Genomic DNA, 144,179 nt, shown 5'->3' on the forward strand with positions numbered 1-144,179 from the left:
AGAACCTGCTGTTTCTCCAGAGAAGTGAGGGTCTGCGGTAGCAACAGCATTACATCTTTCCAGCTCAGTTCAAGGTTTTGGCTGACTTCTCTAAATGCCTGGATGTACTGATCTGGGTTTTCTGTGTAATTTCCTAAGTCCTTTCTTATTTCTTTAAGTTCACTCACTCTAAAAGGAACATGAGCTCTGTCCCCTCCAGGAATTAACTGGAGGGGGAAGAGTCCTGTGGGACAGTGGTGTGTGAGGTGGCTGGGCAAGGTGGGAGAGGGGGAGCTGATGGAGCATTAGATGGGTTTTTTGGTTCAAGGGAGCTTGGGGGCTTTTTGTAAAGGGTTGGCATAGTCTGGTATCTAGCCTGCATTTGTTTAGCCATTCTGAGTGGTCTCTTAGGAAAAAGAACAACTGAACAGATGGAACTTCAGTCCACTTTCCCTCTTTTTACAGAACATATCTAATTGACGAATGGTATCATAATTAATGCTCCCTCCTTCTGGCCGTCTTTCCTCATCTCCCAGAGGATACTGAGGCCAAGCCTGGGTGCAGTAAAACTTGAGTTACTTTTGCTGAAGACTTTCTGTATCAAGATCTTTCCAATGTTTTAATAAGCAGGCAAGGGAGTTCCTTCCTGGATCCTTGAGGCCAACCCCATCTAAAAAGGGAAACAAGGGAAAATTGGTCACCTTGACAGAGGTTTCTCCTTTTATCTAAGTGTCCCCAGATGAGGAGAAACTCTAGTAGGAAAGGGCGTCCCACTCTCCCTTGCTCCTTCCACTGCCGCTTGTGGGTAAAGCCGTGGAGGATTTACAGATAGATATCTCAGATACACCCACCCCCCTGAGATGATCTTTGACCAATCTGTCATCTATTTTGACTTGCCTGTTTTCCCTGCAACCCAGGTAGGCCTGGTTCTCCTCTACCAGCTGAACACTTGTAATTAAAAAAAAACTCTATTAAAGTAAACAAGAGGGCTTGTATGGCCAGAAGGAGGACCCCTGTAGAAGCATGGATGGGGACTCCTGATGAAGTAGACTTTTGTCACCCTGTGTATTCTGTGAGGCATACATGCTTTTTATGAAATGAAAGAGTGTGAGAGAGAGAGAGAGAGCATCTGTAGGCTTTTGCTCCAGTAAGGGGCAAAAACTGAGGCCTGAGGTTTTTGCCTTTTAAGCGGTTTTTTTTTTTTCCTTTCCCTGAGGGCAGGCTGTGAAACCTGTTTAACCAGTTAACCTGATGCTTGACAAAGACAGTTAAGCCTAAATTGGAGACTATCACTTTCTGGTGCCTGTAGGGATTTTTCCCAAACTCCCCAAAAAATGAATCTCACATGCTATTCAGAGCCAAAGAGGGGAGGGGACACTCATCCTGAACTATGTGGGAAATGGGAAGGAGATGCTGAGGGTTGGGGGAAAAGAGAGTTTCCAGGCTCAATGCATAAGGGATTATTAATCATCCCTGCTGTCCAGGTCGATCCTGCCCAAAGGCAGTACTGGAGCACTGGAAGCAAGAGGTGACCTCCACTCTCGGTCCATGGGCCACGGAAACCATGAAGGAAGCATAAGAGATCTGATTATCTGTTTGCTGTGGACATGGCTGGAGAGGTCCGAGACTTAGCCACCTTTGGGGCCTCAGGGCTGGTCATAAAGTTACATCTCTAGCCTTTGGGTGACACTGGGAAGTGCCCTGGCCAGAACACCTTTTGTGGCTTGGAGACAAACTTTCCTTGCCACCGGCTGTTTTCGGACTCCCCTTAAGCTGGTCAGATCTTGAAAGAGAGAGTTAGCATTTAAGGAGAAGAAAAAAGAAAAAGACTTGGAGCACTGAAGTCGGGTTCCACCCACATAGCATTGGCAGTGCAGTATAAATCCCCACCTGGCATCTGAGTTTCCTCAGATTGCCTGCCACGCAGCTGTAGCGGGCTCGGAATTTTCCTCAGTTTCCCAAGGGAGAAACCCTCCTTAACAAGACAGAGAGAGAGAGAAAAAGCTGGACCTGAGCGTTCCACCATAGCTAGGCCATGGTGGGGGGCCTCTCCTGGAAAATAGACTCCACCGGAGTGCTGGACGCTCACGGTCACATTCCTAGGCAGCCTTTCCCAGTTTGGCACAACCTATACCGACCTCAGGTGACTGCTGGTCCCTTCGTGCATCACCAGATACGATTCATGGATGGCCCGTGAAGGAATTTCAGGTGCTCAGGGTTCTTGAGCCTGCTCTGAGAATGAAAGCACAGACACTCTAACAGCAGAGGTTGGAAAGATTTTATTTGTAGAGAATTTAGTTGGAGAAAAGAGAAGAGAAAGACTGCATATTGGGGAATGCAGAAGGACCTGGAAACCAGTGATCCCTGGGCCAGGGTGGGGAGTGGGTTTTATAGCCTATTTTTGCATTGCCTGAGGGCGGAGATGCCTTTCAGATGCAGATGGACATTCCCTAGGGAGGAGAAGTGTCTCCTTGACCTCCCTTGGTCTGTCCTTCAGATCCACCCCACCAGCCCTTTTTTGCAATTTTTTTTTGATATAGGGTCCTGTGATTTATTTGCCAGGTCTGAATCCCTCCTGATCTCTGCCTCTTGAGTAGCTAGGATTACAGTCTTGAGTCACTGGTGCCCAGCTTCCCGTCACCTCTTTCTTTAATCGTTATGCCTTTCTTATTTTTATTTTCTCAGAATATAGTCTCTCTTTGGTTATTCTGATCCTTATTGGTCATGGAGTTGCATGGAGGAAAACTTCTGAATTGCATCTTATGCCAGAAGTCTGAGTTTGAATACTCTGTGAACATTTGTTGCTTTTTTATTCATCACAGAATTTTGATGGATTACTACTGTACTAATAATGTTAGATTTCTTCCTCTTTCACACTTGTGTGTCTATTCTTCCAGGGAGTCCTCTTCTATTTTTTTCTTCCAACTCTGGGGGATTGAACTCAGGCCCTTGGACTTGTTAGGCCAGCCCTCTACCACTTGAGTCATGCCCCAGTCCTTGGAGATTTGTTTTTTCTCATCTCTCATGTTTGTGTTTCTCTTTCTTCCTCTCTGGGTGTAGGATTGCCTTAAGTATCTTCTGTAATATGACACCATGTTCATGAATAATTTATTCTTATCTCATAATGTCAATTTCTCATTTGATCCTGAAGGATACACTGTGTGTACAGAAAAATTGGATGGCAGGTTTTTAAATATAATTTTTATGTATTTATTAAATCTGTGGGGTTTTTTTTGGCAGTACTGGGGTTTGAACTCAGGGCCTCACACGTGCTAGGCAGTGCTATATCACTTGAACCATTCCACCAGCCTGATTGGCAGTTCTTTTTTGTTTCTTTTTTCAGGACTTGAATTACAATGTTCCATACACTCATGGTTTTTTGAGTTTCTGCTGTGAAATCTGCTGTTAGTCTAACAGGTTTGCCTTTACATGTGGCTTGCCGCTCTTGCAGATTTTAATATTCTTTGTTCCATATTTTGACAGTTTAACTAAATGCCTCCACCTGGGCTGGTGGAGTGGCTCAAGTGGTAAAGTGTTGGCTTAGCAAGCATGAGACCCTGAATTCAAACCCCAATACTGCAAAAAACAAACAACCCCACCCCCAAAAAAATCCTAAATGCCTCCAGTACTTGGATAACCATGTGTTTTCCATATTTGGGGAAATAAATTTTCTGCTGTTATTTGATTGAATGTTTCTATGACATCAGCCTGTAACTCTTTCCCCTTGATCATTCTAATTTTATGTATGTTTGGTCTTTTAATGGTATCTTGAACATCCTGTGTGTTGTGTTCATTTCAATTTTTTTTCTTTATTACTATCTGAATATAAGAGTAAATCAGACTTCTCTTCAAGCTCTGGTGTTCTTTGTTCTTGACTTATTTTGTTGGGGTAGACTTCAACTGAATTTTTATCTGACATACTGAGATTTTCATTTCCAAGATTTGTTTGTTCTTCCTCAAATATCTATTTTCTTATTGAGATAGACCATTATCTTCCTTAATCCATTCAGTTGTTTATCTGTATTCTCTTGGAATTTCTTGATCATTAAGTCATCATTCTTGCCTGACTTACAAGCAAGAAGCACTGAGTTCAAACCCCAGTCTCGTCAAAAACAAAAAAGCAAAGCAAAAAATAATTCTTTTGAATTTTTTCTGCTTTAATTTTCACCAGGTTTTTGCTAGTTTACTTCTTTTGAATTCATTTTTTTGTGTGAGGGGGTGGCTGGGGTTGAACTCAGGACTTCATGCTTGCAAAACCAGGCAGGATACTGCTTGAGGCATTGCTCAAGTGTATTTTGGCGATGGGGCCTCAAGAACTATTGCCTGGAATGGCTTCAAACTGGGATCCAAAGGTCATATGTTCTTGCTTATATGTGGAATCTAGACTTAAAAATGATGATTATGGTGATAATAATGATAATAATAATGATGATGAGACGTGAATGTATATGGAGGACTCTGGGGGATCAGTAGGAAAGGGAGGAGAGAAAGGAGAGCTACTAAGGGATGAAGAGGATTAAAGTGTGTGGCATATATACATAGAAAGACAGAATATAGACACCCACCAAACTGGTGGAAAAGGCGGGGAAGAGGAGAGGAAGTGTGGGACTATAATGGAGGGTGTGAACTTATTTAAGGTACACTGTGCACGTACGGAATTACCATAACGAAATTCCCTCATATTACTCATGTATGATAAATTAAAATAATTTAAAAATATATAATAAAAACTACACAAGCGGTAGCGCGCCTGCCTCGCAAGCGCAAAGCCCTGAGTTCAAATCCCAGTACCGCCAAAAAAATGCAATTATCTCCTAGACTAGGCCAGGTCCGCACTAGAGGGAACAAACAAGGCTGGGAATTCCAATGCGTTATTTGGGCTCCATTTAGCAAGGTACGGGCTGTCACTCAGGGGGCGGGTAATGCACCACTAGCCAATTAGCGATGTTGTTGCCATAGGGCTCGTCCAATGAGAAGCGCCGGTGGTGGGCGGTGGAACCAGGTCCTGCACAGAAGCGTCCTTTCTGGCAGCGCCACATTTGCAGTCCGTGGCTGTTGCTGAGAGACTTGAGGTGGCTCACCCTGGAAGCTCTGTTCCCGCCAAAGAGTGCAGGGGTCTAGGGAGGACACCAGGACGCAGCGGAAGCCCGAAATGGTGAGTGTGCGCGATGTCTTGAGAGGAAGGGCTGTTGGAGCCGCCGGAAATGGCTGTGGCGGCCTGGGGTCTCCCTGATTGAGCGCGGGGGTCTGTGGTCTAAGCCCCGCCACACTGCTTGTGACCAGGGCAGTAACAGACCACCAGGTAGCAGTGACGTTTTTATTGCCACAAGACCCAGCCTGGCCAGTCCTGATCAGTTGCACCACAGTTTGAGCAAGACTGAGTAACTGTGCGTACTTGTTGATCCCCCTTCTGTTCTTCCTTACATAATTTGTGCACTCGTGTCAATCCCCACCCCAAAAAAAGATGGGGTAAAATCCTTGATCTCCTCTGTCTTCCAGTGTGCCGTGCTGATCGAGATACTGTCTGCCTTTTCACCATTACTTTTATTTGCTTCCTATGGGTTGAGTGGCTTGACCCCTAGAGTCGGGTTTGTGGCCTATGACTCCAGCAACGGGAGCCCTTTAATAATCACGAGGGTTACAGCACTTGGGCAAAATCAACAACTACACCTTTTTTGCTTTTATAAACACAAGTTGGTGTATTCAGAGTGTAACTTGTGCCAATTAAGGAAATCTGAGAGAGCCAAATGTAAATCCTATCAAGAAGATAATTAAAGGTAACCTAAAAAAAAAAAAAAGGAAATCTGAGAGTGGTCGTCTGAGAGAAATACACCTTTGTATTCTGCCTACTGGAGAAAAGGGTTTGTGTATTCGAGAGTTTGTAAGTTTGTAGCATATATAGTATGTATGTGTCTTATGTACATACTATATATATGTTTTAGAGATCTTTTTCCCATTTGTGGGTGAGAGATCTTAAAACCCTTGTAGTGTCCTGGGCAACAGGAGTGTCTTTGGTTGTTTATCATACATCCCTTTCAAGCAGTATTGAATTTGTTTATGCAAATAAGGTGACTATAGCTTGAGGAAGAGACTGGTAAGCAAACAGCAGACACATACTTTGGCCTAGTATCTAATGAGGTTGGAGTGAGTGCTGAACCTGTTGGGAATGAGCTAAATCTGTGTGGTGTTGGAATTAAATGGTGGGACACCCAGGTGGTGCAGGAGAATTGGTTGATGTTCAGCAAATGGTACACACATTTGATGTCAGTAATGATGTCAGAAAAAGAAAACAGCAGTCAAAACCTACAACTGACTTTGGGTGAGTGTTTGGTAACTGGTTAGAATTTAGCCTGTGGAGGAAGGAAAAGTAGGGCGTGTGAATCTCCCAAAATAAAATTTCCTGGCTGCTCAGGTTTCTCTCATTAACTTCCTGGGAGTGAGTTCCTCTGGACTGCATCTGCAAAGAGTGGTGTCCAAGCTTAGGGATGCGTTTCACTTTCTGAGTGTGGGCTCCCTTGTGAACTATGGGTGAAGTAGGCTGCCTTGCTGAACTGCTTCCCTTAGTTCCCCGTGTAGAATTTTATTTCTATAAAATACTTTAAGCATTTCAGAGTTTTCTGTCATCATTAGCTTGTAAAATGGTGATCTCTTGGTTGAATTCCTGAGTGGATACAATGATGAAGTTTGGAGAAGGAATGAGAATTCTTGCAATAAATTAATTGTTTCATACTAAGTCTAAAGAAGTATGCAAACATGTGTGGATCACCATGTAGGTGAATAAATACACCATCCTTACTTCTGGTGTGTGTCTCCCTAATCTCATCTTGCTCTGTGCTCAGAACTGACTATAGACTGAATTCTTTGGACATTCCTTACAAGCTTTTCAATCTATGTATCACTAAGCAGAGTTTTGCTTGGTTTTGGCTCTTTTTGGATTTTGAATGAGTTAATATTCTCATTCATATGGCATTGATATTATGTAGAAAATGTGTGTGTCTGTGTGTGTGTGTGTCTGTGTGTGTTTCTTTGCCTTAATCTCTTGCACTTATGGTGGAAAGTAAAGGCTGGAGTCCACTCATTCATTCCCCTTCTAGTGGGGCTTGGATTGTTTCAAGTTTGTTTTTTGATGTTGAGAATCTTATTCTTGATTTTTGTTCCCCATTGGCTTTAAAAATATAGAATGAAAAACAATGCTGGTTTGTAGATTTGGATAAATTCAAAGTTAGTAGGAAAATTTGATACTTTCTGAATTTATCATCTGGATAATTTTCATGGATGTATTTTTATTGTGTGCTTTGTCAACACTTGGAATGATCTAATTTATTTTTTACCCATGTAGCTCTGTATGATGGTATCCTACTGCTATACTGATTACCTCTGTCACTGAGCATTTTTCATATGTGGTTGTTCATGTTATGTGAAATTGTTTCTCTCCCTGTCTCCTTCCCCCCCATCTCTTTTTGCTGTATAAGTACTATAATTTGTTTTCACTTTCAAATCCAGTTCATAGTAAATATACAACAATCTGATAGATTTTTTTCATGGTATTGCACATGTTTGTTAGTCTTGCTAATTCCAATAGTGTTTTGTTGGTTTCTTGGGGTGCTTTATATGGAAATGATGTCATCTGTAAAGAAAGACAGTCTTATTAGTTTCTTCTTAAAATGTAAGTTCTTTTTTTTTTTTTTTTTTTTTTTGCAGTACTGGTGTTTGAACTCAGGGTCTATACCTTGAGCACTCTACCAGCCCTTTTTTTTGTGATGGGTTTTGTCAAAGTAGGATCTTGCAAACTATTTGCTGGCTTTGAACTATGATCCTCCTGATCTCTGCCTCCTGAGTAGCTAGGATTACAGGCATGAGCCACTGACACTCGGCCTGTGTGTATTTATCCTAGTGCCTTCCATATACTAGCCAAGCACTCATCACTGACCTAGATTTCCAGCCTCCATGTATTTTGCAATACTTAAATTTCTATGGAAATTAGCATCTTTAACACATATGTCACTTAACAGGTGGTGATTCACTCTAATTTTTCATCTCTTTGTCTCCTGTTTATTTCCAGTTTCATTCCAGTATGGTCTACAAGCATACCTTACATGTTTTCTATTCCTTTAGAGCTGTTAACATGTGCTTTGTAGCTCAAAACATTGTCCTCATGAACACTCCCTGTGATTTTTTGTTTTTGTTTTTTGTCTTGTTTTTTTCCCCTTTTGTTTTCTGGTTTTAATTGGTGCATATTAATTATTCAGTGTGAGGCATTTCAATCCATGCATATAAGTTGATCATATTTATACCTGCTATTACTCTTTTTATTCCTTCTCCTCCATACCTCATGTTATCTTTCTTGAAGTTTTTTTTTTTTTTTTTTTTGAAGTTTTTTTTTAAATGGGCTTCGTTATGACCTTTTCATACATGCATATGATGTACTATATTCTACCCCCCAAGCTGTCCTGTTTCCACCTTCCACCTGTGCTTCCCTCCCAAGTAGTCCACAGTTTATGTGTATGACCTTCTTTCACGTTAGACTGAGTTTCTGTACACGAGAAAACATCTGGTATTTGTCTTTCTGAGTCTGTTTTATTTCATTTAACATGATCTCCACTTCTATCCATTTTCCTACAAATGATATTTTATTCTGCTTTATGGTTGAATAATGCTTCATAGTGTATATACACCACATTTTCTTTTTTTAATTTTTAATTTTTTAAATTTTAATTAAAATTTGTTTCTGGCTGGAAGCGAGAGGTTAGGATGGGAGAGGGAGAGGGCGGGAGAGAAAGGGAGGGGAAGGGGGGAAGGAGGGAGAAATGATGCAAACATTGTATGCACATATGAATAAACAAACAAAAAAATTTTTTTAACTCAGGGCCTTGTGCTTGCTAGGCAGGCATATTACCACTTGAGCTACTTCACCAGTCCTTTTTGTGTTGATTGTTTTGATATGGGGACTCGCTTTTTGCCTAGGCTGGTGCAGACCACAGTCCACCTATTTGTGCTCCCCCACATAACTGGAATGACAGGTGCACACCAATGCACCCCCTCATTGATTGAGATGGCGCTCATGAACTTTTTGCCCTGGATGCCTGAATGGTGATTCTCCCATCTTTGCCTCTCAAAGGCTTGAGCCACTGCACCTGGACTATATACAACATTTTCTTTATCCATTCATCTGTTAATGAGAACCTTGGCTACTTCCTCAACTTGATTATAGTGAATAACACTGTGATAAACATGGGTGTGCAGGTATTGCTATTAAATGATAACTTGCATTCCTTTGGGTATATGCCCAGGAGTAGTGTGGCAGGGTCATATGGTAGTTCTATTTTTTTTAATTACTGGGGTTTGAACTCCAGGTCTCATGCTTGCGAGGGAGGCACCCTTACTGCTTGAACCACTCCGCCACCCCTACTTTTATTTTTTTGAGGAACCTCCATACCAGTTTCTATAGTGGCCGCCCTAATTTACATTCACACCAACATGTATAGGATTCCTTTTCCCCTGATCTTCTCTAGCATTTGTTTGTTTTCTTGATGATGGCCATGGTGACTGGGCTGACATGGAATTTCAGGTTTTTTTGATTTGCATTTCCTTTATGGTTAATGATATTGAGCATTTCTTCAGTTGTCCACTAGCCATTTTTACTTCTTTTGAAAACTTCCTGTTCAATCAATTTGTCCATTTATTAATCAGATTATTTGTAATTTTTTGAGCTCTTCATATATTCTGGATATTAAGATCATATCAAATGAATAGCTAGCAAAGGTTTTCTCCTATTCTGTAGGCTGTCTCTTTTCTCTGATAATTATTTTCCTGTCTTTCTGTGTTTCTTTCTTTTTATTGGTAGAACTGGGGTTTTAACTCAGAGCTTCATGCTTGCTAGGCAAGCACTGTACTACTTGAGCCACTCCACCATTATTTCCTTTTATTATTCTCACTGGGACTTTGTAGGCTCTGTGTAAGTCAATCTAGTAAATCACTCTTATAATTGTATAAACATACCACTGGTCCTGTTCCTCTAGAGAACACTGGTTAATACACTGCTTCTTTTTAAAGGGTGGATGTTGGTTTACATAGGACCTGGTCTGCTTACTCACCTACCACACTTGGCTGCTACTGAACCCTTTCCGTTAATGCTTCCCCACCTTCCAGTTCCTTATCTCCCAAATCAACTGCCCTAGTCTTTTCACTTTTCAAGAGCACTTAGCAAAACACTTTTGGAGTAGTTCTGTACTCATGAATCTGCTCCTGCTCCCAGCTCAAAAACATCCATGGAGAAGACATGGGACCCAATTCATCCCCGTGACTCAACTTTCATGCTTGTTCCAGCACTATTTCTCAGTAATTGTATTTAACACCTGAAATATTCCTCTAGCAAGAGTGCCGAAGTACCTAGTCTGTATTTAGTGCCCTGTAATCATACACTTGGGAACTCTTCAGTGAGTGCCTTTGACATGAAGGATATTGTTTACATACTAGATTACTTTTTCTTTCTTTCTTTGTCTTTTTTTGCGGTGCTGGGGTTTCAACTCGGGGCTTACACGTTGCGCCACTCCATCAGTCCTTTTTTTGTGATGGGTTTTTTTTTTTTTTGAGATAGGGTCTCAGGAACTATTTGCCTGGGCTGGCTTTGAACCACATCCTCCTGATCTCTGTCTCCTGAGTAGCTAGGATTACAGGCGTGAGCCACCAGTGCCCTGTTCACATTAGATTTCTTGAATCCTCACGGTGACCTAATAAGGTGAAGTTTTGTCTGACTTCCAGGTTCTACCTGGAGGAACTGAATGTAGACAAGCAAGATTAATGATGGTTCACACATTTGGAGCCAGGCTGAAATGCAGTTGTGTGTTTCCAACCAGGGCACTCCATCTCTTCAGTGTTCTGTGTGACTCCTGGGAGAGTTGAATTTCTTCAGTTCATCCCTCTCCCATAAGGGGTGTCTGTGATGTGAATTTCCTCTTGTTATTCAATTCCCATCCTGAGGCGGCTGCTTCCTTAGATATCAGTACAATGATGGCCTTCTTATTCCAACCAAGAAATGGTGTCTTAGCCCATTTTCTATTGCCATAATAGAATGTCATGCTCTGTATGAATTAGAATGAATGTCCCAAAGTGTGGCAACAAAATCTGGTGAGGTCCTTTGTGCTGCACAATACATAGTAGAAGGGCAAATGAGCATGGTGAGAGGAAAAGAACAAGAGAGGCCCACGGTTACAATATGCCCACTCTAGCAATAATTCCCTCACTTCATGTTAAGAACATTATTCCCATGACTGGTAAAGTGGGTCAAGTGGTAGAGTGCCTGCCTAGCAATCGTGAGGCCCCAGTACCATCAAAACAAAACAAAACAAAACAAAAAACCATTATTCCCTTCATGAGAGCACATTCTTCCTGACCTCATCACCTGTTAAAGGTCCCATGTGCTCAGTAGTGTTGTAGTAGGGATTCATTTTCCAAATGTGAACTTTGAGAGCCATACTCAGACTTGAGTGAGTACAGATTTGAAATCTCTGACACGATCCAGAAGAGCATGCCCACTAGAATGAGGTCTTCACCTACTGTGAGTTTCCCATCCAAACACCCAAAAGCTTTCAGTTGCATCCGGGCTCCCTTTATTGTTTTGGAATGGGTGACCAGAGTAGGAGCCTAACCCTGGTATCATTCATTTTATTTATTTAAAATGAATGTTTTTCACAGTATCATATGAACTATGATCTAAGTGTGAATCAGAACAGTAATTAAATAGCTGAGTGGAAAAGATCCCAGGTAGGCTGAGAATGAGTGCTTTCCACATTATCAAATGTGTTGTCTAATGAGGGACTCCTAGGAGCCTTTGCTAGACTGAGGTACATCTTCAGAGGCAGTATATACTATATAATATTTCCTAACTTTATTAAGGTATTCTTATGGTCTTTTGATAGACATAAAAATTTTTGAGGTGGAGCATTTGGCAGGTTTAGCTTCAAATCAGGCACTGGTAGGAGACTTGCAGGCTTGAGTCGAGTCTAAGCACCTCACTCTGTACCTCAGTAGTCCTTTTTTTATGATAATGAGATTTGAAGTCAGGACTTTGTGCTTGCAAAATGGAAACGCTACCTCTTGAGCCACATCTCCAGTCCATTTTTCTCTGGTTATTTTGGAGATGGGGGAGGGGTCTTTTGGACTCTTTCCCCAGTCTGGCCTCAAACCTTGGTCCTCCCAATCTCATCCTCTCAAGTTGTTAGGATTTTAGGCCTGAGCCAGCTTAAATACCCTTCCCCCCACCCCTCTCTCTCTTTGGTGGTACTTGGATTTGAACTCAGGGCTTACTCCTTGAGCCACTCCACCAGTCCTTCTTTTCAAGATAGGGTCTCACAAACTCTTTGCTCAGACTGGCTTCGAACCTCCATCCTCCTGATCTCTGCCAACTGAGTAGTTAGGATTAGAGGTGTGAGACACCGGTGTCTGGCTTCCCTCTTGGTCTTTGTCAGGCCCCCACATCCTATGGCTCTTGAACATTTCTGTGGACTAAGTTCTTATCTATCCATAGTCATTCCCACTGAGAATGATTTACTGTTTTCATCATACCCAAAATGAATTTCCGTCTTCTTTATTGCTCCTTTTATAAACTGCTCTTGTCTTTGCCTGTCTTCTCACTGGACTGAGAGTTCTTGAATGCAGGTAGGATCTGACTCATCTCTGTGTCCCACATAACTGCTTTAAGAGCCTGGTATGGGGACTGTGTTTGGAATGAATGATTGAGTGCTGTGTGTATGACAAGAAGAATGGAGAGTATTGCCAGGCACCAGTGGCTCACACCTGTAATCCTAGCTGTTCAAGAGGCAGAGATCAGGAGGATCGTGGTTCAGAGCCTACCTGGGCAAATAGTTTGAGAGACCTATCTTGAAAAAACCCACCACAAAAAAGGACTGGTGGAGCGGATCAAGGTGTAGGCCCTGAATTCAAACCCCAGTACTGAAAAAAAAAAGGGAAGTGGAAGGAACTCAATTGTTCAGCCAAGCACCTACATTCAGTGGGTGTCTACATGCTCTGGGCCTGATGTCCACATATACTTACCATTTGCCAGTGTGGAAACAGAGGGACAAAAACATCCCTGGGCCAACTTCACAGAGCTGTCTTCAGACTCAGACTGTATCCGTCAGTTTCAAGAGATAACCAGAGGTTAATCAGAAATGGTATCATGCTGATGACACTTAATTTCATTATTTCTTATTTCTGGGCCTCACTTTCTCCTGTAAAGTGAGTGAGTTTGACCAGGTTACTACTCTGATATGTAATCTGATGTTAGAGTTTCCTTTGGAAACTTAAATGTTCAAGAAATTTGACTCTTGCTTTGCTGGGGCAAGGTCAGGTTAGTTAACCTTGAGCAAATGATGGGACATTTATTCAAGTTAATGTTATCTGTGTCTTTTCACACAAGTGGGATTACAGGGGGACCAGCAACACCAGGATTCTGAAGTTATGTCAGGAAGCTCCACTGGGAACACGAGAATTGTCTCCCATAGGGCGAACATCAGGAGAAGTAGGACTGTGAGAAGTAGCAAACTGAACCCAGGCCATGTCCACTTCGCCCTTAGGCCTGACTCCTGGCTCCTCTTCTTCTCAGGCCTGTGGGTTTCCTAAGCATCAGTGAAGGACAAGATCACTGAGCTGCCCAGCATTCCTTTGTTGAACATTCCTTTGTTCTATCAGGTCCTTTACAGATTAACGATGAGCTGACAAAAGGTGCCGTGAATGAACATCCATGAGCTTAGTTCTGTTTCTCTAATAAACTAGACACATGGCGGAATACACCTAGGGAGAAAACTGACATTACTGTCTGATTCCACCTGGAATCTGTACTGACCCACACAGTGCCTGGGCCTTTTACCTGGTCTCTTCTTGGCCCAATTGTGACCATTACCTATGGATCTTCAACTCCTTCAGTATGCATCCATGGTCTGTATTTTCTGTTTTCACTCCATCCATGCCCAGCTCACCTTCATGCCTTTGCTCACCTGTTTTCTGTTCCAAGAATGATGCTCTAACATTGACTAAAAAACTCTGCTTTCAAGTCTTCCAGCTAAAATGCCATCTCTTCCACAAGCTAGTCATACTTCTTTGCTACTACAGTCTCACAGCATATTTGTCTATTTACTTTCTCAGACTCAAGAAATGGGTGTTTTTGCTCATTTGGTATGGAAGTGGTTTTGGTACTGAGTGTCAGCAGTGACTAATAACAAAGGTATTCTCTTTGAGGTTCTCATGGTACATTTTGAGGAGCTGTTGTGCATTCATGAATGTCTGAATGCTTGTAGGTGTGATACAGGAATCCCAGGGTTCTGTAGGATCCCAAAAATACCACCTTCTCTCCTGTGAAATCATTTCAAATGATAACTTAGATTGAAAGGAAGGGAGAGAAACTCAAGAGGATTCAAACTGGGGGCAATTACCTTTTTATAAAAAAAATGTACTGGAATTTGAACTCATGGCCTCATGTTTCCTAGGCAGGTGCTGTACCTCTTGAGGCACAACCCCAAACCAGTTGTACATAAGTTTTCAAGGGAGCAAATGTTATATGATGTTCATAAATTACTACAGAAATGACTGGGTGGGTCACACTAAAGATGGGGTGGATTTGGGGCATAGTTTCAAAAGGGTAAGGAGCATATATAAACCCCAAGGCACAGAGCACCTGGTGACAGACTCATCATTTTGGAGTTTGAAGGAACCCCTGAAACAGGAAAAACAGAGGGTTCACTTGTGATTAGACATTTTCTGAAACAGTTCACATGAAAATAGTTTGCTGGTATCTTTATATTCTCAAAGAAATAATTATTTGCCAATTTGTAAGACCATATAATGTATGTTCAAGCTTTCCTTATCTAGTTTGTAAGTAGAAGTAAAGTAGGGACTCCCCTGGTTTTGAATTCAAAGATGTGAATTCAGCATCTGTGTCTCATTTAACTGATCATTGTTGGTGTGAATCAGGTCAGTAGCTGGAGTGACTGGCAACTGACTCAGGCCAGTGACTCCAGGCTGAGGCGCAGGTTAAGCTTGCAGAGGGAGGCATTCATAGGTGTCTTTCCTTGCTACTCAGTTGGTAACTGGCCTCCCCTTTTGGTGGCTGCAAGGTATCCACAACAGCTATGGGTTTTGGTTTTGGTTTTTCTTTGCTGTTGCATCCTTTTTAGAATATTGCTGCCATGTAGCTCCAGTTTCTCCATGCACTGAGTAATTGTATTCTCTTCTTGGCATGTTTTTATGTTCTTGGCTGAAATTAGATACGTTGAAACATGAGGTGTGAGAAAAGCCTTGGCCATCTGTCTCATTCCAAATTCCTCTACCCAGTCCCAATGTCCTGGCCTACCCTAGGCTCCGTCCTTCCCTGGTACCATGGGTTTTCTCCATGGGGCACTAAGTACAGAAGTCTCTGAACACACTTGTGGCCCCATTTTCAGGAAGAATAAGCAGCATGGGCTCACTGAGTTCAGGAAGAAGCAGAGGCCTGTTCCTGCATGCCAGGAGCAAGTTCCTGTAAAATGGAATTAGTCCCCATGCAGGTCCAGGTCCACCATGGGGGAGGAAGGCTGGACAGAGAAGGCCTGTGGCCGCCATCTGTCATTTTGACTCTACTCGGCCAGGTAGGGGATTTCTGACTTGTGCATCAGGCCTCAGGAGAGGGTTCAGTATCATTAGCCAATTAGGGACATTGAATGAACTGTCCCCTGCCTAGTGCAGGAGGTAGGGGGTGACTTGCTTTCTTGCAGCTATCTTCCTTTCTGACACCGCAGCAGTGAGGTCTCAGGTGCCTCATCCTGATTACTTTGTCACCTACACTGACTGCAGTATTGAGGACACCTGCATGTCCCGTCACCTCAGGAAATGGGAAATGGTGAGAGCGGCACAGGCCATCTGCAGCCGTGGGGGGAGGGGCCGTTGGAACCTGAAGCGGAGGTGGTGCTGCCTGGGTCCCCTGGGCTCCGGACTCTGCGATCTGATTCCACCTTTGGCGCCCCGACCCTGGGTCCCCAGCGGCCTGTGGGATGGGACTGGTCAAGCGGCCGGAACCCCGTCCTGTCCTGAGTCCCCTGAGGCGACTTCGTCCCAGCCCGCAGCCCTCGCTGGACAGCTTCACCCGCAAACCCAAGTCTTCCCAGACCGTGCGGTGATGCGGGAGGCCATCAATGACTCCCTGCTATTTATGACGTCTGTGCGTGCGGGGTCGGGGCGCTGCTGTGCGGGGACCTATCTGTCCTTTCTCTAGGGTGGGGCCCGCGTTTCCTGTGAGACTTTCAGGCTCAAGGGAAATGGGGCTTAAATTCCACGACCTGTCTTGTTCCCTCAGACCAATGCTTCTTAGCACTGCTAAAAATTTCCTCCTATCCTCCACATTGCCAGGCCCACTTACCTGCACATGTGATTGACGTTTAAGTTGGAGCAGATGTGTTCCTCTCTCTGACATGACTTCTTAACTGTCCTTATGGAACAGGAGTTTTGGATGCCAGGCCCAAACTTCTGAGATTCCATATGCCAGGTCCGGGCACCCGTCTCTTAACGCCAAATAAAGAGGCATGGTGAAGGCAAAGAAAAATTTATTACACAGCTCAGGACATGCCCTGGAAGAGGCACAGTAAGCACTCAGTGGGGGTATGAACTCAGAACCTACACCTTAAGCCACCCCACCAGCCCTTTTTTTGTAATGTGTTTTTTCAAGATAGGGTCTCTTGAACTGTTTGTCTGGCTTCAAACTGTGATCCTCCTGATCTCTGCCTCCTGAGGAGCTAGGATTACAGGTGTAAGCCACTGGTACCTGGCACCATTGTTCTTTTTTATTCTCCCCTCCCCGTTTCCCTTCCCCTTTCATCTCCCTAGTAGTCCCAATTTTGCTATCATGACCTTGGGGTTTTTGCTGTTGTTCTAGTTTTCACAAATAAAAGAAAATATCCAGTATTTGAGTTTGTAGGAGACTGACATTGCATTCAACATGGTGATCTCCACTTTACAGTAAACAATACAAATTTCTTTTTAATAACTGAGTAAAAGTCCATTGTGTATACATACCACATTTTCTTTATCTATTCACAGGCTGATGGGCACCTAGACCGATTCCATAGTTTGGCTTTTGTGAATAATGCTGTGATAAACATGGATATACAGGTATCTCTGTAGTATGCTCGCTCACTTTGATTCTCTTGAGACTATGCCCAGAAGTGATATGGCTGGATCACATGGAAGTTCCATATGATCAGCCTCCATAGTGAGTTCCACAGTACCTGAGTGAATTTACATTTCCACTAGCAGTGAGTAAGAGTTCCTCCACACCTGCACTCCTCATCCTCACAGCATTTGTTGTTATTTATTGATAATTGCCATTCCAACTGGGATGAAATGGAATCTCATTATAATTTTAATTTGCACTTTCCTAATTGTTAAGAGTATAAAATTTTTCATGCACTTCTTGACTGTTTGTTCATCTTCATTTGAAAAGTGTCTGCTCAAGGGCTGATGGAGTTGCTCAAGTGATAGAGTGCCTGCCTAACAAACGTGAGGCCCTGAGTTCAAACCCCCAGTACCATAAACAAAAAAGTGTTCACTTCCTTTACCCAATTATGGATTGACATATGCTTTTTTTGCTGTTTAATTTTTTAAGTTATTTATTTGTCCCCTTTCTCTTTTTTTGGCAGTACTGGGGCTTGAGCTCAGGGCCTACACCTTGAGCCACTCCACCAGTCCTTTTTGGTGATGGGTTCTTTCAAGTTAGGGTCTCTTGAACTATTTGGCTGGGCTGACTTTGAACCGTGATCCTTCTGATCTCTGCCTCTAGAGTAGCAAGGATTACAGGTGTAAGCCACCGGTGCCTGGCAGTTACTTGTATGTTGTTAATATCAAACCCTTATTGGATGAATATCTAGCAAATTATTTAATTTTGGTTTTTTTGGTACTTGAGTATGAACTCAAGACCTCACGCTTGCTAGGCAGGCACTCTGCCACTTGAATCACTCCACTAGCCCTTTATCCAGATTGAGTATTTTTGAGATAAGGTCTCTCGAACTATTTGCCAGGGCTGGCTTCAAACCAAGATCCTCCTGATCTCTGCTTCCTGAGTAAGTAGGATTATAGGCATGAGCCCACTGGCACCCAGCTACCAAAGTTTTCTCCCATTATGTAGGCTGTCTCTTCATTCTTTTGTCTCTTTTGCTATGCGGGAGTTTTTTAATTTGATGCTGTTCTGTTTGTCACTTCTCACTTTACTTCCTGAACTATTGGAAATCCTTGGCTATGCTGATGTCACAGGTGTTTTAAAGATTCAAGTCTTAAATTAGGGTCTTGATGCATTTTGATTTGATTTTTGTACAGAGTGAGAGACAGGTCTGGCTTCAGTCTTCTACATGTGGATATCCACTTGCTGTATAGGTTGTCTTTTTTCCAGTGTATTTTTTGGAAACTTTTGTCCAGAATCAGAGGGCAGTACCTACTTGGGCTTATTTCTTCTATTCCAGTGGTCTACACATCTGTTTTTGTGCCAGTACCATGCTACTTTTGTTACTGTGGCTCTGTAATGTACTTTGAAGTCAGGTTCTGCTGTCATTGCTGTGCTTTTTGAGGATTGCTTTGGCTATTCAGGGTCTTCAGTGTTTCCATATAAATTTTAAGATTGTCTTTTTCTGTATCTATAAAGAATGTCTTTGGAATTTTGATCGGAATTACATTTAATTTGTATATCGCTTTTGGTAGTATAGTCATTTCAACTATTCTTACCTACAAACATGGTATTATGTCTGTCTGTCTTCTAGTGTCTCCTTCAATTTCTTTCATCAATGTTTTGTAGTTTTCATTATAGAGATCTTTCACCTCCTTGGCTAAGTTTATTCCTAGTGTTTGTTTTTTGCTGGTACTGTCATTGAACTCAAGGCAGGAGCCCCCTAGGCTTTTTTTCCCCTTCTTTTTAAGGCTATTTTGAATTGTATTATTTTCCTGATTTCCTTTTCTTAGTATGTTTGTTATTAGTATATGGAAAAGCTATATATTTTTGTGTGTTGATTTTATAACCTATTTTGCTGAAGAGATTTATCATGGAGTCTTTAGTATAGAATCATATCATCTGCAAATAGGGATAATTTGACATCTTCCTTTCCTATTTGTATATCTTTTCTTTCCCTTGCCTATTCCTCTGGCTAAGAATTTAAGTACTTTACTGAGTAAGAGTGGTGATGGTGGATACTCTGGTCTCATGCCTGGTCTTAGAAGAAATGTTTTCACTTTTTGCCAATTCGATATAAAGTTGGCTATTAGACTCATACACACCCTTTATCAGGTTGTAATATGAATCATCTATTCTTAGTTTCTTCAGAGCTTTCACTATGAAGCATGTTGAATTTTGTTAGTTTTTTTCTGCATGTCTTGAAATGATGATGCGATTCTTGTTCCTTGCTTCTGTTTATCTGCTGTGTTATGTTTATCAATTTGTGTATGTTGAACTATCCTTGGATCCTTGAAGTGAAACCAACTTGAGATCATGGTGTATGATTGTCTTAATGTGGTGTTGAAGCTGTAGTTTGCAAGACCCTATCTCGAAAAAAACCATCACCAAAAAGGGCTGATGGGTTGGCTAGAAGTGTAGGCCCTGAGTTCAAACCCCAGTACCAAAAAAAAAAAAACAACTAGAGTCCTAACTGGACCTTGGACAGTTGTTAGAGTAGCCAGTTGGTCCTCTTCCTGACTTATCCCTACCTTGTCCCATAGTTGACCACTACACTAGTTCTTTCCCTACTTTTTCTGTCTTGACCATGTGTGATTTCTCAAGTTTTGACATCTTGGAACTTTCAAATAGTGTTATAACTGTTCCATATAAAAGCCTTCTAGATGTGTTTTGTTTTGGTTTTGCTTTGGTGTGTTTCACACATGCTCCTCTGTGAGGTGGGGACCAACCTGTTTCCTCGTTTATTTCAGTGGTCATGGTATTGAGTCCTTTTCAAGATGACTTCTCAGGGCTTTGAAAAATAGTGCAAAATACATTGTTTGGACATTAGAAAAAGTAACTGGACTTCAGATTGCTTTAACGCTTCAAGTACAGGAAGTAGCAATGGAGTGTTTATCAATTACTCTTCCGTTCATGACAGTTCCTGCTTGTTTGCTCTGGTTTGCAACAGTTGCATTTTCATTTCATGACTCTTCTTTAATTCTCTCTTTAAAAATCAGGTATAAGCTTCCAAACATTCACTACCACTGTGGTCACAGAGGTTGTAATCAGTTCTTCAACAAACAAATTTTGACTGGAGTTGTGAAATATTATCTGCCAGATCACCTCATCGATATTATACATCTAGTGTGTATTTGGCATTCTGATCAGCTAGGCTTGCTTGGATGAATATACAGATCCATAATTCAATCAGAGGTATAAGAGTTAAGCAGACTGTATACTGTTAGTAGAAACTGCCTCAATACTGAGTGCCTTTTTTTAGTGTGCTGGTGAGGTCCATCCCAATAGTAGTGCCCAGATACCATAAACATAGAACTTTGTTCTCACTCATTTCTAATAGCATGCAGTCTTATGACAGCTGGACTGTTAGGAGTTCTGTGTAGTAGGAATTTGTTCTAAGACGTTCCACAGCCTCAGTGTCAAAAGTGTAAACATTGGTACCAATTACAAAACAGGTGACCATGTTCTACTGTTGATTTACCAAATAAATCCAGACTAGTGTCAGAGTAGGTAGTGAGAGTATGTGAGTATGGATAGAGAGTAAGAGTGTGATTATCATAACCTGGAGTGAATATTTGAAGAGCAGATTATCATGTGACCATCTTATGAGGTGAGTCTGCATTTTCAGTGCTGTGACATTCAAGAATCCTCTTGGAAATGTGTGTGGGATGTTTTTAGGAACCAGTGACCTTTGAGGATGTGGCAATGAATTTCACCCCAGAAGAATGGTCTTTGTTGGATCCTTCACAAAAGAAGCTCTACAGAGATGTGATGCTGGAAACCTTGAGGAACCTGGCTGCTGTAGGTAAAGACATTATCATTCCCTTAATTGATCAATGAACTACTGTTTGTTGCTCATTGGTGCTGTTGCATGATTTGGAATATGGAAAAGGAACTATTTGGGTGAGTATACATATATGGTCATATTATATCATGAATATATCTGGAATCCATTGATTTTTCTATAATGTTGGATAAATCATAGTAATTTCTCTGGGTTTATATTTTAGGAAGAAAACAGGAAGAAGAAAATACTGAAGATGACTACAAAAATCCCAACAGAAATCTAAGGTAAGTTGGACCCACAAGAGAAAGTAGTGTACATCAAATATCATGGAGTGAGAGGAAACTTTAAAACCAAGGAAATGATTCTGTTATATCCAGCTGTGTATTGATTTTTGTTTTGTTTTGGGTGAGATTGGAGTTTGAACTCAGATGTTTGAGTCACTCCTCCAGTCCATTTTGCTCTGGTTATTTTGTAGATGGGGTCTCACGAACTTTTTGCCCAGACTGGCCTTGAACTGTGATCCTCCTGATCTCAGCCTCCAAAGTAGCTAGAATTACAAGTGAGGGCCCTGTAGACCCACTATAAATTAATTTAAAAAGAGAAAACTTTCTGTAAAACTGTATATAGACTGAGCATCCAAAATTAGAAAAACTAAAATGTTTATTGTGCCTATATTGGAAATATGTGTGGCACCATGACAGTACAAGGGATCCTTTCCAGTGGTTCAGTACACTAAAACATTGCTCCATGCACAAAATTATTTAATATAGCGTGTCACATTACCTTTGGGTATAAGTTGTATATGAAGTGAAAATGAATTTTAGGCTTAGACTGGGCCCATCTTTAGCATATCTCATCTTTAGTAATGTTGCATTAGATATTAAAGAATTTTAAATTCCAATGTTTTTGGTTCCTAGCATTTCACATAAGGAATACTTATTTAAAAGTGACACAGACTTTCAGTGTTCGTCAAATGCCTAACTTTGAAGTAATGTTACATAGCCACATATGAATATGTTGATAATCACTCTCCTCAAGCCCTGCTTTAGGACATTCAAGCCATTCATGTTCCTGAATCCTTACAGGACATAAAACCAATCCTTCTGGTAAATCAATACTAAATATTATCAATCTCCCTCTCCCTCTCCCTCTCCTTCTCCCTGTCCCTCTTTTTCGTTACAGAATTAAAATGACAGAGAGGCTCTTTGAACAAGAAGAAAGTAGTCAAAGTGTAACCCAACAGATTCTAGAGCATATTGTGAACCAGAAAACTCCTCTTGGAGTGATACCATATGAAAGCTGTGTGTGTGGAGAATTTGCTAGTGATGGTTCATCCATAAATGTGCCCCTCAGAGCTCACACTGCACACAAACCATGTCAGTATCAGAAACACATAGAGAAGTCTTATAAACATAAAGAATGTGGGAAAGCCTTCAGTTACTCCCGAGGCTCTCAAAAGTGTGAAGGTTCTCGTACTGGAGAGGAGAAACTCTCTGGAGGTAAACCATGTGATGAAGCCTGCAGGTGTCTTAGTTCTGCTCAAAATCGTGAGAGCACTCACAGTAGAGAAAAAAACCATGAATGTGAGCAACATGGGAAAGCTTTCAGGAGAGGCAATCATACTAAAATACATGAAAAATTCCACACTGGAGAGAAGCAGTTTGGATGTAAACAATATGGAGAAGCTCTTGGGCCTCCCAGTTACCTTCACAGACATGAAAAAAATCACACTGAAGAGAAATGTGAATGTAAGCAATGTGGAGAAGCCCTCGCTAGGTCCAGTAACCTTAAAAGACATGAAGTAACTCATTCTGTAGAGAATTCCTATGTATGTAAGTACTGTGGGAAAGCACTGGCTGGTTCCCAACACCTCAAAAGACATGAACGAACTCACACTGCAGAGAAGCCCTATGTATGTGAGTACTGTGGGAAAAGATTTGCTTGTCCCAGTCACCTTCAGACACATGAAAGAACTCACACTGGAGAGAAGCCCTATACGTGCAAGCATTGTGGTAAAGCCTTCGGTTACTCACATTACCTTCTCATTCATGAAAGAATTCACACTGGGGAAAAACCCTACGTATGTAAACTTTGCGGGAAAGCCTTCACTTGTTCCAGTGCCCTTAAAAATCACGAGCGAACTCACTCTGGAGAGAAACCCTATGTATGTAAGTATTGTGGGAAATGCTTTGCTTTCTCTGGCCAGCTTCGAGGACATGAAAGAACTCACACTGGAGAGAAGCCATATGTATGTAACCAGTGTGGGAAAGCCTTCACTCATTCTAGTCATCTTCGAGGGCATGAAAGAACTCACATTACAGAAAAACCCTATAGATGTAAGCTGTGCAGTAAATCATTCTTCCATCCTGTTTACCTTCAATTACATGGAAGAGCTCACACTAGGGAAAAACTATGCATTTAAGCAGTGAGGGAAAGCCTTCACTCGTATCAGTCAGCTTTTCGGACATGGAAGAATTCATAGTGAAGCCAGGTCTAGTGGTTCATGCCTGTGATCCTAGCTAGTCAGGAGGCAAAGATCAGGAGGGTTGCAGTTCAAAGCCAGTCTAGACAAATAGTTTGTGAGGCCCTATCTTGCAAAAATCCATCACCAAAAAGGGCCTGGTGGAGTGGCTCAAGCAGTAAAGCACCTGCCTAGCAAACATGAAGCCCTGAATTCAAACTCCAGTGCCACCAAATAAATAAATACATAAACAAACAAACAAACAAACAAAACACTGTGTTCATACCACATGTATGAAATCTGTGTCTGAAAACCCTCACCCATCAAATTTTCTTTGCTTTCATGAAAGGAATACACAGTGGAGAGAAACCCTTTCTGTGAAAACAGTAAGCAAAAGTAAAAGTCTTCAGCTTACCAGGATCACAGAACTCACATTGGAATGTTCCCCTAACTATAGAATGTGGGAACTCTTCAATAGCAGACTTTTCTGTCACTCACAAGAATGCACCATGAATAGAACTTGTATCAGTGTGAAGCCTGTAGTCAGTTCAGTTCGATGGACAGATATGAAAGAAGACAGTATGGAGAGAAATCTTGACTAAAAGATACACGTACGTTTTCATTTCTCTCGCATGGAAATGCACATTAGATCTATAGTCCTCTTTTTACTGGGCATTGTGGCACACACCTGCTATTCCAGCATTGAACTTTGGAGGCAAATGGCTTAAAAGTATGAGACCCACCTGAACTATGTAGCAAGTTCAATTCCAGCCTTACTACCTCTTGAGATCCTGTCCTAAAGAATGACCAGAAAATCCTGTCATTGTGAAAAAAATGTGAGAAAGTTGCATGTTGTAACAAGAAATGGTGCCAAACTTCTGTGACAATTCCTTACATAGTTGGGTGCTCTAAAGTTAAGTCATAAGAAGAGGTTGGTACTAATTAGTTTGTATAGAATAATCCAGAAAATACAGGCCTGAAGGGAATGTACTAAAAGTTATATTTTATCATATGTCCTTTGTTAAAGACAAACTGGAGTATTTCTAGTTGCAATTATTTTTTTTTGGAGGTACTAGGGTTTGAACTTAGGGCCTCACACTTGTTAGGCAGGTGCTATACCATTTGAGCCACTCCACCAGCTGGACTATTTTTAATTTTTAGGTTGTTTCTTTGGACAGTACTTGGGATTGAACTCTTGCTAAGCAGGCACTCTACATCTTGAGCTATACCTCCAGCTGTCAAAATATATTTGTTATATTCAACTAAGTTTAGTTTTTCTGTACTTTTTTGAAAAGACATGCCTAATATGCTATTGAGAATAAGTTTTTGTTCATTGTGACTATTTTCCTACTGGCTCCATATTGCATGTTTACATTTATTTGTATATTCTGTCTTTTATTCAGAATAAGCAACATTTCTTAGATGGATTTTTTTTAACTTTTTGATGTATGTTTTCTTTAAATATGATTTCTGTAGATACTTTTTAGAGTCTTACCTATTCAAGCAATTTGTAGATTAATAAATGTTAATTTTTTCAATTAGTGAGGAGGTATTTGCAAATATCTCATTGTAATCGTAGATTAAATCTAATTCTTAATTTGTTGAGTTTTCCTTTTATGTCAAGGCCATGATCATGTGTATACAACCAGTGGTGTTTTTTCCTCATGTTAACTTTTACTTTTCATGCTTACATTATTTTATTTATTTATTTATTCAGCTGTACTAGGATTTGAACTCAGGGCCTACACCTTGAGCCACTCCACCAGCCCTTTTTTGTGATGGGTTTTTTTCAGGATAGGGTCTCTCAAATTTTTTGCCTGAACTGGCTTCGAGCTACAGTCCTCCTGATCTCTGCCTCCTGAGTAGCTAGGATTACAGGCGTGAGCCCGCCCCCCACCTCCCCCTACCCCCCCATGCTTACATTATAACATTTGTTTTGATTGATTGTAACTTTTCCATTATTCATCATACCAAAAGAAATACTATGCTATTGTGAGTGCTCTCTTGCCAAAAACCACTAAGGCCATATCTTTTTTTCAGATAGGATGCTAAGAATTCTACTAGAAAATCTGTCCAAAATCTGTAAATGCTGGCATGGTTCACCAGCAAAAGATTTCTTCATAAAATTTCTGACAGAATTGGTGTGTGTTTTAGGGGTATTGTTTGAGATTCAATACTGTGATGACTCCCAAACTGTTAGATTTCCTGAATGGATGACTGTAATTATATCTTTGTAATCTAATAGTTCTTACTTGGAAGGCTGGAATAACAGAATGGAGGAAAACCTAATTCCTCAGAAGTACAAATAGGTCACATTAGTGAGAAGAGGGTAAGTTCCGTCATTTTGATGATTCAAAATGTGTTCTACTAGCGTAGAAAAGATTTTAGTTTTTGTCTGTTTTTAATTGGCAGCACTGGGGTTTGAACTCAGAGCCTAATGCTTGCTAGGCAAGTGCTCTTACTGCTTGAGCCACTCTGCCACCCCTTTTTGTTTGTTTGTTTGTTTTGGGCAGTACTGGGGCTTGAACTCAGGGTCTCAGACTTGCTAGGCAGGTGCTCTACTTCTTGACCCACTCCACCAACCCTTTCTTGTGAAGGGTTTTTTCAGGATAGGATCTTGCCAACCATTTGCCTGTGCTGGCTTTGAAAGGCGATCCTCCTTATCTGTGCTTCTTGAGTAGCTAGGATTACTGGCATGAACCACCAGCACCCGGCTTACTTTTTGTCTTGACCCATCCAGTCACTGAGGAACATTACCTTCTTTGGATGTACACACCATGCCTCTTCATGAGATTTGGCCTTTCCGTGAGTGTAAATCCATCTGCGGTCTTCTGGGAAGGGTTTTGCCTTTCTCACTGTGTAAACATTCAGTATTTCCTACAGTGTATTGGACAGTGTTCTCTGTAAGTACAGATGGTCAACTTCCTGTGAGGTTATGTTTCAACAAACCCATAGTAAAGTAAAAACATAAAAGAGAGATATGTATTTAATCCTTCTACTCTAGTGAACATTAAACCTTAATCTATATTCTAAGTTAAATCATCCCACTCTCTTCATTAGCCTAATGTTGCACAAAATCATCTAACAACAATGTTGTATAAATTCAGTGAAGAAAGGACACAATGTAGTGTAATGACTTTTTTTTGTGTGTGTGGTACTGGGATTTGAACTCAGCACCTACACTTTGAGCCACTCCACCAGCCCTTTTTTTTTTTTTGTTTTAGGGGCCAGTGACCAGACCTGGCATATGAAATCTCAGGAGTTTGGGCCTTTGGTTCAAAACTTTGATTTCAAGATGGCTCAGCTGTTTTTTATTAAACCAAAAATATGAAACAGGTCTTACCTACTCAGCTTTGAAAATCATTTGAGTTTGTGTTTTTAAATTTATGAGTGCTCACTTATTTCTAAGTTAATTTGGTATCTTGTGAACAATACATGTAGACTTAATATACAGTGGACCCAGGCATACAAACCATATGTAAGAGTAGAGACAAAGATTGTCTTCAGTTCAATTCATTTGCCAGTTTTCAAAAAGTTAAGACTGCTAGTCTGATTATCTCCTTTGCAAGAAGTTTTAAAACGGCCAACTAGAATGACAGAAAGTTGTACTTTGGAGCCCTATCTAATTGATAGGTCCTTGTAGGCTTGTTTTCTAATCAGATGTAGCCCTTCACCAGTAGGCAAAGAATACTTCCTGTGATCACCCAATCTTCCACCAGCCCTTTTTTTGAGAACTATTTGCCTAGGCTGGCTTTGAACCACAATCCTCCTGATCTTTGCCTCCTGAGTAGCTCGAATTACAGGCCTGAGTTATTGGTGCCCAGCTTGACAGTTTTTATGCCTGTGATCACGTGACCACTGCTCTACAGAGCTCTGCCACTGCTAGCATCATGATCAGAAATACTATAATAATATCCCTGCCCCAGAGTTATATCAATCTTTGCAAATTGAGCTCATTTGCTCCTTGACATTTATTTTTTCTACCATCTTAACATTGAAAAATCATAAGTAAGACCCTCATAAGTCAAAGGTTATCTTTATCTTGGGTAAAATACTTGTCTTTAAATCTCCTTTATGATTGTAAAGAATGCAGTATGTTGAGTTAAGTTGTTACAGTACAAGCCTGGGGATCGATAAAAATGGCATCACTATTGCAGTCAAGCTTTTGTTTCTTAGAAAATTCAGATTTTATGGTGATTTTCAAACATACTTGTCATGTCAACATGCTAGATGGCAAAAATAGATAATTAGGCATGAATAACTCTGGCACAGTCTTCTCTGAATATAGTGTCATGGAAATCTAATTCTTGCAATTCTGGTGCTAATTTGTGAGAAAAGTAAGGTTCTGACAAAAAATTGAAATGTACTCTTAGAAGATGTGAATAAGGCTAGCAGTGTACCTCAGTTGAATATTTGGCTGCCCTGCACAAGGTCCTGGGTTCAATACCAGCAGTGGTCAAAAAAGTAAAAAAGAAAACCCAATAAGCCAGGCGCCAGTGGCTCATGCTTGTAATCTTTGCTACCCAGAAGGCAGAGATCAGGAGGATCAGGGTTTGAAGCCAGCCTAAGCAAATAGTTCGCGAGACCCTATCTCGAAAAAACCCATCACAGCAAAGGGCTGATGGAATGGCTCAAGGTGTAGGTCTTGAGTTCAAACCCTAGTATTGCAAAAAAAAAGAAAGAAAGAAAGAAAGAAAGAAAGAAAACCCAGTAAAATTTAAAAACATAAAAGTTAAGATGAAAATATAGCCTTTTAAGGAAAATAAATTTTGGCCCATGAGAAAATACTGAAGGTGATTTGTATGTTGGTTTTTTGTGGAGAATCATTGTGTGAGTGAATGAGGATGTCATCAGTGATCATCTCTGGGAGTGCCTCCTCAGTACAGATGGTGATTAATACTACTTTCCATTTCTTACCCAATACCTCCTCAGCCCTGTATCAGCTGCTTCTTTCATTTGGATGTGTACACTCACTGGGAGGCAGTGCAAACAGTCCTGCCTACTGGGTTGACTATAATGATTCTCTTTAAAGTCTAGGCCTACAGCATTGTTTGGCCATAGTTAAATGTTTTAATTCATGTCACTTGAGATCTAAAGTTCAGACATGACATTATGGGACCTGAGACTTCTCCTTGTATTGGATCACAGGTATCTGGTCTGTGTCAATTTATTGCCATTAGAGGATTTTAAAATAACTTTTCTATTTTGCTGTCTAGCCTGAGTGATGTAAAACAGACTCCCTCAAGTCCTACAGCTCCTGTCAGCCTGAAAAAGGATTATGGTCACCTGCACAATGTATCCCATCATGTTTTAGGACTGAGATTTGAATTCAGGACTTCTTTCTTGCAAAGCAGGTGCTCTACCACTTGAGCCACACCTGCAGTCTGTTTTATTATTTTGGAAATAGGGTCTCATGAACTTTTTGCCTGGGCTGGCCTTGAACCTTCAGCCTCCCAAGTAGCTAGGATTACAGGCAAGAGCCACTGGCACCCAGTGAGATGTAGAGATTTTTAGACCGGTATTTCTTTGCATAACCATTCTGCCCTTTTCTCTGTATCTTCTTCTGGTATTCTCATAATTTGTATATTGAACTTGTCTCTGTCCCATATGCCCATCACATTCTCATTTCCAATCTTTTTTTCTTTTTGATTTTTAAATTGATAATTTCAAATGATTTATATTCAAATTCAGTTCTTTATATATTGAGGCTGGTGTTCAAGCTGTCTACTGTGTTTTTCAGTGCATTTTCTTCAGCTCTAGACTGTGTTTTGTTGCTTCTCATGATTTCTGGGGTTTTTTGTTGTTGTTTTGTTGTATGTTTTGTGGACTCAAACTCAGGCTCTCATGTATGCTATGAAAGTGTTCTATCACCGAGCTATTCCCCTGAGCCTTTGTTTATTTCTTCACCAAACTTCATTTTTCTCATGTTATTTTACTCATTGTGTTTAGCTGTCTTTCTTTGTTTTTTGTTTGTTGTTTTTTGAGACTTAGTTTCACCATATAGGTCAGGCTGGCCTCAAACTTGAGAACCTCTTGCCTCAGCCTCCAAAGTGCTGGAATATAGGCATGCACCAGTAGATCTTGCCTGTTTTATTTTGCGTGTGTGTGTGTGTGTCTCACACTTGCTAGGCAGGTGCTTTACCACTTGAGCCACTTCACTATCCCATTACTCTGCTTCTTAAAGATTATTTTGAGTTCTTTTCAGGTATCTCCCCTTTCTCCATGTTTGAAAGGTCAGTAACAGGAACTTTATTATTTTCTTTTGGTTGCCATGTGTGCATGGTTGTTGGTTATCCACTCAGCCTTGTGTCGATGTCTGGTACATTTAAAGAAGTAAATCTGTCCTTCAGTCTTTCCTGAATGGCTTTCACTTGTGGAAGTCTCTTACTAGGCCTCCAGTCTTATGTAGTTGCATCTGATACAGTGTTTGAATAGGGCTTGATTTAGGTCATACAGCACTTCTGGGTGTGCATTGGAGATCACAGTAGGCCTGCTATCTGGGACTCTTGCAGATATGAATTCTCTCTGGTCCCTCAGTATACTGGATTGTCTCTAGGATCTTGGCTCAGCATTTGGGTGGTACTTGAATGAGAGTCTGCTTCAAGGATTACAAATCCTAGGACTTTAGCCTACCATCATAATGAGTGTGTCTGAGTCTCTAGATTTTTTTTTTTTGAGTGTCTAGATTTCTGGGCAAGCCATATTGCTCTGGTCCATAGCCAAGGATGACTGATTATGAGTCACAAGATTTTTTTCAGGGCCCACAGCTGCTATTGAGACCTTCAGGCCAGTTTACAGGATAGCAGTTTTATCTCTTAGAAGGTTCCTGAGTGGACATACAGCTTTATAGACCACATTTCAGAGTGCTGCAGTGAATTTACAGGGTAGTGCCCATGATCCACAACAAGTAAGGCCAGGAATCAGCCTACAGAGATACTCTTAGAAATGCCTCCCTTGGGGTCCCTTGGTGAACAACACAGTCTGAATATGGCGTGACTATGACTGTCATCACAAAAGTACGAGACAGTGCAGGGCTATGGTTGTGGAACTGCCCACAGTGGACTCTGGACATAGCCAAAGTTGCTGTGCAGGACATGACACAGTGGTGTTGCCTGCCTGCCCAGCTCTATCCTAGGAGAACAGAGGGGACCTCAGGCTTATGAGTGAGAGTGGCAGACTGGGTTCCTAGGCTCTGCAGCTATTATGGGCAGTCTTGGGTCCCTCCACAGACACGTATGGTTGGAATACATCCTTCCCTACTTTGGAACACTTCACCCCAACACCTACCATTTATGGTTTCTGAGTTGTCCTGGGTCCTCCCCACAGCATCCATGGCCCCTGCAGGTCACAGTGTGTCAGACTGTGCCAAGTAGAATCTCAGCAGCACACTGTGATCCAGATTATTGCAGCCCTCCCAAGAGGAAGATCTTGGGGGTTAAGGATTCCCCTCTTGCAGCAGCCTGATTGGATAATTCATGTAGTCCCACCCCAGTTCCTCTGATTGGCTGACTCAGGACCTTCTTCCTGATCCCTAAGAGACAGCAAAAATGATCCCTATCTGGCTGAGTGAGGGGTTCAAAAAACAGATTCCAGCCAAAGCCTTTCGTAGTCCTTGGCTTTCCAGAGTGGGCACTGACTTTTCTCTATCTTCCGTGCACCCTTCCTCCTCCTACCTCCAAAAAATGGGGTCAGGAGTGTGCTTAAGGAAATCCAGAGTCCCATGGAACCAATCCTGAACCCAAGAAGAGGAGAGGTGTTGAACAGGCATGACCATATAAGGAAAGAGGGCCTGTTGTCACATTTGGAGGGTTGAGAAGGGACCATTGGGTTCATGGCTAAGCTCTCTGACACCTTATATCTCAAACTACTCATTTCCTCCAAGAAAGTGTAATGGGGGCTTAAAACTCCTTTCACTGAGGAGCACCAACTCCTAACTTGGGTCCACAAATTAACTAAAGGCAGGAAATGGTTGGATGATTGTGACATCCCTTTTCCATAGAAATGGAAGGAATAGACAATGTGGAAAATGTAAGCAAGACTACTAAAGGGAAAAACTATTGGTGTAGCCAGCTTAGGTGCTGGCCAGTTAACTGGTGGTTACTGAAACTACCATTCATTCTCTCCCCCCTCCCTACTCCCTCTCTCTCTCTGTGTCTCTTTCTCTGTCCCACTCTCTCTCTCATCTTGGAGAGCCTAAGGTTAACCTTCTTTCCATTTCTATTAAACCAGGCAGTCTTTTCCCCCTTCTGTCTCTGATCACAGAGAAGTAAACCTATCAACCAAGGCATACAGCTTCGAAGATGGGGCACAAGTACATGGTTGATGAGAGCCAGTTTTTGGACATAGGTTAAAGCAGACATTTGCTAGGCACTGGTGGCTCACGTCTGTAATCTTAACTATTTGGGAAGCTGAGATTGGGAGGATTGTGATTCGATGCTAGCCCATCTCCAAAATAATCAGAGCAAAATGAAAAAGACATTTTCTTTCAGAGGTGGAACAACAGAGCTGTCCTCCTGTTTGAATGTACAATAAACAATATTTCATTTCCCTCAAAAATTTGCTGTCCATTGTGAATTGGCACTGAGGCCAGTGGACTGGCTTTCTGGTAACAAGAGTCAAAATGTACCAACAAGGGAAATACAGTTATTACATACATGAATAAACTGGAGGGGTTTTTTGCCAACAACATTCCACAAAGGAATCAAGAGAAAGAAAACGTCGTGGGGTTGTAGTTCAGTGGTTGAAAGCATGCCTTGCATGTGCAAGGACCTGGGTTCAAGCCCCACTACCACATACACATAATGTGTTTAAGAGGAAAGAAAACCTTTAACTAGCTCAGAAAGTGGGTTGCTTCACCCAAGGCCATAAGGAGATGCCTGTTTAGAAGCTTAAACATAATCATTCCCAAGCTTGGCAGCCAGACTGCCTGCTCAAATGGAGCCCCACAGCACATCTGTGCCTGTGGTGAGGCAGGGACAGCTATGCATTTAACTCCGATCATTCACTGTACCCTGCTGCCCCTCCTCCAATGGCTGAAACACGCCCTCCTTCAACACCTTCATATTCACCAGCAGGACTCTCATCTGGAGCCAGTCTAAGGTTCTGAGAAGTGTCAGAATCTTAAACACTTTTTCCAGGTAGGCTGCCTAACTATCTTTATCTAAGCCTGACCTTCACAGATTTTAATCATATGAAAATTATAGACCCCAAAAACTCTTTGCATGCCAAAACCATTATTGTCCAGAAAATGGGCCCAAGGCAATGAGCTATAACCTCAGCAAAAATAGGACCCCTTCCCCCAGCATCTATCTCACTCCCACCACCGCTTCTAGAGCTATTTGTGTGTGTGTGTGTGTGTGTGTGTGTGTGTGTGTGTGTGGTGTGTGGTGTGTGGTGGTGGTGATGAGGGGTACTGGGGCATGAACTGTGGCCATTAGCTTGCTAAATTTGCTCCAGCCCCATAGGTGTTCTTGAAAAGGTGGTAGGGACTTGCCTTTCCCTGAGGCCCTGGGACAGAAGTTAATTGTTAGAACACTTGAATATTGGTAAAGTACAGTTACTGATAAGTCTTTGTTCCAAATACCTTTAAAGGTGGTGTCTTTCCTTTAAATGGGCTGAACTGGCTTTAAATGTTGGGAGCTGGTTGGGGAGAATTAACTCCCTAATTGATAGCTGCTAGACTATTCTGCAGGACCGGAGCTGCCTTGAGCAGTTGATCATGAGCCAGACAGCTAGACTGCCCTCATGGCAACCCCCAAAGCATGACTCCAGCAGAAGGCTTTGCCAGCCAGCAACTTGTAGCAGACTTCTGCTCAACAGAAAACCAACTGCCACTTCCACCCAGATCAGAGGGTGGGCACTTTAACCTAACAAAAGACTTGTGATCTGTACAAACGCAGCCTTTCATTTCCATAATGAACTGGACCACGATTGGTGCAGACATGAAGGGACTGTCCTGATTGTTGCAGGCGCATGTCCCTTTCCCTTTCTGGCTATATAAGCAGCCTGCTGAACTCCCTTTGGGAATAGCTGGGAGACACCCTCCCTTTTCTGCCCCCCACCATGTCATAACATCAGGTACTAAATAAAGACTTTCAAGTGTCCTTGCCACTTTTGCTAAGAAGAAAATGTGACAAGGAGGAAGCTGCCCTAGAAGCAGTAGAGTAGTACGACTGGCAAGATGAGGGGTCCAAGCAAAACTGACAGGAATAGTGGGGACAAGTAGTGGCTGCATTAGAGATTGTCAGGAGTCAACAGAGCGATGTAACATGGCCTCAGGTCACCTGGGCAGAAAGAGCTGTAACACTTGCAGCCTCAGCCTCGAACCCTGAAGCATTTTCCCTGCCCTAGCTGTCAAAGGCCCAGGGCTGACTGCCACTGCCCAGTGTCATCTAGTCTGCCACCTATAAATACCCTCAAGGGCCTAGAACACCTGGAGAAGCTTCTCACCTACCCCCAATTTCTATATGAGTAGAGCAAAACCACTGTCAGCTGATTTTGGACGTTCTGAGCAGCTGGAGCCATGAAAAGAAGAGCAACTGCCCAGGAGCCATGGAAGGAAACTTGTTGCCCAACCCGTGCAGGCTCCAGACTGGTTTCAAATTATAGTCACTGGCCTTGGCCTCTCCTCCCCACTGCAGGTTACTCACCTGCTTCATACTAACATTGACAATTTAATAGAAATAAAAGTGTCAATGAAAACCAGGTGCCAGTGGCTCATGCCTGTAATCCTAGCTACTTGGGAGGCAGAGATTAGGAGAATTAGGATTTGAAGCCAGCCTCCCCCCGCAAAAGAAATTTTTAAAAATGAGACCCTATCTTGAAAATACCCAACACAAAACAGGGCTGGTGTACTGGCTCAAGTAGTATAGTGCCTGCCTAGTACGCATGAAGCCCTGAGTTCAAACCCCAGTACTACCAAAAAGAAAAAAGTCTTATATTGTTTGAATAAAGCACCAACAGAATCTCCCTGCCTCCTTTATTTATGAATAAATTAAAAAGGAAAGTTCTAAGACACTTCATATGAATTTTAAAATTTGCAAATAGTCCTTTGGGAAGACAAAGCAGCACACTATTATTTTTACTTGAACTCTTCCTCACTGTTTGGTTGGACCTGTGACCTTCACAGTTCGTGGCTGTCACCAGGTGCTGTGTGTCTGAGGATGCACATGTATGCTTTGCCAATGTGAAACTATCCCTCCATCCCAATCTTCCTGCCAGGGTGCTTCCAGTAATCTCTTAGTGAAATTCTAAAATCTGTATGAACACCAGTCCCTTTAAATAAAGCACTCTGAAAGGGCTGATGGAGTGGCTCAAGCAGTAAGAGGGCCTGCCTAGCAAGCAGGAGGCCCTGAGATCAAATCCCAGTACTGTCAGAAATAAAGCACTCTGTACTGTCCTCTGGTTGAACACAACTGACATTTTCTCATGTCTCCTGATATAAACATACAGCCTTGTAGAAAGTAGGAATGGAGGGTCATAGCTCAACACAATAAAAGCTATATGTGATGGCATGTAGCCAACATTCTCTAAAATCAGGAATGAGACAAATACAGGTTTGAAGTGATGTTGGTCACAGGATTAAAATTTTCATTGGCTAGGAGGACTAAATTTGAGAGGTTTTTTTTTTTTGTATAACATGGTGAGTATAGTTAACAATATATTGTGCTCCTTCAGTTACCTCAGGATTGCATTTTAAATATTATCACTGTCAGAACTAAATAAGTTAAGTAATAACACATGGTATTACTTTCATTTCACTACTGTGCTATGTATACATGTTTCAGAGTGTGTCAACAATAAACATGCTATATTTACTTGTTAATGTAAAAATTACACAAGTATTTTTAAATATAAAATTGGGTCAGGTGTGAGGGCGCACACCTAGAAATCCCAGCTACTCATGAGTTAGAAATCTGGAGAAGCGTGGCTCCAGGCCAACCCGTCAAAAAGTTATTGAGACTCCATCTCATCAAACAAGCTAGGTGTGCTGCGGCATATTGTAATCCCAGCTATATGGGAAACGCATGTAGGAGTGTCTCAGTTCAAGGCCAGCATGGGGCAAAAAGTGCAACACCATATCTAAAAAAGCAAACAAAAATAGCTAAAGCAAATACAGAGGAGTGGCTCAAGTGGTAGAGCACCTGCCTAGCAAGTGTGAAACCCTGAGTTCAAACTCCAGTACTGCCAAATATATAGATAGATAGATATAATAAAGAGACAGATTCAATATAATGATAAGCACAAAATGCAACACTAATACAAGGAACACTGCAGTACCTCTAAATTTCATGTAAACCAAGGTTTAATTTGTCATTTGCAGTAGTGGGGTTTGAGCTCACGGCTTCACGCCTGTGATGGAGGCACTCCACCACTTGAGTCACACCACCAGCCCTAAGTCAGGCTGACTGGCTTTCTTCCTCCTTTCATTTTCTTTTCTTCCTTTCCTTTCCCTTTTCCTTTCTCCTCCCTGTTCCCACTTCCCCCTCCCCTTCCCTTTCCTTTTCTTCTTTCTTTTGCAGTACTGGGGTTTGAACTAAGGGCCTACATCTTGAGCCACTCCACAAGCCCCCTTTCTTGTGATGGGTTTTTTTGAGATAGGGTCTCCCGAATTATTTGCCCAGGACTGGCTTTGAACCACGATCCTCCTGATCTCTGCCTCATGAGGAAGTAGGATTACTTACAGATGTAAGCCACCGGCACCCAGCTTAAATCAGGCTTTAGATCAACGAAAATTACAAGAGATCTTGGCAGCCCATCGTCTATGAAGATGTAACAATCCTTAATGTGATGCGCTTTAACTGAATCAAATTGCATGACCCCAAAACTTACACAACTTCAAGGAAAAAGAAATCAATTTTATTTACTCAAAGGCTTCAATGCTTCTGTACCATAAAGTGACAAATGAAGAGAACACAGAAAACCAGTAATAATGAGATTTAACTCAACATCATCAACCACCTGGGTTTGATGGATAACCGTTCTCTAGGCAACAGCTGCAAACTAAGCATACTCTTCAAGATAATATGGAATATTTATAAGGATACCCCATGTACACATTAACACATCTAAAACAGGGCTGTCAGAGTGACTCAAGTGGTAGAGCCCCTGCCTAGCAAGTGTGAGGCACTGAGTTCAATCCCCAGTACCACCCCCCCAAAATTAAATAAATAATAAAATATAACACTAGAAATCAGAGTGTGGAATTGCATGAGAAGTAGTGTTGTCTGTGGATAGCTATAGAAAACTGGGAAGCAGGACAACCACATGTACATGTTGGTTAGGGGTTCAGTCCTTTCTGAGGTGGTAACTGTCATGGGGCGATTTCCTGTGCAGTATTTTGGTTTTGACATGTATAGTTATCCTGGAGTCAGACTGAACATTATACATATGAAGAAAATCTGTGAAGGTAAGTCTTAGAGAAAGACTCATTGAGTTGGCCTCCTTGAGAAACGTTTATGCATTGGAGAGTTTTTATGTATTTTTTTAAAAATTGGAGGTACTAAGGCCTGGTTGTTATCCTATCAGTTTTCATTCAGAGCCTCCACCCCTAGGCACGTGTCTTCACTCAGTTGTCCTCAGCTAGCCCATGATGCCACAGTGCCTGGTTCTCACCCTGACCCGTAGTTTTGACCCCTATTTCTTTCTTTTTTTGAATTGTGATTCTCCTGATCTAGCTAGGATTACAGGTATGAGCTACCATCACCCAGATTGACCCCTCTTTCTGTCCAGTTGCCTAGCTGGTGATGCCACAGGGTAGCCTGGGAGCCTTGGACCCACCCTTCTGAGCTGAGGCCTGCACCCTATGAATATCTCTCTCTGGATTGTTATCTATGCTTTACTCATGGCATAGCCAGGACCATTGTCCAATCCAGGACCCCAGGATGAGTCCTTTTTTTCCTCCTTCCTGATCTGTTTCTTGATCTGATTCCTCTTCCTATCTGATTCCCTTGCCAGATGGTATCTGGTCAAACCTGAAGCCAGTTGCACTGGTGGGTGTTGTCAGACGATTATTTAGGTATACTAATCCACTACTAGGCTGGCAGGCAATGGGCTGAGGGTGGGTGCAAGTTTGTGGGCTCAGTGGTACACATTGTGCCAAGGTCTGCCCCTTCTCTGCTGTACCCAGCTACAGATACCCCCCCCTTCCCTCTAAGATCCTACAGGATCAAACACCACTGGGAGTCACTTGATATTACAGAATACTCCATCTCACAACTGCAGACTATACATTGTTCTCAATATTGTATGAAATATGGAATATTCACATAGACCATGGTTACAGCTACAAAACATACCAGCACAGATCTAAGAGAATATGAATCATAAAGTATGTTTGCATACTGGAACTAAAGTGGAAAACAAGGATGTAAACAGTTTGCCTCATGCTTGCTAGGCAGGTGCTCTTACCACTTGAGCCACTCCACCAGCCCTATTTTGTGATTTTTTTTCAAGATAGAATCTCTCAAACTATTTGTCCAGGGCTGACGTCAAATTATGATCCTCCTGATCTCTGCCTCCCGAATAGCCGGGATTACAGGCGTTAGCCACTGGTGCCCAGCTCCTACCTCATCTTATGGAATAACATCAAAATCCAGGAGATGCTTTCCTCCATTGCCATATTGTCCTAGTATCCTGGATGGCCTTTGCCATTCTGCCCCTTGCCCTGAAGAAAGGCCTTTGCCCAGTAGTTTTTGGTTGCTCTCCTCAGACACTTCATGTGCTGTTGATGTTGTCTAGACACAATTCACAGGTCTCCTATTAGTCTTATCCTACTATCAATTGGATAAAATGCCCTAGTTCTCCATTATTCCTCTGTCAATGCCTGCTGGAGTTGGCTAGTTTGTCTCTACTCAAATTTCTTTCATGCTTCAACTAAAAAAAAAAAAACATGATACATTATTTAAAACAATAGCTAAACCAGGCACTGGTGACTTATGCCTGTAATCTTAGCTACTTGGGAGACTGAGACTGGGAAGATAGCAGTTTGAGGCCAGCCCAGGCAAATAGTATGAGAGACCCCCAACTCCGAAATACCCAACTCCGAAATACCCAGAGCAAAATGAACTGGAGATATGGCTCAAGTGGCAGAGCTCCTGCTTTACAAGCACAAAGCCCTGAGTTCAAACCCCAGTCCCCCCAAAAAAATAGAGTTAAATAAAGACACCCTACATGGATATACCAAAAACCATAAGATTATTAAATAGGGATCCCAGCTCCAGTGGTGGGCTACCTCCTTATAGGCTGTTGGCCAGAGAGGTCCCTAAAGCCCCCCACATCATGCAGGCTGTAGTCACTGCAGTTGGTTACACACTAGAAATGGGCAATAAGTCCCTATTATTAGGACACAGAAGTCCATTATAGGACATGGAAAAAAATCAAGCTGGAACCAAACTGAAACCTTCCTACTAGCTAACATCATAATGCTGGAGGGCACCATGGAGGTTATCGGGCAGAAATTGCCCTCGACACTCCTGCAGTGCTGAGCTACAGTTCCTGTGTGTCATGCTGTCACCATGTCCTACAGGATGTGCCCAACAGTAAGTACCATAGTAACATGACTAGGATGGAGGCAACCAACCACATTCCAATTGAGTCTTAGGCCCACTCCACGGAAGAGGACCCATGTTTGGTGCTATAAGCCAGGAAAAACATCTGTGACTAAAAATCATAAAACCCAGCAGAAGAGCCCTAATCTAAGGGGTAGGGCTACTGGAGGGTGGCTCTCCTAGGAAGATCTATCTGTTCATGTTTGTTGTGGCTTCTCCCTTTTGGGGGGAACCCTTAGAGTCAAATTCCTCTTGCTTTTGGCCTTTGCATCCAAAATTCTCTAATCAGAATTGTATCATCTTTCATCCAGACCACGTAAATGGTCCTCTAACCTAAATCCCACCTCCTGTTAAACCTCCACCTAATTCCTTTTGGATCCATAGGACAAGCTCCAGTACCACCTGCCCCACCATGGTAGACCTGCTGGGCACTACATCAACTGAGTCAGCAACTTTAATATCTTCAACATGAAAATTGTCCCTAGGATTAGGTTTGTTATCCTCTTGGCCAACCAAAGGAATATGGACAGAGCTCCATGATCCCTGTGTAGACCAGACTATATCCTTACTCAGCAGAAAGTAGTTCCAGGAAAAAAAGAGACCTCCATCCCAATTCCCCAAAAGCTTTTAGGGATCATTTCTCTTGTAGGGAAAATGAAGCAGGAGTACAGTTTGGTCAAGAGCAGGCAGAGATCAGGAGGATCGTGGTTTGAGGCCAGCCCAGGCAAATAGTTCTTGAGACTGTATCTCAAAAATATCCATCTGGAAATGTCCTTGGTAGCCCCTTTTTGTGGTTAACTCAAGAGCTAACCACATCACGATAAAAAAAAAAAGATTTGTGCAGAGGGGAAGGTCCTACAGCTAGCGCATGTGCTGAGGGCTTGGGAACCTGTCCTCAGATAATTTTTTTTTTCAGTACTGTGGTTTGAACTTGGCCTGCACCTTGCCACTCTACCAGCCCTTTTTTTGTGATTTTTTTTTCGAGATAGGGTCTCCCAAACTATTTGCAAGGGCTGGCTTCCAACTGTGATCCTCCTGATCTCTGTCTCCTGAGTAGCTAGGATTACAGGTGTGAGCCACCAGCACCTGGCTCTCAGATGACCCTTTGAGACACTCCCCTACTTAAAGCTTCTTACATACGGACTGCATCTCATGCCCCTAATTATAACAGAATGCATTACGGGCAGGCCCATGTGAAGTCAAAAATAGGTTATATAACCTGTCCATCAAAAGTTGTCAGTGCCAGCTTTGGCATTAAATTATGACCCAGACAGAGAATTGAGGCCTTCAGCTTCTTTGCTCAGGTCTGCTCCCATCTGCAGGAGTGTCGTCGCTCCACTTTTAGTAAATCTACACTTTGGTTGTTATTTCTTCTATGCAGTTTGTTCAAATCTTTATTCTCCATGAGCCTGGAACACTCACAACTGAGAGGTGCTCAGACTCTCCCTCACCAGATTGTATGAAACGGATGTCCAGTCTAGACAGTGGCTGGAGGGATCCATTGTGGAAGTCAGACTGAACACAATGCAAACGTTCATTGAATCCTGACTCACTGCAGCGGCTCAAGCTGACTCAGGTTCCAGTAGAGGATAAGAAGTGATTTTTCAGTCCAGGGGATGCTTCCTTACTACCTCTTGTCTAACACATCCCTCTGTGACTCTAGACACCTCGTGCCCACCCCTCCTCAACCCCACATAGTCCCCAAGAGCTACAGGCTGCCAACCACCTGCATAGAAACATCTGTCTGTCTTTAGCATCCTGTCAAACAAAGCAACTGGTGACTTCCTTTCCCCCAGTATCCCTTGACCTGGTTAGTGGCAGGATGGTGACCCATCCAAGTCCCACTTTAACCTGCCCTGTTTTCATTCCAGCATGTGCCCACTGACCCCATGCCTACTGGTCCCATTCTCTGTTCCAGCTTCAATTGCTTTCATCCTGAGTACAAGTGACCACCTGGGGACACCAGGCTGAGAAGTTCTGGTGTAACTCCTTCATCAAAGCAATGTGTGGGCACATGGGGTTGGGGATAGGCTGGAGTAAGGCATTCCTAGGTCAGGAAAGTGCTCCCCCATGTTCTACCTAGTTGTGAAATCCGCAAAGACCCACCTCATGGTGAGAAACCCCACTGCACATTCCTTGCATTCCTCTTGGTGGCTCTTATTTCTCTCCCCCCAGGCTTTGCTAGCTATCCTTAGTTATTGAATTGCACCAAAGGAATGAGTGTGTTTTCTTCTCTTTTTCCTCCTCTTCTGTCTTTTGGTGTTACTGGTGTTCAAACTTGCTAGGCAGGTGCTCTATCATTTGAGCCAAGTCCCCATCTCTGTTTTATTCATTATAAATCACATGAGGAAATGCTATCCATGAAGCAGTTCCTTCTACATAAGTACTGTATCAATCAGACCCATAAATTACCCCCCGTTCTTTGATGATTCTGCCCAACTCAACTGTATGGTGTCTCCAAACTAGCACTGATCAGACTTTTTCTAAACTTTCTTACATAAACACATAATACTGTTTGTACTCTTCTGTGGTAGACCTTTTTACTCACCATCATTAAAACTAAAATGTATCCATGGGCTGGGGATGTAGCTCAGTGGTATTGAGCAAGCATAGCATGCATAAGGCCCTGTGATGCTGAGGCCCCCAGCATCACACACAAAAATATGTACCCAATATTTCTCTCTTTTTAAAAAAATTTTCTGCCGGGCACCTGCCTATAATCCTAGCTACACAGGAAGCAGAGATCAGGAGGATCATGATTTGAAGCCAGCCTGGGGCAAATAGTTCACAAGACCCTATCTCAAAAATACCCAACACAAAAAAGGGCTGGCAAAGTGGCTCAAATGATAGAGCACCTGCCTAGCAAGCAGGAGGCCTGGAGTCCAAGCAGCAGTGCTGCTTCCCCCTTCCCATTTTTTTTTCTTCTTTCTCTCTCTCTCTCTCTCTCTCTCTCTCTCTCTCTCTCTCTCTCTCTCTCTGGTACTCCATGAGGTTTGAACTCAGGGCCTTGCACTGGTTAGGTAGGCGATTTACTGCTTAAGACACCTCCAGCACCAATATTTCTCTCTCTCTTTGCAATACTGGGATTTGAACTCAGAGCCTACACCTTGAGTCACTCCACCAGCCTTTTTGTGTTGGGATTTTCAAGATAGGGTCTCTTGAACTATTTGCTCGAGCTGGCCTTGAGCTGAGATCCTCCTGATCTCTGCCTCCTGAGTAGCTAGGGTTACAGGCATGAGCCACCAGTTCCTGGTAATATTTCTCTTTTTAACTGAATAATAATATTCTGTTGGCGGAGATACCAAAATGTGTTTATTCATCCAAATCTTTGTGGCTATTCTGGGTATTTTCAGTTACAATTGAAACTTAATTTTATTCCACTAGGGAGTTAAATGGCTGGGCATTGAGATAGGTACATGTTTAACTTCTTCAGAAATTATGTAATTATTTACAAAGGAGGTCATCCCAATCTACATCCCAACCAGCATGGTGGGAGAGCTCCAGTTGCTCCACATCTTCACCAGTATTTTTTTGGCATTATGTGGATTTGAAGTCAAGGCCTCACGTTTGCTAGGCAGGCGCTCTTACCACTTAAGCCACTTTGCCTGACCGCCTATATTTGATATAGCCAATATTTACAATTGTAGGCTTCCATGCAAGTGTATTGGCATTTTAATTGAAGTTTAAACTAGCATTTACCTATTGAATAATGATGTTAAGTGACATTTGATATTCCCATTTACCCTTGATAGTATTCTATGGTGAAGTGTTAATTATATTCTTTGTGTTTTAATGGTTGTTTGTGAAAGGTTTTTTGGGGGGAGGGGTGGAACTGGGGTTAGAACTGAGGGATTTTCGATTGCAAAGCAGGTGCTCTGCTGCCTGAGCCACACCTTCAGTCCAGTTTGCTCTGGTTATTTTAGAGATGGGGTTTCCCAAACTATTTAACTGGGCTGGTCTCAAACCATGATCCTGTTGTTCTCAGCTTCTCAAGTAGCTGAGATTATAGATGTGAGCCACAAGTGCCCAGATTTTATGAGAGAGCTTTGCTGTATATAAATACTTTCATCAGATCATGATTTTTTGATATTTTCTCCCATTCTATGACAACATGTTTGTATTTCCTTATGAAAGCTGCCATTCTTCATTTTGATAAAGTTAATATCTCAATTTTTAATTTTTGGGGGGCAGCAATAGGGTTCAAACTCGGTATCACACTTGCTAAGCAGGCAGTCTCCCACTTGAGCCACTCTGCCAGCCCGTTTTTGTGATGGGTTGTTTTTTTGTTTTGTTTTGTTTTTTGAGATAAGGTCTCAGGAATTATTTGCCTGGGGCTGGCTTTTAACTGCCATTCTCCTGATCTCTGCCTCCTGAGTAGCTAAGATTACAGGTGTGAGCCACTGAGGCCACTTGGCCTAGAAGAGAGTTTCTAATGAATAATTAAAATGAGGATTCAGGGACAGCTAAGAGAACATTAGTGGAAAGACATTGATTTAGAGTTTAGGATTTTGCTGCAGAAATGACTGGCTGCTGGTAGGATAAGGAGGTACTGAGATTTGAACCAAGGGCCTTCCACATGCTGGGCAAGTGCTTTCCCACTGAGCTGCAGCCACAGCTCTAATACCTCCATTTTTTTATGGAGCTTGCATTTTTGTGTTACCTATGAAATTTTTTTGTCTACATCAAGGTTAAGTAATTTCACCTAAGTTTTCTTTGAGACTGAAAGTTTAGCTTTTCTACTTAGGTGATCCATTTTGAATTAAAACTTGCATAGGGGGTAAGAAATAGATCCAAGTTTTTTATCTTTTACATATGCATATTCTGTTGTATATAATTGTTAAGAGGACAGAATTTTCAACTTAATTGTCAACACTTGTGAAAACAACACTTGAGCACATTTGTGAAAACAACCTTTATACATACATTCCTGTGATGTATCTGGCTATTTTTATAACAAAGCCATATTCTCTTGATCATAATATTTTCATAATATGTACTTTTATTTTTTGTGGCAGTACTGGGGTTTGAACTAAGGTAGGCGCTGCACCACTTAAGCCACTCCATCAGTCTATATAATATTTACTTTTTTTGAGAGAGGGTTTCTGATAAGAACTGCCCCTTGCCACCATTCTGCAGCCTGAGCTGCAGCTGGTCTCATCCCTTGCAGAACAAAGCCCCACTGTCCCTTATCTCCTGCCACCTCCCTTTGCCTGTCCCTAGCCCTTGCTTTCTCCCAAATGCTTCTTAAGGCCAGACCTACTGAGAGAAGCTGCTGCACCATTTTTTCTCGGCCAGCCAGCCTGCTTATTAAACTTTTGGACGTGAGATACCTCTCATGAGCCTCCTTTGTGTGCGGTATATGGCATTTTCCTAACAGTTTCACTCTTGCTTTGGGGTCTGGAGACCCAAAGGGCAGATGAGTGAGAATCCCATCCCCCATGGAGAGCACTTTGAGCCCTGCACCCTGAGAAGGACTTACATGGTCTCATAAATCTGCTACAGGGCTGATAAACAGAATGCTTTCAAGGTTGCTTCCCCCTCATAAGGGGCAAACAGACCAGCTCATTGAAGAGAGCCCACACATGGGAATCATAGCCAATGGAAAGAACCCACCTAACCCTTACCCTAACCCAGAGTTAAAGCATCCATAAAAACCCCAGCCTTCACCTCAGCTGGGAGCCACTGGTTTCTGGGCTCCACTGCACTGTCCTAGCTGTAGCCTTTTCTTTCTCTAATAAATCCTACTTTGTGTGCTAACCTTGTTGTCCCATGAGTCAATCTGCTGCCTCACAAGCCAATCCTGGCCTTTGAAGGTAAGAACCCTTGACATCAGCCCACAACATTTCTGGCAACTGCACAAAGGGACACCTCTCCTTGACCAAGGTCAGTATGTCTGAGCACCAAACCAGCAGGAGTTTGAGCAAAGTGCAACCATGAGCCTCTGGAGCCCTGCTGGATACTCCTGCTGGGGGAAACCCCCTGCTGAGGACTAGCCAAAAGCAGACTTCCCTGTGTTGCTCCCCCTGTCTCTCTCTCTCTGTTCCTGTCTTCCTGAAGGACTTTCCCATCACAGTATCAGACCAACAGCTCCCAGCCAACTTTGGCCTCATGCGAGTCTGGCTCTGGGGGTGCTCTCTGCTCCCTCCCTGTGAATTGAGACCGAGCCCAGGGTTGATTTGGGAATGCCTTATGCTACATTGGAGGAGGCCTGTTTGGTTTCACCTGGCATTCTTCTTCTTCCCCCGCCTGTCAGTACCCCCTTCTGCCGAGGGAGCAACCCAAGAGTGGAGAGTGACTGACAGTAACACTTAGTGGGAGCGACCTGAAAGCACACCTAATCCTTAATCCCGCGAACATCTGTCCTATCTCTTGGCTCTGTTCCCCTTCCCTCACCTAGGATGTTAGGTCATCCCTTCTTTCCCCTCCAGAAATGGCAGACATACTCTTACTCACACATTCCTTCCCTGGTTCCATGGCCTTGTTTGTCTCTGTCCACTTTCCCCTTCCTATGTTTACTGGGACCCTGGCCTCCCATGGGAAACTCATATCATAATTTCTTATAACTTCCTTCAATTACTCCTGCAACTAGTTTGTCATGCCCCTTGGTCCACACCAGTTCTGAGTTGGCTGCTGGGTGCCAGTCAAGGCAAGGGCAAGAGCACCACATGGAACCATGGCCCAGGGGGTGGACCCGGCAGGGGTGAGGACTGACACGGGCCTCAGAGCCACACATGCACAGGCACAGTCCCCACCGCAGCTAAGGCAATCCATGGAAAGGTCCCAGCTGGCATCCAGAGTCACCACCATTGCTGCCCCAGCTGCACACTGGTGACTGCAACCTGCTGCCACTCCCACAAAAAGAGATGAGAAGGGAAACAAGTATGCGTGGGTGCCTGCACAGGAGGAGGAGTGGTGGGCCTCAGGGGTGGACCTGGCAAGGGTGAGGACTGACAGGGGCCTCTGTGTCACACACACGTCCTAATGCCACCCCCTGCCAGGGGAGAAGGGAAAGCGCTCATGGGCACAAGGACACCAGCCGGTCTTGCTGGGCTCCCTGGGCACAGCAGAGCTGCCTGCTGTAGCTAAGACAATCCATGGGAAAGGCCCAGCTAGTGTACAAAGTCACTGCCAGGAACACACAGTGATAAACTGCAACCTGCCGCAACTCCCCCAAAAAGAGATGAGAGAGGAAATAGGAACATGTGCACATGGAAGGAGGAGCTGCAGGCCTCAGGGGTGGGCCTGGGCAGAGGGGGTGCTGATCCCAGGTGTGGGTGAGGGTGGCAGTTCCCAGCCGCAGCACACACCCAGCCCAGCACACACCCAGCCCCATGCCCAGCCTCACTTTGCATGCAAGCCCAGCCTGTTGTGGGAAACGGTGAGGAAAACAAAGTCACCAAAACCATTTTTACAGAAGCAGGGAGTTTATTACTAGCAGACTCAGGGGAAATAATTTCTCATAGATCTGAGTCCTGATCTGTGTCAGGAGCTGGATTAAATACAGAGTTTGCCCCTCACCCCCTATAGAATGCAGTCACAGTTACAGGAAGCATTACAGAGGTAGCTAGAGGCTTACAGCTTTACAGAACTAACAGACAGCTGCTTATAGACTCAGAGTGGGGAAACCAGGGTAAATTCCAGACACAGTAAAAATCCCAGAAAAGTAGCCAAGCTTGCCCCAATAGAGTGACCCATCCCTTAGAGCCAAGTTTTATCCCAAAGTTATGGTCCCCAAGAAGCACTAATGTAATCATCTGGGAACAGCTTAAGAAATGGGTGTAACCATGGTTTGTGGACTTCTCATTTAAAACTTCCTACACTTTCGGCCTCAACATAAAAGAATTTTCTCCAAATACTGGCACAAGTCATCTCTTTGTGGCACTATGATTGCCCTGGGACTCCCTGAGTACCCTTCTCTAACTCTGCAGGCACTTCTTCAGGTGATTCATCCCTTTGTTAAGGTACCCTTCCATTTGGCTGCCTGCTTTTGGTGATATAAGGCCAAAAGGCAGGATCCTAGAGGTTTTCACTTTGTTGGTAAGGTGGCCAGTCCAAACAGTCACTACATTTTCTTTGGTCCTTGCCATGGACAGCAGAAAGAAATCATTAGACAGGGATGCCTGCTCTCGTCAGGTCAATCCCCAGTTGGGACGCCAATGAAAGAGCAGTCTGACAAGTTTTTCTGAATGGGACCTGCCCCCTCCGATCTTCTGGCCTCAGTACCCAAGTGGTCTCCACTGGTCTGAAATGTAGGAAGGACCTTGACCTTAATAATCTCAAGAAAGAAAACTCTCATCTTTCTTTGTACTAAGGCATGGTCCCAATATCCCTTCAGTGACCAAGAGAAGTGGCCTTCAGAGGGCTCCTTAAATTATAATACCATATTCCAATTAGACATTTTCTGTAAAAGGGAGGAAAAGTGGACTGAGGTCCCCTATATCCAACTTTTCTGTGGGACCACCCAGAATGTTTCCATAATTGCTATCTAGGTACTCAAACACTGGCTGTTCTCTGTTAGCCACAGGATAAACATGGGGGGAAGGAGGACCAAAAAAGCCCCTTCTGAGTGACAAGGCCTCCATCCCTACTGCTCCCTCTACTGCTCCACCCTCTGCCCTGCCTTCTGAGCCACCCCTATATTCGAGACTTCTCAACAGATGTTTCCCCCTTTAGCAGGCAGTGGTAGGAAGAGGACATATCTATGTCCCCTTCCAGTTATCAGATCTCAGGGAGATTAAAAAGGATCTGGATAACTGTGCTGACACCCTAGACCAGTATACCCAGGCCTTTATTTCTGTGATCCAAACCTTTAAATTGTCATGAAAGGATATCATGCTTCTCTTGGACCAGAAATTTTCCTCATTAGTAAAGCAATGGGTCCTAGCCCAGGCCACTCAGGTTGGAGACGGTTTCCATCTACAATGGGCCCCCATACCCATGGCACCTGGAAATTTGAAAACAAATATGCCCATGCCCACGGAGGCACAGGCAGTCCCCTTGTCAGATCCACATTGGCATCAAAATGACAAGAGGAATGAATAGCATTGATGCCATTTCATCTGTCTTATGGTGGAAGGGCTAAAAAGGGCCAAAGTTAAACCTCTAAACTATTCCCAGGTGACTGTAGCATAACAAGGCCCTGATGAAAACCCCCTTACCTTTCTACAGCATCTTAAGGATGCTATCCGAAAGCATACTACAGTGGATCCAGAGTCACAGGTGGGAGAGGTTCTCCTCAAAGATAAACTTCTATCTCAGTCAGCCCCAGCTGTTCATAAAAAAACTCCAAAAGTCTGTGGCTGAAGGGTAAAAGTCATTGGATCAACTAATGTAACTAGCCATGTCTGTATGCTATAACCAGGAACTCACTAAAAAGAGAGAAAAGGATAAAAAACTTCATTACCTAATCTCAGCTCTCAGGGAGTGCCCCACCTGACAGAGGCCTACACCCTGAGCCTGCTACCATTGTGGACAGGGGGCACTTCTGCAGTCAATGCCCAAAGGGGGAACAGCCCAGGAGACAGCCGCGGCCCCCACCGGGACCTTACCCCCTCTGCAAAGGTAACCACTGGAGGTCTACATGCCCCTGTCTTCAGGGGCTCCTGAAGGACTGATGGGTCCTGGGACCTCCTGTCCAGGCTCCACTTCTGGACATCAATGTTGAGGAGCCTCAGGTAGCCATAATAGTAGAGAAGTGAAAAGTCATCTTGACTCCTAGGCAGTGGAGCCTGTTTCTTTGTCTTACCATTCTTCCCAGTCCAATAACAAGGTTATCATTCAGGGCATATCTGGCCAGGCCCTAGAGCACTATTTTACTTAGCCTCTGGTCTGCTCTTGGGGATACCTTCACTTCTGTCACTCTTTTCTCATAGATCCTGAGACTCCATTGCCCCTGCTGGGATGGGATTTACTATCTCACCTAAAGGCTCAAATTCTACTCCCCCCAGATGACTATCTCTTCTGCCCCCTCCTTCAGGAACAAGTAGATCGCACATGTGGACTGATGGAATGACTGTAGGGTGAGCAAAAACAGCCATCCCAATTCAAATAAAACTCATCCCTCACAGTTTGCATATCAAAAGCAGTATCCCCTCAAGCCTGAGGGATGACTAGACTTCTTACCTATCATAAATTCCTTTAAAAAACAAGGGCTACTAATCAGTTGCTCCAGCCCCTACAATTCTCCTATTCTTGCTGTCTAAAAAGGACCAAATAAATGGAAACTTGTTCAAAACCTACAACTCATTAATAAAACAGTCATTCTCCAGCCCCTACAATTCTCCTATTCTTGCTCCAGCCCCTACAATTCTCCTATTCTTGCTGTCTAAAAAGGACCAAATAAATGGAAACTTGTTCAAAACCTCCAACTCATTAATAAAACAGTCATTCTCCTCCACCCAATTGTTCCCAATCCCTATACTTTATTGGCTAAAATACCCCCAAAAGTCCAATATTACTCTGTACTGCACTTAAAGGACACTTTCTTTTACATTCCTCTACATCCTGACAGTCAGCCTCTGTTTGCCTTTAAAGAACCCACTAATCCCTCACAACAGCTAGCTAGCTAATTCATGGTCCTTCTGGAACAACATATGGAGCTGGGCTCCTTGGACACTACCTCTGGCTGGCCCCGTTTTTATGCTCTTACTAATATTCCTATTTGGGCCTTGTATAATAAATGCTCTCTCCAGATTCATATCTCAACAGGTCCAATGGATCAAATTCCAGCTCTTAGTCAGGAAATACTCACCTCTGCCTATGCATGAGCCCTCTGTCCAGTTCTTTTGGGAGCCTCTGGAGACGACATGGTTAATCCCTGAGACAAGTACCACACCTACCTGCTGTCACCCCATTGCCAGCAAGAAGCAGCTAGACGAGTCATCACCCTCTTTCCAACTGCAGATGGGGACTTGTCTCAGAGGGGGGACTTATTGGGTCTGGGGACCTAAAGGACAGATGAGTGAGTATCCCATCCCCCATGAAGAGCACTTTGAGCTCTGCACCCTGAGAAGGAGTTACATGGTCTCATAAATCTGGATTCCTGCACCCTGAGGAGGAGATACAGGGTCTCATAAATCTGCCATGGGGCTGATAAACAGAATGCTCTCAAGATTGTTTCCCCCCATAAGAGTCAAACAGACCAGCTCATTGAAGAGAGCCTGTGTGTGCAAATCCACAACCAATGGAAAGAACCCACCTAACCCTTACCCTAAGCCAGAGTTAAAGCATCCATAAAAAAGACCCAGCCTTCACCTCAGCTGGGAGCCGCTGGTTTCTGGGCTCCACTGCAGTGCTCTAGCTGTACCCTTTTCTTTCTCTAATAAATCCTACTTTGTGTGCTGACTTTGTTGTCCCATGAGTCAATCTGCTGCCTCACGAGCCACTTCTTTGGCCTGTGATGGCAAGAACCCTTAACACCAGCCCACAACATAACCCAGGTTGGTTATGTGGGCTAAAGCAATCCTCCCACCTCAGCCCCCTCACAGCCCCCTCACGTAGCTGGGGTAGTACCAGTCATTGGTCACGATGTCAGGATTATGAGTATTTAAAGTAGCCCTTGATTTTTTTTCTTTCCTTCTTTCTTTCTTTCTTTCTTTTTTTTTTTTTGGTGGTATTGGAGTTTGAACTCATGGCTTCCCACTTGCTGAGGCAGGCACTCTACCACTTGAGCCACTCCACCAGCCCTAAAGAAGGTCTTGTTAAGTCCACCAAAGTTTCTTTTTTCTTTCTGCTTTCTTCCTTTCTCTCCCTTTTCTTTCTTCTTTTGCCTATTGCACACGACTACAATCTTGTTATTCATACTTTACACTGTCAATGACTTCTAAAAAGATTTAAACAATAACAAAGTGTCTTTTTTTTTCTTTTGGCAGCACTGAGGCTTGAATTCAGGGTCTCATGCTTGCTAGGCAGGTGCTCTACCACTTGAGGCATTCCACCAGCCTTTGTGTGTGAGTGTGTGTGTGTGTGTGTGTGTGTCTGTGTCTGTGTCTGTGTGTGTGTGTTAGGTTTTCTCAAGACAGGGTCTCAGGAACTGTTTGCTAGGGGCTGACTTTGAAACTTGATCCTCCTGATCTCTTCCTCCTAAGTAGCTAGGATTACAGGTGTGGGCCATTTGAGCTCAGCCAAAATGTCTTTGTTTCCTGAGACTGAGATTTGAATTCAGGGTTTCAAGCTTGCAAAGCAGGCTCTCTAAGGCTTGAACCACACCTTCAATCCATTTTACTCTGGCTATTTTGGAGATGAGATCTGTTGAACTATTTCAGGCTGGGCTTGAGCCTGAATCCTCCCTATCTCAGTCCCCCAGGTAGCTAGGATTACAGGCATGAGCCACCAGCACCCAGGACAGTTTGTGTTTTATTAACCCACGTATTTCTCATTTCCTTTGTTAATATCCAAAGCTTGTTTCATTCCTCCCCCCTCCCCGTTTTTTTTTGGTGGCACTAAGGTTTGAACTCAGGGCCTCATGCTTGCTTGGCAGGTGCTCTTAATGCTTGAACCACTCCACCAGCCCCAAAGCTTGTTGCACCCTCTTGCCTCAGTGATTTCTTTCCTGTAGAACAAGTATTCTGATTATAAATTCTTTCACTTTTGCTGATTTGGAGGAGGGGCCTTGTAACAATGGGGAGAGGTACAGCAACAAATGGCTCCCATACAGTGACAAGAAGGTGAGCAGGGCTGGTGGAGTTGTTCAAGTGGTAGAACAAATGAAGAACACTTTACCATCCCATCCTTTCTCTGGAAGTCACAACCTTCAGTAGCATCCAGATTTCCAAAATACCTGCATCAAAGAGATTCTGCTGGTGAAATTGTTTTCTAGGTGGGGAGATAGATTTCTTACAATTCTTTATTTGTTGAGGGAGGAGTGGCATTTGAACTCAGTGCTTTGCACTTGCAAAGCAGACACTCTACAGTTTGAGCCACATCTCCAGTCCATTTTGCTCTGATTATTTTGGACATGGGGTCTTGTGAACTATTTGCCTGGGCTGCCCTTGAACAGTGAGTGATCCTCTTGATTTTAGCCTCCCAAGTAGTTCAAACCCCAGTACTGCCTCCCGCCAAACAAAAGAAGGAAAGGAAAATGTAAGCAAATTGTGTAGACTCAGCTGTAGTTCTATTAATTGTATCCTCTATATAATAAAATATTTCAAATCACCACATTGAACCATTTTCTGGAAATAAAAAGGCAGTAATCCTCCCTATTTGTGAAAAGGATATTGTTGTTATCCACTCATACTCATTGGGTGTGGATTTCTCAGTGTTGTTCTGAGACCCTTGATGTTTACAACAGGTGACAATCAGTTCAGACTTTTCTGTGTGTCTTCAGTGAAAAGGTGGTATGAAAAGCTAGGGAGAACGGGAACAAATAAAAGGGCCATGGTCCTCACCCAAAGTATTACAGGCTATCCTGGAAGACAGTTTCAAAGAAGAAATGAGGATACATGAGAAAGCCTCAGGGTGTTCAATCAGGGAACAGTTAAGATGGCATTAAGTGGAAAAACATTAATGCAGAGTTTAGGATTTAGCTGCAGAAATTACTGGCTACATAACTGGGGATGTAAGTGGTGCTCAAATTACTTTTGCTGAACTGACTCCTTAGTTGAGCACATCAATTAACTAAAAACAGGAGAAGCTTGGCATCCCTGCCTCCATGCTCTAAGTCATTCTCTTTACAGTCACTTTGCAACCACCTTGTTTTCCAAAAAGGACAGAACTGATAACATCTTTAGGACAAGGGACTGAAACACCCATAAGGAACAGTGGAGAACTCTAGGACAAGCCACTTCTCCAAATGAGGACAATTACCTATAATGATGAGACTGTAGTCTGGAGGAGGAGCAGTCACCTCATGGAACCAGATTGCTCCCCTCAAGTAGTGATAGCAATAACATCTCTGGAACCTCTCTGGGAACCCTTGGACTGAGATAATGGTCAACCAGAACACACCTGTGACTGACACTGTTTAGCTATTCATACCTTTTGTCCCCTGTCCCCAGTTCTTTTATCTTAAACCTATAACTCATGTCTGTACCCAAAGATGACTGAAGATGAGCTGAGTTTTACTCTGCCTCATCCCGTGGCATGTCCCAAGCCATGTAATAAATCTCCTGTCTTTGCCTTCACCTCGCCTCTTTACTTGGCATTTAGGGACTGGTGGCCAGACCTGGCATATGGAATCTCAGGAGTTTGGGTCTTGGGTCTAAAACTCCTGTTTCAGAGGTGGGATTAGGACAAAGGGAGAGTTTCAAATGGGTAAACCAGAAATGTAATAACTCACTCCCCAGCATAGAATACCTAGTGACAACCATGAAGCCAATGAAGTAGTAGAAAAGGAGAGTATAAATTCAATTCCTCGGGGGTGGGACGGGACTGGGATTTGAACTCAGGGCTTGTGCACTTGAAAAGCAGGCTCTCTACTGCTTGAGCCACACTTCCAGTCTATTTTGCTCTAGTTATTATAGAGATGGGATCTTGGGAACTCTTTGCCCAGATTGGCCTTGAACCTCGATCCTCCTGGTCTCAACCTCTGGTGTAGTTAGGATTAAGAGTGTGAGTTTTTTCAAAATAACTATCTGCCATTAAAAAAAATCCAATTTACTCTCCTATTTGAAGCTTAAACACAGGATAATGCTGGGTCTTTATTCAAATAATGTGATTGAGATTTTTTTTTTGTCTCTTTTTTTTCTCTGTTTTTCATAGTGTTTTGTCTCTATTAAATCATCTGTATTGATATAAAGCAGGTGAATAACGTGCAATGAGGAGCAAAGCCCATCTGAGTCTGCAAAGAGAGGGCAATGAGGTCCCCTTGGTGTGTCCCTCCACTTTAGGTGGTATTCAGATGCTCAAAACAGGGATAGGAGTGATGACAGTGAGAAGCTGTAGAGCCATGGGAAACACGTGGAAACCCACATGCCAGATGCGTTTGGGGGTTCTGTCCTTTCTGAAGTTGCAACTCTGGTGGAATTTGCCATTTTCTGGGCAGCTTTGGTTTTGACATGCAGAGTGTTTCCAGAGTCAATGTAATTTCTGACCTGTGAAGGTCAGGCCTAGAGAATGTCATGTAAGCAGTCTCCTGCACGAATGATGTATGTATTTTACAGATTCTTTAAGTCGGAACCCTGATGTGCCTTCAGGTGAGTGTCCCTCTGGTGAATATTAAGGCATTGAATGGAGTGGTTTCCCACGGGGAGGAGAAGGACATCAGGGCTGAGTGATTGCACCTAAGACTGATGGACTCTGGGACTCCATTTCAGCGTTCAGTGTCTCGCTCAAGTTTGAGAATGTGCTTTACATTCTGAGTGCGGGTTTTCATTGTGTGTGCCTGGGGTGAAGCAGGCTGCTTGTCTGAGCTGGTTCAGAGTTGTTTGTGTGCGTGTGTTTTTTAAAAACTTTGCTCTTGAATCCTTTGTACTGGTGAGAAAGCTAGTTTTTCCTTGTAGTTAATAATTTAATCCCCCTGTTGGCATGTTATTACTTTCTTGGCTGATGATGTGTAGACTGAGAGATCAGGTTGGAGACATTCTTGTCCATGAAGCCAAGTGCCAGATCCCAAGTTCCTGAAGTGTGACAGCACCAGGCCTTTTGTCCTGGTCCAGTGAGGCCTCACCTAGGCCAGGCACCGCTACTTTTCTGAGATCAGGGGCTGTCTCCTTAGGACACGGAGTGGTGAATTCCTTCAGCAGGCTCCTGGTCTATTTTCCTGATGGAAAAAGCAGCGTCCTCTTTGAAGTGCCAGGAGCAGGTTCTGTTTAATACAATGAATCCGCAGGATGCACTGCACAGGGACTAGAGAGGCGGCCTGTCCTGCAAAGGGGTGTGGCTGGCATCAGTGACCTGGTCCACACTCAGTGGGAGGTAGACAAATCTCTTTTCCTGTCATTCAGGTGCTAGGGGATGGGTCCTGGATTTCTAGCCAATCAGAAGCGGAGAGGGGCGGGAGCTGTACTGACTGTCCAATCAGAGGCCAGCAGGAGGAGGAGCCGCTTTTTAGCCTGCAGGCTGCGTTTTTTTTCTGGCGCCGCCATTATCGCAATGGCACGGGAGGTGGTGAGAGAGACTGCACGGCTCTCCCGCTGTGATCTGCGTGTGCCGCCGGGGCGGTCGGAGGACCCGGGTGCCCGTAGGAGGCGGAAATGGTGAGTGTGACCGGAGTCCCCAGATGATGAGGTTGGAACCGGCCTGAAGTGGCTGTGACAGACCTGGCGTCCCCACGGGAGCTCCGGAGTCTGGGGCCCAAGTCGCCGCTAGCGTGGCCCTCGGTCCCCGGACTGGGGCTGGGTGCCCGGGCGTGACCCTGGCGTCCTGTCCTCTACCTACGGGCGACGCGGCCCAGGTGCGGAGCCCTCTCAGGGCAGCTCCCGCGCCCACCCGAGCCTCGCGTGTCCCCAGACTGCGGTGACGGGGTGCCAATGTCGTTGGGGCTCAGGTGGAAAGGGAGACACCGAGGTGGGGCTTGAGGTTGTCCTTGGGCATAATCGTTGTCATGCTTGACCTGTGTGTCACAGGGTTTACGAACGAAGCGCAGGTGGAGGCGGGACAGCCCCGAGTGCAAGGTCCGCACGGTCTCACGCGCGAGGCCGAGCAGGGCTGTGCTTTCCGGGGAGGAGCGAACAAGGGGGGAAAGAAGGGGGAGAGGAGGGGCTACAGGTGGGCTGGGGATCTTGGGGTCGTGTCAGGCTTTTGTCTGGGGTTGGGATCAAAGAATTGAGCCCAGAGAGTAGCAAAGCGGCAAGGTTTATTGAAAGCGAGAGTAATTCCTTTAAAGGAGAAACGATGTCTGGGGGTCTTTTATGTGGTTTTGGTGCGGCTGTAGGGAAAAACCTGGCCTTCTTTGCAGGTGGGGCTGGGCGATTCGCAGATTTGACTGACAGCCAGATGTCATATCACTTATTTCTGACTAAGCTTGCCCATAATTCACTCTAGTTATATGCATGAGATGCAAGTAATATTTATGAAGTCCTAGGTAGAGAAAAGCACCTGAAAGTTACCAAAGGTACAGTTGGGCTACAGGATGCATGCTTTCAGAACTGGTTGGAACCGGTTTTTCTCACTCCCCTCTGCAGGATGCAAGGTACCACAAGCACTGCAGTGTTAAAGGCAAAAGAGGCGATTCTGGATGGTCTGGGGGAGGTTCAGATGTTATCTCCCCAACTAGTATGCACATTGACCCTGTAAGTTCCGGACCCCTATCTCACCTAGACAGTGTTTATGAAATACAGATGGAGTGGGGACCTGAGCTTATTGAAAGGAGGTTGTCAGTGGTGGGGCGACCAAAGGGCAAGGCCTAGCAACACTGCTTTCTAGGGAGGAGCAAACAGGAGGAGAAAGAAAGGGGAAGAGGAGGGCGATGGAGGGGCAGCATCAGCTTCTGAGACAGAAGACACGTCCCTGAGGTCACCTGTCCTTAGGGTGACATAAAGGAGGGGTTATGCTGGCTTAGGCTGAGGGTAGTCAGATCAGAGACCTGGAGGGGGAGAGAAACTTCAGGAAAGTTTGCTTAGTTTTTTGTTTCTGCTGATCAGTTTAGCTAATAATTTTTTGAGACAGTAAGTGGGAAATTGGAGTGTGTGCCTTAGCTTGTTGTAGGTTCAAAAAGGAAGGAACTCTAAATGTAATGAAATCAGAAAGGATTGTAGGATGGTGTACTCTAAGGGATTTGCTGGGCTTTTATAGGGTGGGGGGCAAGGGTAGAGGTCCACCCCTGGGGACTTCCCTAGGATAATTAGCTCATAATTGGCAGGGTGATTGACAGGTTCCTGCAGTTTCCTATGCACATTTCTGGGATTGCCATTCCATAATTTTAATGTTATGCATGAGATACATATGAGGTTTTTAATAGGGAGAAACCACCTAAAAGTTTAGGTTAAGGACAGAAGTGCTGTTTCTGTGCATGGTTTACAGTCTGGTGAGAGCTTTATCTTTTTTTTTTGTTGTTGTTACTGGAGTTTGAACTCAGGGCCTATACTTTGAGCCATTCCACCAGCCTTTTTTTTTGTGATGGTTTTTTTGAGATAGGGTCTTGCAAACTATTTGCCTAGGCTGGCTTTGAACTTCAGTCCTCCTGATCTCTTCCTCCTGAGTAGCTAGCTAGTATTACAGATGTGAGCCAGTTGCACCCAGCTTGCTCTGCTTATTTTGGAGATGGGGTCTGGAGAACTATTTGCCCAGGTAGACCTTGAACCTCAGCCTCAGTTCTGATCTCAGCCTCCCAAGTGACTGGGCTTATAGGCATGAGCCACTGGCACCCAGCTTCTACCTATTTCTTGTGTGTAATATTATTGATATCTTTTGTCATTATTTTTCTGTGCTTGATTTCAGATTATCTTGCTCTCATTTATATGGATTTATGAAATCCAATGTAGACCACTGAGTTCAGATCTTTGTCTTTTTTTGTAGTGCTGGCATTTGAACTCAGGGCCTAACACTTCCTAAGCAGTCATTCTGCCACTTGAGACACTCCACCAGCCCTTTTTTGTAATGGTTTTTTTCAACATAGGGTCAGATGAGCTTTTTGCCTGGGCTGGTCTCAAACTGTGATCCTTCTGATCTCTGTGTCCTGAGTAGCTAGGATTATAGGCCTGAGCCACCAGCACCCAGCAAGGTCTTTCTTTTCTAGTGTTTGCATTCATTGCTTTTAAGTTTCTCCTCATGAACCGCTTTTTCTGCACAACTGATGTTAAGATCTGTGCTCATTGCACTTAGGAGGTGAAGGCACAGGATTAGAAGATTCAGGCCACTTGGACTACATAAGAGGACCCCATCTTGGAAAAAAACCCAAAAAGATACAGGATCATTTTCAAATACATAACATCTTTTGAGACTTCCCTTTCACATGTGTCATTTCAAAGTTCAAAATTTAATCCATTCCTTGGAGGTTTTCCAATTATGGTTGCATTATTAATTTCCAGTTTAATTCCTATGTGGTATGAAAGCATGCCTTACATGGTTTCTATTCCTTTAGGTTTTTAAGGACTATTATTATTTTGGGGGCTTGAACTCAGCCTCACACTTACTAGGCAGGCACTCTACCACTTGTGCCACTCCATCAGCCCAAGGACTGTTTTGTTGTTTTGTTTTGTTTTTCTTGACACAGGGTCTGAATGAATAGACCAAGCTTGCCTGAAACTCATCATCCTCCTGCTTCCCCTCCTGAGTCCTGGGATTACAGGCATGCACCACTACACTACTCCTGGCAAGGTAGATTTTGTGGCTCAGAATGCAGTCTGGGTTGGTGAATATCCTTTGTGATCTTGATAAGAGTGTGTATTCTGCAGTTGAATGAAATATACTGCAATATCACATAACTCCATTGGAGGGTGATGCTATTGATTTCAACTATGTGATTGCTAATTTTCTCTTTGGGCTGTCAATTTCTGGTACAGGTGTATTGAAGTCCTCTGATTTAATTGTGGGTCTGTGAATTTTCCTTCTATTGAATTTTTTTTTTTTTTGCCTCATGTGGTTTCATGCTGTGTTTAGGGGATACATATTAAGGAGCATGTCTTCTTGAAAGAACTGAGGCCTTTATCATTGTCTTTATGCCTTGCTATTTTCTTTGAGGTATAGCTTGATTAGTCTCAAATTTATAGAGCCTCCAAAGAGCTTTTGGATTATTGCTAGAATGAAGTCTCTCTCTGCATAGCTTTGTATTTAATCTCTTTGTCTTGGCCTTTTTTTTTTTTTTTTTTTAAGTGGGGCTGGAGTTTGAACTAGGGACTTCAAGGTTTAGGTGCTCTTCTGCTTGAGCCACATCTGCAGGTCATTTTTGCTCTGGACATTTTGGAGGTGGGGTCTTGCAAACTATTTCCCTGGGCCAGTCTCAAATGGAGATCCTCCAATCTCTTGACTTTCAAGTATCTAGGACTACAGACATGAGACATCAGCACCAAGCTGATTTTTTTTGGTGGCACTGAGGCTTGAACTCAGGACCTACACCTTGAGTTGAGCCACTCCACCAGCCCTTTTTCGTGATGGGTTTTCTTGAGATAAGGTCTTGCAAACTATTTGCCTATTTGCTGGGGCTGACTTCTTCCAGATCTCAGTCCCCTGAGTAGCTAGGATTACTGGTTTGAGCCACTGGGCCCATTTTATGTGATTGTTTTGTATTTTCCATTTTTATGTATTTTCTCTCCTCCGTTATGATATGAAGTATACTTGTTTCCTAAATTTTTAAAAGTAATTTTACAGCATTAGCAATATCTATCTGCGAGTAATGTGAATCTAAATTAAAATAACATTATAATAGACTGGAGGTGTAGCTCAAGCAGCAGAGTTCCTGCCTAGCAAGCACAAGGCCCTGAGTTCAAACCCCAGTACTACCAAAAAAAAAAACCAAGAAACATATTACTCCTTCCCATCCCATATGCAGTTACTATAGCTCATTTTCTGTATCAGGAACTATAAGCACCCAGTACTTTGTTGGTATTACCAGTTTGAAAGAATGTTTATTTGTTAATACCGATAAGAACAAAGAAAGTAAAGACTTCTTGTGCTTCTATTTATTTTCTAGCACTGATTTATTTATGTGATCAGAGTTCTTAAATGCTTCTTTCTGAAGAACTTTTCAATAATTTTTCTCTTTTTTGGAGCAATTGGGGTTTGAACTCATGGTCTCACACTTGCTAGGTAGGCTAGGTAGATGGTAGACGCTCAATCACTTGAGCCACTCTGCCAGTTCTTTTTTTTGTGTGTGTTGGGTATTTTTGAGATAGGGTCTTGTGAACTAATTGCCCCAGGGCTGGCTTTGAATTCAGATCCTTCTCAGCTCTGCCTCCTGAGTAGCTAGGATTATAGGTGTGAGCCACTGGCACCTGGCTCAATAATTCTTGAAATGCAGACATACTGTTAATACATTCTCTCAACTTTATTCCATTTTTTTCTCTAGACTACATCGTTTCAGTTCTTTTCATGCGTTATTTGATTGTTATGCTTGCTCAAATTCTTTGGAATACTTACAGTGATGGTTTTATTTGTAATACTTTAAACTGACATTTTGTGTGTGTGTGTGGTTCTAGGATTTGAACTCAGGGTGCTTCTCACTTGCAAAACAGATGCTGGCACTCTACCACTTGAGTCACACCTCCAGTCTATTTTGGATATGGGGTCTTGAGAACTATTTGCCCAGGCTGGCCTTGAAACCACAGACCTCTCAAGTAGCCAGAGTTACAGGCATGAGCCACCAGTGCCTTGCACTTGCACAATTTCTTTATGGGAGTTCTAATTTTTTTTCTGGTGTTGGGAATGGAACCCAGGGCCTTATGAATGCTAGGCAAATTCTCTACCATTGAGCTACATCCCCATCCCTCTATGTTAATATCATACCCATTTTCCTGATTTTCTTTGGTTCTTTCACCATGGTTGCCTCCAGCCCTTTGATCACAGGGAAGACGGTTGATTGGAAGTCTTTGTGGTAAGTACAATGTCTGTGGCTTCTGAGAAATGCTTTCTCTCAATTCGTTTTTTTCATTGATGACCTATATTTCCTGCTTCTTCTGTGTTCTTGTCATTGTTTTTATTAGTGTTGTTTACACATGGACATTAGAATAGTCCCATGGGTAACTATGGAAGTTGGATTCTCTTTCTTTTCTGGTGTTATGCAGAAAGTTCAGAATGGATTGGAATTAGGTTCTTCACTTACTCTTGAAGTTGTCTGTGGAAACCTGGTTGGTTAGGCATTTGGGAATTAATTTCCTTTCAAGAGAGTACTTATGCAAAACGAAATTCTTCTGACTTATTTCAAAATAGCCATTTTTTTCCCTCGTTCTGTGGGAAGCAGGAAGTCATTTTCTCTGATCTTCATTATGAGAACCTGGTAGGGTTTCTGAGGGTAACACTGTCTAGTTTGTGGGATCCCCTGAAACTGGACCTCTATAGTTTTTACCACTCAAAGTAGTTCACACTCATCCTTGAGCAGTTCACCGTGACCTACCCTTGTTCTGCTTACAGATTTCTGTTCCAGTAAGTTAAGATTCTCTGGTTCTGCCTCTTTGTCTCCTCAGTTTGGAAACAGGTTTTCCTCTTGTCTTTACTTCTCTGAGTCTAGAAGAGTTGAGAGCCATGTGTGTTTGGTGCACGCCTATAATTCCAGCTTCTTGGTATGCTGAGGAAGGAGGGTTGGAAATTCAAAGCCAGCAAGACTCTATCTCAACAAAAGGGGAGGGGGAGCTTGGTGTAGCTCAAGTGATAGCGCAGGCCTAAGATCTGGGTTCAGTCCCCAGTGCCACACCAAAAAAAGCCATAATAAAGTTGTTACCGAGTTTGTTTTTTTCCTTGTGTGAATGAGAATGTTGCCTTCTGTCTTCCATGCTGGACAGGAAGTGGGAAGTAATGTGAGTTCAGCGTTTAACCCACAGCATTCCACTTCTCTCTGCCCAGATCAAGATAAGGTGATCAGAAATCCTGGGGGCTTCCTCCTTTGCAGCTGGCAGGAGACTCAGACCACTTTAGCCCTCTGCCCATGGGAATGAACTCACATTTCCCTGACAGAGTGAACTCACTTTCCTGATAAGTGCAGTGAAGCCTTGGGAGCTCCTTTTCTTGCTCTGTTAAGACTCTTCCTTTAACCAGGTACCAGTGGCTCAAGCTCAGGAGGCAGAGATAAGGAGGATGGAGGTTGGAAGCCAGCCCCGGGCAAATAGTTCCTGTGACTTTATCTCAAAAATTCCCAACACGAGACAGGGCTGGTGGAGTGATTCAAACCTCAGTACCCAAAACAAAACAAAACAAAACCCTCTCAAGCCCTCAGTTGTGGCCTAATAAGGTTTTGCACATTCTTTTATCTGTGCTACATTGACACACATCTGCAGGTGACCGTTATAATTGGCTTCACAAGTAGGATGCTTAGACCTTGAACACCTACCCCTTTGTCTGTCTTCTGTCCTGTGACTGCCAACCTGGTGACTTCAGGTACTCAAACCTGCTGTGACATGCACTACTCTGTATTTTCTCCCAAATCTGTGAATTGAAACTCAAGATTGCTACATTTCAAGACAAACATGCACACAAACTAGGATGTGCTTTTTCATCCTTAATTCTTTGTGTTTATCATCAAAAGACAAAGCTGGCTGTAGTGGTATATGCCTATAATCCCAGCATGAAGGAGACTGAGGCAGGAGAATCATGAGTTTCAGGCAAGCCTAGTCTACATGGTGAGACCCTGTCTCAAAAAACAAAGAAAAAAAGAAATATATTCAAAAGCAAGTGAGGTAAAAGGTTTTGGTACGATTTTAATAGCAATCTAAATATACTTAAGATCCTCATTAAGATTCCTAACATCAGCTGGGTGCTGGTGGCTCATGCCTGTAATCCTAGCTACTTGGTGTTAGAATGAAAGGTGCAGACTGGATAGGTGGGTAGATGGCTCAAAACGCCAGCACAGGGTTTATTGTCGAGAAGTGGTCCTACTGAGCGGGTCCCAGGCAAGAGAGCTGGAGCCCACAGCCGCTTACAGACTGGGGGTGGATAAAGGAGATAGGTGGAGAAGTCCCAGGAAGGTCACTGGACATGATAATCCTCAATGACCCTCTAACCCTCCTGAGATAATGGCTTAAGGGTGGGTCATTCTAGGCCAGGTGAAGTTTCCAATAAGTCACCTTCAAGGCTGGAGGGGGTCCAGTTCTAACATGGCTTCCTTTTGTTCACTCTAATACTTGGGAGGCTGAGATTGATAGCGTTTCGAGGCCAGCCCAGGTAAGTTGTTCTCAAGACTCCGTCTGCAAAACAACCAAAGTAAAATGAACTGGAGGTGTGGCTCAAGCAGTAAGAGTGTCTTCACTGCAAGCATGAAGCCCTGAGTTTAAGCCTCAGCCTCACCAAAAAAAAAGTTCCTAACATGGCTATAGGCAGTCACAACAGATCCCTGCCTAACTTCTGTCATATACCATAAGTGATTCTGTGGTTATTTTTCTTACTTTTCCTATTTCCTTTTCTTTACCATCTGGTATTTTTTACTAAGCAGTGTTGTTTTAGTTTCGCCTCCTTTGAGAAAATGAGTCCTAATGGAATTGCAATGGAAAGGTTTATGAGCATTTTCCGTGCCTAGGAATGTTTCAGAAATGCTAGGGTCTGAGGGTGTGGGCTAGATTATTCATTCCTAGGGTTTCTTTTACTCAGGGTTTTTCAGGCTGACTTTATTTTTTTAACCCCCTCCCCCCTTTGGCAGCTTCATGCTTGCTAGGAAGGCGTTCTTAGTGCTTGAGCCACTCCACCAGCCCCTCAGGTTGACTTTTCTTCTTTTTTTTATGTTCAGTCACAGAACTTTATTTTAAACCAACTGTAAGTACCTAAAGATTAAAAGTCAAAAAGCAGAAAAGCAAACATAAACAGTCATTGTTGTCTATATCATGCTTATTCTAGTGACCAAGAGGAGTTCTAGTGAATGTCAAGCAAAGGATGGCTCTGGACTAGGGACAGTTAAAAGGCTTGTTGCTGCTGCTGTTGTAGTGGTTGGTGGCATTCTTGAAGGAACCCACCTGTTCTTTTTCTCATTTCTCATTTCATGACCTGTTGTCTAAATTGCCAAAGCATCCCTTTTCCTACAGGAAAAGACTAGAAATAAATACTTATGCATAGTGTGTTACCTACTTACTATCATCACAGAAAGTAATATTAAATTAAAAAGTAAACCACTTATTGGAATAGTGCCTGCCGTTGGTGACTCAGTAATGAACTTCATCTCCACTTCCACTTATTACTCTGCCATCTTCAAATTAACAAAACAACCTTGATTAAACCCCACTGGTTAATAGTTTGGTGAGTTAATTCAAACAAGACTCCCAAATCTTATGACATAAGCACTTCGGCATCCTAGAGGCTTATCTGGGCCAAGATAAGTTACCTAGTTTCATGTTAAAGTCCTTAATGTTATAGTTTGAAAGTCCTTTCTGTGTGTTAGACAAGCTGCTGCTTTTCCCCCTCAGAAGATTTTTCAGCATTGGTAGAATTTGTTATTCCTAGTAGCCTTGGTCAAGTATTTTGGTTGACTACTATTTTGGAGGAATTTAGGGGAATTTTTTAAATTTAATTTTAATTTTATGTTTTGATGGTACTGGAGTTTGAACCCAAGGCTTCACGCTTGCTAGGCAGGCACTCTACGGCTTGAGCCACTCTGCCAGCCCTTTTTTTTGTGATGGGTGTTTTTGAGATAGGGCCTTGCAACTGTTTGCCAGGGCTGGTTTTGAACTTCGACTCCTGATCTCTGCCTCCTGAGTAGCTAGGATTACAGGTGTGAGCCAGTGGTGTCCGGCAAATGGTAATTATTTTACTTACTTATTTTTTGGTGGGACTGGGGTTTGAACTCAGGATTTCACACTTGCAAAGCAGATGCTCTACCACTTGAGCCACACCTCCTGAATTTTATAAATATGTATGAGAGATATCTTGGTGACATTGCATCTTTTTATCTTCCTCTTTCCCCCCTTTTCATTCCCTTTTGACATTCCTCAACAAAAGGTTTAAGTAGCATGTTTTCCAAGTTTTTAATTAGTACATGACAACTGTTTTTTTTTTTTTAATGGAGCACTCTATGATATTTCAGTACTTGTTCACAATATGTGATGAATAGATTACATATCCATCATCTCAAACATTTACTATTTCTTTGTGTTAGACACATTAAAAATGTTCTCCTTCCCATTTTGGAGTATATAGTAAATTATTGTCAATGATAGTTACCTAATTTCTCTGCCATATATTTATCTTACCTAGTTTTGAGCTAAATTTGATCTGTAGAGCACCAGGTTCGAGCATACAAATGTTGTCCCTTAGTGTGATCACTGAGGATGTGCCATGATTCCCAGATAACAAGTTGTACCAACTGTCGTGAAATGGAGCTCATTAGCAAATGGACACTAGTTAATAGTGTCCAATAAGCACAATTAGTATGCCCAATAATGAATTCATCATTGCCTTGGGAGATTTTGGGGGCTACTCAGGTGGACTGTTTCTATGGAGCATGTAAGAAAGGTACAAAGTTTTAGGGGGAAAACAGAAAGCAAATGCCGTCCTGCTTGTATGTGTATAAACTGATTAGGCAGACTGAGTTCTTGTCAACTGGATTGGTAAGCTCCTTCTCTTATCAATAAAGGAGGTAGGATGAGTTAATGAGTATTTGTAAGAATACAAAGTCTTTTTTTTTTCTTTTTAATTTTTTAATGGTGGTGGTAATGGGGTTTGAACCTGGGGTTCCCCCTTGCAAAGTAAGCACTCTGCCACTTGAGCCACACCCAAGCCCTAAGAATAAAAGTCTTAAGACTGATGGTGTTATCTCTATTTTGTACAGTAGGTGGGAGGACTAGTTTTTTTTTAATCAGAATCTTGCTATGTAGCCCAGTGTGACCTCGAACTTGTGATCCTCCTGCCTCAGTCTCCCATGTGCTAGGATTACAGGTATATACCACCACACTGGCTGATAGCAGCACTTAGAGAAATGCTACATACCATACAATGAGATTTTAGTACATCTCAACTTGCCATTGAGAAATGTGCTTCTCTTCTGCTGTTTGTTCATGGGAATGGTCAACTTGAGCATAAGAAAAGGTATGTGGGAGGGCCTGTGAACCTGTCCACCAGCCAGGTCATGCAGTGGAAGTTTGGGGTTCACAGAGTCTGTGAACTGCCTGGGAATTGAAGTACAGGTCCCCAGATAATGTCAGGCTCACTCTTCTTCCTGAAAATGTATTTGTGATATTTTAGGAGTCAGTGACCCTTGAGGATGTGGCTGTGAATTTCACACAGGTAGAGTGGGCTTTGCTGACACGTTCCCAGAAGAAACTCTACAGAGATGTGATGCAGGAAACCTTCAGGAACCTGGCTGCTGTAGGTAAGGGTGACGTCATCATTCCTTCATTTAGTCAGTTACAAAGCAAGTGCTTTTTTGAGGGGTTGGGGGGGCTACTGGGGTTGAACTTTGAGTCTTGAACTTGCCAGGCAAGTGCTCTACAACTTGAGCCAAGCTCCCAGCCCTTTTTGCTTTTGTTATTTTTCAAATAGGGTCTTACTTTTCTGCCCAGCCTGACTGGGACCACAGTCCTCCTATTTATGCTCCATGTATAGTTGGGATGATAGATGTGTGACATTATGCCCAGCTTTTTATTAGTTGAAATGGACTTTTTGTTTGGGCTGGCCTTGAACTGCAATTCTCCCAATCTCCACATCCTAAGTGGAGGATTACAGGTGTGAGCCATTGTGCCTGGCAAAATAATGTTTCTTGCTCATCAGTGTTCAAAGATTTGGAACATGAAAATGGAATACTTTGGTGAATAAATTCAGCATGGTTGCAATGTAGCATGAACCTAGAACTTCATAATTCTTTTATAATGTAATGATTTTTCTGTGTCTACATTGTAGGACAAAAATGGGGAGACCAGACCATCAAATATGTATACAGAGATCCTAAGAAAAGTCGAAGGTAATTTTTACTCATAAAAGAAAGCAATGGTCCTCAAGAAATTTGAAGTGGCAAGAAATATTTAAGACAAGCACACTAAACAAATAATCTCAACCCTGAAATAATTAGCTATGAAAAATTCCACCAAAACTGCATATAGATTGGACATCCTCATTTCAAAAATTCAGGATCCTAAAGGCTCAGATACCCTAAACTTTTTGATCCTGAGCATGATGTCACAAGTAATACTTTGGATGGTTTAATGTATATGAACTTTTGTTTCATGTAAAAAAAATTAATAAAACTGCATGAAATTACTTTCAGGCTTTGGGTATAAGTTCTAAACATAAATAAATTTCATACTTACACTAGAATCCAACAATTTTTTTGGTGGTATTGGGTTTTGAACTCAAGGCCCCATGCTTGATATATAGGAGCTCTACCACCTGAGCCATTCTGCCAGTCCTGTTTTGTGTTGGGTATTTTTGAGATACAGTCTTGCTTTTATTGCCCAGCTGGCCTCAAATCTCTATCTTCCTGATCTCTGCCTGGGATTACAGGCATGAACCACCAGTGCCTGGCTTGATCCCATGCATCTTAGATGAAGAACACTCAAAATCTGCTCTTTCCTGTGACCTAGTTGTTCATTGTTTGGAAGAGTCAACTTGGAAACAGAACTGGGAAACCTCTTGTGAGGTTTGATGGTACTGCTTTGATTACTTTGGTAACAGTTGATACGAAGCCATCATGCCCAGCATTCTGTCCAAGAGTGTTTGCATGGTTTATATGGGTTGAAAAGCCTAAACATTCTCTAATGGTGTTAAATGTAAGTCTAGCCAGGTGATCCTAGCTACTCAGGAGAACAGAGGATCACAGTTCTAAGCCAACCTGGGCAAATAGTTCTCGAGACCCTGTCTTGAAAAAACCCATCACACCAGCTGCGGCTAGTGGAGTGGCTCAAGGTGTAGGTCCCAAGTTCAAACCCCAGAACTAGGGGGAAAAGAAAGTAAGTCTAATTCCTATTAATAAATGTAAAATCATTAATATCTCTTTGTAATGTATGGCTCTTTCATTGCAGAAGACAAGTGTTGAAGAGATGTGAACATGAAGAAAGTAGACAACGCGGAAAAATGTTCAGCTGGAATCTAGAGTATATCATAAACATGAAAACTGGAATAAAACCATGTGAAACCCATGTGTGTGGACAAGCATGCACTGGCCATTTATCCTATGAGAGGCATATTGTATCTGACTCAGGACACACTAAGAGACCCTATAAGTGTAAAAAGTGTGGTAAAGCCTTTAAGTGGCCCTGTGACCTTCGAAATCATGAAAGAACTCACACTGGAGAGAAACCTTATAAATGTCAGCAATGTGGGAAAACTTTTGGTTGTTCCACTTACTATCGAAGACACGCACGGACTCACACTGGAGAGAAGCCTTACGTATGTATGCACTGTGGCAAAGGCTTTAGATGTTCCAGTTTCCTTCAGATACATGAAAGAATTCACACTGGAGAGAAACCTTACGTATGTACGCACTGTGGGAAAGCCTTCACTCGTGCCAGTACTCTTCGGATACATGAAAGAAATCACAATGGCGAGAAGCCTTACGTATGTGAGCAATGTGGAAAGGCCTTCAGAGAATATGGTAAAATGAAAAGACATGAAAAGATTCATACTAGACAGAAGTCTTATGTGTGTGAGCATTGTTGGAAAGTCTTCAGGTTCTCCAGTTCCTTTCAGAAACACGAAAGGACTCACGCTAGATAGATACACTAAATATAAATATCATGTGACCATTGTAGCATACATGAGAAAGCATGATGGAAAGGACTCATATCAATAAAGATTGTGGAAAAGCCTCTGGTCATCTCAGTTCAGTCCACAGATATTAAAACAAAACAAAAAAGCAGTATGGAGATAACCCTTTAATAGAAGCGATGTGCAAAAGTCATCAGTTGGCCCTCATGCAAGAAGGTGCACTGGATCAGAGCCATGTGAATGAAAAGTATAAGAAAGTTATCAACCATAAGAGTTTCAGTGTCTCATGAAAATTCCTCATGAAATCCTATGAATGTAAGTAATACGAAGAACCTAATGCAAAGTAATTTCTGTAAAATGACCCAGAAAGTACAGGACCTGTAGGAAACCTAAATGCTATAGATGTATTGTGTTCATCAGTGACTCATTCTTTTTTGGGGTTTGGGCTCACTTGCATAGCAAATACTCTACTGCTTGAGCCATGCCTCTAGTCCATTCTGCTCTGGTTATTTTGAAGATGGGGTTCTCGCCAACTGATTTGCCAAGGCTGACCTTGAACCATGATCCTCCCAATCTCAGTCTCCCAAGGAGTTAGGATTGTAGGCATGAGCCTTTGGTGCCCGACTCATCAGTAGGTCATAAGTACATCTCTAGACATGGATGTGCCATCCATGCTATTGAAAGCAAGCATGGTGACATAATACAGTTGAAGCAATAGTGTTTGAGTTTTATACATCATGTTTTCTTCACTCAAGTTGGTTGATGAAATTGGGATTATCCTATTGGCCTAAAGTGGTGTGTTCTAGATATGTCTTTGTGTATATTCCATGTGACTTTTTCATGGAAAAATAATATTTTTTGAGCTGGTCATATACCAGTAGAGAACTTGCTTAGCATGAGTGAGGCAATGGATTCAATCCCCAGCACTAAAAGAATAAATTAAAAAAATTTGTGTACCATAAAATTTAATATAAACTCTTAACATGTAACTTAATATAAATAATAATTGTATGTTATATATAATTAAAATATAAACAAATTATAAAAATACTTAAAATGCACCCTTAAAAATACTTTTTGTTTGTTTTGGTGATACCAGGGTTTGAACTCTACCTCATACTTGCTAGGCAGGCCCTACCACTTGAACCAATCTACCAGGTTCCCCAGTTTTTTATTTTTTTTTATTTTTATTTATTTATTTTTTTGTGCTCCTGGATCTCAACTTAGGGTCTACACCTTGAGCCACTTCACCAGCCCTTTTGGTGTTGGGGTTTTTTGAGAGAGGGTCTCGTGAATGTTTGCCTGGGCTGGCTTCAAACTGGCACCCAGCCCCAAAGTATGTTTTTGATGGTATTGGAACCTTTGCTTGCTAGGCAGGTGTTCTACCACTTAAGACACACCCCCAGTCCTTTTTTATTTTTCAGATGGTGTCTTGCATTTTTTGCCCAGGCCAGCCTTGGATTATGATCCTCCCACATATCTAGGATCACAGACCTGTGCCACCACTGCCTGACTTACTGGTTGAGTATGGGGTCTTGCTAACTTTTTTACCCAGGCTGACTTCAAACTGTGATCCTCCTAATCTCCACCTTCGAAAGATCTGGGATTATAGGCTAGAGCCAGCCAGCCAGCCAATTATATATTTATTTATTTTTATTTATATATTTTATTTGCAATACTAGGGATAGAACTCTAGGCCTTTTGCATGCTACTCAAACACTTCTGCCACTGAGGTACAGCTCCAACCCTAATCTTTTTCTTTTTGAAGTATTATGTTTTTCAAACAAGTTTTTGTACATTTTTTAAAAGTAATTTATTTGCTCTTTCAGACAACTTGTAGACTAACAAATGTTTTTCATTTACTGAGAAGATAAATTGGACTGGTGGAGTGGCTCAAGTGGTAAAGTGCCTGCCTAGTAAGCATGAAACCCTGAGTTCAACCCCCACCCCCCCAAAAATAAGCCAAAAAACTGAGAAGATAAATGAAAATATCACATTATAATCATAAATCAGATTAAGTTTACAACTTTGCCAAGTTTATTTGTTTTGTTCTGAGAAGGGTTGTTGGGGCGACCTTTGCCCCAGCTGGCCTCCTCCCAAGTGCTGGGAGTATTGGTGTGTACAGACTGTTGCCAAGTGTTTTGTTTAGCACTGGGAGTTATTATTACAATGTAAATCTACCTTCAGCTGTTTTTTCCTTGTGTAAATTTTATTGTATTATTTTATTTTTGCAGTACTGGGGCTTGAACTCAGGGCCTATACTTTGAGCTACTCCACCATCCCTTATTTGTGAAGGGTGTTTTGGAGATAGGGTCTTATGGAACTATTTTGCACGGGCTGGCTTTGAACCACAATCCTCCTGATCTCTGCCTCCTGAGTAGCTAGGATTACAGGCGTGAGCCACCAGCACCTGGCTGTAAATTTTATTTTTCATGATTATATTGTTAATACTCTTGAATTTTGAACTGTGCATGATGGCCCTCAGCTGCAATTCCATCACCTGGGAAAGTTTGTAAGTTCAAGGCTAACCTGGGTTATAGCAAGATACTGGCTTCCAAAAAAAAAGTTTGAATTTTGATCATAATTTCTATTTTACACCAAAAGTTAAATCATGCTTTCTGATAGTCCTCCTGCCAAAACTACCAGGATCATGTCTTCTGTCACATAAGATGCAATGCATCTGTCCACACACTGTAACTCACTGGTTCATCAGTAAGAACAGTCTCAGTAAATTTCTTACAGGTCTAATGTTTCTTTTGTGAGGATTGATTGCTGGTCCGTTTAGTGAGGTGTCTTCCTCGTGGATGCACTGAGGGGTTGATTGCAGTTCTGTCTTTAGTTTATCAGAGGAGTGCTGTGGTAAGGCAGCAGTAATGAATAATGAAGTGAGAGTAAACCGAAGTCGTGAGAAGTACCAGTCAGTCACATAACTAAGAAGAGGGGAATTTTGCTCATTTTTTTATCTTAAGGGTGTTTTGTTTTTTTACCAGATTTAGAGGTACATTTACAGGATGCCTTTTACTGGATGTCTTTTTGTCTGTATTCATCCTCATTACTCAGGAGCATTATCTAATGGTGGAGGTGTGTGACTTGTATCTTCACAAGTTTTGTTGTAAGTCTTGTGTCTTGTGAGCCCCTGTCTTCTGGACTTGCTTTTGTCTTTCTGATTTGTTATCTAAACAATGAAGTACTTCTTACCATTTATTATTTACACTGCTGTTCGTAAATAATAGATGTTGTTAAAGTTAGGTTGGGGTTATGTTTCCATAAAAGTAGGAAGAAAATCTTATATAGCTTGAAATTATACTTAACACACCTAAACCACTGAACATCAAAGCTGAGCTTAGTCTACATGAAAGTTGCTCAGATCACTTAGATTAATCTACAGTTTCTGTTGCATAATATGGTATTGAATTGCTTGTGTAATTCATTATATGCAGTGTACTATATGGTATCATTTGCTTTCTCTCATGGTCTTGTGTTGAAGTGTGAACTGAGATCACTGCTTACCACTTACTGCTGTTGTGGTGAAACGTCAGACCTTGAAATTTGTCGACATTTTCTGGTGCGTGCATATTGCTTTCTTGTTGTAGCATCAGAAATGGTAAGCCAACCATGATAAGTGAGAGATCCTTATTGCAGTTAAAATACATACATTGACTTACTCCTTAGCAAGCTGTATAGTAACTTCACTTTAAATCTCCTTTATGAGTTAAGGAGAGCAATATGTTTAGGTACAACCCTGGAGACACAGTCACTGTTAAAAGTTAAGCTTTTGTTGCTTAGAATATGCGCTTTGATGGTAATTTTATTTTTTTTTATTAATTTTAATTTGTATTTTTTGGCAGTACTGGGATTTAAACTCAGTGTCTCATGCTTGCTAGGCAGGCATTCTACCTCTCTTAAGAGAAAGTAAAGCTCTTTTGCTTTAGTTATGCTTTTAGCATTTATTTATACAAGAAAGGGAGAAAAGTAACTGCTTTGAGTTTTATCCACAAGTAGAGAAAATCTGCTCTTTGTCCGTTTCTTCAGTTATGTCTTCTTCACCCTATGGATATTATCTGATCTCACAATTGTTAGTATCTCATTTGCTCTTTTCTGTCCTTCTCCCCAATTTTTCCTTGGTCTATACAGATGGCATTTTAGGAAGCCCTTGTGATATGTGCAGCATGAGGCCAGTGACAGCAGGAGTGAATGTTTATTACTAGCTCATAAGGTGCAACAGGCAGAATTTACCAGAACACAGAGAGACTCTGAGCTTCAGTAGGATTGAGATGCTAATTGAGCAGGAGCTGTGGCCTGTAGAGGAGGGAAGTTGGACTGCCTTGTCCTCAGGACACCAGGGAGGCAGCTAGGAGAGCGAGTGCCCTGAGTTCTTTTGCTGGCTGTTTCCATGTTGGCTTCTCCCATTGACGGAATCAACCAGAGGCCAGAGGCTATAGGATTCTGACTTGTGGTACTTACAGCCCAGCTTCCTTGGTCACAGGGCAGTGTGGGGAAGAGTGGATCTACAAGATGAGTAAGTGCCTTTAGCACTGGGTTGGTTTTTGCTTTTCCTTAGTCCCAGTTCGGGTATCAAGTGTTTGGAAAGTCATTGTGTGGGTTTTTTAAAGGGCAGAGATTGTTAGTTTCCTTCTCCAGCTTCCTGCACTAGACATCAAAGTTTTCTCCTTGAGGTAAGTTAAGTAGGATTATAATGGCTTGTTCCCCATTAGATTATAATATGTGAACAGGAGTTGAAAAGAAGGAAATTTGAACATGCTCAGCTCCACTGCCCAGCTTAGTATACCATTTACAGTGGTGTAAGTGTACAAGTGCATAGATACTCCCAATATTGTATAGTTCAACTTCACAGAGTTTCAACTTTATGGTAGTGTGAAAGTGATAACCATTCAATAGAAATTTTGAAAACATTTTCCTTACTGAAAATTTAGAATTTTTTTGCCTTTGGAACTGTAAACCCAAGTGTCACTCACCTCTGTCACTAGTCCCTGCCCTCAACTCCTCCTTACCTCCGTCTCAAGCTACATCCTCTCCAAGCTACCCTGGCCTTCATTATTCCAGCTGAAATCTTGGCACTGGCAGTTCCCTGCTTCCAGAATGCACATTCCATGACTAGCTGTTTTGCATTCTTTAGGCCTCAGCTCTTATGTCCTTGAAGGGTCCCAACATGACCCCCTCTCTAGAATGCATCTCCTCATGTATTCGTGGCCAGCCTAGGCTACATAATGAGACCCTGCCTCAAAGAAACAAAAATTTTAAGAAAATTTAATAAGTCAGGCATGGTGGCTCACCCTTGTAATCCTAACTGCTTAGGAGACTGAGATTGAGAGGATTGGGGTTTGAGGTCAGCCTTGGCAGTATTTCCACGAAACGCCATCTCCAAAATTATCAGAGCAAAATGGACTGGAGGAGTGGCTCAAGTGGTAGAACACCTGCTTTGTGAGCATGAAGCACTGATTGCAAACCCCAGTCCCACCAAAAAATAGACTAGAATGCCTCTCCTTGTGGATCCAGTTATTCTGCATTATGCCTCACAGCATATTTTCCTCTCTGAAATTGCATTACATGATTTGGTCACTAATGTATGTTTGTGCCCCCTGTCTCACCAGCTCCTAGTCTAGAATGTGAGTTCCCTGATGTTTGGAAAGTTTATTCTTGGCTCCATGGTCTTGGCAGTTACTTCCTGAATGGCTAACTGGAGATTCCCAGGGCCTACTTTCCTGGGAGAAGTCCTCCGGGAGTCCCAAGTCTCGAAGGAGCTCTTGGGAAGGCCCTTAGGTTTTCAGTCCCCAGAGATAGTTACCCAGGAGTTTCAGGCAGGACAGACTGCCAGACATATTGCTTAGTTGGCAGTATGCTTTTTGATACTTCTCCCACTCAGCATTGTGGATGAGGACAAAAAAGAACTGGTACTCACTCTACAGTGTTAATAAATTACTAGTTAATTATACTCTAGTTAATAAATTACATGAGTTGTTCAAAACTTTATTAGAAAACAGGCTACTTGGTAGATGATTTTGCCCACCTAAGACTAATGGAAGGGTTCTGAGCACACTTAGGTAGGCTAGGCTAAGCTCTGTTGTTTGATATTTAGATTTATTAAATGCCTTTTAACATGACATCACCAGCTTATCAGTATGTAATCTTACTGTAGCTGGTGGAAATTTCATCAGCTTATTACTTCCACGTATTAGTGGTATGAAGATCAGCAGAATCCCAACCTGAAGAGTTGGGCTAGGGGTATGGCACAAGTGGTAGAATGTCTGCCTGGCAAGCACAAGGCCCTGGGTTCAAACCCCAGTACCACCCGAAAAAATTCATCTGAAATTCTGTCAGCCTGGCCATATTAAAAATCACAATTTATGCTTGTGACATTACCACGGATTCATCCAACTGACCTGAAGAAATTAGTGTGGACTGTGTCCACATGTGTGTGCAGGACAGTTGAAGCAATGCAAGTGGCTGTGAGGAAGTGAGGTGTTATTTTTGTTAAGGTGGTGTGGAGATCTTCAAAGCTATACTCACATACCACCTCCAAAGTGATCGAGCCTTGAGAGCAGAATGGGAGGGGCCCAGGGCACCAGTGAGACCTTAAGGTTCACTGTACATGGCTGCGTTGGATCTCTCCTCCCTGCATTGACATCTAGAACATATCAGCCATGCCACTGGTGATTCTAGTAGACTAATGTTTGCCTGGCCACTGCTCTGAAAGGCAGAGGATAAATCTGTCCACAGGATGCTAATTCTCCAAGACCACAAGTGAAGAGTTAGGGAAGGGTGGCTTCCTTCACCTAGATTTCAAGGTCTCAGATAGTCCTCCATGTGGGCAGAATGGTGTAAAATAGACCCACTGAGGCAAGAAAAGTGAGTGTAATATTCTGTGATTTACTGAGACGAAGAGATCACATTCACATGACTTACTGCAGTCTGTTAGTACAATAGTTTTTGCTTCCTAGTTAGGTATTGTTAGTCTCTTACCGTGCTTAATTAGTAAATTAAGCCTCATCATAGAGGTTTAATACTTAAAATATATAGGATTAACTATGAGCCACTGTTTGAGGCACCCCCTGAAGGACTTGGAACAAATCTCCCTGAGATAACAGGAACCTTCTGCATTTTGTACTGCATTATATCACCGAGAGGCACACCAGTCATATCCAACTTGCTGACATCAAGGCAAATAGATAGGGTAGAAGCTGACCAAAGAGAGAGGTTTGACTAGAAGGCACTGAGCACTTCATTGGCCAAGAAAAACACTTTTCTACTCCCAGTAAGTTGCCTGTATTTTGGGAAGCCTCCAAAGAACCTTCAACTCAGGGCAAACCCTGGCTTTGTATCCTGGCTTCCTTCATCTCCTGTCTTCCTTTTGCCCTTGACTTGCGCTGAAGGAGCTGAAGGTACCTCTGTCCCTTTCTGTCTTTCCTAAGACTGGGTCCTCCTTACACTGGGCAGGTTCTGATGTCCCCCTGGGGAGAAACAGGTGGAAGGGAGACTTTGTTATGTGTTGGGGGAGGGACTGGAAACTTTTCCAAAAGCCTCTCCTGGCCTTTTGAGGTCGTGATGTCAGGGTGTTACCAAAGAACCTCAAGCAGGGCTTTCTCTTTTGCCTCCTCACTCCTGTCATATATCATGGAAGAGGTGGCACAAGCTAGGCATGGTGGACATTCCTGTAATCCCAGCACTCAGACAGAAGGATCGTGAGTTTACAGCCAGTCTGTGCTACACGGCAAGACCCTGTCTCAATAAAACGAAACAACACTAGAGTGCCTGCTTAGCAAGCGTGAGGCTCAGTACTATCAGAGAAGAACAAAAAGAAAGAGATGTCCTTAGTAGGAGGGGAGCACTGGGCAGATGGTCCAAGGGCAGAATGGGAGTGATTTGGGTAGTCACCTAGCCTGGTGTTGGGGAACAAGGTTGGAATGAAGAATCTTCCAGTTTGAGATGGTGCCAGGGGTCTTTACCCAGTTAAGGTTCCCTGTCATTGAGCCACCCGTTGAGCTGTTCAATCAGTCCTTTCAGTCAGTGTTGATTCTGGTCCTCAAGGAACATGGATGTCCGGAGGCCTTTTTTGTTGTGATGTGGACGGTGCGTATTACTGGCGTGGTGGGGGGGCTAATGATGCTGCTAAAAACCTCACACAATGCACAAGGTAGGCACCACTGCAAGGAGAAATTAGCCCCAAACGTCCCTACTGCTGAGGGTGAGGAACCCTATTGCAGGTATATTTTCTGTTTCTGTGTCCCTGCTGATTACTGGACTAAACAAAATAGTTTCATGTATATATTTTTATTCATATGCCCAAATTGAATTATGCTAACAAGTTCATCCTCATTTTTGCTTTATTCAGTTCATGTCATTTACACGATTTATTTAATATTGCTGTACATGCATCTCACACCTACCAGGGGCTCCATTGTTGGCGTACACCAATTTGTACCTCCCTGCTCCCCATCTTTGGGTAAGTAGGTTTTTCCTGTTTCCTTACTAAAAGTAATTCTGTAAGGGATCATGTTCTTATGCTGACCTAGTAACAGGCTCATGAAACCACCACAAATACTGGTGTACAGAACATGTACATACTTTAAATCTTAATTTCTACCATTCCACAGTCCCACCAGTGGTGTGCAAGATTCTGTTATGTACTGCTTGTTGTCAGTGTTTTGGAATTTCATTTGGAGAGTGTAACTCAATGTCCATTTTTCATTTCCTTTCTCCCTGCTTTCCTCCCTCCCTGCTTTCATTTCATTTTTGCATTTAGGTTCCTAATGCTTGATCTAACTGGTTTCTTGTTTATTCTTTATATTATCCCCTGGTCACTTTTGGAAACTGCAAATATCTTTCCCCAATTTTCCTATTGTCCATTAGCTTTATTCAGGGTATCCTTTGTAGAAGTCATAAATATCGTTTGCTTATCTTCTAAAAATCATCTTGTGGGTTTGCACAAATGTGAAGTTTGTCACAGTTTTTTTTTTTTTCATACACTTCCTCTATACTTTATAGTTTGATGTTTTACATTTGTCAAGAATCCATTGGATTCACCTTTGCATGTGATCTTAGTCAGAAATCAGATTTTCATAGTTTTATAAAACAAGTAACTTTTCTACCACAAATGAGTGACTAGTCTACCTCCTTCCCTTCATTTGTGCTACCAGCTTTCCCCTATCTTCTGTTTTGAATAATGCAGGTTTTTTGTTTAGTTTATTTTTCCTGAAAAGTTTAATATAGGCCAGGCACCGTGGTTCATACCTGTAATCCTAGCTATTCAGGAGGCAGAGAGTAGAAGGATCTCAGTTCAAAGCCAGCCTGGGCAAATAGTTCTCAAGACCCTGTCTGGAAAAACTCTTCACAAAAATAGGGCTGGTGGAGTGGCTTACGGTGAAGGCCCTGAGTTTAAGCCCTTGTACCGTGAAAGAAAAGAAAAAGAAGAAAATACCCAACACAGAAAAGGGCTGGCAGGGTGGCTCACTTGGTAGAGTGCCTGCCTAGCAAGTATTTAGGCCCTGAGTTCAAACTCCAGTATTACAAAAAAATCTGTGTTCTATATCCACACTTAAATATCTCTGTAGTGTGTCCCAGTTATTAGGAGTGGGTGGCTCTTCTCTTTACTCCTTTTTAAAAAGAAACCAGTATAGTATTGTACTGTTTTTCTTTTCTTTCTTTTTTTTTTAATTATTTCTTTTAAAAAGTGTATGTGAATTTGGAAACTTTTTTTTTTTAATCAAATTTAAGTTGATTCACTGGAATTGTAAGTAACTTTGTATTTAGGATATAATATGGAAGTATTGACATCATACCAGGTCATTGCATCCAAGACTATAAGTTTTTCTATATATTCACCTCATCTTCTGTAATTTTATTATCTTTAAAATTTTTTCTTTAAAGACTGTGCTGCCAGGCACTGGTGATTCTGTAATCCTGCTTTTACTCCTAAGTGACTTGGGATCTTGGTCCAAGGCCAGCCCAGGCAAACAATTCTAGAGACCTCATCTCCAAAATAACTAGAGCAAAATGGACTGGAGGTCTGGCTCAAGCAGTAGAGCACCTGCTTTGCAGCATGAACTCCAAGCTCACGTCTTCCCCCCATCTTCCCAAAGAAAAAGGGAAAAAAAATTTTTGGTTGATTCCTATGTATTGCATAGCATGTTTTTCAATGTTGTCTCTCTCTCTCTCTCTCCCCTCTCTGGTTTAATGAAAGTGATAGTAAAGTTTATTAGGAAAGGAAATACTTCAATAAATAGACTGAAAACAAGACATCTACAGTAAAAATGAGAATAATTTTTTTTTTTGTGGTAGTGGGGTTTGAACTCAGGGCATTCACCTTGAGCCACTCCACCAGCCCTTTTCTGTGATAGGTATTTTTGAGGTAGGGTCTCAAGAACTATTTGTCTGGCTTGGCTTCGAACCTCGATCTTCCTGATCTCTGCCTCATGTAACTGGGATTACAGGCGTGAGCCACTGGCGCCCAGCTTGAGATGACTATTTCTGAAATGTGGCTTCACTTTATAGCTCTGGCTGGACTTGAAGTTGTGGTCCTCTTGTCTTAGTCTCCAAGTGCTGGGATTATAGGCATGAGTTACAACGCTAAGCTTAAGTATGTTCTGGAATACCCTGGGAGATCCTGAGACCCTTTCTGGTATCTGTGACATCCCCAATGAAATTTAAGGGGTATTTTCCTCAACTAGAACAACAAATCGTCACAAACTGACTGAGGAAGCAAGTAGGAGCATCTCTCTGTGCCCCATGAAGCTAGACATTAGAAATATTTGCCAAAACAGTAAAAAAAGAAAAAAAAAAGATTCACATCCCTAAGTGTAGTTTTGCAAATGTAAATACATATATATATATATATATATATATATATATATGTATATATATATGTATATATATACATATATATATATATGTATTTATATATATATGTATATATACATATATATATAAATACATATATATATATATGTATTTATATTTATATATATATATATTTATATATATATATATATATATATGTATACACTTTCTTTTAATTGGAATTTGAACCCAGGGACTCACACATGCTAGGCAGGTGCTCTGCCACTTCAACCAATGCCCCAGCTCAATACTTTCTTAAAGTTACTAATATTAACATATGGTAGCTGTATTATAACCTTTTAGGCAGATGTTAGATTAACAACTGAGTAAGTTTAATTTCTTCTGTTTTAACGTACAACATGGTGAAATTCAGTCCTTAAACCAACTTAAGCAAAAGCCCTTTAGGTTCCTCCATAGTTATAAAAGGATCTGGAAATTTATTTATGTATTTATTTATTTGCAGTACTGAGGGCCTTCACCTTAAGCCACTACACCAGCCCCATTTTTGTGTGGGTGTTTTTGTGATAGGGGCTCCTGAACCATTTGCCTGGCCTGGCTCAGACCATGATCCTCCTGATGTCTGCCTCCTGAGTAGCTAGTATTATAGGTGTGAGCCACCAGCTCCCATCTGAGAACAAAATGTTTGATAACTATTTTTTTTTAAATAATTAGTGGCCCCATTGTGAATTGCTTCCTTTTATCTAAATGATATCTTTCAGTGATGATTACTGGCCTAAAACTGAGAAACACTGTGATTTGTCAGGTGATCGTGTCTTTGGCAGCTTTGTGCTTTCCTGTTTTGTTCTAATTTTACGTCTTGATTCTTTTACTTTTTTGCGTGGTGACCCTGTCTCTTCCTTTGTAATCCTTATTTAGATTATTTCCTTTGTTTTCCTTTTAGCACGACTCACAGCTTTCAGTTCCATGTGAAAGAACTACAGAAACAGCGAGGATCTTTGGCTGGTTCTTGGTTCTAAAATAATGCATCTCCAGTGCTAGGCATTGTGCCACCCACCTGTAATCCCAACACACAGGAGGCTCAGCAGGAGGATCATGAGTTTGAGGCTAGCCTGGACTTTATCAAAAAGAAAAATCTATACTTTCTCCATTGAATGGTCCTTAGTGCTATTTTTATGGCATATATGCTTTATCAAGGTAAGTAAGTCTTTTATTTTGTGTTCTGAAGAGGTCTTTTAAAAACTTATCAATAGAGTCAGGTGCCGTGTCTCATGTCTGTAATCCCAGCTACTCAGAAGGTGGAGATGAAGAGGGCCAAGGTTCAAGGCCAGTCTGGGCAAAATTACCCCATCTCAACCAACAAGGAAGCTGGGTATGATGGCACATGCTTGTCATTCTAGCCACATGGGAATTGTAAATTGAAGGCTAGAGATCCACGCTGGCCTGAGCATAAATGTGAAAGCCTATATGAAAAATAACAAAAGCAGAAAAGAGATGGGGGCGTGCTAGAGCATCTACCCTAGCAAGCACAAGGCCCTAAGTTCAAGGCCCCCAAGTACTGCCAAGAAAATCATCCAAAGAAATTGAGGTTTGGAACATACATCTCTGCCAATATTGAAATAATCATTGGATGTTTATTTGCTTGACATAATGAGCCTCATGATTGGTTTTCAAGTGCTGCTAGATCCCTGTCATTGATGGGATAAACCAACACTTTAAGCCGGATATCTTTTTATTGGTGGTACTTGGGTTTGAAGTCAGGGCTTCCTGCTTGCTAGGTAGGCACTCTACTACTTAAGCCACTCCACCAGCCCTGGATTTTTTTAAACGTACATGCAATGATTACTTGGGCCTATAAGTGCCTATTCCTATATACCTTCCTACCTGATTTAGATGAAAATTGTCTTCATCTGATGAGATGAGTTAGGAAGATTTCTTATCTCAACTGCTGCTTAAACTCTTAACTTGCTTAAAAGTTTTAATAGAACTCACTTGTAAACCCACTGAGGAAATGATTTTAGGTAGGGGATGATTTGCTTACCATTTCTCTCTCCCTTTTTTTTTTTTTGGCATTGCTCGGGTTTGAGCTCAGGGCTTCACGTTCGCAAAGCAGGCGCTTTACCACTTGAGCCACTCTTCCAGTCTATTTTGCCCTGGACAACTATTTGCTTGGGGTGACTTCGAACTGCAGTCCTCCAATGTCAGCTTGCTAAACAGCTGGAATTATAGGTGGGAGCCACCAGTGTTCAGCCCATTTCAGTTTTTGATAAGTTTTTGAGTCTCTACCTCCCTACCACACTTTCTTTGATGTCCATTATCTTTGTAATTATTTGCCATTTTTCATTTTGTGTTTTGCTACTGGCACATTGTCTGTGTGTGTGTGGTACTAGGGTTTTAACTCAAGGCCTACACCGTGAGCTACTCCATCAGCCCCTTTTTGTGAAAGGTTTTTTAGAGATAGGTTCTCATGAACTATTTGCCTAGGCTGGCTTTGAACCACGATCCTCCTGATCGCTGCCTCCTAAGTAGTTAGGATTATAGGTGTCCTTGTTAATTATTCCCTGTATTTTTAATCTTTTCCAGTAACTTGAGTCTGGTTTAAGTACTGTTTGTTGTTGTTGTTCGGTGTATTGGGGTTTGAACTCAGGGCATTGTGCTGTGCTTGCTAGGAGGTGTTTTACCACTCTCGAGCCCAATGAAGTGTCGTGACAAATATATTGAAGGCTATATATTTTCCTGAAAGTATTGTTTCAGGTATACAGTGTTTGTTTTGGTGGGACTGGGGTTTGAACTCAGTGCTTTGTACTTGGCAAAGCCACACTCTACTGCTTGAACCACACCTCCAGTCCAATTTGCTCTGGTTATTTTGGAGATGGGGGTTCTCTTAAACTGTTTGCCTAGGCTGGCCTCGAACTTTGATCCTACCAATTTCAGACTCCCAAGAAGCTAGGATTATAGGTGTGAGCTACTGGTACCCAGCCAGTTTTGTAGTGCCTTAAAGACACATTTCATATGGTTTACCTAAATGTATGCTACAACACATGTGTTTGTCATGTCCTTGAATTTTTCTTCTTCCCATTAGTGACCCCAGTAAACTGATTATAGCATACCAATAGTTCTATTGAATGTTGCACCTTCTGAATGTCGCTGAGTTTTCTTAGTGATGTCATTTAGCTTCTTCCTCTGTCATCTCTGGTAGTGTTATCCCTTCTGTTGTTCCAGTTGTCACAATTTTGGCCATTAAGCATCTTTAAGGTCAGGACCATTGTCCTTTTGACATTTTCCTGCTTCTTGGTAAAATGTTCATTTCTTTCTGCTACAAGACATATTAGGTTCCTTCCCTGTCCAGACTGTAAATCTTCAGGGAACTGTGGTTCTTTGCAGAGCATGTGGCAATATAGATAACACAACCACTTGTACCTAACATTCCATTTTTTTTAATTTTTTAATTTTTTTGGTGGTACTGGGTTTGAACTCTGGGCTTCACACTTGCTAGGCACATGTATACCACTTGAGCCACTCTGCCAGCCCTGTTTTGTGTTGGTTTTTTCAAGATAGGGTATCAGGAACTATTTGCCCAGGCTGCCTTTGAACCATCTCTGCCTCCTGAGTAGCTAGGATTACAGGCATGAGGCACCGGCACCTAGCCTTCGCATTCCATGTTGCCTTATATTAAGAAGACCCTAAGTGATGTAGTCATTGTCCTCAAAGGACAGAAATTCTTTTCCTTCAGTAAAACAATTCACTAAGGATTCTTTAGAGGAGGATTTGGAGGAGGGGAGCACACTGGGTTTGAAAACTCCTGGTGGCCATGCCATCCCTGCCCTTCCCAATCCTGTTCCTATCTGGGAACCAGGGCCCTAGTAGTCACTCAAGCCTGTGTAGACCTGTTGTGGCACGTAGGCCTGATTACTTCCTCTTCCTGACCTTAGTTTCTCTTTCTATAAAGTAAGTGAATTAAATGAGTGTCTTGATAACTATTTTGATGTGAACTGATGTTGGACTGGACTGCTGTATAGGTGGGACAAGATCTGGTCTGCCATTTTTGAGGCAAGGAAGAGGTCTTTTATTGTCCTGATGTTATTTGTATTTTCACAGAAATGGGGGTGGTGGGGAACCAGCAACATCCATATTCTGAAACATGTAAGGAGTGTTGGGGCTGACAGAGTGGCTCAAGCAGTAAGAGTGCCTGCTTACCAAGCATGAGGCCCTGAGTTCAAACCCCAGTGCTGCAAAAAAGAAAAAGGAAGGAGTCTTCACTTAGATAACTAGAATCTCATCTTGTATGGTAGACTAGTGGAGAAGTAGGTCTGTGAGAAACATCAAAACCTTCTGTCCAGGCCCATCTCTGTTGCACCATTGTGCCTGAGCCCTGCGTCCTTTCCCCCTTGGGCCTCAGGGTACCATCAGGATCAATAAAGGATGAACTCAACCTGGTCCCAGTGGCTCACGCCTGTAATCCTAACTGCTTGGGTGACTGAGATCCAGAGGATGAAGTTTCCAGACCATCGTGGTCAAGTAGTTCACAAGACCCCACCTCCAAAATAATCAGAGCAAAATGGACTGGAGGTATGACTCAAGCGGTAGAACACCTGCTTTGCAAGCCACAAAGCCCTCATTTGTATAAAGTAAAGTCTATAAATATAAAAACAATAAAATAGTAGAACACCTGCTTTGCAAGCCACAAAGCCCTCATTTGTATAAAGTAAAGTCTATAAATATAAAAACAATAAAATATAGGATTAATTCCTGGAGCCCCACATTCTTTAGTTGATTGACATACATGAGGTAAGTTCTGGTTCCCCAACCACCCAGATCCAGGGCAGTATAGACCTACCTAGAACATAGCAGAAAGGAAAAACATAGCCCGTTTGTTCCAACTGACCTCAACCTGCAGGACGTCCCAACCTTTTACCTAGGTTTCTACCCAGTCACTCTCTAGATGTCCTCAGTCCCCTTCTCTGAGGTCTCCCTCATTCAGTATTTCCAGGTTTCCCTCTCTCCATGCTCAGCACACCTTCCAGCCTTTGCTCACACGGTTTCTTCTGACAGGAATGCCTGGGAAACTTCTATTTGTATTTCAACGCCCCCCAAACCCCCAGGTAAACGGCTACCTCCTCCATGAACCTAGTCATTTCCCACTCCCTGCCATGTTTGTTCTCACAGCATCTTTCCTTCATTTTCTCAGAGTCAACAGATGTTTTTTAATGCTCATTTTATGTGAATATTGGTCAGCAGTGACTGAACAAAGGTATTGTGTACCCTCAGCTTCTCCTGGTTTGGTCCACAAAGCTGTAGGAGTGGTCAAAGATGTGATGAAGGAAGCCAAGGGGTCTATAGGAGTGAAGTGTCATTCAAACACCCAGATAGCATCTTAGAAAGCACATCTGGAAGTGGTGATCTCTAATGTGATTCCTAAAGGAGGGCAGTTTGGGCTGGATATATGGCTGGAGACAGTTGTCTCAAAAGTATGAAACTCTGAGTTCAAATCTCAGTACCGCTAAAAATGGAACTGTGATTCAAGTGAATGAGGCAGGTGTGCAAGTGGTTTCCAGGTATAGGAGACAGCCAGTGCAAAGGCTCAGGGAGATAAGAGGCATGTTTTGTTCAGGAATGATGGTGTGTCCACTGAGCCTGGCCAGTGGGCAGTAGCTGAGGGTTGTTTTAGGACATGAAAGCAGAAAGGGGAGGGAAAGAGTTCACAAGACCTGGCAGCAGTGGGACATAATAAATATTTTTGCATGCATGTCACAAGAATCTAAATGATATTACATCGTGTGACCATATTCTTAGATATTTAACTTGTTTCTCATGGGGTTTCCATGAATGTTTAGTGCATGACCTTAGCACATATTTTCATGAGTTCTTTTGGGTGTGCACCTAGGAGTGTAGTTGGTGGGTCAAAGGGGATGCCTCCACTTGCTTGCCTATATATACTTCCAGTTTTTCAAAGGGTTTGAAGCAATTAGCTGGTTTTAAGCATGAGTAGGGCCAGATTCCTTTGTGTACAGAGTTTTCCCTGGCTGCTGAGAGAATAGGCTGTAATGATCTGGGGAGATCCAGGAATCTTGTCCTGTGGTAGATATGGGTGGCATGGAGTGAAGACTAGGTGATTTGGGACTGACTTCACAGGTGGGATGGGCAGTGTTAGGTATTGCCCAAAGGTTAGAGCAAGGGAAGTGCTTTTACTCACCGCCCTTCTGAAAGAAAATAACGTGGACTCTTTCCACACCTTCAACCAGTTTTCCATGTCTCCAGACTTTAACCCACAATTCCATTGAATTCTGACACTACCTGGAGTTAGTGTCTGACTCCACAGTGTTAAGGGTTCAGTCCCCCAGTGGTAGTCATGTTAGATGTCAGTAAAAGTTGATTCCAGAGTTCCCACATCTTGATTCAATGTGGCTACAATGTCACATTCTTAGAATGTCCCCTCCCTTCATGCCTACTAATTGCTAAAATGACTTTCAGGCCTCAGTAAAATACTTCACGATTACCAGTTGGTGGTAAAAGATACAACCTAGGAGCAACCACATTAAGTAGGCAAGGTATTCAGGAAGGGAAATGTGAGGACTTTGCATGTCCCATCTGGAGGTCCCAGCACCTCTGTGTTCATATTTAAAGAATTGGATTCAGCATCTTTTTCTCATTTGTTATCAGTATTGGAGAATATCCTGGAGAGGGGAAGAGGGTTGAATCCAGTGACTCATTAAGCCCCATTTTGAGGCTGCAAAGTGGGGACAGTGAGGTCTCCTTGGGGCTTCCAGGGCAGCTGCCCTCCCCTGCATGTGTCCTCCAGCTGCTCAGAACAAGGACAGAAGAAGTGGCAGTGAGAAGCTGCAGAGCTCTGGAGAGCAGAAGACCCCTGAGCAGATGCAGTTGGTGGTTCTGTCCTTTGAGATGGTGACTGGTGACCCGTTTTCTGGACAGTGTTTTGATTTTGCTGTGGGTAGAGTTGCTGGGGTCAATCTAACTTGAATATGTTAGAAAAATCTACAAAGGTCAGCCTTAGAGAAAGGCTCATTTATGTAGTCTCCTGGTGAACAGTTCATGAATTTGACAGGTCAGAACCAAAAAGTGACTCCAGGTGAGTTTCTTTCTGGTGCATATGAAGGTGTTGAAGTATGGATTTTCCACACCGTGGGGTAGAGGGTGTGGGGGTGGGGTGCGGAGTGTGCTGAGCAAGGCAGATTGCTCCCAGAGTTACATCCTTTTGTGGCCCTGTCTCAGCACCAGGAAGTGACCCTCTGGGGCTTTAGCAGTCAGTCTGGCTCCAAGCTTGGGACTATGTTTTACTTTCTGAATGTGTTCGGTTTTCTTCCTTCATGGTTTCTTTGTAGAATATTGCTGGCATATAACTCCTGTTTCTCCATGCATTGAATAATTGCATTTTCTTGTTGGCATGTTTTCATCTTCTTGGTTGAAAATTGATAAATTGAGAGAAGAGTTGGGAGAAAGAGTTAGCCATGAAATTAACTGCCCCGTCACAGATTCCTCAAGTATGACAACATCAGGTCCTCCCTCCTTGTGCAATGTTGTCCTAGGCACCCGTCCTTCTATGAGGTCACAGGTAGTTCCCAGGGTACAGTGAGTCTGGAATTCCCTGATTGAACTTCTGACCCCATGTCCAGGAGGAAACAAGAAGAGCCCAGAAAGAAGCAGGTGCAGTTGCCCCTGGCTGGGGCAGCGCAGGGCTGCGCGCGTTCTTCTTTGACTGCTCAGCGGGGTGAGGTATCAGGCGTGCTGTCGCTAGGCGCTCCGGAGGGCGGGGTCGTTAACCGCTGGGTTGCCCGTGCGGAGCGTTGCCAGCTGTCTAATCAGAAGCGCCAGTGGTGGGAGGTGCTTCCTTACTGGCGGCAGAGCTGGCCAATCACAAGCGCCGGTGGGGGGCGGTGACCGTGCTCACCGCGCGACTTTCCTTTGGCGGCGCCATAGTGCCGCCATCGTCGCCGCAGTGTCTTTGGCTGCAGAGAGACTTCCAGGTGTGTTGGCCTCCGCACGGTGTGACCGCTGCCCACAGCAGCCATCGTGAGAACAGCAGGCCGTTCCCGAAAGCCTGAAATGGTGGGTGGTGTTGGACGCCCTGTTGCGCCTGGGCTCCCGGCGTCAGCTGCGGAGTCTGCGGCCGAGTTCCTCGCACCGCCCCGGTCCCCTCGTTCCCCGGGACCCCAGCCTCTTGCCCCGGACCGCGGGGTCGGCGGGAGGAGCTGTGGGTGTGGGTTCCCTCCTTCTCCGCTGCAGAGCCGGCTTTCCCTGTGGCTCTGCTTCGTGGGAAGCAGCGTCTAAAATCCAAGACTGTCCCCTCGCCAGCAGTGTTTTGTAGGGTTGTCAGTGAGCCCCGAAATTCCCTGGTGCTTCCCACGCGCCCCTGCGGTTCGGGTTGTAGTGGACCTGCTGCCCTCTCTGCTGTAATTGTGTTGTCCTCCGGTGGTTTATGTAATGAAATGCGGCTTGAAGGAGGACAGGACTGTTGAAAGGAGGGTCGCAGTGGCCGGGCAGCCCCAAGTGTGCGGGGTCTCCAGGGCGAGGCCTGGCAGAGCTGTGCTTTCTAGGGAGGAGCAAACAGAAGAAAGAAGGGGGAGAGGGGAGCGATGGAGGGCACATCAGCTCCTGGGACAAAGGTCAACTGGCCTTAGGGTGACAGTGAAAGGAAGGATCTTAATGCTGGCTCAGGCTAGGGGTGGTCAGAGATCACAGGCCTGGAGGGACAGTTCAGGAATGTTTGCTTAGTGTGTTGTTTCCTCTGATCAGGTCAGCCAGTCATTTTTGAAGCAAAAAGTGGGAAATTGGAGTTTGTGCCTGGCCAAATTGTAGGTTAAAAAATGGGCGGGGAGTGGTGGCATTATGGAAGTGTGAAGGAACAGTGTTTTTCCAGAACAGAAAGCACCCTGGGGTGGGATTTACCAGGATTATAGTGCTTGGGTAAAATTCAACATCGTCAGCTGTTTACTTTTCCTTTCTGGTAATTTATTGGTCTACTCTGTAACTTGAAGGTCTATGAGGAGCAGTTCGAGAGACACCTTTGGGTTCTATTGGAGAGAAAGATTTATGAATTTAATGGTGTGTTTGAGTGTGTAGTATAATTTTTAAAAAAAGGTTTTCCCAGATTCTTGGAATTTCCTGAGCAATAGCACAGTTTTGATTCTTTATAGTAACCCCTTTTAAGTAGTACCTGAATTTATTCTGATGAAGTGACTCAGGTACCCCTGTACCATCTCAGAATGGGGAGGGTGACCAGACAGAGGAAACGCATGCATTTGTAGAGGGTGCAGTGTGATGGGACTGAGCCCTGAACTTGTTGGGACTGTGCTAAGTGTGGATGGTGTCAGAATTGAATTGTGGGACCCCCCAGATGGTTTTTGAGAAATGGTTGGTGTTCAGTAAACATCATGCATTTTGTGTCAGAGTGATGTCAGAAAACCACCACAGGTCAGAATTTTCAGCTGACTCTGGGTAAGTGGTTGGTCACTGGTTTGAATTGAGCCAGTGGAAGGAGGGAGCCTGTTTACCTTAAGAGGAAGTGAAACTAGGGTGTGTGAAAGTCCCAGAATTAAATCTGGCTGCTCAGGCTTTCCTTGGGTCACTTTCGTGGGAGTGAGCCACCCTGGGCTGCATCTGCACAGTGCCAGTGGTCTGTAAGTTTAGGATTGTATTTAGTCTTTCGTGTGAGGGTTGCCTTGCAGGCTGCTTTCTTAAGCTGCTTCCTTTTGTTTCCTTTGTAGACTCTTTTTTTAATTTGTAGTCAGTCTTTTTAAAAAATGATATTAGTACATACTAGTTGTACAAGGAAATACATTGTGATATTTACATATGTGCTTATAATATATCTTAGCTAGATTTACCCTCTCCATTGTATTTCCCCACCACCACTGTTAGAACAATTTCAACAGGGTTCAGTCTTCTCTTTTTGTATATGGATACAAGATACATCTACAGTCACCCTCATTCCTCCTTTCCTTATGCTCACCCACCTCCCACTAGTGCTCACCCCCAAAAGGACCTATTTTTCCCTCCTGCCCTTCTTCTTCTTTTGTTTTTCTTTTTTAGTGAGTATTGATAGTCCAAGGGGGTTTTGCCTTGGTACTTCAGGCCTGTATGTATCATGCTTTAATCAAATTAACCCCCTCTCCCTGTTACTTACTCATTCTCTATCACCATGCTCCTCTAATGTTCACCTTACAGTACAGTGCATTGTATTGTATTCATATATAAACGGGTTGGCTCAATATTTTTCGGTCTCTAATATTTTCTGTACCTCTCCTGCCTCCCATCGTCCCCTCAGACAGACTAATGCACTTTTTTCTCTCACTGTATATCTGTGTGTATATGTATATGATCATACATGTTTTTATATATACATTTAACTTACATGTCTAGCTTCCACATGCAACCTTTGGCTTACTGAGCTTGGCTTACTGTGCTCAACATGAAGTTCTCCAATTCCATTTATCTGCAAACAACGTAATTTCATTCTTCTTTGTGGCTGAATAGAACTCCCTCGTGTATATACACCACGTTCTCTTAATCCATTCATCAGTTCTAGGATATCTGGCTGTTTCTAAAGCTTGGCTATTGTAAATAGTGCTGCAGTGTACATGGGCGTACAAGTGGCTCTGTCGTGTGTTGGAGCACATTCCTCTAGATATATGTGCAGGAGTGGTGTCACTGGTAGTGATTATTTTTAGTTCTTTTGAGGGACCTCTGTATTGCTTTCCGTAGCGGTTGCATGAATTTACATTCCCAACACCAGTGTAGAAGTGTTTCTTTTTCCCCATCTTCTTACCAACATTTGTTGTTGTTTGTGTTATTGGCGATAGCTGTTTTGACTGGGATGAGGTGGAATCTCAAAATAGTTTTGTTTGTGCACCAGGGTTTGAACTCAAGGCATTGCTTCCTAGGCAGGCGCCCCTACTGCTTGAGCCACTGTACCAACTCTCAGTGTAGTTTTGATTTACATTTCCTTTTGACCAAGGAAGTTGAGAATTTCTTCATATGTTAGAATTCCACCCCTCTACCCCCCACAAAAATCACTAGTTTTCAAAACCATTTCAAAATGGCTTATGATACATTTTATGATTTGAGTGTAAGGTGATGATGCTGATGTTCTTTGAGTAGATAAAATAAGGTCTGAAGAAGGAAAAAAATTCTCAAAATAAATTATTTGTTAATACTAAGTTTAAGTGAAAATATATATCCATGGAACCACCATAGAGGTGAATCTAACCAAGGGATGGTTTTTTCTGCTTGTTCTTCTGAAGTGTGTGTGTGTGTCTGTGTGTGTTTTAATATTTTTATCATCTGTATCACTAAGCAGTTTCACTTGGTTTTGATCCTTTTTGCCCCTTTTGGATTTGGAATGAGTTAATATAGTGATTACTATAACATTAGTATTACATTGAAAAGGCTTTTTTTGTGTTTTTTTTTGCCTTTGATCTGTTTTACATGTGATGAGAGAAAGTTCACTCTCTTTCACTCATTCCTCTACCTTTGGGAGTTCATTTGTTACATGTTTATTTTTGATGTTTTGACAATACTAATCTTGATTTTTGTCCCCGAGTGGTTAAAAAAAAAAAAAAAACTTGTCCATTATGGAGAAATTCAAGTTTAGTAAGATTATTTTTTCCTGTTCTGGGATTTGAACTCAAAGTCTCAAACTTGCTAAGCAGGCACTCTAACTCCTATACCTGCTAAACCATGCCTTCAGCCCTTAGAAAATTTAGATAATGCTTGAATTGTTCATCTGACTTTTTTTGTGAAGGTGTGCTCATTAGTTGTGCGATTTGCCAACACTTGGATTTTTTTTTTTTCATTTTTCTTTTATTATTCATATGTGCATACAAGGCTTGGTTTATTTCTCCCCCCTGCCCCCACCCCCTCCCTTACCACCCACTCCACCCCCTCCCGCTCCCCCCCTCAATACCCAGCAGAAACTATTTTGCCCTTATCTCTAATTTTGTTGTAGAGAGAGTATAAGCAATAATAGGAAGGAACAAGGGGTTTTGCTGGTTGAGATAAGGATAGCTATACAGGGCATTGACTCACATTGATTTCCTGTGCATGGGTGTTACCTTCTAGGTTAATTCTTTTTAATCTAACCTTTTCTCTAGTTCCTGGTCCCCTTTTCCTATTGGCCTCAGTTGCTTTAAGGTATCTGCTTTAGTTTCTCTGCATTAAGGGCAACAAATGCTAGCTAGTTTTTTAGGTGTCTTACCTATCCTCACCCCTCCCTTGTGTGCTCTCGCTTTTATCATGTGCTCATAGTCCAATCCCCTTGTTGTGTTTGCCCTTGATCTAATGTCCACATATGAGGGAGAACATACGATTTTTGGTCTTTTGAGCCAGGCTAACCTCACTCAGAATGATGTTCTCCAATTCCATCCATTTACCAGCGAATGATAACATTTCGTTCTTCTTCATGGCTGCATAAAATTCCATTGTGTATAGATACCACATTTTCTTAATCCATTCGTCAGTGCTGGGGCATCTTGGCTGTTTCCATAACTTGGCTATTGTGAATAGTGCCGCAATAAACATGGATGTGCAGGTGCCTCTGGAGTAACAGTCTTTTGGGTATATCCCCAAGAGTGGTATTGCTGGATCAAATGGTAGATCGATGTCCAGCTTTTTAAGTAGCCTCCAAATTTTTTTCCAGAGTGGTTGTACTAGTCTACATTCCCACCAACAGTGTAAGAGGGTTCCTTTTTCCCCGCATCCTCGCCAACACCTGTTGTTGGTGGTGTTGCTGATGATGGCTATTCTAACAGGGGTGAGGTGGAATCTTAGTGTGGTTTTAATTTCCATTTCCTTTATTGCTAGAGATGGTGAGCATTTTTTCATGTGTTTTCTGGCCATTTGAATTTCTTCTTTTGAGAAAGTTCTGTTTAGTTCACATGCCCATTTCTTTATTGGTTCATTAGTTTTGGGAGAATTTAGTTTTTTAAGTTCCCTGTATATTCTGGTTATCAGTCCTTTGTCTGATGTATAATTGGCAAATATTTTCTCCCACTCTGTGGGTGTTCTCTTCAGTTTAGAGACCATTTCTTTTGATGAACAGAAGCTTTTTAGTTTGATGAGGTCCCATTTATCTATGCTATCTCTTAGTTGCTGTGCTGCTGGGGTTTCATTGAGAAAGTTCTTACCTATACCTACTAACTCCAGAGTATTTCCTACTCTTTCTTGTATCAACTTAAGAGTTTGGGGTCTGATATTAAGATCCTTGATCCATTTTGAGTTAATCTTGGTATAGGGTGATATACATGGATCTAGTTTCAGTTTTTTGCAGACTGCTAACCAGTTTTCCCAGCAGTTTTTGTTGAAGAGGCTGCTATTTCTCCATCGTATATTTTTAGCTCCTTTGTCAAAGATAAGTTGCTTATAGTTGTGTGGCTTCATATCTGGATCCTCTATTCTGTTCCACTGGTCTTCATGTCTGTTTTTGTGCCAGTACCATGCTGTTTTTATTATTATTGCTTTGTAATATAGTTTGAAGTCAGGTATTGTGATACCTCCTGCATTGTTCTTTTGACTGAGTATTGCCTTGGCTATTCGTGGCCTCTTGTGTTTCCATATAAATTTAACAGTAGATTTTTCAATCTCTTTGATGAATGTCATTGGAATTTTGATGGGAATTGCATTAAACATGTAGATTACTTTTGGGAGTATAGACATTTTTACTATGTTGATTCTACCAATCCATGAGCATGGGAGATCTCTCCACTTTCTATAGTCTTCCTCAATCTCTTTCTTCAGAAGTGTATAGTTTTCCTTGTAGAGGTCTTTCACATCTTTTGTTAGGTTTACACCTAGGTATTTGATTTTGTTTGAGGCTATTGTAAATGGAACTGTTTTCATACATTCTTTTTCCGTTTGCTCATTGTTAGTGTATAGAAATGCTAATGATTTTTCTACGTTGATTTTATATCCTGCTACCTTGCTATAGCTATTGATGATGTCTAGAAGCTTCTGAGTAGAGTTTTTTGGGTCTTTAAGGTATAGGATCATGTCGTCTGCAAATAGGGATATTTTGACAGTTTCTTTACCTATTTGTATTCCTTTTATTCCTTCTTCTTGCCTAATTGCTCTGGCTAGGAATTCCAGTACTATGTTGAATAGGAGTGGAGATAGTGGGCATCCTTGTCTGGTTCCTGATTTTAGAGGGAATGGTTTTAATTTTTCTCCGTTAAGTATAATGCTGGCTGTAGGTTTGTCATATATAGCTTTTATAATGTTGAGGAACTTTCCTTCTATTCCTAGTTTTCTTAGAGCTTTTATCATGAAATGATGTTGGATCTTATCAAAGGCTTTTTCTGCATCTATTGAGATGATCAAGTGGTTTTTGTCTTTGCTTCTGTTAATGTGGTTTATTACGTTTATTGATTTTCGTATGTTGAACCACCCCTGCATCCCTGGGATGAAGCCTACCTGGTCGTGGTGAATAATCTTTTTGATGTGTTGCTGAATTCGATTTGCCATTATTTTGTTGAGGATTTTTGCATCAATGTTCATTAAGGAGATTGGCCTATAGTTCTCCTTTTTGGAGGTGTCTTTGCCTGGTTTTGGGATAAGTGTAATAGTGGCTTCATAAAATGTGTTTGGCAGTTTTCCTTCCCTTTCTATTTCATGGAACAGTTTAAGGAGGGTTGGTATCAGTTCTTCTTTAAAGGTCTGATAGAATTCAGCAGAGAATCCATCAGGTCCTGGAGTTTTCTTTTTGGGGAGACTCTTGATTGCTGCTTCAATTTCATTTTGTGTTATAGGTCTATTCAGGTGATTAATTTCCTCTTGGTTCAGTTTTGGATGATCATATGTATCTAGAAATCTGTCCATTTCTTTTAGATTTTCAAATTTATTTGAATATAGGTTCTCAAAGTAGTCTCTGATGATTTCCTGGACTTCCATGGTGTTTGTTGTTATCTCCCCTTTTGCATTCCTGATTCTACTAATTTGGGTTTTTTCTCTCCTCATTTTAGTCAGGTTTGCCAGGGGTCTATCGATCTTGTTTATTTTTTCAAAGAACCAACTTTTTGTTTCATTAATTCTTTGTATGGTTTTTTTGGTTTCTATTTCGTTGATTTCAGCTCTTATTTTTATTATTTCTCTCCTTCTATTTGTTTTGGGATTTGCTTGTTCTTGTTTTTCTAGGAGTTTGAGATGTATCATTAGGTCATTGATTTGGGATCTTTCAATCTTTTTAATATATGCACTCATGGCTATAAACTTTCCTCTCAAGACTGCCTTAGCTGTGTCCCATAGGTTCCGGTAGGTTGTGTTTTCATTTTCATTGACTTCTAGGAACTTTTTAATTTCCTCTTTTATTGCATCGATGATCCATTCTTCATTAAGTAATGAGTTATTTAGTTTCCAGCTGTTTGCATGTTTTTTGTCTTTACTTTTGTTGTTGAGTTCTACTTTTACTGCATTGTGGTCAGATAGTATGCATGGTATTATTTCTATTTTCTTATATTTGCTGAGGCTTGCTTTGTGCCCTAGGATATGATCTATTTTGGAGAAGGTTCCATGGGCTGCTGAGAAGAATGTATATTGTGTAGAGGTTGGATGAAATGTTCTGTAGACATCTACTAGGTCCACTTGATCTATTGCATATTTTAGATCTTGGATTTCTTTATTGAGTTTTTGTTTGGATGACCTATCTATTGATGATAATGGAGTGTTCAACACTTGGATTAATGTAATTTTTTTTTTTTTTGTGGAACTAAGGTTTGAATTCAGGTCTTTGATCTTGCAAAGCAGGCGCTCTACCACTTGGAGATGGGGTCTCTCAGACTATGTACCTAGGCTTAGAGGCATGAGCCACTGGCACTAGCTTGTAATTTAAAAAAATTTTTGTTCATTCAGTGTTAAATAGTATCTCTATATGTTTAATCTTGCTTTTACTGATTACCTCTGTCATTGAGCATTTTTCCTGTGTGGCCCTTCATGTTTTATGAAGTTGTTTCTCTCTTTCTCACATACTTATTTTCTGTACAAATGGTATTATGCTTTTAACTTCAACTTTATTCATAGATAGTTGATATATAGCAAAGTGATAGGTAGTGTTGTACAACCTTGCTACAATCCTTTATTAATTCCAGGAGTTTTTGTTATTTGGGGATTTTGAACATATACAGTTATGTCATTTGTAACCATTGACAGTTTTATTCTTTCTCGGTCTTGATGCCTTTCTTTAGTTCTTTCTAGTCTTATGCTTTCCCTGTGTCTATTCATCTTAGAATTTTTGTGTTTTAGCTTGTTGAGGTGATGCTCTTGTCAGTCTTACATATGGTAATTCCTACTTGGTTGTGGTGTGAAATTCCATTTATAAATAGATAGATAGAACTTTCTGGGATTTGTTGAGAAGTTTTTTTGTTGCTGTTGTTTGGTCATCAGTGTGGGGCACATAGCTTGAATTAGTAACCATTACTTCTATTTTTGTTTCCTGGAAGAGATTCTAGAGCTCGAAAGCTGCTTTTGCTGAGGAGCACGGACTCCTTTCTTGGGTCCAGAAATTAATTAAAGGCAGAAAGCAGTTAGATGCTGGGCTTACGGCTGTAATTCTAGCTACTCAGAAGGCAGAGATCAGGAGGATCAGTTCAAAGCCAGCTCCAGAAAAATAGTTCAGGAGACCCTATCTCAAAAAAAACCAACACAAAAATGGCTGGCAGAGTGGCTCAAGTGTTAGAGTGCCTGTCTAGCAAGGGTGAGGCCCTGAGTTCAAACCCCAGTACTGCAAAAAAAAGTCAGTTAAGATGATTGCAAGGCTCTTTTCTATGGAAATGGGAGGAATAGGCCAGGCACCAGTGTCTTAAACTGTAATCCTAGCTACTCAGGAGGCAGAGGTCAGGAATATCATGGTTCGAAGCCAGCCCGAGGAAATAATTTGAGAAAAATCCCATCACAAAAATAAGGTTGGTGTAGGCCCAAAGTTGAAACCCCAGTACTGCAAAGAAAAGAAAGGAAATGGGAAGAATAAATTGACAGTGGGGAAAATGTAACAGGGACCACAAAAGAAAATAAACTTTGTTTTTGGGGGTTTTTGTTTTTGGAGTCACTGGGGTTTGAACTCAGGTCCTTATACTTGCTTGGCAGGCACTCCTACCACTTGAGCCATTCTGCTAGTCCCTTGATGGTCCTTTTAATGTCTGTGATTAATAGGGAAGACACCACTTTCATTACTGTCATTAGTAATTTGTGTTGTCTTTTTTACTTAGTTTGGCTAAGTGAGGCTTGTCAGTTTTATGGTCTTTTCAGAAAACCAGCTTTTAGTTTTGTTGATTTCTTCTTGATTTGTCATGCATAAATTTCACTGGTGTCTTTGACAATTACAGTTTTCCAGCTTTTTTTTTTTTTTTTTTTTTTTTGGTGGGAGTGACTTTTGAACTTGGCTTCATGCTTCCAAAGCAGGTGCTCTACCTCTTGAGACACACCTCCAGTCCATTTTTCTCTGGTTATTTTGAGATGCAGTCTCTCGAACTGTTTGCACTGGGTGGCCTTGAACCTCGATCCTCCAGATCTCAAGCTCCCAAGTGGCTAGGATAGATTACAGGTGTAATCCACCAGCACCCTGCCTGTTTTCCTGTTTTTAATTTGGCTTTATCTTGTTCTTCTTTCTCAGTTTTTCTAAAGTAAAAGATCCATTTCTGTATTTAGAGTTCTCTGTACTTACTCATTGCAGTATCAGATGACTTCAGTTGATTCTGACTAATTTTCTGTCTCAACTGTCAATTCCTGTTGGTGGTCTGTTGCAGTCTCCAAGTATAATTGTGGATCTGTAATTTTGTTTTTGGTTCTGTATCTTTTTTGTCTCATGTAATTTGATGTTCTCTTTAGGGGAAGACAACATAATGTCTTAATGGATCCCTTTATCATTTGATCCCTGCATTCCTTTGTGATTTTCCTAACGCTACTACTGCCAGTTTAGTGTGAAATTAATATAGCTAGCTCAGCTTTCTTTTTGTGCTAGAAATGTATCTCTCTTCATAGCGTTGCATTTAATCTGTCTTTGTCGTTTTTATCTTTTTAAATATTTATATACTTTTTAACTGGTGCGTATAAATTAAATGCATCTATAATGTAAAATGATGCTGTTAACTATGTACTTATTGTGGAGGTGATAAATCGACTGAATTAATACATACATTACTACATCCTTATCATTTTGTGGTGAGAACATTTAAAATGTAATCTCTTAGTGACTTTCCAGAGTACAATTTATTGGTATTCACTAGTCACCATATTGTGTAATAGGTCTTTTGAACTTAGTCCTCCTGTCCAACTGATATTTCACATCCTGTGAACATTCTCTCTCCAACTAACCCTTATGTCTGTGTATTTCAAATGGTGTTTCATGTAGCCAACACAGATCTCATTTTCTTATGTACCCTGACACTCTTAATTACTGTGCTTAGCTAATTTACATTTAAATATTGTTGACATTGGATTAATATGTACCACAATGTCACTGTTTTCTCCTTTTTTTCTTTAAGTAGGTATGTTCTTCACTTTGAGAACGTGGTAAGCATATTGTAGTTGACAGTTGTTTTTATCTTTCATAGTAGCACCCACTCATTCTAAAGCAATTCATGAGGTACTACTACCTTGGTTTTATTTCTCTTGTTTGGCATATGGGAGTCTCTGGGCGTGCTCTTTACATCCCCAGTTTTGGACTATTGCTTGCCCGTTGGCCTGTTTTTCTGGGTGTTTGTTTAATCTTCTCATCTGTTTCTATGTTCTTATTTTATGATCCATTTTCTTTGCTTCACTAGACTGTCTTGTATGTTTATTAAACTAAAAAATGTTAAGGGATTTCCCAGTGTTAACAGTACCATTGCAGCCAATGTAAACGCAGTTTACAATAACACTGCACTGTTTTCACAGGCCTTGCAGGTACCTTGTAATGTTTCCAGCTCCTCCCCATCCCATATACAATCACTGTCATTTATTTTTCTTAGTCCTTACAACCAGCCAGTATATTATTGATAGTAACAATATGAACAAACATATTATTGTGAATACAGGAAGTAAGAACCAAAGCATTTATTGTGACCATTTAATTCTTGTCTGATATTCTGTTCTTTATGAGATCAGAGTTCTAACTTCTCTCAAAGAGACCTTTGACTAATTCTTACAATGTAGATATTCTGGAGACATCATCTCAATTTAATCCTGTTTTCTTTCTTTTCTTCAGGCTGCATAAATTCAATGGTAACCTCACCTAAGTTTATTCTTTGTCTTGTCATTGAGTAACTGGAGTGATGATTTCATTTAAATTCTTGTTTTGCACCTGTGAAATTTCTATATGGTTCTTTTCAGGGTTTTTATATTTTGATTTGATTTTGGGTTTTTTGTTTTTATTTTCTTGAGACAGAGGCTTGCTAAATAATTGCAGGTGGCCCGTAACTCACTCTAGCCCATGCTAGTCTCAAAAAACTCAAAATCTCCTGCCTCAGGCTCCTGAATGCTGAAATTACAGATGTTTGCCATTATGCTTGGCTCCTTTTTTTTTTTTTGGGTGGGACTAGGGCTTTACACTTACAATACAGGTGGTATATACCTTGAGCCATGCCTCCGGTCCATTTTGCTCTAGTTATTTTGATGGAGATGGGGGACTCATGAACTATTTTCCCAGGATGGCCTGGGAAACCTCCCAACCTCAGCCTCCCAAGTAGCTAGGGTTACAGGCATGAGCCACTGGCACCCAGCATAGTATGCCTTGCTCCTTTTGAGAAGTTTCAATTCTTTATTGCTGTCATATTATTCATACAACCTTTTCCTGGTTTCTTTTAATTCTTTCACCATGGTTGCCTTAATCTCTTTGAATATAGTCAAGATAGATGCTTGAAACTTTGCCTAGTGAGTTCATTGTCTGTGGTTTCTCAAACTTGGTTTCTCTCAATTAATTTTTTTCGTTGCTGGGCTGTATTTCCCTCCTTCTCTGTAATTCTTTTTTGTTGTTGTTAATGTCAGTAAGTTGACATTTTATTATTTAGGCTAATGGGGTACCTGTGGAAATTAGATTCTTTCCTTTCCAGTGTTGTGGCAGGGATTTTAGACAGGGGTTAAAGTTTGGTTTTTCACTTGCTCCCTAACCTTTGGTTTTAGATGATTTTTCTTTTTCTTTTTTTTTGCAGTACTGGGATTTGAACTCAGAGTCTAATACTTGCTAGGCAGGTGCTCTACCACTTGAGCTACTCTGCCAGCCCACTTTTGGCTTTAGAAATCTCCATCTTGCCTACTCCGTGCAAAGTGCTGGGTTCACCTGCCAGTACCATTGAGAGGGAGAGGGGGAGAGAGAGTGAGAAAGACAAAAGAAAAAAGAAAAGAAAGATCACCCAGTTGATTGGGATTTGGGGATATACTTTGTTTTTCTTCTCGATTGAACTTATGAAAGCCACAATTTTCAAAGTGGCTTCTTTTCTGCCTACTTTCAGAAGCAGGAAGTGACATTTCTCTGGTTGTTACTGCACAATCTGGTAGGGTGTCTGGAGATAAAAACTAATAAATTATAGGGCCTGCTGAACCTGGGTCCCCTATAGAGGTTTATGTCAAATTTTTCTTCTCAGAGATAATTGACATTTTCCTCCCCTTGTTCTGCTCACAGGTTCTGTCAGAATATGCATTGCTTCTCTGTTGTTTGCCTTTGTTCCTGACCTTGGTTCTGTGTATCTACAAGAGTGAAGCTCTGCGTTAGTTGAGTAATAAGCCTTTGCATGTCCTCCAGATTTTTTTTTGTGCCATATTGTCATCAGTGTCAACATGGAAACATATACACACCTCTGCAGATAACCAGAGGAAATTGCGCTGTAAGCAGGATGTCGAGACATTGACTGCCTCCTGTGTGTGTCTGTTCTCACTGACCTGCTCTCCTGCCAGATGGCCAGCCTGCAATGTGACCTATGCTTGCTAGGGGTCTGGGGCTCTCATGCTGTAACTTGGGCTCTGTTGTTTATTGCTGCCCATCTGTGAATTACAACTTACTTTGCCATGCTACAGGGGACACAAGCATATAGAAATTAGTATATCCTTTCTCAAAATTAATTTTTTGTTAAAATTATCCAACATAGGGTATAATGAGAAAAGAATAAAAAACAGGGTATAGTAAGAAAAGAATAAAAAATTTGTTGTAAGATTTAGTAGTAATAACAATAATAATATTCTTGGAATTCTCATTAAGCTACATAACAGGGTCATCAGTAAGTGGTTCCCCGCCTGACTCATCCCATTCTTGCCCATAGGTGACCACCGTCCTGATTCTTTGGTTACTTTTCCTATGTTAACCATGTGTGATTCCTCACTAAGCACTGTTCTTTCAGTTGTGGTCCCTGAGGACTTTCAGTAAGTGAGTAGTAGCTGGGTGGTGGTAGTACACTCCTGTAATCCTAGCTACTCAGGAGGCAGGAGGATTGAGGTTCGAAGTCAGCCCGGGCAAATGGTTCTCGAGACCCTATCTTGAAAAAATGTGCTGGTGGAGTGGCTCAGGGTTTAGGCCCTGAGTTCAGACCCCAGTACTGCAAAAAAAAAAAGTAGTAAAGGATTAGGAAGAAAAAATTTTGTGGATACTTTCTCTGTCCCGCTATATTTTATAACCGCTAGTATCTGAGAAAGGAACCAAATTATTTCCTCCTCAGTTCCAGTGGCCACTGTGTTGGTGAGCTTTTTCAAGGGTGCTTTTCAGTGCTGTAAAAAAAAAAAAAAAAAAAAAACAGTACGTTTCCAGGTATAAAACACAATATGTTCTGTGGACATTAGGGAAGAACGAGCAGTCTGCAGATTGCAGTCATTCATATTACAGGAAAAGCATTGGAGTGTATAAACAGATCCTCCATTTATGCATAACTTCTTGCTTGTTTGTTTGCTATAGTCTTCAAACTTAGATGTTATTTATTTATTTTATTTTTACATTTACTTACATGTGTATACATTATTTGGGCCACCTCTCCCTCACCCCCCTAGATTTTATTTAGTTATTTTCTGAACTATGGCCATGACTCTTGTTTTATTCTTTTTATCTCTTTTCCTTCCTTAATTTTCAATTTAAATTTCTGTTCATTTTCACGCAAAGAAATTATTCTTTCATCTAAAATGCGTTTGCAAATGCTGTGGGTTCAAGTCTTACTTTTCCCACTATTTTGTGTGCTTTGATTATTGTTCATGGAATAGATGGGAATATAGTATATGTTTCTGCTGCTGCTGATAGTGTCTGCTCTATTATGGATGTTTTCTGTTTGTTTATGAGCCCGTTGTAGGCTGTTCTTCATTTCCCATAATTTATTTTAATTTCTCTGTTAATAGTACAACAGTGCCTTAATAGTGAAATTCCAAAGTCTTTTGTGTATGCTAGGTGGTCTGTCTCTTTCTGGTCCCAAAATTTTAAGTGTTGTTAGGCATTTTTTATATGTATTAGAGTTGGTAAAGTAGTTTTGTTGACTAGTCAAAAGTGTGTTGTGATTTATATAATTTTATACATTTGCATGAGAAATGTCAGCTTGTTGACATTGAGCTCTAAAAACAAGTGCGTTCCTTCCCTTTATTTCATTGCTCTTTGATATTCTCAAGTAAAACTAATGATTTTCCATTAGCATAGGGAATTACTTTATGAGTCTTACTTAGTTTTTAAGGGAAGTTGATGTATTAGTTAACTTTCTCATCTCTGTAACCAAAGCATGTGAGAGAACAGCTTTAGGGAGGGAGACTTATTTGGGCTCATTGTTTTAGAAGGTTGATTCTACAGTTGCATGGCCTTCTGTGCTGGGGCAGGAAGGGTCAAGGACAAGATGGCACTGAGGACCTGTCCCCACTGACCTGCTTCCTCCAGCTTGGTTCTACCTCCTAAACCTCCCCAAATGACACAGTTTTCTGGGGACTAAGCATACAGCACATGAGCCCGTGGGAGTTATTTCATATTTGAATGGTAGCATTCTGCCTCGTGGTCCTCTCATAATACAAAATGCATTTAGTCCATCTCCTAGAGTCCCCCAAGTCTAAACAGTTCCAGCATTGGTCAGGAGTCCAAATTCAGGGTCGGAGGTGTGGCTCAAGTGGTACCAGTATGGCCAAAAAATAATAATAATAAAAGTTCAAATTCAAAGTCTCTTCTAAGAGTTAAGGCAAACTGTGACTCCCTGTAAAGTCAAAAGCAAGTTACACTTAATATACACTGGCACAGTAAATGTTGTCATTCCCAAAGGAACAAAAAAAGAGCAAGGAAAGATTTGGACCAAAGCAGGACTGAAGCCCAGCAGGCAAAAACTAAATTTTGTACCTCCTTGTTAAGCATGAGACGCTGATGGTATGAGGTGTGCTCCCAAGGGCTTGGGCACATGACTTTTCTCTTGGGCTGTCTCCACTTGTTACCTGTAGCTTTCATTGGCAGACCTTCTACATTCCTGAGATGTCCTCAAAGCATCTTTCCTATTGTCCCAGTGTAAACTGCTTGGCTTCTTTTTTGTGGCGTTCGCCTCTTCAGAAATTGCATCTTCCTTAGCGTCACCTGGACACATTTCTTTTCTCATCAACTTTAGAACTTCAGGTCTTTATGCTCTTCTTTTTCTCCCGATTCTCACTGTAAACCTGAGTAAAAGCAGCCATCAATAACCCTGTCACAGCCTGCATGCTGGACTGCCTTAAAATTTCTTCTACCAGATTATCCGTCACCTTTAAACACAATCTGTGATAACGTCTAAAGATAGGGAAAATGTCAGATTCTCTGGCACAATGTAACACGCATGACCTGTAATCAGTTCCCAATGGAATCCTTGTTCTCATCTGAAATCTCCCTGACCTTCACTGTCCACATTGCTGCAGTACAGGGCTTCTCTAGCCCACATCTTCAACCTTCCAAATTCCTCCCACAAATCAGTTCCAAAGGCTTAAGAACCGCACAGTCAAATTTGCTCACTGCGACAACCCCACTTGTATAGTGTCGGTTTTCTGTGTTAGCTAGCTTTCTTGATGTTGTGACCAAAATACTTGAGAGAACAACTTAAGGGGGAAAGATTTCTTGTGCTCATGGTTTTGGAGGGATCATTCTGCCATTTTTCTCATAGGCAGAATATCACCTTGGCAGAGGTGTGTGGAGGAGGAACTTTACCTCGTTGTGGACAGGAAGGGGTCAGAGACAAGATCCTCCTCAAGAAATCCCTCCAATGACCTGGTTCCTCCAGCTTAGGTCTCACCTGAAGTTTCCAGAAACACAACTGGGAACCAAGTGTTCATCACAAGAGGCTGTGGGAACATTCCATATTCAGACCATAACAGTTGGTTTGTACGAACCTGAGCACAAGCTTCCAAATATTTCTGTTGGTTTAATTACTTAGGATTCACTAAATTCCCAAGATGTGACAAGAGGTGTTAAATTGTATATATCAGACTAGCTGATCATCCAGATTATATTTTGGCTTTGATCAGGTAGGTTCCCTCTGATGAGCATGTCAGAAAATTGCAAACATTCTGAGGGACAAAAGAAGTTAAACAAATAGCATATACTTGGCAGGAACTGTTAGGAACACTAAGCCTCTCTTTACACTCAGATTGGTAAGACTGATCCCAATAGTAGTTCTGAGATACCACATAAGATTGAACTCAAACATTTATAAAAAAAATATATATAGACTCAGGACAATTGATGCTAACTCTTTTGTGCTTCAAATAGTAGGACTTAGTAGATACTACAGACCCAGTGCACATAGAAAAACTGGAGTCATCTAGCAGGACAATGGGTATTACTGTTCTACTGTTGCTTTACCAAATACTTCTAATTCAGTATCAGAATTGCTGTGTACAGGCTATATGACTTGCTATATGGAGAATAAGAGTACGGCAACCAAGTATGGCAACCAAGACAAGAGTGCACATTTGGAGAACATGGTATATGTGATTTTTTTTTCCAAATGATGTTGGCGATCAGACCCAGGACTTTGCACATGCTGGGCAAACACTCTGCCACTGAACTACATCCCCAGCCACTTAAGAACTTTTAATAAATGAGTTTAGGTCAGCAGTGCTTTGAGTCTCACCCTCCTGGAAATATATGTGATGTCTTAGGAGTCAGTGGATTTTGAGGATGTTGCTGTGAACTTCACCCTGGAGGAGTGGACTTTGCTGGATCCTTCCCAGAAGAAACTCTATAGAGATGTGATGATGGAAACCTTCAGAAATCTGGCTTTTATAGGTAAGGGTGACACCATTACCTTACTCAGTCAATCAAATAAGTTTTTTTTGCTTATCAGTGATTTGGAATATGGAAAGGGAACATTTTGGTGATTATACCAAACATGTATACTATGAATCAAGGTAGAGTCTTGACTAGTTTTGTATAATGTAATAATTCATAATGATTTTTCTGGATCTACATTTTAGGAAACAACCAGGAAGGGCAGAACGTTGAAGATGAGTACAATAATGCCAGAAGAAATCTACGGTAATCTCTACTTTCACTGAGAAAGCATTGTCCCTTAGTAATCTGAAAGTGACAGGAAAATTTTAAAACAAACAAATGATACTAATAAATCAAGTTTCAAATAGAAAAATATGCATTCAGTTTAGGATCTGTAATGAGAAAGTCTGAAATCCAAAATGCCCCTATATTGGATATTTCTGGAAAACCAGCATGATGCCACATATGGTACTTTATGATGGCTTATTGTACAGAAAATGTATTCCATGCAAAATATTGTGAGCATGATATGATATAAAAGTGATTTTGTGTTTAGATGACTGATCCAATATACACATTATGTATTACTATCCAATAATATACATTATGTATATACCAATATTTTATAATCCAAATGCTTTTGATCCCAGTCATTTTGCAGAAGGAATACTCAATGCTGTTTAAATGTGATACAGACATTGAGTGTTTACTTAATTGAAATATTGCATAGCAGTATCACTGTTTTGATAATAGCTGTTCTTGGACCTTTTTGCAGAGTCAGGAACCCGTTCATTTTCTGAAAATCTTACGGGGAGTCCAACTAATATTTCTACCAGCAAGTCATTGAGAAATAAACTCTTAGTATTGTTCTGCTTGTTTTTTTTCCAGAAGTCAAGTGATACAGAGACTCTGTGAACATGAAGAGAGTAGTCAATGTGGAGAAATCTTCTCTCCAGATTATATTGTGAAGAAGAAAACTTGTGGAGTAAAATCACATAAAAGCCATGCGTGTGAAGTCCTCATTGGTCATCCATCCATAAACATGCCTCTCATTGGTGTCACTGGACAAAAATCATATGAGTACCAGGAATATGGAGAGAAGCCACATAAATATTATAAGGATCCTAAGAAAACCTTCGGTTGTGCACAATCCTTTCAGAAGCATCAACGGACTCCCAATACACACAAACATCATGAACACAAGCAATATGGCAGTGCTCCCAGTCATTCCAGTGCTCTTCAAATACAGGGAAGAATTCACCCTGGAGAGAAACCCTGTGTGTGTAAACAATGTGGGAAAGTTTTTAAGTGCCTCAGGTCTCTTCGGAATCATGAAAGGTCTCACCCTGGTGAGAAACGGCATCAATGCAAGCTGTGTGGTCAAGGCTTCAGAAAGCGCAGTTACATTCAAATACATGCAAGAATTCACACTGGAGAGAAACCTTACGTGTGTAAGCAATGCGGGAAAGCCTTTAGATCTTCCAGTTCTGTTCAGATACATGAAAGAATTCACACTGGAGAGAAACCCTATGTATGTAAGCAATGTGGGATAGCCTTCATTCGTTCTAGTACTCTTCAAATACATGAAAAAACTCACACTGGAGATAATCCCTATGTGTGTACACGATGTGGGAAAGTTTTCAGTAGTCACAGTTCCTTTTACAGACATGAAAGGACTCACAATGGACAGAAACACCCTGAATGTAAGCAATGTGGAAAAACCTTCAGTTGTTCCAGTTACATTCAAATACATGCAAGAACTCACAGTGGAGAGAAACCATTTGTATGTAAGCAGTGTGGGAAAGCCCTCAGTGGTTCTAGTGCCCTTCGGTACCATGAAAGGATTCACACTGGAGAGAAACCCTATATATGTAAGCAATGTGGGAAAGCCTTCAGTGGTTCCAATTCCCTTCTAAAACATCAAAGGATTCACACTGGAGAGAAACCCTATGAATGTAAGCACTGTGGGAAAGCCTTCAGTGGTTCCAGTTATGTTCAGATACATGAGCGGATTCACACTGGAGAGAAACCCTATGAATGCAAGCAGTGTGGGAAAGCCTTCATTTATTCTGGTTCCCTTCAGCTGCATGAAAGGACTCACACAGGAGAGAAACCCTATCTGTGTAAACTTTGTGGCAAAGCTTTCAGTGCTTCTAGTTCCTTTCAAAAGCACAAAAGAACTCATACCGGAGAGAGACCCTATGAGTGTAAGCAATGCGGGAAAGCCTTTAGTTCCTTGAGTAACATTCGACGACATGAACAAACTCACAGTGGACAGAAACCATATGTGTGTAAACAATGTAGAAAAGCCTACTGTGATCGCAGTTCTCTTAGAAAACATGAAAAAACTCACAGTCTGAAGAAAACGTACGTGTGTAAGTAATGAGACAAAGCCTTCAGATGTTCTCAAATAGTTTCCTCAAATACATGAACTCACTGGAAAGAAGACCCGTGTATGTAAACACTGTGGTAATAAACCTTTAATTATTCCAGCTTCATTGAAAGCCATGAAAACAAAATGTGAGAAAGTCTTATTATCACATGAGGTTTTATAAAAAAAAATTTTGCTAGGGCATATTAGTTTTATAAAATAATGGGTTTCATTGTGACAATTTCATACCTGCATATAATGTTCTTTGATCATATTCTCCCCATTAGCTTCTGTTGCCCCTTCCCTTTCTCTTTTCTAATAGACCGTCTTTATTTTGCTTTCATGATGGCATCTAGTTCCATCCATTTTCATGCAAATGATAGGGCTTAATACTTCATTGTGTTATGTACCATATTTTTTTTTATTGTGGGGGAAGGTCGGTTCTGGGGCTTGAACTCAGGACCTCATTCTTGCTAGGCACATCCCCCACCCTTTTTGCTTTAGTTATTTTTCTGATAGGGTCTGATATTTTTGCCTGAGCAGTTTTGGACCACAGTCTTCCTATCTGCCTCTTGTGTATCTGGGATTACAGGTTTGCCTCACCACACCCACCTTGTTGAAATGGATTGGCTAGCTTTTTGCCCAGGAATGCCTAGAACTATGATCCTCTAATCTTCATCTCTCAAGTAGCTGTGATTATATATACCATCCATACAACATTTTCTCTATGCATTCGTCTTCTGACTGACACCTAGATTGAGTCCATATCTTGGCTACTATGCTTTTTTTTTCCCTGATGGTACTGTGGCTTGCACTCAGGGCTTCACGCTTGCTAGGAAGGCACTCTATCATTTGAACCACTCCAGCAGCTCTTGGCTATTATGAATAGTACATTACAAACATGGGTATGTGAGCATCTGTAAAGTTGCTAATAATGATACATTTGGGTGTATACTCACACTAGACAGGTGCTAGACAAGTAGACTTGAGCTACTTGTGCTGGGCATTTTTCAGATAACATCCTGCAAACCTATTTCTCCTGCTGGCTTTGAACCTCGATCCTCCTGATCTCTGCCTCCTAGGTAGCCAGGATTACGGGTGTGAGCCACCAGCACCCAGCCATTTGTACTTCCTTTGAGAAGTGTCTGTTAAGTTCATATGCCCATTTATTGATTTGGTTTTTAATTGATAACAGTTTTTCAGTTCTTTATACATTATGGATATTAATCTTGTGGAAGATCGTAAGGATTTTGTGTCATCTCTTCATTCTATTCATTGTTCTCTTTGCTGTGCATAAGCTATTTAATTTGATGCAATCCTATTTGTCAATTCTATTATCTACTAAGCAGTTGAAGTCCTGGTCAAGAAATCTTTGTATTAGTATCTTGAAGTTCACATAGTCTTTCTGCCACTTAGGAAAAGGTGTAGTGGAGAGTACTCGCATCAATATAAATAAAGCATGTGGAAACACCCATAGCCACCACTGACCAATTCATAGATAAAAAAGGACATGTTAAAGAGATAAACTGTGACAACAAGGTGTTTGGGTGTACCTGTAGGAATGTAGGTCGAGTTAAAACTTAAGAATGTGAAACATACAAGAAAGTTGTCAGTCCTACAAATATTTTCAAAGTCCTGTGAACATTCCTTATGTAGCAGAATGCTATAAACAAAAGTAATATGAAAAGCTTGATGAAAAATGATTTCAGTGGAAGCTCCAGAAAATTCACACCCTAAAGGAAATGTTTCACAATGTACAAATACATATTGTGGTTTGTTCTTGCAGTACATACGTGGACTGTGTAATTCTTATTTTCACTCTTGAAAATAAAACTTGAAAGTGACCTAATTGTGTACATTTTGCTTATGCAAAAGTGTATGAGTTTAATGGGTGGTGTCTTGAAATCAAATCAGTAATGTGTTTGTTTCCTTTCATTTTGAACTACATTAGAACCCCAAGTGAAATGAAGTGTCCCTAATTTGCCATTCAGTATAATGTTTATGTTGTTTTAAAATGATTAATGAACCATTTAAAAATGCTCTTGTTAATTCTTTGGCTTTTCCTAGTTGTCCTCATGTGTGAGGTTTGACCTAAACAAATGAACAATTTTCACATGGGTTTCCTATTGTTTTATTTTTGTTTTCTTCAAATAACATTTATGTGCATGCCTTTTAGACTTAAATAGTATTTAGCCAAGGTTCAGAGGAGAAATGGTAGTACACTCAAAACGAGTGAGACTGACAAAGGCTCTACAGATGCTCAACAGATGGTCCTCACGGAGTGCGAGTGGCATGTGGAAAACTAGCCCAGCAACAGCCAGGGTGATGTTCTTTGTTAGCTGGGTAGTTTTTTGGGGGTAGGAGTGAGGTGCAGTACTGGGATTTGAACTCATGGCCTTATGCTTGCTAGGTAAGTGCTCTACCAGATGAGTTATGCCTCCAGCCTTTTTAATGTTTTTCAGATTATCTGACATTGTGGAGGACAGATGAGCCCATCTAGCCCTGAAAAGCTATAATTACTTCTTAAAAGTCTAGTAGAGCTTGTTTAGAAACCCACTTGGGAAATGATTTTAGGGAAGTAAGGACTTTGAATACCATTTCCATTTCTTGACAACTTAATTTGAGTCACCAGCATCCACATCCATGTACCAGATAGGGAATTTGACATTTTTCTAAGAATTTATCTGTGGTCTAAAATAATACAAACAATAAATACCACCTATGTTATGTATACATTATATATTATGGTCTAAAATATATGCAATAAATATTGCATATATATGATATATAATTTTTTATATATTAAGTTTTTTTTTTCTGTGGTGCTGGAGATCAACGTTGATATCTGGAGCATCAGGCAAGTATTCTGTCACTGAGCTACTACGTCTCCAGCTTGATTTTATCTTTTGAGACAAGGAGTTTGTTACCAGGGTGGTCTTACATTCATGATCCTCCTGCCTCTGTCTCCTGAATGCTGGGATTCCAGGGATGTGCTACCACACTGGCTTGCTACTTTATAATCTATTTATTTTTCCTGTGAAGTTGACAAAAGGATGTTTTGTTTCTTCCATCTTGAAGTTCAAACCCTTGACTGGGGTTTGAACTCAGGGCTTCACACTTGCAAAGCAGGCTTTCTTACCACAAGAGCCACACTGCCAATCTAGTTTGCTCTGGTTATTTTGGGGTTAGTTCTCGTGACCTGTTCTGTCCATACTGGCTTTGAGCCACTATCTGATAACAGCCACCCAGATAGCTGAGCCACCAGTGCCTGGCTGATGGAAATTTTTTATGTCTTAAGGAAAATATTGACAAAATATATGTTTGGTAAAATGCTCATTCTCTGTTCTACAGAGTAAAAAATTTGGTGTCTGAATACTTACTGCATAAGAATAAGTTGGATTTCTTATGAAATTTCCATGTCTAACCATTTATGTAATGTTGATTTAATTATGTGTATCTCACTGGAAGTGTGTCATTACTTGCTACTCCAGGAAAATATTGTTACGTAGACCTGAGATTTATGCTGATTGCTCTTGAAACCATCGTGAATATTATTTTTATGTGTGTGGCTTAAAAATTTTCATATGTACTTAAAAACTGAACATGTTTCTTCATTGATGGAAGTGTTTTATTTCCTACTACAAAATTAGTACATCAAAAGTTCTTAGGTGTTGTTCAGGGAAAAAACATGGAATTAAATTCTGTGTCACCAAATTACTCCTCAGTTGAAGTATGACAACACAAACTTAAAAAAAAATAGTCCTTAGAGATTCCAAATAGCATAAATTATCCCATCCTTTTACCTTATTACCCGATATATCCTCCATTCCTTAGTTCTTTTGAATCTCTTACATGTAGTCTTTTTAAAGCTGTGGACAAAGTTAATTTAAAAAGTTACGCAAGCTGGTCACCTGGTGTTGAACGCCTGTAGTCCTAGCTACTCAGAAGGCAGAAATGAGGATCAGAGTTTGAAACCAGCCCTAGGCAAATAGTTCTTAAGACACTATCTTGAAAATACCCAACACAAGAAATGACTGGCTTGAGCGGCTTAAACAGTAGAACACCTATCTAGCAAGCATAAGGCCCTGAATCCAAACCCCCCTCTCACAAAAAAAAGTTATACAAAATTGTTTTGAACACCACAACAAAAGGTATTTTTATGTTATTATTTATTTTAAAGGTACTGTGCTTTAGACTCAGGGCCTACACTTTGAGCCACTCCACCAACCAACCCTTTTCTGTGATGGTTTTATTTCAAGATGGGGTCTCAAAAACTATTTTGCACAGACTAGCTTCCAACCGCAATCCTCCTGACCGCTGCCTCTTGAGTAGCTAGGATTATAGGCGTGAGCTGCTGGTGCCCAGATGTAATTTTAATTCTTTAGCATCATGGTTAGAAGGGAGCAGCTCAATTGTACACAATGAAGACTGGCAACCTGTCAGTGATGGGGCGATAAGGATGATGGTTCCTGCAGTGGGACCATGGGTGAGAAAAACCAGCCCCCCATAAACCCTTTATCATGTGCAAGTATGTGCCTCTGGATGGTGTGACCACACATGCTGTTAGGTGATAACAGTTGCTCCAAAATAACTTTTAAGTTAGATGTCCTAATTAGGCACAGAGCTGTTAGCTAGAGTGGAACCTTGTACAGCATTCTCAACCGTCTAAGCTTTTAGATAGTCTTTCTTGATTGTTCCTTCATAATTTTAATACATGTGAGTATCTTACCCATAAACTAGATTACCTTTAAAGAACTGTACCTACGGTGCAGAATGATTCAAGTGGTAGAGTGCCTGCCTAGCAAGCCTAAGGCCCTGAGTTCAAAGCCAGTTATACAAAAAAGTACAGTTTACAATGTTTAAAAAAAAATTACCTGAATGAAGTTCCCAGGAAAGATCAATCCTTGGACCCTGACTCGTATTTTTGCAAGCGTTGGTTGTGCTCATTTCCATCCCCAACAGTTACTGAACATTTAGTGTAGGGAAAGAAAGGTGCCCAAGACATAATTTCAATCGCGGCAGAATTGCCATTGTAAGTTCCATTGAAATTGCACTTGTAAAACATTTTACTGCTACTGCCTTCCTGGCTTACATAATTAAAATGATTGACCATGTGGAACTCAGGGTCACAGGGTTTGTTCCTTCATGGAAGTAAACTACTCCCTCAGTGTTCTTTCTGTCTGGCATTCTAAATTGTCACATCTCTCATTCGCTGAACTTTGCCCTCATGTGCTAACTGATAGTCAAATCTTAGCAGAGATTAATGTCCCTTTTGTGAACTTCCTTCTGTCCCCCCTTCCTGTGTACTGAGTGTTGTCCCTCCCTCTCCCCTCAATTTATACTTCAAAATAAAGCCCTACAATGAAACTTGATGGAATTTGGGGTTGGGGTGTAACAGTGAAGGGATTCCTGAATGCATGAGGATGGGTCCTCGCAGTGTGGTTAGACTCCTAAGGAGAGGAGAGTGAGTGAGATTGTGTCACCTGTGAGGACATAGCAAAATGCTTCCCACTGGAAAGCTATGAAGACAGCCTTCACTGGAACCAAGTTAGCCAACCACTGGAAGCTCCCAAGCCCTGGAACGGTGAGGATAATGTGTGAGGCTCTCATGCCCTTGGTAATGCGATATACAACTTGAGCTAGACACCCATCCAGCCTCATGTCTTATATTAACCATACACTCTTATGTGCACCGAGGGGGTCCAACCCAGGGCTGTGCACGTGCTAGGTAGGCATAGCTCTACTACTGAGCTACTTCACTTGGTTTTTTGCTATGTGGCACAGGCTGGCCTCCCTTGTGATCCTCCTGCTTCTGTCTCCCAAGTGCTCGAATTACAGGCATGTACAACCATGCTCAGTTCAACCATATCATTGCATGTAGAACTTGAATTGGCTTCAAAGCCTCCACTTTTCCATCCCACCCTTGTCATTGATTCTCAAGTAGCTTTCTATTTTTTTCCCCCTATGATACTGGAGTTTGAACACAGGGGCTACTCCTTAAGCCACTCCAGCAACCTTGTTTTGTGAAAGGTTTTTTTGAGATAGGTTCCTGCAAACTGTTAGCCCGGGCTGGCTTCAAACCTGGATCATCCTGATCTCTGCCTCCCGAGTTAGATTTCTATTTTAGGCAGGGCTCAGAGGAGAAATGTGTAGCACATAAAAAACTACAGTGAGGAAACAGTTAATGAAGGAGCTACTTAGAAAATTACAGATGAAATTTCAGATAGCCCATGTGAGGTGCAGTCCATGATGAGCCCAAGCCACAGCAGATAAACGTTCATCATTAGCCCTTCAAAAGCAGTTGGAAGAGAGTTCACTACCCAGTAGGACCTGCGCCTTATACTGTAATGCAGATTCAGCCAGAGCTGTGGCCTGGAGTAGAGGGCAGCAGGCTGCCAGGCAACTGCATGAAGACACTGACATCTCTCGTCCTACTGGCTGGTTTCCTGTTGGCTCCTCCCATCAGGTGAACCTATCAGAAGCCAGAGACTGGGAGTGTAGTGTGGCATTTACTGGTCAGCTTCCTGCCTCACAGGGTTGGGTGGGAAGATTGTGCATTACCAGGTAAGTGGGCCTTTGGGTGTGTTTAGATCATGAGGGCCATGTGCCCTCGAGTTGGTTGATCCCACTCTACAAAGGGCTTGCAAAAAGTGAGTTTGCTCTTTCTTGTCCATCTGTCTTCTGTCAGGACAGGACACAGCAAGAAGACTTTCACCAGGTACCGGTGCCATGATCTGGGACTTCCCAGCTTCCAGAACTGTGTGGAAATAAATTTCTGGTTTTCACAGATTTCCCAGTGTCAGGTTTTCTGTAACAGTGGCACAAAGCAAACTAAGGAATTAAAAGGGAAAAGCTAAAATGGGGTGTTATTAAAACATACACCTAAAAATGTGGGTGTGGCTTTGGAACTGGTAATGGACAGAGGCTGGAATTATTTGGGGATACATAGACACTGAGGAAGGAAATATTTTACATAAAAGCAAGTTATTCTTAATAGCAACACAAATCATAAAGGAATAGCTCTTGGGACTGGGGATGTAGCTCAGTGGTAGAGCACTGAGTTAGCATGAGCAAGGCCCTGGGTTTGATCTGCAGCACTGCAAAAAAAAAGCTCTCAAAACATTTTTGCTCTTAGGTCTCATCACAGTATCTGTGGAGGAACCTAAAAGACTTTTAAGTTGATTTAGCTAGTTTTAACATACTTAAAAAAAACTTATTTAGTTGTACGTACATTTTAATTTATGAATATTAATATAACATTTTAATAAAACATATACATTATTCAAAAATATATTCAGGTCTGATTGTCTTTTTAAAATGTTTTTTGCAGCACTGGGGTTTGAATTCAGGGCTTTGTGCTTCCTAGGCAGGCACTCTACTATTTGAGCCACACTCATTGTATGAATGTCCTTATAATGTTTTTTGCAAACTTGTTTAATGTGTGCCATCAAGAAGAGAACTCTATGTGCATCTTCATTCAGTCTGTTCCAATATTGTTTTCTGGAGCTACTGAGGTTTGAACTGAGGGCCTCACACTTGCTAGGCAGGTTCTCTACCACTAGAGTAACTCCCCCAACCCTTTTTTGGTTGTGTATTTTTCAGGATAGGGTCTCGAGAACTATCTGTCAGGGGCTGGTTTCAAACCATGATCCTCCTCATCTCTGCCTCCTGAGTAGCTAGGATAATTGGCACCTGGCACCATTATGTTGTTTTAATTGAAGAAAATAATTTTTCAAATATTACTGGAAAAGTAAGTACTTCATTGACATCCAGAATGTGTCTTACTATGTAGCCCAAACTGGCCTAGAACTCGTGTTCTTCCTGTCTCTGCCTTCCAAGTTCTGAGATTATAGATGTGCACCACCATGCATGACTCCTAAATGATGCATTTGTTTGATGATTGCTGGTGCAAAACCCTGAGAAACACTGTGATTCTTGCCAGTTGACACTGTCTTTGCAGCATCTGTCACTCTGTCACTGACTCATATATTCCATCTTGGCTCATCATTTGTAGGTAGTGATGTTGTCTCTTCTTTCCAATATTTATGCAGTTTTTTTTCTTCTTCTCTTATAGCACAACACACAGCTTACAGGTGAGTGTGAAAAGAGCAGAAACAGCAGTGAGTGTCCTTGGGTTCTTCCTGATCCTAAAATGCATGTAAGTTTCTCCATTCAGCATGCTGTGTACTAGTTTCCTGGTACTTAGGTAAGCAAGTCCCTTTTTATTCTGTGTTCCAAAGAGGCCTTTTAAAACTCAATAGAAATTACATTTTAGAAAACACATTTTTTCCAAGAATGGAGTAATCAAGATATTTTTTGTTGGTGGGTAGTATGAGGCCTATGATAGGTTTTCTCATGCTGAGCCCCTTGTCATTAATAAGATTAACCACCCCCTGTCAGTCATGATAAACACTGTGTTAACACACATTTGTCCTTGACTAGGAAATTTTTACCCTGCATTTTACAATATTGCATGCATACATAGCTGAAATAGATCTATATCCCCCTTAATCTCCTTTTTTTTTTGTAGGACTGGGGTTTGAACTCGGCTTCATGCTTGCAAAGTAGGCACTCTTCCACATGAGGGACACCTTTAGTCTATTTTACTCTGGTTATTTTAGAGATGGGGGTCTCATGAACTATTTGCCCAGGCTTTCCTCAAACCTCAATCCTCCTGCTCTCAGCTTCCCAAGTAGCTAGGATACAAGTGTGAGTCACTGACACCCAGCTTCATAAACATTTTCTTTGGCGGTGCTAAGGTTTGAACTCAGGGCCTGGAGCTTGCTAGGCAGTCACTCTACCACTTGAACCATACCCGCCAGCCCTTTTTGTGTGTGTTGGGTAATTTTGAGATAGAGTCTCCTAAACTATTTGCTCAGGGCCTCGGACCTTGATCATAGCTAGGATTATAGATGTAAGCCACCAGTATCTGGCATTATTTTCTTGATAAAATGTTTTGATACATAAATGGAAATCTGGACTGATGGAGTTGCTCAAGTGGTAGACTGTCTGCCTAGCAAGCATGAAGTCTTGAGTTCAAACCCCAGTATCACCAAAAAAAAGAAAAAAAGCTTTATATTCCCTCAAAGTACTATTTTAGGAAAAAATGTTAATTTCTTAAATTATCAGTTAATTCTACGTATTGTTAATTAATTTTATGATTTATTGTTGAAACAATATACCTATATAATAATATACTTTGCATGAAGAACATACAAACCCCACAGAATGGGAGAAAATCTTCGCCAGCTGCACATCAGATATAGGATTAGTATCCAGAATATACAAAGAGCTAAAACAAAAAGTTAAACACCAAAATAACAAATAATCCATTTAATAAACGGCAAATGAATTAGATAGTTCTCAGAAGTACAAATGGTTAATAAACACATGAATAAATTTTCAGCATCCTTAGCCGTAAAGGAAATGCAAATCAAAACCACACTGAGATTCCACCTCACCCCAGTCAGAATGGCTATCATTAAGAAACAAACATCAACAAATGCTGGTGAGGATGCAGGGAAAAACAGAACCCTCAAACACTGTGGGTGAGAATGTAAATTATTGCAGCCACTGTGGACATCAGTATGGAAGTTCATCAAAAATTTACAACCAGCTGGGCACCAGTGGTTCATGCCTGTAATCCTAGCTACTCAAGAGGCAGAGATCGGGATCGTGGTTCAAAGCCAGCCTGGTCATACAATTCAAAAGACCCTATCTCAAAAAAAAAATCACAAAAAAAGTAGGGCTGGTGGAGTGTGGCTCAAGGTATAGGCCCTGACTTAAAACCCTAACACCACACAAAAAAAGTTACAACTGGATCTCTATACCATTTGGATATATATCTGAAGGACTGTAAATCAACATATAAGAGTATAAGTCAGCTTTCATGTTTATTGCAGCTGTCTTCACAATAGCCATGTTTTAGAATCAGCTTCCAGACCCAGCAATCAATGAGTGGATAAAGAAAATGTGGTACATATACACAATGGAGTATTATTCAATCGTAAAGAAGAATGAAATTATGCTATTAGCAGGAAAATGGATGGACCTGGAGGTCATTATCTTGAGCGAGATAAGACAAGCCCAAAGAGCCAAGTGTCATGTTTTCACTCGTGCGGAATCTAGACACAAAACTGATGATGATGATGGGGAGTAGGAATCATGAGTGTAAAAGGGAGACTGGGACGGGGGAATCAGGAGGAAGAGAGTGGGGAAGGGAGAAAGACTGGGGGTATAAAAATGATCAAAGTACTTATAAACACACACACACATATATATATGTACATGTGTATATATACATTCATGTAGAGGTGGAATAATGAAACCCATCAAATACTATATGGGAAAGGGGATGGAGAGAGGAGGGTTATGGGAATATTATGAACTTGTTCAAAGTACACTGTACTCATGTATAGAATTATCACAATGAAACCTCCTTGTACTGTTAATGTATCGTAATAAAAAATGAGAAAAAAAATCAGATTTGAACAGCTATTCCTTTCCTAAGATTTGTGATTTTTAGCATTTCTATCTATATAATACTTTTGCTTTGAAATTAAAAGTTTTCTTATGTCCTAACACAAGGTCGGTTTTTTTGTTTGTTTGTTTTGTGGTACTGGGGTTTGAACTCTGGGCCTCACACTTGCTGGCAGGCACTCTACCACTTGAACCACTTCACCAACCCTTTTAGGTGTTGCTTATTTTCAAGATAGGTTCTGGCGATCTATTTACTCAGGGCTGGCTTTGAACCATGATTCCCTCTGATCTTCTCCTCCTGAGTAGCTAGGATTACAGATGAACCACTGCCTCTTACCTTAAGCTCAACATTTGAAAAAGGTGTATGTTTGCCTGAAAATCCACTTATTCTCTGTCTTATAAGGTATCTAACTATATCTAGAACGAAAGGCTGAATACTATTAACTATACAAGATTCCATCAAGATGAGCTGGCAATGTAGCTCAGTGTGCACAAGGCCCTGGATTTGACCCCCAGCACTACAAAGTAAATATAAATAAATAAACCCATCACTCTGAAAATTGGATTTCTGAATTTTGGCTTAAAATTTGCAAGTACAGGACTGGAGGCATGGTTCAAGAAGTAGAATGCATGACCCTGAGTTCAAACATCAATACTGCCAAAAAATTAGCAACTATAATAATTTATGTATTGATTATTTATGTATTTACAACTCATTGAAGTTGTGTTGATTATATATTAGCTGATATTCTAAGGAAATAGTTATAGAGATTTTAAAAAATTTATCCTGGTTGGTACAGTGCTCTGCTACCCAGTGTAAATATCATTATTTGCATGTCTATAGGTTTGTGTGGCTTTTTAAAGTTCAGTATACATTTAAAAACTGAAAGATTTCCTTACATCCAAAATAATCAGACTGTGCTTGCAGATTAAATTGATTATGCCTCAATGTCATGCAGACCTATCATTCAAACTATAATCAACATGTTCTCTGTTGTCTAAAAGACACAAGTATGACTGGTTTATTTAAATGACAATCCAATCATTTTTCCAGTGAAAGTGACAGTAAAGTCTATTAAGAAAGGTTTACACATCCAGGCACCCATGGATCATGCCTGTAATCCTAGCTACTTGGGAGGCTGAGATCAGGAGTGTCATAGTTCAAGCCAGCGCAGGCAAATAATTTGAGAGGCCCCCTCACCCCCAAAATAACCAGAGCAAAATGGACTGGAGGTGTGGCTCAAAGTGTAGAGCACCTGTTTTACAAGCACAAGCTGAGTTCAAACACTAGTCCTACCAAAAGAAAAAAAAGTAATACACTTCCAATAGGCTGAAAGCAGGTCATCTCTAGAGTGAGAATGAGGATGGTCAACAACCCAGTCCTATGTCATGTATAACATTTGATTGCCATGCCCTTGAATTTCTCCCCACTCTATTAACCACCCTGATACACTGATGTGAACAGACACTTTTCTACTGCTTTTTGCTGATTGTCATTAAGCTTGTTCATTGATATTCTGTGCAAGGACTGTTATCTGGTGTTCCTTTTGTCACAGTATTGGAAATAGACACGTTTATAGGCAGATACCTGCATTGTTTAGTACTTTTCTCACATATGGAACGCTTCACTAAATTACATGTCCTCCTTGCACAGGGGCCATGCTCATCTCTGAATCATTCCAATTTTAGCATATGTTCTGCTGAAGAGAACACTTCTGCAGCGTTTTGACATCTTCCTTCCTAGATCTCCTAGGCTTGCTTTTATGTTTATACCCTAAATCAGCAACATTACCCAGATCTGTGCAATAGAAGTTATGAACACCAGTAAGCAAGTTCCTAGAAAACACGTGAGAAATCCTTGACACTTCAAGTGTGAACCTTGAATTCTGGTACACAGAGGTGTCTTCAGGGTTGGTTCAAGTAAACAAGTCCCACGGTGAGATACTGTGTGCTGTATGACAATGACACATTACATGGGCCACCAAGGAAATCTCTATTGTATAGGGACAATGATTGTGGAGCCCAGGATGAGATTTATGTCATGGTCATACAGGCTTAAGCTCACCTGTTTCTCCATGAAGAGAGACTTAAATTTGATCCCACTGAATGGAATTTACAATTAGTTTAAAATAGCAATTTTTGTGTTTCCATAGCAAACTACACATCATTTGTCCTGAAGCATGAATTCAGTCTTTCTCTGTCACTTAGGTAGTAAAAACATCCTGGGGCACATGAAGTGGGAGGAAGTGGGGAACACTTTCAGTCACCACTGGGGAACTCAGAGAAGCCCATTGCAGAAGTCATACTATGCTTTGTGTTTCTTTCATTATAACCTCACGAGGATGACAAAAGATAGAATCACTCCTTCCTCATTTGACAGGGAATTCTGAGACTTAACAGTTGTGTAAATCATCCAAGATTACATAGCATTGAAGAGCCAGCCTTCCAATATAGGTCAGGTTTATTTTTTTGGATGGAACTGGGGTTTGAACTCAGGGCTTTGCACCTGCAAAGCAGGTGCTCTACTGCTTGAGCCACACCTCCAGTCATTTACTCACCACCTTCCCTTCATACATCCACTCTTTCTTAAAATTTTTGAGCCAGGCACCAGTGGCTCCTGCCTATAATCCTAGCTACTCAGGAGGTAGAGATCAAGTGGATCAGGTTTGAAGCCAGCCCAGGAAAGTAGTTTGCAAGACCCTATCTCAAAAAAAACCAACACAAAAAATGGGTGGTGGAGCGCCTCAGGTGTAGGCCCTGAGTTCAAACCTCAGTACCCACACCCCCAAAAAACTTTTTTGAGACAGGAACTCAGTATGTAGCCTAGGCTGGACCCGAAGACTCAGTCTTCCTACCTCCACCTTCCAAGTGCTGGTATTATAGGTGGGTGCTACCAAGCCTGCCCAAATCTCTAACTCTTGAATATTCCATTACCGTTATCATTGGTTCTCTGTTTCTGTCTTTCTCATTGTCTCTTTTTCCCCAGAGTCTTCCCTAGCTCAGAAAGCATCAAGTCAAGGTAAATTCTTTGGAAGTATTCTTGCCTCCACTTTCTTTTTTCACACTCCATGTCAAATCCACCAGCAAGGCAAGGTTGGCTCTCTGTCCAAAGTGTATCTATAACCTGGCCCTTCTCACTGCCTCTACTACTACCATCCTGGTTTAGGTGATCATCCTCATACATGGATGGTTTTCACAGTTTCTGAGCTGTTATCCCCACCTCCAGCCCTCCTCATCTACCCCGCATTCTCAATAACGATTGAAGTTGAGTCCTCCACTCAGAACTGTGGTATGGCTTCCTGTCCTACTTAGTAAATAATCAAACATTCTTACTGAGCCCCAAATCCTTATAGCTGGGTCCCCACTACTTCTCTGACTTCACTTTTCCCTTCTTTGGCCACTCTACTCTTGTATCTTGAACTTCCCTCCAACACACCAAGCATTTTCCTGTCTTGAGACTTTTGCCCATTCGCTACCCTCTTGCTGAAACATTCAGCTGTGGACATGTCTCCTCCTCTACTGCCTAAAACTTCTTGCCTGAATATCAGAGCTCGGTGCTAACTCTGCGGGAGCCTCTGTGGCTTCTCAGAAAAGGTAGGGCCCCGCGCGAGGAGGGAGGGACGGGGCTGCGGGGCCGAGGGCGCTTCCCGCAGCGCACGGACGGACTCACGCACCCAAGTGCACCCGGCGGCGCGGTGGCCGCACCCAATCCCAATCTCCGCCCCGCCGGCCCGGCCAGCGGGGGATCGCGGGGGGCGACGGCTGCCAAGGCCGCCTGAAGCGCTGGTGGGGGACAAGAGGGTCCCCAGGCCAAGGGCCGGGCCCCACCGGGCCCGCGAGCCGGCTACGCCTGACACCCTAGGCCTCCAGGATGGTGTGGCGCTCCTCGGGAGAGAAGTCCATGGAGAAGGGGTGACCTGCAGGATGTGCCACTTGAAGGTGCTCACCTTGAGCGTGGCCAGCGCGCCCCCGCACACCGCGCACACCTGGCCGCGCCGGCCTCCGTCGTCGTCCATCAGGTAGGTGTCGCCCCGCCAGCGCGGCTGGTTGTTCCGCAGCTGCTCCCGGACTCCTGGCCGTCCCCATCATCCTCCTCTTCCACTGCTGACCCGGAGCCGCCCCTACCGCCGCCACTCCGGCTCCGGTGTCCCCGCCGGGCTCCATGCGCTGCGCTGCAGAGCGGGGCCCGGGGCGCTGGGCGCATGCGTGGGGCGGCCGGCCGCATGGACGGCTGGCTGCTCGCTGGGCGGCGCGGACTGGACCGGGGTGGGGATTCCTGTCTGGGGCCGCTGGGCTCCTTTAAGGGCTCCTGGGTAAACTTAAGGGGGTCGCGCACTATTTCCTCCTGCCAGTCGCGGGGGGGCGAAGAGTCCGCAGCTGATGTCCGCTGCGGACGGTAGGAACACGGACCTGGCCGCTCTAGCGGGCCCTCACCGCCGCCTCCGCGGCTCTAGTCCCGCACCCGAAGGGTCACCGAGGTGGCGAGGGTGCCCGCGTCCAGGGCCGCGCGCTTCCATCAAGGCTGCGCTCATGGCCACCGCCCCCTCGGGGCGTCTCAGCGCGGGGTTCTCCGCAGCGGCGCTCCCTGGGGACCGCCCAGTGGAGCGGCCGGGGACCCCGCCAGGGGCTCCCTTCTCCCGCGCGAGCTCGGCGCGGGGCCCGGAGAGGACGCGACTGGCAGGGGCCCCCAACTGGAGAATTTTTTTTGCAAGTTTGTTAATGCCGTTAAAGCAAAGGTGTGGAATTTGGGCTTCTTAACTATTGCCGTGTGTCCTTAGGCAGGTCACATCCCCCTTCTAAACCTGCCCTGTAAGAATGTAGCAGTGAAACCGTGTTTATGATCTGCACAGCGGTGTCTGACACACACACACTTTCAATAAATAGTACTTAGGATGCCTTCATGTCAAATTTGCTTGATGAGTTTGGTAATGGGGGGGCAGTCCCTGATCCTGGGGTTTTAGCCCAGGGCTTTGTGCATCCTAAGCAGATATTCTACCTCTTGAGCCACACCTCCAACCCCACCTGATGGGGTTGGAATCAGAGGTGTCAGATGGGGAAATGCTTAGTTGAAGTCAACAGCTTTTACTTTGTCCATTTTGGTATTCAGTGAGACAGAGCCCTGGGACATCAGCAGAAGCCCTGTGGTCCAGCAAGGGGCACTACTGGGAGAAGTGCTTCTCCAGCTCAGGGTCATGCTCAGACCTTCCTTCCCACAATCCAGGACTACTCCTCTCTATGGCTACAGCATCCATGAATGTTCCCCATGATTCGTCATCATGGCCACAGCTCCACAGGAAGTGACACTCAAGATCTAGAGAAGGGCTGACTTATGGATAGGACTGTGCAATGAGCACAGTGACAAAGCAAATGACCTTTTGTAAACTGCATCTTACTGCCTAGCCTCAGTTTCCCATCATGAAAATGGGTTTAATTATAATGTGTACACCTTTTAGGATGGTTCTCAGAATTAAATAGCACCTACTATATAGGGCAATTGACAGTGCCTGGGACACAGAAAGCACTCAGTAAATGCCACATTTTTAATATAAAATTAATAATTGTGGCCTCTATTGCTTATTTGGGGAATGTAGAGAGGGATCCTTTGCTCTTCTTTGCCTTTGAGATATTCCCATGAGGCTTAGTGAAATGACACAGAGAAATACTGGGGCTCCAACCACGATACGGATAGTATTAGCTGTGGTTCTCCAGAGACACAGGACCAGTAAGATACGGATAGAAAACAGGTAGACATTAGGCATATGTTTGTTATAAGGATTGGTTCATGCAATCTTGGAGGATGCAAAGTTCCACCCAATGCCATCTTCACACTGGAGACCCAGAAAAATCAGTGGTGTAGTTCAAATGCCCAAAAGCCTGGCCCCTGCTTGGTGTAGGTTCCAATCTGGCCTGAGCAGCAGGGGTTTCAGGGAGAAGGTCAAAGTCCCAGCTTGTGAAGACAGGCAGGGGGAGCATGAATCCTACCTTTGAAAAATTCTAAGTCACTCAACATGTTAGATGTCCACTCACATTGGGGAGGGCTGTGGACTCACTGCACTAATTCAGATGCTGCTGTTTTCCAGCAACTCCCTCACAAACACACCTAGAAATATTTAGTCAGATAATTGAGAATCCCATGACCCAGGCAAGCTTACAAGTACAATTACACATCACTTGGACCAAGTACTAAGGGCACCAAAAGAGGGAGGACTCCTATGGTTTGAGATATACTTGCCTCATTCGTGTATAGAGTGGTTCTTATCCAGGAGTAACTTGGTTCCTTGGGGGACATTTGAAGTTTCTGGAGTCCTCTTTGGTTTTTACAACTGAGAAAGGAATAGATGTGGCACCATATCGAGCAGGTCAAAGGCTGTTCAACATCTTACAATGCACAAGGCAACCTGGCTCTAGCACTAAATATCAATAAGAGAAAGGATGACAAACCGTATTCATTTAATAATCATTTTATTGAGTGCCTAGTGTGTGCCATGCTGTATTCACTTGACAAACATTCATTGAGCACCTAGTGTGCCCCGGATATTTTTCCAGGTATAATCAGAGATATAAAATTGAACTAATTAGACAAGATCCCCAGTCTACGTTTACACTTTGAGGGAAGACATAAATATAAACAAATACAGTGAACCATTTATGCATGGGTTCCACATCCTCACATTCAACCAACTGCAGACTGAAAACATCTGAAAAGACTGGCATCTGTGTAAACATGTAAACAGTTTCCTTGCCATAGTTCCCTAAACAATACAGTATGATGACTCTCCACGTAGCATTTATATTGGATTAGGCATCCTAAGTCATCTAGACATGATTGAAAGACTGTGGGAGGGTGTGCACAGTTTCTGTGTGAATACTGTATGAGGGACATGTGCATCAAGAGCCTAGTGTTTGTGAGAAGTCCTGCAACAAATCACTCATGGATACTGAGAGATGACCATCTGAATTAATATATAAATATAGTATATATGCTATATGCATATGCTCAAGTCTTTTATACAAAAAGGTATAGTATTTGCATAGAACCTACACACATCTTCTCATAGACAATACTTATTTATTTTGGTGATAGTGGGGTTTGAACTCAGGGCCTCATGCTTCCTAGGCAGGTGTTCTACCACTTGTGCCACTCTGCCAGTCCTTTTTTTTGCATTGTTTTTTTTTCAAGGTAGGGTCTCCTGAACTATTTGCCTGGGCTGGCTTCGAACCATGATCCTCCTGATCTCTGCCTCCTGAGTAGCTAGGATTACAGGTGTGAGCCACTGGTGCCTGGTCTTGACTCTTCACTTTGTCTTTCTAAAATGGAGTTCCTAATAACAGGGTTGTTATCAGGCTTACATAAGATTTTGCACATAATATGCCTAACAGAGGGCCTGGAATAGACTCTTAATAAATTGAGGATAGGCATGGGTGTCCTAAACCAGTTCTTTTAAATTGTAACAACCTAGGAGTGTAGTTTTTCATTGGTGAGTTTAATCCATTTCCCTTTTTAGTAAATACTGTTGTATCTGGAATCAATTCTAGAATCTTATTCAATAGTCTATTATAAATAAATTTAGGTAATATCTACAAACACATATAGATCTATTTAGTCTATATTAAATATACAAATAGGTACACTGTTTTCATTAAGCAAAAAATTAAAAGTAAACAATATGTAGGAACACAAAGCCAGCCAGCCATGATGTTGCACACCTGTAATCCCAGCCCTTGGGAGGCTGAGGCAGGATGTTCTGTCCACATCCATACCTTAGGGCAGTGGGACAGGTTGCTGAGAGACTGAAAAAAATGTCTGCAGACATTATGGAACACACAAGGGCTATCGAAACTTGTGAACAGGCAGAGTCCAGTTGTGTCCAGATGGATGGGCATACCACCATGGCCACTTGAGCAAAGGGTTTCCAAGTTGGATCTATAGAAGTACTGATGTCTTTCGTTTGCTTTTTTTCTTTGGCCAGAATCCCAAGGAAGAGCTATCTTTGACATATGTGCAGAAAAGTTTTTTCTTTAGATAATATTTGTATGCCCAGTTCTGAATGTATGTGGGGCATCAGTGTACTATCAGATGATGCCTACCAGATGCTCTTTTATGTTTGTGAATTCAATCAAGTTGACAAAGCATTCCCACACACTTTACACGGATACTACCCTTCTTCAGTATAGATTGTTATGTTTGCAGAAAGCCTGGTGTGTTTGAGGCCTTCACACAATTGACACTGAGGAATTCTTTCCAGTGTGAGTTCTTCCATGTCTGTGAAGGGAACCGGAATAAGAAAAGGCTCTCCCACATTGTTTGCATACATAGGGTTTCTCACTAGTGTGAGTTTGTTTATGTCTTTGACGATTACTCCAGTTAGAAAAGGTTCTCCCACATTGCTCACACACATAGGGCTTCTCTCCAGTGTGAACTCTTTCATGACATTGAAGGGAATAGTTACAAATGAAGGCTCTACCACATTCCTTACATTTATATGGCTTCTCTCCAGTGTGAGTTCTCTCATGTATTCGAAAGGAACTGGGAGAAATGAAACCTTTTCCACACCACTTACATAGAAAGGGTTTCTCTCCAGTGTGAGTCATCGTATGTTTTCTAATGGAACTGATACAAGGGAAGGCTTTCCCACATTGCTCACAAAGATAGGGTTTCTCTCCACTGTGGATAGTTTCATGATATCGAAGGGAAGTACGACTAGTGAAGTCTTTATCACATTGCTTACACGCACAGGGTCTCTCTCCAGTATGACTTGGTGCATGTTGTTGAAAGGAATTGTAATAAATGAAGGCTTTCCCACATTGCTTACATACATAGGGCTTTTCTCCAGTGTGAGTTTGTTCATGTCTTCGGACAGTATTCAAAAAAGAAAAAGCTTTCCCACATTGCTTACATACATAGGGTTTCTCTCCACTAGAAGTTCTTTCATGGAATTCAGGGACACTGGGAAAAGTGAAGGATTTACCACATTGCTTACCCATGTATGCTTTCTTTCTAACATCACTTTTTACATGTATTTGCATGTTACCGTGACTTCTGAAGGCTTTCCCATGTTGATAATATTCATATGGCCTCTCTCCAGTGTGAGTTTGTTCATGCCCCAGAACGTTTTTTGGATAACTTATGGCTTTCCCATATTCCTTATATTTATACAGCTTCTTTCCATATTCCTGATATTCATGTTTACATCCGGTGTGAACAGTAACAGGCACATTCAGGGCTGAATGACGAATGAAGACTTTTCTACACACAGGGGTGTCACATGGCTTTTTTCCAAGGGGACTTTTCTTGTTCACAGTAGGACCTGGAATCCAGCTGAAGAATTCTTCCCATTGACTACCTTCTTTTTGTTCATTGAGTCTCTTAACCACTTGATTTCTTTAAAAAATAGGAAGCATGTTACAAAGGTTTTGTTTACTAATTATTTCCCAAGGAAAGAATTGCTGATTTCATACACTGTAAGATTTTTGCACATGAATAAACTGACTGCTCTGCAGCAGGTGTGAGAACGGCTACTAATAAGACAGTGGTATTCATACAGGGTGTCTTAGTACATGTTCCATGTTCACTATTTTGCAAGCACTGCGTGTCCATGTCACATTTATTGTGTTGTTTATTAATTAATTAATTTATTAATTTATTTATGAGGAGGGGTCTTGCTGTGATGCCCAGACTGGCTGCAAACTCACAACCTTCCTCTGTCAGCTTCTTGACTCACTGGGATGGCAACATGCACGACCAAGTTTTCCTCACCATTTCACATTTAAACACAATTAAGTAAGTATTCATTACACAAAATAGCTTGGACCAAAACTATTTTGGATTTTGAAATATTTGCATACACAGGATCTATCTTAAAGATGAGTCCCAGTCTAAACATGGAATTCCTATTTGTTTTATATATATCTTATACCCAAAGGCTGAAGGTAATTTCATACAACACTTTTAATAATTATGTAAATAAAACAAAGTTTTTGAATACTGAACAACCAAAGTGTCATTTGTGACATCCTGCCAGGATTCTGTGGCTCCCAATATTATAATGTCAGGTTTTGGATTTCATAATTCTAGATGCTTAATTTGTATACATTTTTAGAGACACTTGCCTGGTACTGAATCAATTATAGGTGAGTTTATTTGCATAATTAACTTTGTTTCAAAAATTTCTAGGAATTACCATATTCTAGAGGTACATTCCTTTTATTTGTGAGGTTAAATTACCTTAGATTTCTCCTGGATATTTTGTACGCATCTTCAATGTTCTGAACTCTGTGTGTTCTTCCTACAATGTAGACCAGAAAAAAATCATCATGAATTATATTATTATAGAAAAAAACATGTTCTGGATATGTTTGTGGTATAGTGTGGTATGTGACCATGCATGGGTTATTAACCAGATTTACCTGTTCCATATGCCATATCATGGAGCAGCACTGATGAACAAGGAACTCTTGTTCTTTCACTGACTAGTAAGGGAATATGATCACCTTTACCTACAGCAGCCAGGTTCCTGATGGTTTCCAACATCACATCTCCATAGAGTTTCTTCTGGGGGGGCTCCAGCAAAGCCCATTCCTCCAGGGTGAAGGTCACAACCACATCCTCAAAGGTCACAGAGTCCTAAAACATCCCACAGATTTCCAGGTTAAAGGGTCAGACTCACAATGCTAGAGATGTAGACTCAGTAAGTTCACATGATGTGCGTTTCACACACCATCACCTGTTCACACCCTGTCCTGGTCATAACTCTCCCTCTCCAGCCATTCTCACTTCCTCACAGATAGCATCTGACACTAGACTAGAATTTTTTGGTAAAGGAGCAGCAGAACAGGACACCAATGATGCTGGTGGATCCCCCAATGTCTCTTTGAACACAAGGTCTGTAGCATTTCTCATAACAAAGTCCTACTACGTGGTTTGCATGAGAGAGTCAGCAGCTGTTCTGAGACTGCATATTCTCAGAAAGGTTGAAACCAAACTTCCACCTTTGATGGGATTTGGGCACTGCAATGGAGGTGAATCTCACCAGCCTAACTGTAAAGACGGGCACAAGCTCCCACACAGTTTATGTCACCAAAATGCTATTTAACTGTTTTTTGTCCCTCTGAATACTTGCAAGCTTCTAACATGCTCATCAGAGGCAACCTACGTGACCAGTCTCAAAGTAGAAACTAGAGAGTGAATGTTAACTCTTATCTATAAAGTTTTACCACTCCCGAAACACTTTGCCAACCACACAAACATTTTATCAACTTTGCTGGGTATGATTGTCTGACAGTGTTCAAAATCTTCAGAACAAGAAAGCAACAGCTTGATTAATATCAAGCACAAAACAATGAGAAGCTGGGTGCTGGTGGCTCACGCCTGTAATCCTAGCTACTAAGGAGGCAGAGATCAGGAGAATCACGGTTCAAAGCCAGCATGGGCAAATAGTTCATGAGACCCTATCTCTAAAAACCCTTCATAAAAATAGGGCTAGTGAAGTGACAAAATGAAGGCCCTGAGTTCAATCTCTGGTACCATTAAAAAAAAAAAGGAAGGAAAAAACCAATTAAAACTCCATGTTATTGTTTGGATCTGGAATGTCATCAAAAAGGCTCATGCATTGAAGTCTGTGTTCCCAGTGCAGCAATGTTCAGAGGTGGGGACTTGGAGAAATGATTAGATGACAGCTCTGAGCTCATCAATTGATTGATACATTAATGGACTCAATGGATTTAACTGAATGGATTTTGGAAGGAGGTGGAAAATGTAGCAGTTGAGGCCTGGTTGGAGGAAGAAGTAACAGGGACAAGGCCATGAAAGGTATTTTTTGTCCCCAACGCCACAGGCTATTTCCCAGCTGCCATGTTGAGCAGCCTCCAACACTGCCACCCATGGCCACTGTTTTGCCTTACATGGGCCCAAAGCAATAGAGCCAGCAGATCATGGACTGAAACTTCTAAAATCATGAGCCAAGATAAAGCCACCTTTAAGTAGCATTCCTAGGTATTTTGTCACAGAAGTTGAAAACTGACTAATACACTCCAGTAGTCATCACAGTATTAACAGAGGGATTAACAAGTATATCATGGGAAGGGGAAACTATTTAATGGGTCAACACAAAACTGAAAATTAGTTCATGGAGTAGGCATTCCACATTAGAGGCAAAACGTAATTCCTTTATTGTACAGGAACAACCTTGTTTGTATTTAATCCACAGAGGAGTGTGCAATGTATTCCCCTCCTCATCGATGAATGTAAAATTATACACTAAAATGGGAAAGATAGAGCTTGAGGGCATTGCTCAAAGTGGTAGCGTGCCTGCCCTGCCTACCAAGTGCAAGGCTCTGAGTTCAAACCCCAGCACCACCAAAAATAAACATACAATATGGGAAAGATAAAACTTGAACACGTTGAGAGGTGAGTCAAACATCTTTTGGATGTAATAGAAAGTTTTCTAATGAGAAAAAGAAAACACCATAAGAAATGGACAAGCTGGGTGCCAGGGGCTCACACTTGTAATCCTACCTACTTGAGAGGCTGAGATCAGGAGGATTGTGGTTTGAGGCCAGTCTGGGCTTTGTGAGACCCCCATCTCCAAAATAACAAGAGCAAAATGGACTAGAGGTGTGGCTCAAGCAGTAGAGCACTACTTTACAAGCGTGACGCCCTCAGTTCAAACCCCAAACCCACCAAAATAAAAATGACAGAAATAATGGCATCTATGAATATTAAAGTCAGGCTTCAGGATGACAATGTCAACACAGTCAGCACTGGTTTGTCCTCCACAGGATGGAAACATAGCAGCAGGATTATAACTGTCCTGGATGTCAGTGGCCACTGCTGTCCCCTGGAATTTTATTCTTTGGTTTTATGAGACACTTTCATTATGTAGCCCAGAGTAACTTCTAACTCATGATCTTTCTGACTTTTCCTCCTAAATGTTAGGATTACACACATGCACCACCTTGCCCCAGGTCACTAGAAAATGACGGCACATCAAATATAAAAAATTACAAAGACTGATTTATAAGGAATTTATACAGAGTGGCAGGTAGTTTATGATACTAGCTTAACATACACACACACACACACACACACACACACACACACATATATATAAATAAATCTGCTAGGTGCCACTGGCTCAGACCCTATCTCAAAAAAAACCCTTCACAAAAAAGGACTGGTGGAATGGGCTCAAGCAGTAGAGGACCTGCCTAGCAACCACGAAGCACTGAGTTCAAATCCCAGGTCCACCAAAACAAATCCATCATTTTGCTATATATCAATGACCAAAAACTGGTTTAGATATTTAAAAAAATGTCATTTATCCAGCACTAATAATGAGACACAAGAGTGTGTGTATGTGTGAGTAAGAATGACTAAGTAAGAGTGGAGGAGAGAGTAATTTAACATAACATGAAAGGTCAGATATAATGGTGGTACATGCCTGTTATCCCAGAATTCCAGGGGTTGAAAGTACCATGGCAAGTTCAAGGGGAACATAGCAAGGCCCTGTCTCCAAAAATCCTTAACTCCAGAGATGATAACAAGAAGATATAAAAGAGGAAGACATAATCATACAGAGATGCTGCCTCATAAAAGATGGACAAAAATAAACAAATTAGATCATTTCAGGTGCTGGCAAGCTGCACACTAAATAAGTAAGTATCTACAACAGGTCAGAAGGTAAATTCATATACCATCAAAATTTTCCATTAAATGAGGCTACCTGTAATTTACCAACTAGCAATTCCTTCATCCGATACATGAATTTATGAAGCATCAGCTCTTGGGGACAATATGAGTAACTTTGTCAGCCGGAGCAGTGAAAGCCTGTAATCCTAGCTACTCAGAAGGCAGACATTACGAGGATGTGTCAGGGCAGAAAAGTTCAGGGAACCCTATCGCAACCAGTGACTGGGCCCAGTGGTGCACAACTGTCATCCCAGCAATGTGGAGGAAGCATAAACAGGAGAATCACAGTGACTTGGGCATAAAGTTGAGACCTGTGTCAAAAAGTAACCAAAGCAAACAGGGCTGGTTGGCGGCACAAGTGGTTAGAGTACCTGCCTGGCAAAGGTTAAGTCCTAAGTTCAACCCCCAAGAAAACCTGAGTAGCCAGGAAATTTCCGTCTGGGTCTCCAGATCCCCTGGTTACTTTTCCCCCCAGCATGAAAGGCTCCTCCTCCTCCACAGCTCAATTCTGACAACACCTTCAGCCACAGGCAGTCACATGTTCCCTGTGGTACCTTATTGTGACATCACTTCTGACAGCAAATGTGTGGCAATTGTGGAAGACCAACCATTTCTCCAACACTAACCAGGCATCCAATAACTGATACCACCCAAAATGAGCAAAGACAGCACAGGTCCTGGGCTCAGTCCAACTGCACTGCTCCAACTGTAGGGGACAGTGCAAAGCACGTCCAAATAAAGCATATGCGTTCTATTTTCTTACCAGTCTCATCTGGAAGTGGTTGGTAGAGGGGTGGCACCCTGAATCATCTCATTAGTCTAAAAGGGGCTTATGCTAAAGAAACAAAGACATATGGCTCAGGAAATTCCAAGGATTTTAAGTTCTGTGCCAGAAATGGGGAGAAAACCTTCTTTTCTTTTTTCATTTTTTAAAATGTGGTACTGGGGTTTGAACTCAGGGCTTCATGCTTGCTGGACAGGCTAGACTTGAACCACTGTGCCAGACCTTTTTTGGGTTGGGTTCTTCAAGACAGTGTCCTAAGAACTATCTTCCCTGGCTGGTTTTGATCAGTGATCCTTCTGATCTGTGCCTTCCAAAGTAGCTAGGATTACAGGTGTGACCCACTGGCACCCTGCCAGAAAACATTTCAATATCACACACCAAATAAACTCTCAAGTTCATAAATCTTCTCTCCAGTAGGAAGAATTCAAAGGTGTTTTCCTAACAAATTTTCAATTGGCACAAGTCATACTTTGAGGAATCCACTCCAAGGAATCAAAAATCCAATGGCTAATCAATGATGTTAAATTTTGCTCAGGGACTATAATGCTGGGAAATAACTGTGATCTTTTTTTGCTGCTGGGGATGCAACCCAGGACCTTGGGCATGCTAGGGAGGTAAGAGCTCTACACAGAGCTACATCCTAAGGCAATAGCACTGATTAAAGACTCCCACCCTAATCCTTTCTGTTCTGGAATACAGTCTGAAGCAAAGAAATACCAGCCCATTAAACTTGCATTAATTAACCCCACTAATTTTTAACCTGTTTCAAGCCTCAGTACTGCAAAAAAAAAAAAGAAAAGAAATGACCAGATCCATCCCTGGTTGCCTGGTTGTAGGACTGGAAAGGAGAGAGAGAATTTTAAATGTGTAAATTGGACATGCAATCCCCAGACACAGCACCTGGTAACAACCGTGAACTAGGAAGGTCAAGGGGGTCCATGGGGCAGAGGAAAAAGAGGAAAGCTCACATTTGATTAGTTCTCTTACCTAAGAATTTGTTACAGGAAAATAATAGTGTGCTAGCATCTCTGTATTATCAAAGAATTATTTGCAAGATTTAAGGTCTAAATAAGGTGTCCTACTATTTTCCTTTTTTTTTTAATGCATTTGACACAAGATAGATCAAGGACTATTGGTTCCTTTCCCAAACACCGAGATTTTTTCCCTCAATACACTTTACAGTGCTAGTTCGAAGTAGGTGAATAACCTTGAGTGAAGGAAACAGGCCTGAGGCCAGAACTGCAAACTTAGCCATCTTTTTGGGGTTTGAACTTAGGGCTTCACGTTTGAGAAGTGGGTGCTCTACCGCTTAAACCACCACTCCGGTCCATTTTGTTCTCCTTATTTTGGAGATGGGATGTCGCTGTTTCCCTGTGCTGGCCTCGAACAGTGATCCTCCCGATCTCAGTCTCCCAAGTAGGCTATAGGAGTGAGCCACCGGCGCCTGGCAAGCAAGCTAAGGCATCCTAGGCTGCAAAGGGCGTGCACTGAGGGTCCCCTTGGCGCTTTCTGGCAGCTGCCCTCTGTCGCTCGGGTCCTGAAGCTCAGCAGGAGTGTTGACAGAATCCGCTGAGCAGCATGGAGCAGGAGACCCAGGTGCAGATGTGGACAGGTGCTTTGTCTTTCTGAAGTTGTAACTTGGGTTTTGTGGGGGGCGGAGCATTTTCGGGACAGCATTTTGGATTGGGCACGTAGACATTGGCTGGATTCAATCTGTACCGTGCACACATGAAGAAAATCTGTGAAGGTTAGGCTTAGAGAGCCTCACATAGGGAAATCCCTCCGGAGACAGCGAGCGCCGTTGCGGGAGCGTGGGGAACTGCGGTGGTGGCGGGCGCCCTCTGTCCCTGTGCCCCGCTCCGCGGCGCCCCTGGGACTCTGCGCCGCCACCGCGGCCATTCTCACCTGGTGCCACCGCCCCAGCCCCTGCGCCAAGGTGACAGCCGCAGTGACAGCGGGGCAGGGACACCGCTGAGTCAAGAGAGCGCAACCAGGCCACACGACCGACTTAATCGTCTTGCCGATTGTTTTTAGGAATTTGTAAGTTTTCTAAGAACTTTCGTAAACAAAGGAAAGGAACTTTTTAAAAATAAACATCTCCCGTTTATATTAATTCAAAGAAGAGATGTCGGGCAATTTGGGGTTTTTTGATTTGGGGCTTTGTTTCTAAATTTTTTTTTCTTTCATCTTCATTGACTGGGGTTCAGGCACCCCCACTGCTTCGGGCCAGAGCTTCCTGATTGTCCCTCCCGAGGCTCGGTGGTGGAGCTCCTGTGGCCCTCGTTGGACCCGGTGCACCCTCGCCGCAGCGGCGGAAGGCGTCCCTGAGCGCCCGCGGCAGCCCGTGGGTCAGCAGTGGTGGTCGTGGGTCTCCAACTCTTGACCTCCCGATTGTTAGGGCGGCTCTCTAGGACCTGAGCCACCCTGCCAGCCTACAATTCAGTATTTTTTTTTAACCTTTTACACTGTCTTCCCACGAGGGGAGGAGCCCAGCTGGCAAGCAGTGCAATCATGTCAAGGTTTCAAGAAGTCAGTTTGTGAATGGATAATCGAGAGGAAGGAGGAATACAAAAGACAAAAATCAAAGAACAGTTAGGATCTCAGACTGGATCTTTTATCATGACAATTCTAAATCAACTTGAACATGTCTGGACTTACAAAATGTTAAGGGGGTGACTGGAAGTTGTGGATATCAGGGTATAAATTAGATCTGTGAGTTGGGGAGAGGGAAGACCAGAATTTCCTTGAATTGCGTTTGAAGGCAACCTAATTATAAGGATCACCTTGTATTCTCTTTGCCTTCGATTTTTAAAAATTTTTATCTTTTTAAAAATTATTGTACTGGGGGTACATTATGAAATTTACCAAAGTTCTTACGATATATCATAGTTGACTTCACCCCCTCCATCATTCTCCTCTATTCCCCTCCCCCCACCTCTTTGCCCTCTAAAAGCCATTATTCTGTTAGAAAATGTGTTCCAATAGCCTAAATGATGGTGTTTGCAGTCTTGGTCCTACAGATTCCAAATGAGGAAGTCAAAGTTCTCAGATTGCTGCATACTTTCACAAGGAATCTCTTTTTATCTTCTGATCTACATGTATGACCTAAGCAGGTAAATACACCTGGTTTCTTTCTTTAACATTTTTATGCAGGCAATCCGTTACACACTATGGTTTTTGGATGTATAATAATTTGCACAATGGCTTATTCCCAAGTATCCCTTAAGCAGAACAAATGTTTTTCTATATAGTTCCTTGCCTCAATAAATATATAATATAAATGTAAGCAAACTGCTATTCTGTATAATTATAAACTACAAAGTAAAAACATTGAACATTTTGTGGAGTTTGTATTTTGCATACTCAAAGTGAGAATAAATAAACCTACTTAAAATAAAGAAACCGTTTTATCCAAAAAAAGTCACATGGTAGCCTACTAGAGAAATGGTTTATGAATCTGAGTTTCTTTAGGTAAGGACCTTAAACTGACTCCAAGTGAGGGTGTCCCTCTGGTCAATATCAAGGCGTTGAAGGAGGGAGAATATGGAGAGGGATCCTTTGCTCTTCCTTGCCTTAGAGACATTCCCATGAGGGTTGGTTGAATGACACAGAGAAATACTGGGGCTCTAACCAAGTATTAGCCATAGTTCTCCAGAGACCCAGACCCAATAAGATACAGATGGGTAAAAGACAGGTAAACAAGAGACAGGTAGTTACTATAAGTACTGGGAAATGTACAAACGAGGTCTTTCCCCATTCATGCATCACAGTGCTTTTCACCTGGAGGCAATTTTACCGCCTCAGGACATTTCAAAGTTTCTTGAGTCAACTTTGGTTGTTACAGTTGAAGGAGATGTGTTCCAGCATCTAGCAGGTCAAAGTCAGGGATGTTATTCCATACCCTACAATGCATAGGACACCCTGACACTACCTCTTAATGTCAGCAGGACCAAGAATGACAAACCCTGCTGTTACTTCTGAGTGGCCTCAGATTTGTTTCTTGTCTCTTAAACAAAGAATTGTCAGAGATTTATATTGTAAAACATCAGCAAAGTTTAATTGAAAGAGAAAGCATAGTCAGGACACATGACAAGAGAGAGCAGTGGGCTCTGGTCAGATGGCACAGACGCTCTGATCTTTGTTCAAAGGGCAATTATAAGCTGTAAGAGCAAACAGATCTGGCAGACTTTGCAGCAGGGGCTACAGTGATCAACAGGTCTGATTGACAAGGTGTTGTTATATAACACAGGCATTCTGCATACGCGCTTATCCTGATTCCCAAGGTTTTAGTTGTATGGATGAGATGTGACCAATATCCATAAGGTCTTAAGTAGAGGGCTTTACCTCACAGATCAAATTGAGGACAAATTTCTCTTTATCGGGCATGAGCAATTTCCAGCCTGAACTGGCCAATATACTCCCTTATCTTCAGGAGAACTTTTACGTCTATAAAGAAATTTACAATTGAAAATGAATTTATAACTGAGGGATGTCTGAGGATGGTACTGGGTGGAGACAAGGAGCATGGGGATGACCTTTTGATTCCCATCCTGGGTTTTTTCTTCCCTGTTATTAGCCTGCCTCTACTTCTCCCTGAGAGACAATATCACAAAAAATCTTTTTGGGGGGTTGCTGAGGGAGAGGAGGTCTATATCACCTGTTTTTGCTTTGAAGCTGGCAAAGGGGTGCTACTCTTAGACAAATCATCCTTTTGTCATTTTTTTAAAGTAGGTTAGTGGGCTCAAAGCATTCCCAATGTTTAAGGGTACAGCCAAGCAGAGAATCTGTTGGGAGGGGGTTGCTGTCCCCTATACTGGCCTGTGGAAAGAAAAGGGGAGATGGAAGAACAGGATCCCATAGAGGAGGTGGGAATTCCAGGAAGCTTCAGGGTGTTCCTTTAGGTGTTCAAGCAATCCTGGAGTCAGAAGGCTTTCCTCCACTTTACTCCAACTATGGCCAGACATCTCTGGCTCTGGCACCAACACTGCTTATGCTTTTGGCTTGCTCCAAGGGCACTTCCAACCCCTCTTCAAGAGATTCCAGGATAAAGGGCTCTGTTCTGTGCATGAAACCAATTATATTTTTTTTCCTGATCCAAAAATGCCTGGTTTAGTGGGGTCAGAGAAATGTGCTGAATGACAAAGGCAAACAAAGGTGGAACTAGGATCTCATCAACTCCCTCAAGAAAAGAGATGTAGGAATTATACTAGAGATCCCATAGGGAATCCACAGCTTTGCTTCCAAAGTTTCCACCCCACAGTAATTCTGTAGGACTAGGACCAGGGTTTCAAAGAATTTTCCTGACATCTGGGTGATGGCTCACAGGAGAAGCAGCTGAGAGCAAGGCTGCAGATTGCAAAAGAGATGCAGATTGCAAAGCAGTAGTGATGTTTAATTGAAAGGGAAAGGAAAGTATAGTGAGGAGGACACACAGCAAGAGACAGTGGTGGGCTCTGGCCAGATGGCACAGAAACCCTGATCTGTTCAAAGGGCAATTTATAAGTTGTAAGGACAAACAGAGGGAAAAATCTGGGTGATCTTTGCAGGAGGAGCTAGGGTGATTCACAGGCTTGATTGACAAGGTCTTGCTATATAATGGGGCATTCTGCACGTGTGCGTATGTTGATTCCCAAGTTTTTAATTGTATGTATGAAGTGAGACCAATATTCATAAGGTCTTAAGTAGAGAGCTTTACCTGAGTGGACTCAAAAACAGCTGACGACGCTGAGTTTCCCCAAACTTGTGATCCTGGCAAACAGCAGTGATGAAAGAACCAGTCCTTTGCACTCTGGTGAAACACCCTAGGGCTGAGAAATATGCCCCATTCCCCTCAAGCACAGCACAGTTCTTACTTATCACAAGAGCAGACACACTCCAGAAAAGTTCTTTTTGGTGTTTTTGGAGTTTGAACTCAGGGCTTCACGCTTACAAAGCAGGCACCCTACCACTTGGGCTACACTTTCAGTCCATTTTGCGCTGGTTATTTTGGAGATGGGGGTCTTCTGAACTATTTTCCAGGGCTGTCTTCGAACCACAATCCTGATCACAACCTCCCAAGTAGCTAGGGTTACAGGTGTGAGCCACTGACATGTTACGCTACTTTCCAAATTCTTATTCTTTGTCTTGGAAATGAACTGAGCTGATCAGGAGAAACAAAGCAATTACGAAACAAACTTTCCAGAAGTTTCTCTCCTCCCTTCAGGCTTGTGTTCTCTGACCACGCCAGCCTGAGCCAGCACAGGACCCCTAATTTACTCTTGTACTAAGGACAGGTAACCTCAGGGACACATCCCCTGTCCCAGGAGCTCATGCTGTCCTTTCTATCACCCCTCCTCTCCCCCTTCTTTCTCCTCCTTGTTTGCTCCTCCCCAGAAAGCACAGCCCTGCTCGGCCTCGCCCTTGAGACCTTGCAGACCTTGCACTTGGGGCTGTCCTGCCTCTGTGACCCCCTCCTTTCAAATATTCATGTCCTAGGTCAACCAGCATTTTCTCCTTAAACTGTCTAGCATTAACCCAAAGACAGTAACAATTACATCAGAGAGATCACTATGTGTCCCAATCCACTAGAACCCCAGACACAGGGAATGTGAACCCCCATTTCCATGAGTTTCATGAATGTGGGGAAGGAATGGGAAATTTTGAGATTTATTGCCAGGCATAATAGAGCATTGAGCCCTTGGATTTTGTTTGCGAATTTGAGATCGTGCTTCCAAACATGCAGAAATCAGATCTGCTGTGGGGAGAATGGAGGGGTCAGGGACTCCAACCACGCAGGAACCTCATACTCCATGTTGTCTCCCAATTCTGCTCGAGCATCACTGCACACAGTCTGAAGAGAAATGGGGCAGTGGGTCACAGCTGCTCACAGAGGGCTCAAGTTGGGGCCAAGTCCCACACAGGGACAGGACAGGGCAGGGCAGGACGGGACTCTGTCACCCAGCTATCAGCTCAGTCACCCACCCCCAGGTTGGAGGGACCCAGGGCTGAACGGTGCCGACTCTAGAACTTGGGCCCAGACTTTAGTGTTGAACCATGAGGAGGACCTGGCCATGGCTGGTTTGGGTGTGTTCCCAACTCAGGAAATCTAGCCATCATTTCTGTTTCAGGGGTGTCCCAGCATGGTTCCCATGACTCATGTAAACTTTGAAGATCAAAGAGCCATGGGGGCCAGCCACCTGTGGACTTGCACATCAGCAGGTATAGGATTCAGAATACAGAGGTGCCTTACACTGCACTCAGTTCCTCCTGAAGATAGACCTGATTGGACAGTTAGATAGGCAGTCTCTTCATCTTTGATTGGCTACTGACCCTAACCACTCCCCTGACCCTGAGTAACAGAAGTGATCCCCTGCCTGAATGAGGAGAAACACAGATCCTGGCCACAGCCCGTCCTCCCTGGGAGAAGACGTGGCCCTGACAGGAAGACAGTGGCATTTTGGCTGAACTCACTCTGCCTCCACAATAGACACCTGCTTCCTATGGTACTCAGTGGGCTCTTATGCATCTTCCTCCTGGAAATGGAGGTCAAAGTGGGTTCAGGGAATCCAGAAGTAGTGTCCCACTGGGATAGGCCTGGCCTCAGAGAAGGAGGGGTGCCTACCCAGGACAGGCCACACTGGATGACAGAGAGAGGACTTAGGATGTCAGAGATCAGGAAAATGAGTAGACCTCATGGCCAAGGCTTTCTCACAATCCTTTTATTTTCAGTCAAGAAAATATGAAACACTCAAACAAAAGTACATTGTTAAATGCAAGGAAAAACTGAGGTTACATGCTGGTGGCATTCTACACAGGAATTAAGAAAGAAAAGTGAACATCTGAACAAACTCAGACAAGCAGCCTGCACCCCTACACTTCACAAGAAAACCTGCATTTTCCTTGTTAAAACACATGGCTGAAGTTGAGAGTCACACCTTGACCGCTCAAATGAAGACCACAGAGGACCATCCCTGGTGGTGAGGCAGGGACATCTGAGGATTTAAATCCAAGTGATCTAGATAGGATTTCCTTGCTTCTGAAAATTGCAAGAAGGAAGTAGTATGGCTAACTGAAATGGGAGTAAGGAAACTTGCTGACCAAGTGACATTTAAAATGAGGCACAAAAATAATGCATTAATTTACCAAAGGCAGGGCATAAGATTCAGAGGCCATGTTAGAATATGAATTATAATGACTATTTTGCCTCATCTAGAACACAATTTCACTGGCACAACTTCTCTCATGTGGGTATTTTGAGATTCTGCAGTCTATTGAAGGCTTGCCATTTCCAGAGAAATTACTGTATGGTAAATTGTACTTAATTACAATCTTCAGCTGTTAGCACAGTACTGCTCTCATATCATGGAAGACGATGGCATCTGAGTTTGAGGAACCACTCGGATGCAGAGTGTAGACACCAGGGTAGCAAAAAGGATTGTTTTGCAATACTGTGGACCTGGTCTCAACTTCACAACTGTCACTGGGGGGGGCATTGTTGCTGCCCCTCCCCCCATTGTCACAAGTATTCTGACCTCCATCTGATATGATTTCCAGGGGATTGAAAGGGCTGGTCAGTATTATTACCATCACTTTTCTCTTTTCCCTATTCTGCAAATCACAGTGAAAATTAATGTAAATGTAACCACATGAATGAAGAAATGCTGGTTCTTTACCAAGTCTTCAGATCACAGAGTTTTGGGATACAGTCTTCAGAGTCTTAAATAAAGGGTATCATCTGTGAATATGGGTAATTTGACTTTTGTTATATTTTATTTTGATAGTTTGAACTCAAAACCTCATGCTTGCTAGGCAGGTCCCCTACCACTTGAGCCACTCCACCAGTCCCAGTATTTTCAAGATAGGATCTTATGAACTATTTGCCTGGGCTGGCTTCAAACAGCGATTCTCCTGATCTCTGCTTCCCAAGTAGCTAGGATTACAAGGCATGAGCCACTGGCACCCAGTGTATGGTTATTTTCAAGACAGCATTTTGCTTTTTCTCCCCTGGGCTGGCCGAGACCACAATCTTCCTATGTATATTTCCCACAGTAGACGGGATGACAGACATACACCATCATGCTCAGCTTTGTCTGTTGAGAACAGGTCTGGAGAGCTTTTCATCCAGGCTGCTGTCAAAATGCAATCATCCCAATTTCTGCCCCACAGTAGATAGAATTACAGGTATGACCCACTGGTCATGTGGATATCCATGTGGATAATTGGATTTCTTACTTTCCTATTTGCATCCCTGTAATTTCTTTCTCTTGCTTTATTAGTCTGAGTAAGAATTCAAGTATAGCTGGGTGCCAGTAGCTCACGCCTGTACTCCTACTACTCAGGAGGCAGACATCAGGAGGATCATGGTTCAAAGCCAGCCTGGGCAAATAGTTCGCGAGGCCCTAATTCAAACAAACCCATCACAAAAAATGGGCTGGTGGAGTGGCTCAAGGTAGGCCCTGAGTTCAAACCGCAGTAACACACACACACAAAAATTCAAGTACATTTTGAATAAGAGTGGAGAGAAGGGCTCAGTGAGTTTTGCCTAACAAGGCCCTGGGTTTGATCCAAAACACAGCAAAAAAGTGGAGTGTACATCCCTGTCTAGTTCTTGATTTTATAGGAATTGGATCCATTTTCCCCACTTAATATCATGTTGACTATAGGTTTATCACATATACTTTTCATTATGTTGAAGTCTTTTCCTTCTATTCCTAGTTTGTTCTGGGTTTCTGCATTTTTATCATGAAGGGATGTTGATTTCTATGTGTGTGGTACTGGGGTTTGAACTCAGGGCCTTGCAGGTGCTCTACCACTTGAGCCACACCCCCAGCCCAGGGATATTTTGCCCAGAACATTTTCTTTTCTGCTACTCTCCATAATTTGACATATGACCTACTCACTAAGGGGACACACTGCAAGTTACAATACTGAGTCACAGTCAGAATTTTGAACCAATAACTTGTAAAGCTTTGTAATCTCTGGATGGAAAGACTGTATTTGTATCCTGAGGATCTAGCTACTGGAGGTGGACCAGTAGATAAACCCCGCATGGGGAAGGCTCTGGTGGCCAGAGGAACAAAGGCATGATTGGAAGGTGAAAATTTGGAAATTATTCACAAATAGTTGTCATTGGTATGAGGCTTGGAATTTTTTTAAATCATTTTTACATTTACTTACATGTGTATACATTGCTTGTGCCCCCTTCTTGCCCCCCCAGGCTTGGAATGTTGAACCCAACTCCTAGGTCAGTGGGCAAGGTAGAAGGGAGAGAATGAGTTAAACATCAAGAGCCACTGAGCTAATTAATCATGTGAACATACCAGAAACCTAGCTGAAAGTGACTGGACGCAGAGGACTTCGAGGACGGCGAACACATCAAGGGCATTGATGTTCCACACATCCTCTTCCCTCATAGCTCCCTCTATGTGCCTCTTCCAGGTAAAATGTTTTCTGGGTAGCATCTTTTACTACACTGTTAACAGTAAGTAAAGTATATTCCTGATTCCTGTAATTTTAGAAAATTATCCAACATGAGAGAAAGGGAAGTTTGAGGGACTTAACATTGTGGCCATGTTGAGTAAAAAGGTAGGTACCCTGGACACCCAAATATTTGGAGTGGCACCTGTGTTGTGGGACTGAGCCCTTAAACTGTGGAGTCAGACACTAACTGCAGTGCCAAAATTCGATGGAATTGTTTTAGTCATTTGTTCTGTGAAGAGTTGGAGAAGGGCTGTATGTGTGCAAAGAGCCTACACATTCAGTGGGAGATGTATGGTGTGAAAGAACAGTTCACTCTTGCTCTCCCTCTGTGCAATGTGTAACATTATCCACTGCACCTCTGGAATCATTCGCAAATCCAAACACTCCTGAACACTTGCACCTACCATTCCCAATCTTTCCCTGATATCTTCAAGGCAAATTTGTCTTCCAGAGTGTGCTTTCTTCCAGTGACCAGGGAGAACTATCATAACCAGAAATTAGGCCATGTCGCTCTTGCTAAAAAACAAATGATTGGGACAAACACTTTAGAGAATTGTTTGGTAGGACCTATGCAAGATGATGGAGGCTTCCTCTAATGTAGTCTTGAAACAATCCATAGTCTGCTAAGGGTGTGTACTAGCTATTTATGGGAAACCAAATGAGAAATAACTAAAATGTACATAAACATGTTCACACAATAGACTACATGCAGCTTGTTTATATTTGCAATTAACAATTTCACATGCTTCAGGTCTCACCTACACATCACCACCTTCAGAGTCCTTCTGAAAACCTCCCTGATTTAGTTTTTGCACTACACTGAGCTCCCAGAGGCCTGGGATTCTCTTTTCATGATTCTGACCAAGTAGCAAAAAAATCCCAAAAAACAACAACAACAAAAAAAACAAAACTCAATGAGAAAACCCACCTCGAACCAAAACAATTCTGTAAGGGCTGATGCACAAATACCTACCAAGGCTATGTGGACAAAAAGAATCAGGTGACCAGGAGACAGTGGATCATATCTGTAATTCTAGCTACTTGGGAAGTTGAGATTGGGAGGATGGAGATTCAAGGCGGGCCCAGGCAAAAAGTCTGTGAGACCCTCTCTTCAAAATAACCAGAACAAATGGACTGGAGATGTGGCAAAAGTGATAGAAAGCCTGCTTTGTGAGCACAAAGCCCTGAGTTCAAGCCTGTCTCACTGGACCAAAAAAATCAAGCAAACATAACAGCACCACAGGAAAATTAAAGTTCCATTAATGAACCCCTTAGAAATGGAGAAACAGGAAATAAAAAGGTGTGACAGAGACAGAATGAACACAATGGAGGAGATAACATACAAGAAATGTGAGTCTAATGATAAAGAAACAGAGCTGGAAGAGTAGCTCAGCGATAGGCCAGTTACCCAGCATTAGGACTAGGGCTTGATTGCACAGAATCACAAAAGGTAGGGGAGGGCAATCAAATAAATATTTGAGGAAAGAAGAAAATGGTCAGGCACTGGTGGCTCACGCCTGTAATCCTAACTACTCAGGAGGCACAGATCAGGATTGCGGTTTAAAGCCAGCTCAGGTTAAAGTTTGCAAACCCCCAACTTAAAAAAATATCCAGCACAAAAAGGGCTGGTGACACTCTACTCAAGTGGTAGAGTGTCAACCTAGCAAGCACAAGACCCTGAGTTCAAATCCCAGTACCACCCAGAAAAATGAATTAAAAATACAGCAGATGGATCTAGAGGCCTGGCCCATGGCACGGGTAGTAGAGTGCCTGCCTTGCATGTGTGAAGCCCGAGTTCATCCCAGTACCACAAACAAAATAAGAGAAGACAGCTTGAACACCAGGATCAATAAGATGAATAAAAAGCAAAGAAGTGAAAAAAAATCAAGAGAGTGTAAAGAGTATAGGAAACACCATCAAATCCAATACACCAACGAGGAGAGTATAAAAGAAACAGAGATGCAGAAATGTTATGTGAAGAAATAGCATCTAAAACTGTCCACATCTTGGGAAGAATACAAATACCCAGTTTCAGGAAGTCAAAATACTCTAACCAAGATCAATTAAAAGACACAAATATAATTAAAATAGCAAAAGTCAAAGACAGAATCTTGAAAGCAACAGGAGAGGAGAGAGAGGTAAGACTGCCTGCCAAGCATGAAGCTCTGAGTTCAAATCCCAATGCCACCCCCCCCACACAAAGTTCTTGCATTGAGATGAAAGGATGCAAAGCCAGCAGGAAAACATGAGATTATACCCCCTTTCAATTAAATTAGGACATTTCTCAAAATGATCAGCCCTGTCTGTTGCTCACCTACATTATTACTTAGAGAAGCAAC

The 144,179-nt window shown here is 42.2% G+C and overlaps 2 protein-coding genes, 1 long non-coding RNA gene and 1 other non-coding gene across 12 annotated transcripts; 3 read left to right on the top strand and 1 right to left on the bottom strand.

Moving 5' to 3' along the window:
* The first annotated feature begins 22,042 nt into the window (after positions 1 to 22,042).
* Positions 22,043 to 23,502, top strand: LOC141416677 (uncharacterized). Its single transcript, XM_074053846.1, has one exon. The coding sequence runs from the start codon at positions 22,135 to 22,137 to the stop codon at positions 23,365 to 23,367; it is 1,233 nt and encodes a 410-aa protein (XP_073909947.1). The 5' UTR covers positions 22,043 to 22,134; the 3' UTR covers positions 23,368 to 23,502.
* A 31,315-nt stretch (positions 23,503 to 54,817) lies between these two features.
* Positions 54,818 to 65,770, top strand: LOC141416680 (uncharacterized). Its single transcript, XR_012441295.1, has 2 exons — positions 54,818 to 55,087; positions 65,643 to 65,770. It is a non-coding gene; the product is annotated as an uncharacterized lncRNA (long non-coding RNA).
* Positions 65,771 to 68,119: 2,349 nt separating this feature from the next.
* On the top strand, positions 68,120 to 108,290 carry LOC141416671 (uncharacterized). Of its 9 annotated transcripts, none has more exons than XM_074053823.1 (7): positions 68,120 to 68,414; positions 76,450 to 76,560; positions 79,855 to 80,108; positions 81,004 to 86,975; positions 103,950 to 104,076; positions 104,265 to 104,325; positions 104,950 to 108,290. In XM_074053823.1, exons 4-7 carry the CDS (start codon positions 86,973 to 86,975, stop codon positions 106,442 to 106,444), a joined length of 1,686 nt encoding a protein of 561 aa, XP_073909924.1. In that variant the 5' UTR covers positions 68,120 to 68,414; positions 76,450 to 76,560; positions 79,855 to 80,108; positions 81,004 to 86,972; the 3' UTR covers positions 106,445 to 108,290. The 9 variants fall into 9 exon arrangements, with proteins under 9 accessions (XP_073909924.1, XP_073909925.1, XP_073909927.1 ...); XM_074053824.1 differs by having other exon boundaries at positions 83,311 to 86,975; XM_074053826.1 differs by having other exon boundaries at positions 79,855 to 86,893.
* Positions 108,291 to 118,520: 10,230 nt separating this feature from the next.
* LOC141417012 (U6 spliceosomal RNA) lies at positions 118,521 to 118,622 on the bottom strand. Its single transcript, XR_012441646.1, has one exon. It is a non-coding gene; the product is annotated as a U6 spliceosomal RNA (small nuclear RNA).
* Between the last annotated feature and the right edge of the window lie 25,557 nt (positions 118,623 to 144,179).

Source organism: Castor canadensis, chromosome 14 (assembly GCF_047511655.1).
Source record: "Castor canadensis chromosome 14, mCasCan1.hap1v2, whole genome shotgun sequence".
Taxonomy (NCBI): Eukaryota; Metazoa; Chordata; class Mammalia; order Rodentia; family Castoridae; genus Castor; species Castor canadensis.

Excerpts from the sequence above, each read along its gene's own strand:
- LOC141416677 (XM_074053846.1), top strand. The coding sequence starts at position 22,135 with ATGACAGAGAGGCTCTTTGAACAAGAAGAAAGTAGTCAAAGTGTAACC.
- LOC141416671 (XM_074053819.1), top strand. The coding sequence starts at position 80,007 with ATGAGTTTGAGGCTAGCCTGGACTTTATCAAAAAGAAAAATCTATACT. Across the intron at positions 80,109-103,949 it reads GGCATATATGCTTTATCAAG|GAGTCAGTGGATTTTGAGGA; the intron begins GTAAGTAAGTCT and ends GTGATGTCTTAG. Across the intron at positions 104,077-104,264 it reads CAGAAATCTGGCTTTTATAG|GAAACAACCAGGAAGGGCAG; the intron begins GTAAGGGTGACA and ends TCTACATTTTAG.